Here is a 144,179-nt window from a genome sequence, read left to right as displayed (position 1 = left end):
ATTTTCATGGAGCAGCACTCGACAGATAGTACAATGGTATTTCCTGACGGCACGCCCAGCGCCCATGCTTTAATTTACATCTTGATTTATGAGCTCCAGAGAGACAAAAAGAGAAGGAATAAAACGACCCACACAGACTCTGAATATCTGAATGAACAATAGGCAAAAGTACATTAATGTGATTACTGAGACAAATGCATTGTGTTTCCTTTTGCTCCCAGCGATTTTCCTCATGTCGTTTAGCTTAATAAGTGCAGGCGTTTCACGTCGCCGGCTGCAGAGGGGCTGCATGCAGGCTGGTTAAACCAAGCTGCTGCTTCCACAGATTTTCAGTATCGGGAAACTCCGAGAAGGTCGATAAGGTTTGCAATCCTCTGCAGAGAAAGGCGCAGATACAGCACTGTCCGCTGGGAAGGATTTCACTGCACGGGGACAGAAACAATAACTTAAAGGAAACAGCTAGAGAATGACTCAAATGATTAATATAATTCAGCAGTGGAGGCCATTGTCCCTGCAAAATGAATAAAGCGAGAGGCTGGCTAAGAGAAAAATGTCTTCAACTAAATTACATGAAAAGCAGATATGTGGTGAATAACTGGGAGATTTCATTCAGGACCAAAAAGATTTTGCTGAATTGGTTTAAATCGGAGCTCGCCATTGTTCTCCTCAGTAGTTTGAGTAGCACAGATAAAAAAGCAAAGTTTAAGAAACTTTGGGGCTGAAATACCAAAGCAACCGAAACACTGAAGATATGATTAGAAAAAATGTGGAAAGTAGTGGAAAAACCTGCAGCGATGATCGCGGGTCCGACTGTGTGTTTGCTTGAGTTTCCCGTTTTATTTATTCTGTGTTCCTGATATAATTTAATCTGAGATTTAGAGTTTAAGTTCCTCTTGTGTCAGCTCTTTCCCATTTTTAGCTTTGGTTTTCATTTCCTGTTTTTGTTTTGATAGTTTCTTGTCTCCACTGGGTTTAGCTTTGGTTCCTCTCGTCGTCTTTGATTGTTGCCACCTGTGTCTTGTTACCTTGCTGTGTCTGAGTCTGGCATCTTTATTTCTGTTTGTCACAGGGTTAGTTTACCTTCACTGCACGATGTGTGGAACTTTCAACATGATGAGTATAGTAATAAACAAAGAAATAAGTGGGGACCTCCAGATGCTGAAGCACTGAACTAAAACTTAACAGTGGAAACAAACATGTTTTGCACCAGTAGCACTGCTGTGTTTGTTGCATCATATTGCTGTAATTGTTTATATGCTTTATATATTCTGAGCTAAGTTGATCTATAGTGTTACATCATATTCTATAAGGATGTTATGTGTTTGTTTACTTCCTGCCCAGTTTGACCCATTTAGCAGACGTCAGCCTGTTTAAGGCTCTGATATCTATTCTGTGTGACTTACAGCAGTTATGACATGGTCTGATTTTCTCACCCAATAAAGGAATATTTCATATATCAGTCTACTCTTCATTCTATCAGACACAGTTATCACAGCTCGTACATTTGCTTTTTACACATATATGTAAGCATTGAGCCAAATTTAGAAATGCCAACATATTCAAAGAACAATATTCTTCATTATTCAACATTCGCACATAAATAAGTGACATAATATTCAGTACTTAATTTTGACAGTTCACTCTTCGGCCGCTCCCTTCTGCCATATTTTGCGGCAAAATTATCCACACCCACCGCCGCGCTATGAATTGTGGGATATATGGGACCACGAAGCGTGCACCGGACCACGCTTGATATTTGGGGAAATCGACGGCGCATTTGGAGTACACTTCAGCCGTCATCGCGTGGCGGTGACGTAATCGCACTCAAAATGCGTACTTCAAGCGTGCGGTCTCTAAATTGGGACACAGCCGTAGCCTTAGACGCATCCCTACCCCAACACAGCTGAATCAAATGATTGGATTACCTCGTCAGCACGCCATCAAGTTTGGCAAAGGCCTAATAACAAGCCCTTTATGTGATTCAGGTGTGTCAGAACAAGGACGCGTCTAAAAGCTGCAGGACGGCAGCTCTAGAGGACTGGAGATGGATACAACTGCTATGGTCCAAACCGAACAGTGAAAAGTCAAAAAGAAGAATCCCTAAAACATCTCCAGGTTAAACGTTGAGCATTCGACATCCGTGCATCATTTGTGTTTAAATTCACGCCCTGGTTTCCTGTAAAAACTCCGGCTTATTTCTGCTCTGTCAACAGGATTATTTCGCTTTCACTCACTGATGGTTTTGCTCACCGTGTGTCCCTGAAATGACTGGCTGACAACAACTTTCTGAGTAATTTGAAACAGATCTTTCCTTCAGGCTGTATCTGTGGTGGAATTATGTATGAAGCAAAACATACATTTCTTTTCTTCGTGTAATCCTTTTATACCCACGGAAATCTCCAGTCGCACGCTGAGCATTTTCGCTGCAAGGCCTGTGTTCAATCAATTTTTTACTACGAGCATCAGCAGGGGATACTTGACCTCCACCAAAAAGGAGGCATCTGTCCCTCGAGGGTGTCATTAAAGGGGTGGGAAACAAAGAAGGAAGGACTGCATAAGCAATCATAAGAAAAAATGCCACAAAAAGATTGAAAGATAACAAGAAACAGATGAGAGGATGCTGAGTAGAAGAGGACAGCTGGTCAGCTGTTGTCCTGGAGGTGCTAAAGCCCAGACTTTGTCCAAATACAGCAGCTGTAAAACAATAAACAAGTGTAGAGGAAGGAAGGGGGAGAGGAGGGCACATGAGGCCAGGGGGATGACGGAGCGAGGCCGTAGGAGGACGGGGAATTAAAAGCACAAACACAGGCACAAATAATGGGAGCAGCAGAGGGAGCAGCAGGCCACAGAAGGATGAAAAATCAAAGGCAGAAAGAGGGACAGAGGCCCGTTCCTCTGGCCTTTCAGCATGAGGAGTATGTGTCAGAGGAGGCGGGAGGAGGAGGAAGGACAACACCTCTGAGTGCTATTCTGCCACTGTTAGTTCAGACCGAGCGCCCTCGTAAAGAGGCCGAGAGACTGGGGGCCGTTTACGGTGCCAGCTTTTTTAGAAACAGATGTTTTACTGGATCAACCTGGCACTGTAGCAGCGAGGGGGGAGGACAGGTAATAAAGACCGGAGCTGACAGACACAGAAAGAAGCTGAAAGGCACAGAGGAAGAAGAAAGGAAGAGGAAGAAAAGGCTGAAATAATGAGGCTGGCAAAGACAGAGATGGAGGTCATTCTCAGGATTTTTTGTTTCTGCCAGACTCCGGAGAGAAATTCTTTTTTATTTGATAATTGTAGAAACTGGAGGCACGAAACAACAGTACATAGATGCAGTATTTATGAAGAAACAGTGCTGCAGAGCCAAAGAACAAACAAAGAGAGAAAAGAAAGGGCTGCGCTCTGTGCTCCTTTATGTTTCAGACATAAAATATAACCTGTGGTAAGACTTTATGGAAGCCCGTCATTTCATGTCACCATCAGCAGGTGAGCAGTGGAAACACCATTGAGCTCGTTGTTGGACTCACTCATGTTGAGCAGCCCTCCGTACTTTAGCCACAGCTAACGGAATTAGCATGCATAAATGTGCCTGATCACAGCCTCGAGAGCTTTGGGACTATTCGCAGTTTAATTCAGTGCGTTGTAACGTGAGGGACTCCACTTTAGCTTTTACCATCTAGATTTGATCCAAAGTGAACATTTTAACAGGCGAGGGTGGAGCCAAAGCCATGTTTCAGGTTTAGTTACTATGCTGATCACGTTAAAAGTGAGTGATGGAACAAAGGCGATGCCATCGTCCTGTCAAGGGTTTTTCTCCGATGTAGACCTCTGATCTGTTATCTGACATATTTTGAACTTTTTGGGTTTAGCTTGCAGTGAAACCGAGCTAACAGTAAGGAGACGTCTGAAGGCGTGGGTTCGCAGCGACGGCTGAAGGCGTGGGTTTGCAGCGACAGCGTGGGTTTGCAGCGACGGCTGAAGGCGTGGGTTCGCTGCAACGGCGTGGGTTTGCAGCGACGGCTGAAGGCGTGGGCTCGCAGCAACAGCGTGGGTTCGCAGCGACGGCTGAAGGCGTGGGTTCGCTGCAACGGCGTGGGTTCGCAGCGACGGCTGAAGGTGTGGGTTTGCAGCGACGGCGTGGGTTCGCTGCAACAGCGTGGGTTTGCAGCGACAGCGTGGGTTCGCAGCGACGGCTGAAGGCGTGGGTCCCGCTGGCAAAGGCGTGGGTTTGCTGCAAAACACGTGGGTTTGCCACGACGGCTTGAAGGTGTGGTTCCTGTCAATGGCGTGGTTCGCTGCAGACAGCGTGGTTTCAGCAACGCTGTGGGTTCGCAGCGACGGCTGAAGGCGTGGGTTCGCTGCAACGGCGTGGGTTTCGCTGCAACAGCGTGGGTTTGCAGCGACGCCGAGGATCGTGGCTCAGTGAGACGAAGGTGCAGATCTAAATGTTTTTGACACCCTGATACACGGACAAATTATTCATTCGCATGCAGCGGTTGCCAAAATGCCCCACCCCCCAAAAACTGCCAGCTTCAGTTAAACTCATTTCCAGGTTCACGATCGCCCTCCACCACCACCTCCACCCATTCACCACCCACCCCTCCCTTCGGCACACCTTCTTTACTTCCACTGCTGTGCCAAAGGGCTTTTTTTTTTAACCCCGCAGGCTCTTAAAACTCGATTTTGACACATCGCTGCTGAGCGGAGTTTAATCTAACAATCTGTAATTTGAAAACTCAACTTAAATTATCTTCTGTTTGACCAGGTCGGTGAAATGCTGATATTAGAGTAAACCTTTGGCCCCCGTGAGGCCCTCTGTGCTACAAAAGGGGATTTTAAGGTGAGCACACATCGAGCGTTTTCCTGTTCTTTAATTTATGAGCGGTGTCTCCTCCTCTCACACGTCTCTCTGTATTCCTGTCTCTTTGCGCACTGACCCTGTTGTGTTGCCGTACTCTTACTTCCACGCACGCACACTTCACCCCTGCCCCTCCCTCTGCAGGTCAGCGCTCCGATCATGCCTTATTAATGAGAGAAACCACAAACTCGCAGATGAGAGACGAGAGGTTTGGGGAGGACAGATGGGGATGGAGGATGGAGAGTATTTGGGCGGTGTGGGAGACAAATGGAGGCTCAGACAAAGGGGACAGAAACAGGCGTGACTTAATGAAAGCGAGGCAGCGTGACGGAAGAAGAGAGGCCGAATCCAATTCTGTGTTTTCATGAACTCGCTGCTACCTGAAGACTCGTGGAGTCCCACAGGTTGCAGGGCTTCCTCGCACTTGTATCTCGTCACGCTGTAAAGCGGATTACATGTCAGAGCCAAAGCAAACCCCCGCAGCGCGCACACGCACGCTAACAGGTATGAAAAGGTGTTTGGAAACGCAGCCAGGTGAAAGCCCGCTTACTTATCCGATTCTGCTGCATATCTGTGGGATCAGGCGGCTTCTGCTTCACCTGGAGAACATTTTGCATGACATCGCTCTGCAGTAAGTCGCGAAGAAACAGAAGAGAAGGAAAAACAGAGAAAAGTCCCAGTCGCCCTGAATCCCATCAGCTGGATTTTAAAGGCTTTTATGTGCGATCGGAGGTCAATAGTGTTTGTTCTCTCAGGCGAAGCCATCGACAAATTAAAGCTCCTTACTTTAGCTCTTTTAAATCAGCACAAAGCACAGCGGATAATGGTGCTGCTTTACACTGTAGTGCAGCTGAAAAGTTTGTTTTTCCAGCACAAAGGCAAAAGTGAGGACGCTCTCAAAGTTTCCATGAGTAAAAGAAAAACAGAAAACAAGACGTGAAAACGTTTAAAACAGCAGCATCGGAGCTGAAAGGTGCTCGTTATCAAAGGCGAGCTCCTGTTTCTTCATGTCGCTGTAGACGGACTGCATGATGCTGAGACCAGAGGCCGGTGCTCTGACACCAGATGATGAGGATGATGATGAGAGCAGTGTCCCAAACTATGGGCCACACACCAAACCTAAAGATTGTTTCCTGAAGGTCAGACTGTGGAACATGAGAGCTACACTAACAGTGTGGGAGGAGACTCTCAAAGTCTCAACAACACTGTTCGAGCTTTACTTAATGCTCCGTAGCAAATATTTTTGGAAATGGGAAGTCCGTGACAGTTTCATCCTGCCCACAGATGATACACATTTCGCTTACTACTGTTAGTACTGTAACAGCATCTTTACAGGTCTACCTAAAAACTCAGTCAGACAACTACAGCTCATTCAGAACTCTGCTGCTCGAGTCCTCACTAAGACCAAAAAAGTGGACCACATCAGTCCAGCTCTGAGGTCTTTACACTGGCTGCCTGTCTGTCAGAGGATAGACTTTAAAGTTCTGATGCTGGTCTATAAAGCTCTGAATGGTTTAGGACCAAAATGCATCAGTGACCTCCTGACCCAGTATGAACCTTCCAGATCCCTCAGGTCATCTGGATCCGGTCTTTTATCAGTTCCCAGAGTCAGAACCAGACACGGAGAAGCTGCATTCAGCTTTTATGCTCCTTATATCTGGAACAAACTCCCAGAAAGCCTCAGATCAGCTGAAACACTCAGTTTATTTAAATCCAGGTTGAAGACTCACCTGTTCTCAGCTGCATTTGAATAAAGCACCAAATCCACACTTTTAAGATTAAATTTCAAAACTTAAATTCTAACTACTGATTTTATCTACTGTTTTTTTTAATCAATTTTAAATCATGCTTTTTATTGTTTTTGTTTTTTAATGTCTCTGTGAAGCACTTTGAATCACCTTGTTGTTGAATTGTGCTCTATAAATAAACTTGCCTTATACGCTGCTTAAAATATTAAAAAACACATGAATGAATGAAAAAGATCAACCTGCAGAGAGCTGAATTTAAATATACCCTAAAAATCCAAATGAGAAAAACGATGCAGCATATTAGTCCATTTTGCCAAAGTTTCATTGCACCAACTCAGACTGGTCTTCGGTAGTTTGTGTGGCCCCCACGTGCTCGTATGCATGGCTGACAGTGCTCCTAATGAGACGATGGATGGTGTCCCGAGGAATCTCCTCTCAGATCTGGGGTATCACTGAACTCCTGGACGATCTCAGGTGCATCCTGACGGCATCAGTTGGACCAGAACATAATGTCCCACAGCCGTTCTATTGGATTTAGGTCAGTCCATCATGAGGGCCAGTCAATCGTTTCAATTCTGTCTACCAGGAACTGCCTGCATACTCTCACCACGTCAGTCTGGACATTGTTCTGTACCACGTGGACCCCAGGACCCACTGCACCAGAGTGGGGTCTGACAGATCCAGGGATTTCATCCTAACGGCAGTCACCTGTGAAAGTCTGTGCATCCCTCTGTGGATATGCCTCCACAGACCATCACTAACTTACCACCAACCAGTTATGCTGACTGATGCAGCAGGCAGGATACGATTCTCCAAACCCTTTCACGTCTGGCACATTTGCTCCCATCTGTGAAAAGCTCAATGTGCCAGTTATGATATTCTATGACAAATATTAACTGAGCTCCACGGTGATGAGCAGTGAGGAGCAGATACCGATCCTGCTGATGGCTTAAGGCCTTTTACGGCCCCGTCCAGCTCTCCCACAGGAACTGCCTGTCTCCTGGAGTCTCCTCCATGCTCTTCAGACTGTACTGGGAGACGCAGCAAACATTCTCACCTGTGCAGCCTCTGTAGGGACCAGGTATGTCCTCATGCTACCAGCAGTGACACTGACCTCCACCTGTAAAACAACCTCTAATGCACAGGTTAATTTCAATAACACCAATAACAACCCCCTCCTCCACTAAACTGACCAGATCAATGCCCCACAAGTTTAACTGACTTGATGCTAAACTCTGATTTAAAACTGTGGCTTTAATTGTTTTTGGAGTGGAGTATCTCTAACTCTAAGATTTGAGTTTCCCCGTCGCTGCTCTTATCATAAGTTTCATATTATTTTTCTGAGGATGCTGGAGGTGATTTTCCTCCATATTTAGCCGTTATACTGCCGTATTAAAGGAAACTGGGCTTTTCATGGGAGCATAACTCGCTTCTCTGCATGATTGTTTTATGGCCGCAGTAATAATTTAAGAACACCGAGGCCCTAACTTTTGCTCCTCTCACTGCTGGGATGCTCTCTCTCTCTCTCTGCGTTTTTAATGAAAAGTTTAATGAAGAGTTCGTTCAGGGTTAACTCAAACGCTCTCGACCGCGCTCTGTAACTGAGATCAGACCTGCAGGGGAGCCGGTTGTCTGTCACACTGGATCATCCTCACCAGCACTCACTGTCAGCACCATTCACCAAAAGACCAGCGCTTCTTCTTCATGGCCGAAAAAAAACAGATTCAGCACATCCTTAATGTTTCAGCACAGAACTGCTGCGTGAACGTCTTTTATTAAGACCACGTGAACTTTTCACAGCTGGTTATATAAACAGCTCATACCACAGATGATGATGATGATGATGAAGCATCGGTCGCTGCTCTTCACTGTTTGTGTGTCCAGTTAAATATCATCACAAACTGCTAAAAAGGGACGTTATACGTTTTAATGTAAAAACTGGGTTTTAAATCTAAAAAGTGGCATCATTTGAACCAGCTTACTGTCGCCAGTGGTGCAATCCATCAAAGTCTTCTGACTCCGTCCAAACACCTCCACGTGAACTGCGCTGCTCTGCACCACGTACACCTGCACTGAGGCTCGTTGGCCGGCTGCCTGCTGCTCTGCCATGAGTGAATGAGAATTGACGAGTTCGACCGATGATGCAGCTAATACTGAAAATAAAGTCCACTCGGGTAACCAGTCGGTGCAAACATGAGCTGAAACACAGACACACTCAGCATTTTTAGTTTTAGACGTTTGTGTGACCTTTCTCTGCTGTTTCGTTTGCTCTGACAGCTGGAATTATGGGGGATTTCTGAATGTGTGTCCATAACCTCTGAAAAAAAGCCAAAGCTGTAATCTGCGTACTCCCAGAGGAACACAGCGGGCAGATTTCAGCCTCAGTTTTGAAGCTAATAACTGAAAATGTAATGAAATAATCTGTTAATAATGCAAATAAGCTGTAAGAAAAGCAGTGTGCCGCAAACTGGTTCACAGCCCTCTGCTGCCTCCTCCACACAGCCTCGCTCTTTTCATGATGTGATTCATACTCCTTCTTTGTTGTTAGTGAACGCTGATGATGATTGTTTAAAACTCCAAAAAGTGGCAGAAATATTTGATTGCCCCGATCACACGGATGAACCGTGCCCGGTCGCTGTCGCAGCTCTGCTAACTTTTTTCCAAACGTGACGCGTGCCGTGTTTGACGGCGCTGCAGTCAGCACGGATTCTGGTTATGATTTCACACATAACATTCATGCAGGTAACAGCGGGAGAAAACGCCAGCGTGAGTAGTTTTGGTGCATTGCTGGGGTCGTGCGGTCGGTTAGCAGATGGTTGGAGAGGGAAAAGAAACAGGAAATAAAAATGAAACCATAAACTTACCGTGCAGTTTATTAGAAACAGGACACAAATTCTGCTTTTATTCAGAACAGTTTCAGTTTTTTGCTGACTTTTCTTCGCTGAGCCCGGCACTGTGTCCTTATTATCGATGGTAGGGTGCACACAGGATGGTGGGAACAAATGACATTTATGGCAGAGCTGTTGTATTGGATTAAAGGTGCTCAGTGAGCTTGATAAGAGTATTAATTAAGTCTCTATCTGCCTCTGAAGTCTGATGAACCACCATGATGCAGACGGCTGTAGCTGCTAGCTGTCTGCTGGGCCTCACCCTGAACTAGACCTGCGGACCTTTGTGGAGCCTTTCGGAGCATTTTTAATGACTTCATGGCTGCTGTGAGGTTAATCGTACTAACAGACCGTCAAAGAAGGTTTGCAGCTTCCTCTAAAGGAAAATTCCCTTTAGGGGATACAGTGGAGCCAGGGATGCAGATCCACTCTGTACATATTTACTGAGCCATGCAATGAGCAAAAAGCAGCATTTAAACTGGTTTGTAATAAAGACAATGGGATGCAATAAACCCCAAAGTGCACCAAATGAATACGACTGAGTGATGTAATGTGCTTATAGTGATTAAAGCGATGCAGATGGGAGCTCTCCAGGATATTGCACTGTCACAAAGAATATGCAGCACGCGTAAGACGTGTAACAAGAAACTAACATGAGCTTTGTTTCCATTCATTGCATCATTTCTACAAGACAAAAAAAAATTCCTCTTCATTACCATAAAATTGTTTGATATCAAAACATCTATTTGATTTAGTTTTTTTCTGTCTCGCTGTGTACAATTTAATGCATTACTAGTCTCAGTAAATACCTTGTCGTGCAGTAAACTCTGCTGGGAATTTTCTCAGGCTCATTATAAAGACCACTTTTTTCTTTCTGTCCTCTTTAAATCCGTGACAGCCCCGTGCTTTATATTTTTCTCCTCTTGACTTTTATCTTATTTTTCCCCTTTTGTGTCTCAGTCTGACAGCCTCCCTCCGATTTTCTGTCTCCTTTTTTTGCATCTGCCTTTCAGCAGCTATCCACGGAGACGGCTCCAAGAAAAGAATCAACCACAAAGGAAGCTTAATAATTGCCACATAGCAGGAAAGACAAACGTCATATCTGGATAAATGTGTTGGGAGACAGGTGAGAGGAGAAAACATGGAGGAGAAAAGATGACAGACAGGAAGCGAAGGGAAAGAGAGGAGAGGAAGAGGAGGCGGAGAGGGAAAGGGGCGGAGGGTGCCTCGATAAAAAAATTGTCCCGCACTAAATTAGTGCTGCGAGTCACAATTAGTTACACTTCAAAGGAGGAATTTTGTTTGGAAATTGGATGGCGAACATGTTGGATTTGATCAAAATGAGATCAAGACCTTGTAAATCTTCAAACCACCGATGATATAATACGGCAGAGTCAGGCAGATGAGACACGAGTGCACATGCAGGGACTGAAGAAGTGTCTGGATCAGCCTTCTTTACTTCATCCGGTGAACATTTCCTCTCTTCTTCGTGCCTCCTTGCTCTCTTTAGCAGATGTCTGGGTGCAGGCATGACCTGCCAGGCCTTTCCATCCTTCCCGGTACGACTGAAGTGAAACGCATCAAAGCATCAACGTGTGTCGAATCTGAGCGGCGACCATGACGATGAAAGGAACTGACGCCAACGCTGTGCGTTCGTTTGCCTTTAATGGGGAGAATTTTTGGAAAGAAAAGCATCTTGACTTCTTTTAGATTCTTGAAAATGTTTCAGTGCTCTTCCGAAAAGCTTCTTCAGTTTTAAGAGCAACACAGAAGAGCCACCTCCACGGGACAAGACTCGGCCGTCCATCTGCATCTAAAGGTCAAAGGTCACTCTCTCCAGGATGCCAATGTTCACATTTTGGACAGAGAGGACAGATGGTTTGAAAGAGTAAAAGAAGCATCTGTGTCCACTGTGAGCGACCATCTTTGAACAGAGGCGGGGCTTACGACATCAACTGTCTGCCATCTATAATCCAGGTTTGAGATCCTTCCCAGACGCCTTAACGCCCACTCACATCCTGGGACGTCTGACCTCAGGAAATCACATGATAGGGTGGGGCCAGGTTTCACAATGAGCTCACCTGAAACCCTGGCTGATTGTAACCTACACTCGTCTTCACACCTTGGCTCATGTGACTAGGTAGTGGATCAATAGGGGGTCCGTGACCCTCTTGGGGGGACACTCCCACTGGGCTTAAATCTGACCCTAGAACTGAAGAAGCTTCTCGGATGAAACTTAAAGAAGTCCAGACGCTTTTCTTTCTAAACTCCTTAGACTACGATGACCTGGATGACTGAGAACCTTCACAGACATTCCTTCTTTAAGTCTCGACCACAGACTGGTGGACATGGCTACCCTGAAGTCACCGAAGAAGTCACCCATTGGTTTGTGAAGTCCCACCTTGATCTGAGGGGGCTTTCTGTCACAGTCTTGCAGTTTCAGTATATCCTAATCGGATAATCGTCACATGTTCTGTTTAACGTTACCGAGAACAAGTGACTGAGAAAAACTCCTGTGGGAACTGTGTCGCCCCCTGGTGGCCCTTAAGAATGCAGGAAGTGAATTACGGTGACTAAGCCGCTATCGGAATGAATGTGAAGAGAGTTCTAACTTCAACACTCAAAAGGAAGTAAAACACGGCATGTATCCAAGTATTGCAGTCATGTGATCATTAACCACGAGATGTTACCTTGGCTGTGATATAGCAGAGTCAAGCGAAGTCATCCTGAGTCACGTGGGTGTGAAGGCTGCTCGATGACCATCAGGCAACCACCAGGGAAAACTGGATATTCCATGACCAGTTGGGAAATGGACGCTGGTGGTAGCTGAGTGAAATCAGTCACAAAGGATGCTGCACGGAAGATTTCCTCGGATAGTCCTGCTGGTTGCTAGCAGGCCACCAGTAGTTTGCTTCTAAGACGAGTCTACAAACATTCACCAACTACTATCTGAGTTGTAGTGTGAAGTGCAACATTTTTATACATGTAAAGTTGTTTTTGTTGAGCTTTCCGAGTGAATCTATTTATTTCACGGGTGTAACAGGTAATCTTCATCAGGTCCAGTCTGAGCGTCTTCTCACACACAAACATCACATGTACATGACAACAACTATGTCAGTTTTCTTGCTGTGCTTTGCAGATGAGGAGGGATGTAAAGACACTTGTCCAGTTTCCTGTTTAAGTGGACAAAAATCACCATCTTCTTCTTTTTCAATTTCCGCTGCTCTGTGTCTGTCATCCATGTGCATGTTATCATTAATGGATCCATTTATAGACTGTACAAACAGCAGCGCTCATTTCCAGGATGCCCGCTCATCTTCATCTCATGTTTCTTTCATGAACTAACAGCTTCATCGCATGCAGCAGTGAGAGGATCAGAAGCAAATGTGAGATTTTGCAGATTAGTGGCTTAAAGTTCATCCATTAGTATCACATGATCCATATGCAGGTCTCCACAATAGCTTTCTGAGCATTAGCAATAGCAATAGCATTGTTGAAAACATCCAAACGATGTCTCCCAGTTTTTCTCTGCTTAGTCTGAGATGTATTTGTGGAGATATGATGCAAAATCTCACAACGGTGACCCACAAATGTCTGGATCCACTGAAAAAGTGAATCAGACCCACTCTCTAATGACTCAGTCACACCAAGGTAAAACGGGAAATGTTGGTGGTTAGCCAGAAATTAAAGTGAATCTTTAATACATTTGCAGTATTTGCAACAACTATCTGATTGCCCAGAGATTAAATGTGCAGCGAGCTCGAATTCTGGGCAACCACAAGAGATCACACAGTGACTGCAAAGCTCTAGCATCTATGTCACTTCGAGGGTAAATTGCTGTCCTGCAGCAACTGCGTCACAATTTGTGGAGCAATTTTTGAATTTGAGTTTCTGGCTCGAGTCTGAATGTAAGTAGCTCCTGTGAACTTCTGTGTATGTAGAAGACGTCAGATTGGCTATTTTCACCAGTTTATCACAAACAGATTACATGTAATTACCAACCTGATCCCACTCACTCACTGACTGATAGCAGACCGACTCCATCTTATCGCTGTTTCAACGTGACGCACCAAAGTCTCTTTGAGGATGACAGCAGACTGTGATTGGTCGCTGTTGGCCCCCAGGTCGAAGCACCCATCTCAAAGGTAACAAGGCTGCCAGCTTATTGCACACACAGCGATTTTGCCCATGGGACTGTAATATAAAGGTTTCCATGCAGACACCTACATGTCTTTTTGAATAGTCCTGCTAAAAACAAACCAAAATGGTCACATGACCTCCTCGGTGGCGGTGCAGCTGCTCTAATAACAGATTTTTATCAAGAGTGAAAAAATACGCAGAGCCTAGAGACACGATCAAATCTCCCACTCTCAGTTATGCAGGTTATGAAAGGCTAAATGGTATAAATGTCAGCGTGGCCTCTCATTGGTCATGCTAATCGCAGCACAAAATGTGCGGTGATGGGCGGGGTCAGGAAGGCTGTTATCTGCAATTTAAACGGTGGCACGGCTCACCGCGGATCTGCGTCTGTCCGCTGTCCGTAGGCGCGTCCGTGATGCCCGTTTGCTAAAGTACACATTGTCTGTGTGTCCTCCGGCCGGCTGAGCCAACTAATCAGTTATAATCAGGTAACCAATCAGGGCGCAGGTACACCAATTAGGGAGCGCCGGGGATCCTGGGAATATCAATTAGAAGAACTGATTTGGTCTAATTTAGAACAGCTGCTACGGAGCGCTCTGGGTGACGGCAAGAATTCCCCCTCTGCAAGAACGAGATGTGCACCTGACACACACACACACAGGAACAATACCATGTGGTAGGTCCACATATGAAAAGCAGGACATGTATGATATGAGCGTGTGTGTGGATGCACTCCTGAACCTGTAAACGTATGATTCTGTTCACGTTCTGTCCTGCAGGATGAACACACACACACACACACACGGGATAATAATCCTAACTATTTGCTCTGAGCAGCCGTGTGGAACCACTCTGAGCTCCGAGGACAAAGTCACATTCTCGCTGACGCTGTCTCCTCTTCACTCTTTTGTTCAGCCTCTCCTCTTCCTCACAGTCTCTCTGCAGCTCGCCTCTCCTCTTCCTCACAGCCTCTCCTCTGCACCGTGCTGACTGCTCCAGACAATTAGAGCACTACATCACATACGGTGCATCGCCTCGGTCTTTAATATTTAAACATAATGTTCATTTGCAGAGAAGATAGCAGGCTGCAATGGAAGTGGTTGTTTTGTGGATGTGAAAAAGGACCTCGAGCAATTTCAGATAGATATTATTCTTATTATTTTGCCACCAAACGACAGTAAACGTGTCACATCCCACTTCGTACAGTGCTCTTATTACTTTTTCCTCTTAAAATAATCAGATTCAAAGTGGCTGCAGCCGCCTGTGTCGCCACCCACCTGTCAGTCACAGAGGCCACGCCCTTAATACTGCAAACTCAAAACACTGCTCAAACCCAGTGACAGCATCAGGCTGTTACTTACCTGTTTGTTGCTTTATTAATTTCACAAATTTAATACAAAGTCGACAAATGAAATAAAATTTGAAACATTTTGGTAACACATGTTACAGTATGACATCATGATATTATAGATGGATTTGTTTAGCTTTACATGAATTTGTTGCTAACTGTGGAAACCCACAGAAGAGTGAAGAGTAATAATAATAATAAACAGAAATAGAAGCAAAATAATAAAAAGTCTGAAAATGGAGTCGATGCAATAAATAAACACAGAATCAGACGCAGAGCCTTACTTTACTCAAGACAGTCTCTCTGGCCTCCCTAATGGACTGTGCAGGGTGCTGTAATGGTTACCAGTATAACAGGTTGGCCTCGAGCCACTTTAACTCTCCTCGACTTTATTACGCCTAATGGTTTTGGCCGAGGCCGTATATGCTGTCGATCCAAAGTCCATAATGAATCCCTACTGCTAGCTTTTAGCCGCTGAGCTTTAGGTGGACTTTTAAATGTGGGAATCAGAGAGTTGTTTGTTGGGGTGTACCAAGTCCTCAGCGCCCTAACAAAGATAAACAGCTCGTCTCGATAACCTCTGTCAGTTAAATTTAGACAGCCCAGCAGCTCCCAGAGCGTGTGTGTGTGTGTGCGTGTGTGTGTGTGTGTGTGTGTGTGTGTGTCTCAGCCTGCACATCCCAGCAGTCATAGTAGTACAGGGCTTATTTTTAGGACGGGGAGACTGAACACTCTGACAGAGGTACAACTTACTGAACACTGCTGCTGTTTTTATGTTAGCAGAGTCAGAAACACTTTTACATTTTCTTCTTCTTTTCTCTTTGAGCACGAAGATCTGTCCAGTGAGATCAGTGATCAGAAACATTCGGTCAGTTATCATCTACTTCATGCCAGCTCGGTTATCCAACAGCATCCACAATTCAATTCCATTTTATTTATGTAGCGCCACATCACAACAACAGTCGCCTCAAGCCGCTGTCCGTCTTGAGGCGACCACAGACATGGATACTTGTCAGCATCCAATCGAAATCCTAGAATTTCACCGAAACTGGACGTTCTGGTAGCACAGTAACCTCACAGCAGCCATGGAGGTGACTGTAGGCAGACAGCTAGCAGCTACACCCACCTGTGTCACCAGAGGCCGCAGGCTGTAATCCCGACCGCTTATTTCTTATTGAGTGAAGTTGGAGATTTTGCTGCAGATTTATTATCACTCTTATTGACTTTAACTATTTCCCAGACAAACTGAAGCCTATTTATTCCTTTCTGCTGTGTGCCTGCATCAGAGTGTGCGCTTGTCTCTTCTTACTACAGAGTTCAGAGTGGGTGTGTTGAAGAAGTAAAGGCTTTGCAGCAGTAATTTATGGACTCTATCAATGCCCTTTCATGCTGAGTCGTATCATAATCATTTATTTGGGGGGGTTGCAGTGCATTGTCGTGATCCATGTTTGTGGTGCAGCTGGTTTAAAAGCCTCTGAGTTGACGTATGCATGCACGTGCTGCACCGATGCTCTTTAGGAGTTCACAGATATTTGTCACATATTGACCGTATAGCCCATTTCCACTGATATGTAATCTCAGGGCTCCTTCCTGCTGCCAGCTATCTGCACTAACATACTATTAGTCTCACATGCACACACACCTACACACAGCCACAGACTCGGTGATAAGTCACTCGGACTCTCTTTATTTGGCCTTCCTGCTCGCTGCTGATAATCAGGCGGCAGATAATTCTGCAGGAGCCATTATTAGCTTCTTGAACGCGAGGCTGCCACTGAACAGCAGCAGTGACACAAACAATATGACCTTTATATTCAAAAACACTTCTCGGTTAGCGGCTGCTTTCACCTCGGTGTTGCCGTGTGGGTGGGAATACTCTGTCTTAGACACATGAGCCTTTATTAAGATACTCTGCAGAAGCTCTGTGGGCAGAGCGAGGCAGTAACACTGTCAGGGTCAGAGGTTTGAGTCCCAGTGGAGCGACTGTGCTGAGCATTTAAGAAGTTGCACAAACCTTCAGTGTGTTCGTCTCATCCCTGCCTCGTTAGTATATGCTGGTTTGGTAGGTGCTCTGCAGATTAAAACTCGAAAAATGCAGATATTGTGTTTGGGTTTGTTGGGAATCATTCCAAGACAAATCCTACAGTTTCAGAGCTGAACTGTAACATATACTGCTGTACTACTCACACACAGCTGTACTCACAGCATGGAAATACAGTACAGAGCAGCCTGTGTGTATATCTGTCACTGCCCTTCACTTCTTTGGACAATTTGTCACCTAACGTCTCGTCTGCAGGACCTGAGGGACTTTAAGGCTCACATTTGTCACTACACAGAATGAAAAAAAACAGTTAATGACAGATCATCTTCTGATCAATGATTTAGGGCAGAGGTATCCAAAAAGTACTTCCTGTTCTGGATTGGTCAGGCCGTCAGAGAAGGCACCAACGTTTCTCTTTATTTTTTGGACTTGATGAGCCGTGGCACTGCCGATGGTTTCCACAAATGTTCCCGAGACTGGATGTCAGGCGCTGCCGTCCTGGCAAAGCTGCTGGTGTTTCACATTTACGAGATGTCCTTAGGCGGCAGCGTGCGGCCCGTTGGGTCATAACAAAAACAAGAGGTCTCTGCCTTTCGAGCCTCTCCATATGTAGTTCAGGTTTATTGTTATGCAAGAGCCTGTTTTAAACATAAAACTCAAAAAAGCCTTAACCTTGAAAACAGGTGATAGGAAAGATCCTCCTGAGATCCAGCCTGGTCATTTATGTCCTCTGCTCGTTTGAGCTACCCTACCAAGCACATCCTGGGGTTTCCATTGATCCAAAGATGCATTTTGCATGTTTAGGCAGCAAATTAGAAGCTAAAAAATGTTAAACACATAAAAATTAGCCACACATGAGGAAGATCTCAGCTGTCTGTTTGGCAGATAAATGTACTTTTTGACTTTTTTCTTGGCAGAATCAGCAGCATTTATGTTATCGATCTGAACTGATTGAACTTTATGAAACTTTGATCATGTGTAGGAGTTTAAATAAAACTTATAATCCTTATTTTGGGGCAAAGTGGCCAAAATTGTGTTAGTTTTAGAAATGATTGCTTAGGCTTTCTGGCAACTTAGTTACAGGCGTCAAAATCAACGTTGACTAACAAGTGGCCCCACCCAATGCCAGGGGCAGCCAATCAAAACAAAGTCAGCTGAAAGGGGGAGGGTCTAAAGCAGGGGTGTCCAACTCTAGGCCTCAGGGGCCGGTGCTCTGCAGGTTTTGATCCAACACAGCTGATCTAAGTGGCTAAATGACCTCCTCAACATGTCTTTAGAGGCCTGGTAATGAACTAATCATTGGATTCAGGTGTGCTGACCCAGGGTGAGCTCTACAACCTGCAGGACACCCTCAAGGCTTGGAGTTCCCCACCCCTGAGCGGTGGGATGTGGAGCTCCACCCACAGTATAAGTCAAATCAGCATTGTTTTGGTAGGTCCGTAGCAGACAGATATCCACGTCTCTGTCTGACACGCACACACTATGCAGAGCCACATACGTCGCAGATTAGCTTGTTATTTTTGAAGGTGAGGAACAAAGGTGGTGACATGAATGGAGAACTAATGGTGCTGCAGGTTACAAGATGGGGAGGAGGCCACAATAATCAGGTCCCATTCTCTCTTTAGTTTTTAATCCAGCCTGAACTGTTGTTAATTATCGCAGCACCTCCTGAACCCGGCCTCGCCACAATGGCTGCTTAATGAGAGCACAGGTGATTGGAGAGGCATGTGCTCATGCACGGCAATAACTACCAGGAGGGCATTCATCACTGATTAGGCTGCGCTTTGCATCTAGCTACATCACGGAGGTGCCGGTAATCACAGTGGAGACCACGCTCGAGGGTATAATGGCTTTAAAAAAAGTACCTGGAAACTTTTCTTCACAGTGGTGTAATTAAGAAATATAATTAAGGGTAAAATAGAGCCATTATTATATACAGGGAGTGCATAAAGATGAGATATAAACACATACATGCTGATGAGACGTGAGCGCCGTGATGTATAATTCAGTTCTTCTGTTGATGCTTCATACAACCAACGTTTCCTATAAATACATTTCAGCTTTGGCGTTTCGCCTGTGAACACAGACTCTAATTATCTCACTGTTCACATTTCTCTGCATTTCAGTAGAAGCTCACCAAACAGCACCATTACTTTGTAATCTATGGACAGTACTGTATTATTCACAGTATTTATCCCAGCATGCTTTGCTGTATCATATGGAAACATGTTGTGGTTCAGCTCTTGGATTTTTAGTCTTTCGGTGTAAAATTCTCCTGCTGTTGGTATGAAATGAACAAATCTCACTTTTGTTCTCTCAGCAGCAGATTCCTGCTTTCTTTAGCTGCGTCTGCATGCAGAGCGTCACTTCCTGTCGCCGTGCGTTCAAACCAAGTCTGAAGAGTTTGAGCTGCACAGCCACAAATGCTGAAGCTGTGTAGCATCAATAGATGTTCACCGCGTTCATTTTAGATAATATATTCAAATTATGCACAATCTTTGCTTCAAGCTGCTTCATCAAAGCCTCCGGCAGGATTTTCACTGTTTTATTGGCTCGACTGTTTTCTTGTAAATTTGTCGTGTTTGTTTCTTTCGTGTCTTATTTACTTTTCCTTTCTTTGATTGACAGATTTTTTTAGTCCATTTACCAGTTTTTTTTAATATAAATTTGCCAGTTTCTTCTTGTCAATTTTGGTATTTTAAAATCTAACTTTGCTAACCCACCAGCGTAACCTCGCCAGCACTGCTGGCTGTGGCAGCTGTGACTCCTCTCGCCTATAAACAAGAGGACTTAAATGGGATTGCAGTTATCCAGATTAACTGTAGTCTCGCTCTGTGTGACTCCGATTTAGCAACTGGCGGCACGATGCACTAGATTTTTCTTCTAAAGTTGCAAGTTATCAATTTACCACTTTTTATGAAAATCTGCCTTTTTTGTTGTAAGCTTTCCCGTCCTTTTCTTGAGACTTTGCCAGTTCTGCTTTGCTTTTGGCAAACTGACATGTTTAGTCACGCCACGAGAGGCCAAGTTCGGATGCTCAGCTGGTTGCATCGGCTCATACCAATTAACTTTAAAGTTTAAAATGAAAAACAAAACATAAAAACAGGTTTGTTTTTCACATTTCTATCAATCTGAGTTTTTCTGAAAATCACGAGGAGCCACAGGAGCTGGGCAGGTTCGAGAGCCCCGGCCCAAACTCTGCTTAAAGTAAAGTGCATCTTTTAATCACTCCGCCATCGTTGCCAGTTGTTCGGTGCCAATATGCAGTTTTATCATCAGCTGAATTCCAGAGCTCGGACTGATTTCCATTTTTCGGCATCACACGGGAGCCCGGCGGCACACCTCCTCTTCCCTGCAGCACCTGCCTCTGCCTTCGGTGCAGCACACACTACAAAGTTCTTCTCCTCGCCTTGAAATCCCTGCACAGCACGGCCCCCTCCCTTCATATCCACTCTCCTCCGTCCCCGCACAGCCCGGCCCATCTGCTCTCCCCTCCTCCCAGCGGCTCGCCTCCATGGATGACAGGGCTTTCAGTGCTGCTGGCCCACCGCTCCGCGATGCCTCAGGGTCTGCGCCAGCGCACATCTGTTGCTTCTTCAAAGGTGCGACTGCAAACACATCTTTGTAGAGCAGCTCCCCTTTCAGCTTCTTAATCTGCATGAAGAAAATGTATCCGGCTCGCCTCACACGTCCTCCTGTCACCAGTTCCTTTCTGCTCTTTCTGCTCTTTCAGCTTTTAGGAGCTTTTCTTTATTCGTTTACTTAATTCAGTGTAATTTGTACAATAGCAGCACGCTTGAATGACCAGTATTAACAAATACAATTTAAAGAAAATGTATTTATACCCTAAAGCCATGAAAACATTAAGATACTTGGATCAGGAACCATCACTTCATCCTTTAATCATGAGTTATTATTAATCTCTGACTCTCTTCCACAGCGTGTCTTTGTCCTGTCTCCATCCCGGAGCTCCCAGCCAAGTGCTCGCTCAGAGAGGACTGTTGATTGTTGGCTTTTCCTTACAATATAAAGTCTCTGAGGTGGGTGCTGTTGTGATTTGGCGCTGTATAAAATAAAACTGAATTAAATCCTTCACATGGAAGTCCTTCCACGAGTTGTTGGACATCATCTGGGAAGATCTCTGAAGTTACATTGCCAATAAAAATATTTTAATACAGGAAAAACCTTCATAAATGTCACCTCCTGTGGATGTTGCTGGAAAGTTTGTGCTGAATCTGTCATAAATAAATCAGAGTGGAGAAAGGATGCGTGCTTTTTTTAAAATGTATTTACGGACCATATAATCTCTTTTGACACTGGTAATAAAAATGTTTTGCATGAAAAAATGTTGCACTTCTAAAAACTCAGGCTTAATAAAACCAACAGGAGTGTCTGCAGATGTTTTCATTAGAGCGCTGTCAGGTTAAAGACAGACTAAAAGTTCAGGAGGAAGTAGATGTGTGAAAACGGCTCCAATCAAAAGCACTTAGGCTATGATTTGATTTCACAAACCTTCTTCTTCTTTTGTCCCTCGCTGGCGCTCGGCGGGGAGGTTTTGCACGAAGCCAATACGTCGCTGTGGATGCCGCAGGGTTTCCATCTTGATCAACGATGCACGTCCGGGCCTCGTGGTCTCTTGCCTTCACCTTTGCTTGCTCGGGGGTTAGACGTCGTTGTTTAAGATCATCTTCAGTTTGCTTGATCCAAGTCTTCTTGGGCGCATCACACTTGATTCTCCAGTGGCGGGGTGCTGCTGCATCAAGAGGCGATATGACAGGTGATGGCTGCTCATGTGGCAGATGCGGTCGTTGCTTCCTAACCAGCTCTTGCGTTGACGGCTGCTGGTGACATTGACTACGTATCACGCTGTTACTGAGACGATCACGGAGGGACACTCGGAGAATCGGGTGTAAACAGCGCATTTGGAAGAGGTCGTGTTTGAGGATGACCCAGGTCTCCGACTCATAGAGAAGAATGGGTGACACCAGTGTACGGTACAGGTGGATTTTGGTGGTGAGGGTGAGGTTTGTCTTCTTCCAGATGCACCATCGGAGGGAGGTGAAAGTCGCCGCTGCTTGACCAATTCTTGAATGTATTTCCGCTGCTGATGCCACTTTCTTTTCTTGCACCAGAGAGCCGAGGTATTTGAACTCCGCACTTGTTTGATTTGCACGCCTGCAAACGATTTCACAAATAATTAACTTAAAATAATCAAGCTTGTTTCTAAACTTGAGCTCAGATATTAAAAGATCAGCAACAAAAGCCATTAAAGGAGAAATACTCGTGCCTGTGGTCACTTAGGATTTATGCAAGATTTTCAAGGACACAGGAAAGTAACACAGAGAGGAGAGAAAAGTCTCCAGATGTCTCACAGCGGTTGTAAAATATCACTCCAGCTCTACTCTGGCTCTGAGATCCAGTTTGAAAAGAGCCAACAAAGCTGAACTTGTCAGAGAAACGTCTCCATCTATCTTCATCTCCTTCCTTTGTTGGCCTTTAGGGAGCCAACAGTTTGTCTTTCTTTATTTTTTCTCTTCTGAGAGGTTTTTATCTTCACCTTTTGATCTAAATTCTTGTGGATGTTATGAATGTTAGTTTAGTTTGTGCGTGACCTTCATTTACAGGAGAAATTCAAAAATCTGGGTTAGGTTTACTAAAGATCAGCTTTTCATTTGATTCAAGCAGCTTTCCATCCCATTATTAAAGGTTGTTTTGTGTCGCAGAAGATGTTTTAATGTAGCTTTTGTATTTGATAAGAACCGATGGTGGGATTTAAACCTATCATAGTCAATCGTAAGCCCTTTGGCTACAGCCTGGCTTCATTCATGTTTGAATCATATGAGTTAGCAGGATGTTAAAGGACTTGATTATAGTCCTATAGATGAATTTTGAATTTAAGGAAGAAACGTAGTTTCACACATAATCTGATTTTCATTCCACTTATTCAAACACGTCTGGATTTCACATATTTCATAAATCTAAACATGAAACCTTCTGATTGAAAATCAGAAAATATCGAACCAAAGCTGGAACGTAGGGAATTGAATTAAAGATGTGGAATTTATATTTATCTCATCATTTCAATGTTATGACACTGACAGGTGACATTACTGACACATGAATCGATGCACATCACAGCTCACATTCACCGACGTCCTCGTGTTATCGATCGTGTGGCTGATGACAACTGGCCTCGCACACATGTTGAATTTAATGAGCGCTGATTGATGATCACACATTTAATTTGTCATGACGGTGACGTTTTAGTCAAAGATACATATAACATAGATCAGAGCCAGATTATTCCATTAGTTAGCCTGTATTGATTAGCTGATGTTATTTACTGAGTGAATGAATCGATCCATCAGTCACGTCTGCACCGTGAGAGGATGTCTCATATCATGTGACACACAGGCATGTTTTAGCTTTTTGATCCCACAGTCATGTTTGCAGTGATTATTATTATCTCTGCTCTTCATCGATGAGAGGTGAAACGTCTTCAAGTAACTTAAAGAAGTCCAGACGCTTTTCTTTGCAAGCTCCTTTGACTCTTCAGACTACAGAATCTATAATGATTTTAACGCACTGCTATAGAAAGTTCATCGTTTTATCATCTGCTCATCAGAGAGCTACGGTGGCCCCTAGAGACAAAACACGTACAAACTCCAAAACACAACAGAAGTGCTCCAGGACACTAGGGGCAGTGTTGAGCTTCTCTCTGAGCAAAGCACACTGACTGTCAGCTAATGTCAGATTTGACTCCACCATACACCAAGCGTTCATAGTAATTAAAGACAAATCAAACAAACAACAGTTTGCACATTAACTTTCTTATAAAGCGTGTTTGTTCTGTCCTTGCAGGTGTTTTCCGTTGGTATCCAACTCCAGGTGTTTGCAACAAACTTGCCGTTTATTTTGCAAATCAAGCTCAACACTGCCCCTAGCGTCCTGGAGCACTTCCGTTGTGTTTTGTACGTGCTTTGTCTCTAGGGGCCACCGTAGAGAGCTGCTGGGAGGACTGGAAACCAGCTTTTACTGGTGCTCGTACAGTCAAACTGGATTTTGATTCTCAGTTATAAAAAGGTGTTTTGTTACTTTTTTTTAATTGTTGAAATACCAATAACAGAAACTCTGCATTTAGAAGCATCCATACAGCTGCAGCGCTCACTCTGACTGTTGGGTCCAAAGTTACAGCACAGCTATTAATAAGACTTCAGAGCTGTCATGTCCTACTGGGAACCAGTCAGCTCACTTCCTGCTGACTTCTAACTCAGCTAAACCTCATCTGCTTCTTCATGGACACCTGGATGTTGAACTTTATTATAACGCCTGGAGGACGACTGTTTTCGATTCTCGGTGGTGCTTCGGCGTGTGGACCTGGATGTAGTTAACATCACAGATGAATATTCGCTCTTTAGCGTTAAGTCTTGGACCTTTTTCTCTCCAGAATCGCAACAGTGGTCTTTGCTTTACTTGACTCAGCACAGTCACTGGGAATCTGCTTCCTGCTCTGAATCTCAAAGCTACTGGGGGCTGGCCAAAGGCTTTTTAGCATGTTGTCAGTGCCGCTGGCTCAAAGAGAACTGGAGAAAAACAAGCAGTGCTGACAGCAATAAGCTGCTGATTACTGAGCAAGTCCTCGCTAACCTAAGCACGAGCAACACAAGTTCACAATATTAGTTCACATTATTATTAATCTAAGAGGAGCCACGTTTGATCTGTCGAGTCCAGCAGGTCAGCTCCGCCCAGCCGCTTCACCTGGGGAGATGAGATGTTATCTGCCTTTCTCCTCCTCCCTTTTTATTCCAGATAAATGTTGCATGTTGTCGACTGCACTCGTAAGAATCTTAGCAGTGACCTTGGAGCGAGCGAAGAAGTGATTTCGTGAGCGTATTTGCACAGAGTAATCCCATAGATCACATTTCTGACTGCAGTTTGAGGCAGATAAACAGTCGTCTGGGCCAGATTACATTCTGAGCGTAACCTTGCCAGCACTGCTGCCTGTGGGAGCTGTGACTCCTCTCTCCTATAAACAAGAGGACTTAAAAGGGATTGCAGTTATCCAGATTAACTGTAGTCTCTGTCTCGCTCTGTGTGACTCAGATTTAGCAACTGGTGGCACGATGCAGACTTGCTTACCTCAGTTTAGCTGTATTTAATTTGCTTTGGAGGAGCTTTATTAAAGAGCCACTTTTAAACACCTCATGTCCTCACATTGGATGCAGTTACCTTTCACCCCGCAGGAAGAAGCGTTCCTGACAGAGTCTGGGAAACGAGTCTGAGGCGTCAGCCCAAAGGTGTCCAAAGGCGTGAGGAGCTTAACACACGATGCCCACACTCGCACTCAGCGGCCTCTTCGACCGACAGGCAGCTGTAGTCACTCCTGTCCAACAGATGCTAGAGTTACTGTAACTCTGAGATTTGGTACTAAGACAAGTATTTGTGTTGGTAAAGTCCTGCATTCACCAGCTGTGTTCCACAGATAAGCATAAATCGTTTGACTACTTTAATAAATCTCAAGTCAAGTGGCTTTATTGTCATTCCAACCACGTGCAGCGGTACAGTACAGTGTGTCTCTAAGACCACGGTGCTACATATGACACACACAGGACTGCAAGTGTGCAAAAACTGCAACAACAAACACAACAAAGACAACAGAAAAGTGCAACAATGACAAAAGACTGAGCACTGTGCAAAAAGTAACTAAATGAATGAAGATGTGTGAGATTCTCCAACCCAACACTGGCTTCACTCGTCATTCCTTCCCCAAATGAGGATGAGGATGCTCTCACAGCACCTCAGCTGGATCAGCTCTCAGGATGTTGGGTTTAATATCTTAATCTTTAATATCTATTAATTAAACCCAACATCTGCCAGGTGACCCATGTAGGGTTAGAGCTGTGGTTTGCTTGTGTTGTATGTTTTCTGACTCTCACAGCACATTTACTGACACTAGATGTGTGACCAGATGGATGGTAAAAAACACTAAATAAGGTTAATGTGGTTAGAAAACCAGCCCAGGCCTTCAAATCCCCGCGTACTCGATCTGAAAGACGCGTTTTAGATAAAGCGCTTCTTATGTCGGGCTCAGCTGTCACCCTGATGTGATGCTCACCTTCAAACACTCATTTTTTTAAAGGTTACAGATTAAACTCACTTAAAAGGAACCGACACAAACTGGTGTGAGCTTCCTGATTTCTTTCTCTTTTACCCCAGATGTCAAACCGTTCACAGCTTTTATTTTTTAATGAAAAGTTTCACTTTAAAACATAAAAGTTTAACAAAGGCAGATTTTTGTTTAGTTGCTGAATTTGAATCTTTTTGCTGACCAGAAACACTGCTCGCTTGAGCAGCCTGAGCAGCGTAGTTAAGTGAAAGCTGAAGCAAACACCATCATTAGTCATCAAATTAAGGCAACGCTGCAGAGGAAAAAGCGTCGGTGGCATTGTCCACTGGCAGGGAACGCTCACGCTAAGTAGCCCAGGCTTAAGCGGTCGAGTTGTTAAACAGGGATTGGAGGGAAGTGTAAGAGGATTGGCTGTAAGTGACCTCAGATCGCTGCCTTTGGTCTGTAACTCCACACAGTGCTGCAGCTGCCACATGGTTCATAATGAGAGGCCGTCTGGGAGGGAGGACAACGTGCTGGTAAAATAAAAAGATGGTGCTGGATGACATGACGCACACACTCTACTCTTCACAGTCGATGCAGATCTGATGAATAAACACAGGAAGCTGAACTGAAGGTCTCAAAGTACGGTCGTCTTTATGTTTCAGTCTCAGCTATGACAGGATCGGCACATGTAACCAGGGTTAGTGATCAGTGAAGGATTCAAATGAATTCTGAATCACAGTGAGAGCCGCGGGACAGCAGCCAGGATCAGGCTGATCGGACACGCTCTGTTAAAAGCAATAAGAAGCTGCTGCTGCTAAAAACTTGGGTTAAAACCACCGAAAACAGACAATAGTTTGTATTTTATACTGAAAAGAATAAAATCTTGAAGCATGCTGATGAATTCCTACAACTAAGAGAGGGACAGCAGCAAAAGATGGTGGAGCTGAAGATGTTCAGATGTTCACTGAGCAGCATGGATCAGAAATGAGTCCATCAGAGGGACAGAGAGGAGAGGCTGAGAGGGTTTGGACATGTGCAGAGGAGGGAGGGTGATGAAGATGGAGCTGCCAGGTGGGAGGAGAAGAATGGATGTAGTGAAGGAGGACATGCAGAGGGCTGGTGTGATGGAGGAGGAAGCTGGGATAGGAGGAGATGATCCCCTCTCAGAAAAAGAACAGAGAGCTTTTATTTATTTAATCTTTTTTAAAGAGTATCAGTCTGCTATTAAGAAACTGTGGACTTTTATTTTGAAAAGCTGTTCCTGTTCCTGATGTAACAAATTCAAATGCAACAAATCAGCGTAGAAAATATACATAAAAATAAAAACGACTAAATGTAGTAAAAACAACATTTTAGGTAACGAGGAAGTCCAGGTTCTGGTCACCTCCAGTTTCTAGGAGTAACAATTATTTTATATCAGGTAAGCTCGATATTGATGTGTGTGTGTGTGTGTGTGTGTGTGTGTGTGTGTGTGTGTGTGTGTGTGTGTGTGTGTGTATTCCTAATGGCAGTGGCCCGTGGCACAGTGCCAATCATTCCTCACTCCCCAATTACAAAGAGCAGAGGGCTGCAGGTAATCACCATTGATCAGTGCCGTGTACACACACACACACACACACGCACAGTGTGGGTTTGCAGCATTGATCCGCCCAGCCCAGCCTGCAGGGAAGGTGGTGTGTGTCGGAGAGGAGAGACAATAGAGATACACAAACAGAGACGGGCAGAAAGACAAATAAATGGACGTGACAGGCAGAGAAAAGGCAGCTTCATGCTAACTGCAGCTGAGCTGAGCGAATAACTGCAGTCACTGTCACTTTGAGAGTTTACCTTAAATGTAATATAATGAGCTTAAAAATGGCAGGCATTGTCAAAGATGAAACCAGCTGCTCCGAGGCTTTTCATCCCGTGACCTCGCACAGAGAGCCGGGTGGAGCTGGATGCCATCCTCACGTTTCAGGGCTCTGTGAGCTACTCCACCAAGCTGAGCCATGTCTGCTTTAAACTGGCTTCATTTCGGCTGATTACAGTCGTGGGTCATGCTGTACTTTATGGAAATAAGCTGTGCTTTATTTCGCATTAGAAAAAACTAGAAATAAATCATTCTTTATCAGAAAAAAGCAGCACAGTCCCTACCCTAATTACACACCTTACGGTCTAATTAGAAACCTGATAAAGTGCCATTAGATCCTAAATATACTTTAACAGAACTATGCCAGATTGTATTTAGCCTGGATAAAAGTGAGACTCAGAGGACAATACTTTAGTCTTTATTTAACGTAGTTTTTCCTCACAGCAGGATCATTCGTCGCTAACTAGAAGAAAACTGTGTTGTTAGCTTCGACTGAACCACACAGGCTCACACTGCTAAGAATGATGGGTAATCCACTGCAGCCCTTACATCTGCAAAAGGTGTTTGGGCTTGTGAGCTGTGATTCTTCTGATCCACCAGGCAAAGGAGCAGCGATATGCAGCGTTCAAGCTCCACGTGTGTAATCAGTTACCCATAAATCAGCAAGCGTGGCATATAATGGTGACAAAAACCAGTATGCACTTACCAGTTCAAAATGAAACCAGTGTGGCAAAGCTGGCTGTTGTTCAGCAGACATGACCTGATCAGACAGGACTGAGCCAGAATGAGCGAGGGAACATCGCGGATCAGAACACAAGTGGGAACTAATGGGAACTCATGAAAGCCTAAAACCTGCACTGCCACCAGGGGGCGATATCTGTGGCTCCAGAAAAGACTTTCTGGGAAAATGGCAGTGAGGGGAACATTTTTGGGTTCAGCTCCTGACACTTGAGTTCATTTTCTCTATTTTAGTCATTCTGGGAGGATTACGCAGTCCAGCCCATCCTCACTCATCACTTCCTGTTTGAAAACATCAAGACGATGCGTGATGTCATTAAACAGGGTCAGGGGGAAATGAGTTGATGATGTATTTTGTAAGGACGACGCCAACTTGTCTGCAAACACACTTTACGCTCCGAACTGTAAAACTTGAGAAGTTGCAACACAAACCTGAAACAGAGCGTTCGCCTTCAAATTAAAAGTCACGTCTTCCCACTGAAAGAACGTTTTGAACTCTCAGCGGTGCCTCTAGGATTTGTTCGCTTTGGGAATCGAGGGAGTTTTGGGAAACAGCCGGATGGAGCTGCAGAAAGCCCGCCGAGCAGCGTCTGTCTGGTAGCTTTTCCTTTTTTCCAGGACAGAGAGATGGTGGGTGTCATGGCGATCGCTGACTCTCTCCTTTCACTGTAATGTGAGCTGTGCCTGCAGGTGTGGGGAGATGGATCCATCATTAGGTAGAGTTTTGCCACCTGAGGCTGAAACCCTGAGTGTATTAAATATGAACTAAGGTCATGTTCGCCTTCAAAATGCTGACCGGTGCTTATATTGTGCTCGGTTATAGTGTGAGTGTGTGTTGTTGTGGACCGTCTGTGCAGTCGTTATGATGCTCTTTATGATTTTCCATCAGCTGGGTTGGAAATTTAAAAGATGGGTTAATAATCTCTGGAGATTCTTTGTTTTAAATCAGGTTATTAGCCCAGCTAGCCATCTGTCCACAGTCCAGAGTTTTGGTCGGATGGTTTCACTTTTGGTGGAAAAAAAGACTGAGAAGGTTTCAGAATCACAGAATATCTGATCTTGCAGAGAGTTCATACATAATTATATGAACTGTATATAAAGATGGAAGTAGCCACAGTCCCAGCCTTGGTATGCTGAAACAGGACAGAGCAGATCTGACCAATAAACAGAGAGAGAGAGAGACACTCTTCAGCCAATGAGCACGTCCTGGATTATGTTTATTAAATCATAATAAGACTGAGGCCATAAACTCATCAGGACAGCGTCCACTGAGGTCACTGAGGTCAGCTGCACAGAAGGCTCGTTTTCTCATAGACAACAGTCCGACTTCTTTTCACAAGCAGAGGAGTCGCCCCCAGCTGGACATTAGAGCAAATGAAGGTTTAAGACCCTTTGTGTGTGTTTTCAGACCTGGAAGCTGTGTCCATCCTTTTTATACAGTCTTGAAACCTCACTCTCTGATGCGCATGCACGTGGTTTCTGTTGCAGCAGATCCTGAGTGATTCTTTACCGTCTGAAACACGAGCAGCAGCCTCGCGGACAGCCTGTGTCATCGGTACTTCACTCACTGCTTGATCAGAAACTGCTGAGTGACATCAAGCAGCGAGTGCTATCCAAAGTAAGAAGACTGGCCTCATGATACAGACATTAGTGGTGTTATTAAAATGACATGTGGATCCATAAAGTGTCAGTGTGGCTAATGCGATGGGGCCGCTTAATGATTCAGTGCAGCGGCAGCCGAGTATTCATCACGCGTGCATTGATTTTCAGCTCCACACAGAGTCATCACCCACTGTCTTCAATAAAAACACCAATAACATTTTATACAGAGAAATATGCATGCACAGGGTGACCCCGCTTGCTCCGTGCATGCATGAGTTTTAACGTTAAAGACTCCGTGGACGATCCGGTGAAAGGCTGCATAAAGAAACAAATAAATGGAGGCTCTGAAAGTGAAGAGGGCGGCGTGGAGAATGATGTGAGTGCAGAGGAGGGCTACTGACTGCTGCTCACATCCAGTGAAAGGTTACACAAATCGATTCTCAAACAGGTCTAAACAACATGTTATCGACTCCTGTTTTCAGAGATGCGTTTAAGCTTTCAGCTTCTGTCTCGCTGCAGCTCCTGTAAACAAAGGACACTCGGACGAGACGCAGCGCCGTATCTACACCTAACAAAAGTCAGCACCTGCTCATTTCGAGACGTCCATCCTCTGTGTGTCATAGCTTATCATGATCCCGGGGTCACGTTTCTGTGGGATTCACAGATAGACCTCCAACCGTGAATTTCTCAGAGTATTTCAGACCTTTTATTAGTCATCTAGAGAGAACTGATTTGACCTCAGTGTTGGAGAGACCCGATGACCTACCCATTAATGACCTTTCTGTGATTTCCAAAGCGTGCCCTAAAATACGTAACAAGCCTTCAAAGGCCTCGTCTCCGTGAATGCCACAGAAATGACCGGACATGGAAGAAAGTTTTATTCTCTGATGAGAACAAATGTAACCTTGATGGTCCTGATGGTTTCCAGCGTTCATGTCTGGATCTTTGATTTCTGATTTGGGGGGTTTACGGGTGTTTTCGGAGGTGCGCTCCTAAACTTTTGATCAGCTGTGTTTTGTCTCTCTCCCATTTCTTCTTGTTGCATGTTGAAACTCTACTTGGAGCCTTGTTAAGATCCAACCATGCAAAATAGCATTTTTTGTCATTTTTCAAGTGGTCTTAATCTTCTGATCGGGATTGTATTGTATCAACAAATGACTCTTCAGCTATGAGTTTGATAGCAGTAGGAAGTTTTGAAGTATTTTCTCGGTTGGCCGGTTGATTCTTTGGTTTGCTGAAAGGAAACAGAGAGAAATGCTGATGAGTTACTGACAGCTGAGGAATCTAATAGCTGAAGTGCCAGAGAAAACGCCGGCCTCTGTTTTTGTTCTGAGGAACGAACGCGCTGACACGATAAAGCTGCTGACCGCTCTGCGGGCGGTTCTGAGAGCCGCTGACCCGCCCTCTTATCACGTGAGTCATTAAGCCAAGCCACCATCAGGCGAGCCTGGTCGAAGTGTGAGTGGGGCCTGAGTGCTCCAGTTGGATGTAGATGGCCATCTTGGTTTTTCTCTCAAACTACCCGTGTTCTCGGTGTAGCGAGCGTAAGGATCCCCCAAAGATAAATGTACTGGCATAAGTGGCATGATAAACAGGAAAGCACTCATACGTGAGGAGGTGCACCGGGGGGTGGCTGGCAGCGGCGTTGCCTCACTCTCAGCAGGGCAGGTTGGATCATGAAGCCAGCTCAGCCTCTGTTTACTTCCCCCGGGTGAGAATGCTTCATTCAGCCTCCTCCGTGACTCTGGAAAGTCCCTTTGTAGGAGTCGACTCACACTCGGCGCATGTGTGCAAATAATCCATTCATTCACTGCATTCTGCGGAGCATTAAATTGAATACTTTTAGCTATTAAAATCCTTTCCTTGAGCTCTCGTACTGATGCACTGCGTGTAAATATTATTTGCATTAATGCAACGATGGTCGTCGCCGTTCTTCTGCTTCTCTGCCACAGATGGAAGGAAGACGGAGTGTTTAATCTGCATGCACATGTGCAGAGTAAACACAACCCCGTGACCTACAGCGCACGCACACACACACGCACACGGTCCTGCGGCTCGTTTAAATGCCCCTCTGGAAAATGCTGTGTAATGAGAGGATCCATAAAAGGAGACATTCGGCTTTAAAAGTGAATTAGGTAATTTCACACGTTGCCGCTTGCAGTGAGAACAGGTGAGAGAAAGTGGAAGACTTCAGGTCACAGACGTGGATGTCGCAGTGTGACACATTAGCCTAAGAGTCTATTAAAACTCCGGAGAAAGGGCTGATTAGCACACAGCACGCCGACTGCACGAGGATTAACGACCCAGCGAATGATGCACGCGATAAAGTCACGTGAAGAAACGGATGGATCCTGGATGTTTCCTTTGCCCACAGCGAAGAATCTCAGAGCAGACTTTGTTATTGTCTGTCTTCATTGTAACTGGGTCACCAGATATTACTTTCTACATGAACCCCCTGCTTTAGGCTCTGTGAGGCCACTGAGACAGCGCGAGGTTTTCCAAGCCATCGCTCCCTCGTCTCGTCTCATTTGCTGTGTTGTTACCATCAGAGGAGCAACACAAGAACCACATTCACCTGCAAACCAGCAAAACCTGATGCGATGACTCACAATGAGAGAAAAACTGCATTAGCAGAGCGCTCGCTGCTGCTTTAAACTTCCTTGGATTTTGATCTTGACTGATGGCAACATGCAGCTCAGCAGTGCGACACTATGACCTCAGCGCGGCGTGTGCAGTAGCATCCGTGCATGTCTGTGTTAAACCGTGTGACAGACATTTCACAACAACGGATACACGATGATGTACCTGATGTTGGCGACGACTGTAAAACTCAAACACACGCCGGCCTTCAGTCCCGTTTCTCACAGACTTTACAACCGACGCTGTCCCGGTGACCTCGCAGCAGACTCCTGCGACCTGCGTGAGCCTCACACTTTTCTTTGGAAGGACTGCATCAGTAAGTTGTGCACCTGTTTAACGTTAATGCGATGCATTAAAAAACATGTCGCTCAAATTCTTTTCCGACTGTGTCGTCAGTACAACTTCACACATCAGGGTGTGTGAGAGTGTGTGCTGTCCACTGTAGCAACGATTTATTTACCAAAAAATATTTGCAAAAATCAAAAAACTCAACTCCAAAGTTAACTCGGTGCAAATACACAAAACTGAACTTAAACCAACAAAAATGAAGGTGACGTGCGCTCAGCTATTTCTTCTCTGGAATATTCCGTTCAGCAAGATCAACATCATCATTATGATGCTGAACTTTATGAGCAATACAAACATTCCAAGGTGTAGTCGATACATATTACAACAAAACACCCATTTCTCAACAAACAATGCTAAAACTGACTTTATTAAATTCTCCCCCTTCTGCCCCCGGTGCCTTCCTGTGACCTCAGACTAAACAGGAAGCTATAAATACAGGAAGTGAAGCTGCACTTCCTCCTTTTGCTCCTGGAACACAGGCCAGTAAGGTGAATTCAACGAAGTAGAAAACTAACAGTTAAAACAAATAACATGTTAACTTAACAAACTTGTCAGAGTTGATTTTAACCAAGATGTTACACAATCTGTAAAAGTGCAAAACATGAACAAACACGGGATAATTAACGTTTGCAAACTACAGGATAAAAGTAATGTGTGGCCAAGTTTAAAACAGGAACGTTAACTAAGAAAAGCGAGCTGCAAATATGGACAGAGTGTGTTCTCGCCCACTTTGTCACGGGGCGGATCAGCGTGAGTAACGAGTAACTGCACTGGAAGCCACATTAATCTTCTGGTCTTCACACTCAGGCATAAACTGTCACAAACACCTGAGCAGAGCGAAATGAGGTGGCGTCGGGGTCGTGTGGTCTAAGCTGCAGGTTTGGAAGCTGTTTGCAGATCAGATCAACATTAAAGATTCAAACACTTCCTCACGTTCAGTTTTGTAATTGCTAAATCTAACAGTTTGTCAGGGGCAAAGACAGAACTGGATTTTCCTTTTACTCACAGATGTTTAAAGAGCAGCTCTGCTTGAAACCGTGGAGGTGTGTGGTGAAAGCTGCACCGGCACTCTTACCACGTCCACTCTTACCACGTCCTCGCAACAATCTCACCTCATTAACTTTCACACCTAATGACGGAGCGGGTCAATGATGTCGCCTGCGTCACTGTTACTCTCCCGCCGACGTGTCCCTCTCCGTCCGGCTGATCAATGTGCGCCCTGAAGTTCCACAGCAGACGTCTTCTGTTTTCACATTCCTGCAGCCAACGTTGCCCGAGGGGCTGATTTTAGATAGGACCCCTCCTCGGTGGGAAGAGTGGATCAATGGCGTGACTTTGCACGTTCATCTGTAATTGGATGCCTTCACTGACCTGGCCTGTGTGGCCTGAGGACAAAGGGAGGGTGTCAGGAGCGCACGGGTGCAGTCTCGTGGTCAGGTTACATACTTTGACACAAACCTGTCCTGACAGCGACCACGAAACCTGCACATTCATGTCAAGAGTATTTTTATGACCAGTTCATGAGTCCTAAATCTTAAAACATGCAAACTCAAGAAATCACAAGAGTTTTCTCCAGCGTGTGTGTGGTTGTGCACGAGCTGCATTAGTCTCTGTGAGGGCAGTGATTAGGTTAGGAACTAGGAGCCAATTGTATCTACAGATAGTTATTGATCCTGCAACAGGTGCTGAAGGAAAGAGTGTGTGTGTGTGTGTGTGTGTGTGTGTGCGTGTGTGTGTGTGCGTGTGTGTGTGTGTGTGTGTGTGTGTGTGTGTGTGTGTGTGTGCTCGCTGGTGTTCAGGATTCCTTCTATTTATGGATCCGTGGCACTCGAATGCCTCGGTGTGTTTGCATGAGTGCAGTTACCTCAGAGACTGTGTGTGTGTGTGTGTGTGTGTGTGTGTGTGTGTATGTGTGTGTGTGTGTGTGTGTGTGTGTGTGTGTGTGTGTATGTGTATGTTGGAGCCTGCTGGGAGCTGAGGGCCAAGACGGGGGCATTAGCTGATGACATCTACAGCTGCGGCGTCATCCGTCAAAGCCCTGCTTGATCTCTGGCTCTTTAATTGGCTAATTAGGCCACGAGACCCCTGTTTGTTTCCAAAGACCACTGTTAGATACTCATCACTTTTACAAGATAATTCCCAGACAGCCTGGCACGCTGCTCACACCCCAGCTGGAAATCAGTCGCTCCTCGGCACATGCTGGCATTCCTTCAGCTCTCGGCAAAGACAGAAGTCCTGGAGGAGAGAGAGTCTCTGAATTCACGTTTTTGTTCTCAAAGCCATTTTAAACCCGCAGGCAGGTATTTGTGTTGTGGATGCTGATATGAAGACAGGTAAGGACAAGCACAGCTGTGGTGGTGGGCGTGATCCCTCAGTTTAACTCTGGAATGTCAGAGGCAGTTCAGAGCGGGTTGTTATAATTCCTTATTATCAGGTTGTCCTAAAAGCTTCCGGAAAAGCTTTCAGTTCATCCAACATGCCGCAACAGGAGTCCCAGCAGAGAATAGATGATTTAATCTGGGTATTTCCAGCCTTTGTTGGGGGGTCTGCATGTAGCTAACGCAAAGAGCCAGCGTTACTTAACAGAGGTCTGTGAACATGTTCCTGTTGTTTGTTCTTGCTATAGATCCAAACCTCTTTAAGAGGATATTTGCAGGCTTTTCCTTTTAATCCAAACTTGGATCTTTTGCTTACAAAAGTCAGTTTTTGTGTTCTTAAACCATGACGTGGGATCTTTGCTTTGATAAATGTCTGTATCAGCTGTATCTGTATTTCTCGTTTAATATTTTATTTATAGATTTTAAAGAAGTTTATTGTTAATGTTTAAGCTAAAAGAGATTAACAAACATGACTCCATGTTATTTTTCAGCATGTAAACATGCTTTTGTTTCGCAGCATGAATATTTAATCGTTTCGGTATTGCATAGCTGAAGGGGAACCATAAAACTACGAGGGCGGCTTTGGAGGGAGAAACTGATGATGAGATGAATCGAGTCTTCTTTAAAACAATCTCCCGCTGCCTGTTTGATTCATGCAAAGCATTAATGGATGAATATACTCGCCCTGGGTCACGCCGGACAGCCGTGGTTGTTGCATTTGAAATGTTTCTGAGCAGGGCTCGCAGTCAGTTTCCGTCCTCAAAGCAGCTTTGGAGACAAGCTGCCTCCCACCCGGTGACCAACACGAGCGCTTTGAAAGCGGTCGCCCGGAGGTCAGTGGTGTTGCATGGCATGTTGGTTCCTGCAATCACTTGCAGTCTGTCACTGAATGCAAAAAATATGCAAAAAGACAAACTTTGGAGACGCAGAACGAGATCGTTTTATTACAAAGTTACAAGCTGTGAAACTACAGCTAGCATGTGTGCACATGCATGTACATCCTGAGCAGGAAACATCTAAATGAAGCAAATATAAAGACACAACAACAGACACACTTTTATTGATCCGAGTCTTAATATGAGCCCTTTAGAGAGGCGGCCGTGTCCTTGGTGATGGCTGCAGATCCGCTCTCTCAGCTCGCCGTTCCCCAGATCTGTGATGCAACAGCCGTGCAGTAAATCATAAATGTGTGTTTGGACTGAAGCTCATGAGAGCCATCATTTTTCTGCTTGATCACTGGTGCGTACGCAAAACATGTACACACACGTGCACGTTCTTGTTTACCAACACAGAGCATCAACATAAAAAATGACCATATAGTAAGTATTATGGTGTGTGCAGTCCCCAGACACTTTATTAGGTACACATTCTAGGTGTGGGTTGGACCCTCGTTTGCCTGCAGAGGTGCCTTCAGTCTTCCTGACTTAGATTCAACAAGGTGCTTTAAACACTCCTCGGAGATTTTGTCTCAGTGGCAGGAGGAGGAGGATTTTCAGTAATGCATATTTAAAAAAAATCCTACCTTTTCTTTGTTTTTTCGTTCAGTTTTCTTTTCTTTTCTGCAGCTATAACCTGCAAACTGAAAAATGAAGCTAAGCTGGTTCAAAATTTGACACCAGGCGGACCTGACAGAGCAAACTGGGACAGAGACCAGCTGACAGAGCAAACTGGGACAGAGACCAGCTGACAGAGCAAACTGGGACAGAGACCAGCTGACAGAGCAAACTGGGACAAATGTCTGAGACTGTTTTAAGTGTCACTCCGTGCACCATAGAATAGAATCGAATAGAATAGAATAGAATAGAATAGAACGCTTGTCACTATACACAGGTGCAGTGAGATACAGGAGGTGGAGGAAGTAGGTGGAGTTGTGCCAGAACTGAACTGTTTGACTTTATTAGATATTCTTGAAAACGAGTGAATATTTTTAGACTTCATAACATTGAATTGATTTGTTTTGGTTGTTTGTGTCTGAGCGGTTTTATTGCAGCAGTCGTAACAATCAGCTGAGACACTGAGGAGGAAAGGGTGACTTGTGCTGTCCACTGCAGCTCTAAGGACATTTGCTGGAGCTCGATGTTGTGACATTAGTTTCAGGATTTTATTGCGTCTGTAAGAAGCTTCTCTTTGAAGCCGATTGTGTCGTGAGTTATTCGCTCATTAGTCGCCACCATCAAACAAAAATGACGTGACATTATTTAACGTTTTAACGAACTGAGACAAATCTCTGCGAGCTTCATCTTTGTTTGCGTGGCGTGCTGATGAAGGGTCACGATAGCTGACGAGGCCGCGCCGCGGGATTATCGATGACCTGTGTAACTTGACAAATCGTCAATCAGCTGCCGGGAGTAATGACCTTTTATCTTGCGGTAGAAAATCCCCCGATTTTGTTTCCACTGTAGCGTTTCAGAGCATCTGAGCTGCACTGTGACACCTCCAGGCCAGCTCCAGCATCACTTATCTTCCAGCACAGGCTGAAAACTCATCTGTTGGAGAAGTGCATCACGTCCCCTTGTCCCCACTGAATCATATCCCCTCTCCCGTATCTCCCTCCCTCTGCTGGCTACAATATGCTCTTATCTCGAACTTAACAGAATCGTTTCTGCCTCTCAGCTCGGCTTTCATTTCTCTCCTTTCCCTTTAAAGCGCTGCTCTCTCTTACATGGTAATTCTCTGGTCACTGTAATATTGCCAGGATGCTCTGGCCTCAGTTACCGCAGCAGCCTAATGCCTCAGATCTTGTGTTTACAGCCGAATTTCAATTTCCTCTTCTTCATATTCAACTTAAAATCAGTCATAATTTTATCGCAGTGATTTTCCAACCATCCAAACACCCAAATCGTGACTGTTTGCACTGATTACTGCAATTATCACCTCCAAACAGTGGGAATAAACACAGTTTCTTGCCTGGTTTAATAGATAGTTTGCTCTGTTTTTGCAGCTCTTGCTGAACAGCTTCATCCTTGAATCTTTAACAGGCCGCAGCACAGTGAGCGGCCGAAGGAGATTCCTGCAGCCCAGTCACTGACAGAATAAATGAATAGATGAAGTGGTTTGGCTGAGATGTGCCGCCAAACACTGCTGTGCAAAAGGCTTCCACCTACGGCCCTTTATAATTCATACTCTGTATATTTATAAGACATCATGTCGTTTGTAAGGTCAGCTGCAGGGAGAGTGACTTATGGTCCAGTTTCTCTCGACTTAATTGCTCGTTCATGGTGCGAAGAACAGATCTGGAGTCAGATTAGAGTCTGAGTCTCCTTTTTGTTGATTGATTTTAGGATTTGCATCTCCAACTCTTTGTAATTGCTGAATGTTTCTCCCCATAATGAAGAATATCGGTTAGCTTAATCCAAATAATTAGAGGATTGTTAGAAAGGCAGGAGGCCGTGACCTCAGTTCCACAGATGAGTTTATGTTTTTCAGATGAATGTTTAAAGTTTTTGTCATTCTTACACTGAGAAACACGTTTTCTTTGATGGACCTCTTCTCTCATCTTTAGCTCCTGTGAAATCAGGGTCCCAACGTCCCATATGAAGACTAGTTTCCAGTACATATGAAGGAAAACCTTTATTATAATCAGAAGAAGGTTAGTTTGTGTCATGTTCATCTGGGAAAGTTACAAGTCACTAAAAAGTCACAAGCGTAGCAGATTTCACTGATTATCAGAGAAGCACACAAAGAAAATGAAGCAGCAGGACTCAGAAATAGTTTTTGCTTTCAGAGTTGCACAGGGGGAATATGGTGTGCAGTGGCACAGGAGATGTGTGCCATAATTGGGTAAAAATTGCTAAAATTGTCATGGATAATGGCTCCAAAAAGGTACACCAGTCTATGGATACAAACTGAAACACAAAAAGTGCTGAAATAAGAGTGAAACCTAAGAGAATACAGGCGCATATAGAGGCTGTTGTTTGAGACTGTAAGACAAACTGAAGCTTCCTTTTATCCTTATTGTATTTACTGAAATGTAACATACGTGGTCTGTACATCCCAAATGTTCAAGTTCGCACTGTGTCCCGATGTCTCCCACCCAGACACCCTGTCTGTCCCTCGTTTAGTGCGCTGGGATCTGTTTATGTTACCTGCACACGACCGAGGGTCAGACCTGCTGACGAAACCTGAAGCGTACGTTCCTGTGTGTACGTGTACCATCACACACACACACAAAGGCATTAGCTTCAAAAACCAGGCGCAACAATACAATCTGAAATCAATAAAACATAAACAAAACTACACACAGACACACACATCCCGCCGTGTTACGCAGAGTCTCCGTCACATTAGGCCTTCTGTGTTTCTCTGCCCCGTTTCATTCTGTCAGGCCTGAGATGAAATATTAACGAGGAGGACGGCACCCTAACCCACATACTGTATCCTGCACTGCCAGTTTGACTCGCTGCTTTACAAGGCGCACAAGCGGAAAACACACACACGTATTCATGTGTTGTGGGGACATCTAATTGACATAATGCTCCCCCTAACCATGAAAAATGAATACCTAACCCTAACCATAGCCCAATTGTAACCCTGACACTAAAACCAAAACTGCCATGCCGGGATTCTGGTCCCCACAATTGCAGTAAACTTCCAACATTTGGTCCCCACAAAGATATGAATACACACTCACACACACAGAGGACATTGCCTTGCTTTTATTTAGTCACAGGACAGCCCACATTTATCCAAATCCTCAATAAGAAAACACAAAACCAGCCAGCACCCAGTCTAAAAATAAGGTTTTCCATAAATGTGGCTGCGGCACGAACACGCTGGAGTATTAATGAAACAAAAACAAAGTATGCGGCGCGTCTGTAAGCCGCAGGATACGCCGACACCAAAGCTGCTTCGCCTCATCGACCTACAGACGCCCACCGAGGATGGAGACTTTATCTTTCTTGTAGATTGATTGAGTGCACTGTGAAGTTTTCCTATCACATGCTCATCAGATAATCTGACACGCTCTGAATACCTGCCATTCAATAATCAATTTACTTGCTATCTCTCAAATTACAACGTCGCAGCGTTCCTCTGCCTCGCCGGCTTTTCTCCCCAAACATCTGCTGCTCAGCAGCAACACACCGCCTACAGTTTCTCACATTATTACACGTTTAAAGCCAGCTGTCTCCCCCCTTTCCCTGCAGGACAATTACAATATTTAAAATATAATAAGTATATATTGGCAGCAAAATTGGGGAGCACTTTATTAGAAGGCTGAGAGGAAAGAGATGGCGAGCACTGCTGACGGTGTGGGAAGTGGTGCTGCTGGTGCTGGTGGCGGCAGGGCAAGCAAATCGGATTTGAAGCCTAGCAAAACAGGAGGGCTTTCCGGGAGAAGGGAGTTGTCACTTTTCATTAGATACAGCGGCACGGACGAGGCCCCGGCTCGCCTGACGCCTTCCCTGCATTCATAGTCTGAGACGGAGAGCTGAGCATCTGCAGAGATTTGCCTTCTTCTCCCCTCCAGTGTGTTTGTGCGATTTTAGAGCCACGTGTCCCACCTCTTTCCCCCCGTCTCAGTTTCTTTGTGGACAACCTGCTTTTTTGTCTTCAATCTGCAGAGCTGGAAACGAGGGGACGTCACGGTGGACAGCCAGCTCCCTAAAAACACAAGTTATTTATTTTGTGTGTAGACAATGTTCACTGGTGGGCGAGCACAAAATCTCCTGGCTGAATCCTCCGGACGTGAGCAGCTTCATTAGAAAGAGCAGCTCCTTTAAGTATAAACATGTTCAGTCACTCGTTAAGAAACGTCCAATCACAGAGCTTCAGATGTTGCCGAGCTGTCATTTGTGGATTTTTGAGGATGGCTTCAGAAGCTGAGCATTCCTGGAAATTTCCAGAAAATAGTGCGCTCTGTACTGTAGTGAGGTGAAAATGCACGCTGTGGTTATGATTATGCACAACTACAAACAAATCTGTAGAGCAGCTTTGCTTGATTCTCAATTCAAAATAATCCTTCTTTGTCTCCCTCTGTGTGAAACTGGCTGTTTTAGCTCCTCCCCCTTCAAGCCAACCTTCTGCTGTTTGGTTGCCCCTCCTAAACAGGAAGCTTGGGCAGCAGGTGGGTTTGGAATTTGAGCTCTTTCTGACATCATCCTGATCCAGGAGTAGAAAGTACCGCCCACATTATTGGAGACAACGTTTAATCTGAACAGCCAGCATTAAGAAGGGAAGCAAAGAAAAGCAGAAGGTTCCTTTTGAAGTTAAGGATAAATATTCTATGCAGTATAAATATAATACAATTTACTGCTGTCTCCTCTCATTCTTTATACTTGTGGCAGGTCTCGCTACGATCTTCTTCTTTCTCGGTCCCTCGCGCTCCGGCTCTTATACGCTCTCTGTCTTTGTCAGACTCGATATCCTTTATAGTGCTCTCCCCAGCCCTCCCCGGCTCTCTCGACTCCACTTTATGCCTCCGCGGTGTTGGTTTACTCCTACTTCTCCTCTCATCCACACTTCTGTCATGTACCATCATGAATATTGAAACACCACCCCCCTCGGTAAAGATGGCCTGTCTCCCGACGTTAGCAGCAATGAATACCTCTTCCAGGGGCGAGTGTTTGCTCTGTGCACTCAGCACGAGCAGGCTGGCGGTCCATTTATTAGGTACAGCCGGAGTTCAGATAGTCAGGAAAATAAGAGCAAACCAGATTCGCACGAGCCAACCGGAGACACAAAGATGATGCAGGAACAAGAGGGAGGGGGTAATAAGGTGAAGGTGAACTTGGTCAAAACGAATGCTTCTGTGTGGACGGGGCTCCTAACCTCCTCTGTGCACAGTCTGTGATGCTAACACAAAGCTAGCAGCAGCATGCTGACCACGGCCGAGCAGCAAAGCCCGAATATTCCTCTAACTTCCTATAACAGTTGCCCGCCTCTTTCCTTTGCTTTTCTGTCATCTTGCAGATACTCAGCATCACCTCAGCTCCATCTTCCTCAGGACTCCAAAGACAGTGAGATCAGCCTCCCTGGACCTGCTCCTGCAGTCCTTGACCACGTGAAGTCGGCTGGCCTCTGCCTAAAGCTCTCAGTACAGCAATTTTACACCATATTCACGAGCAGTAAAGTTGTGTTTTGCTGAATGAGGAGGCTTTTTATAGCCACTTAAAATTCTTTCACTTTGTGCTTTTCGTTGCATCGGTGAGTATTTTACTGACTCATCTGCCCCCACGTGACTCCTGAAGTCCTACGGAGACCTTCAAGTGACACAGAAACTTCTGCTTTTGACGATGAATTGGTCAATTGTTCAATTTCGCCTCTCTTGTTTGTGGCATTTAACAATACATTTCCAGTTATCTGACGGAGCCTGAGAGGCACGGAACAATTTTTTGTCTCTGCACAATTGGGACAATGTCTGCTGTCAGTTATAATAACGCTCTCAAAGATGGCCTAGTTCTCGGACAAAATACCAACAATTTTCCAGATACGTTTCATCCCTCGGCCCCCTCACTCATAACTGCCTCCGCTGGTTCTCGCAGCTCCACTTCAGTGGACGCTTTCATGTCCGGAGATGTCCCGAGCACCGTCGAAGCTAAGTACACACCGTACTCAACTTTTTTTTCACCTCCAGACTTTCGTATGTGATCGTTGAGTCATCACAGGGCAGACAGTGTGAGTTTCAGCCTTGCACTCCTACTCGCCGATCTGAGAAAACTTAACTCCCAATTAAACACGAATGAAATGAAGCGCGTTTAATGAGCAGATTGAAGTTTCACATCTCACTCACTCTGAAATGAAACATGCATTACTTAAAAGTGACACCTACGCTCATCTCGTACTGCGGATTTAATGACAGAACAAAGCCGTATTAAATGAAAGCAATTTTCTAAAGGACAGACAGCCACTTAACACCGACACAAAGATAACATCTGTGCAGGTGCAGAAGACGAGCACAACAACAGACTCTTGCGCTCAGATCAGTTCACCTACCACGCCATCAAAGAGCTTTCTTTTTAAACACTGCAGAGAGAAAACTTTCCCTCAACTTTACAGGAGAAAACACATTTGCGTTCCAGACTGATGTGAATGTGGATGGAGAACTGGTGCAGTGCCATCGAGATCAAACCAAGAATTAGCCATTGATTTGATCTCAATGTCAGCGCAGTTGGTTCGTTCTTCCATCCACACTGAAAAAAAGGCCATGTTGGATTTACTTGATTCGATAGTGGACACTGGTTGCACACAAATGTTTTGCTTTGGCAGAAACTTAAACAACTGAGTTAAATCAACACAACTTTTTCATATTCAGTAAACCTGTGCATTTTGTGTTCATAAAACGTGATTGAAACATGTTCAGATGAAGTAAGTTGAGCTCTTGGAATATTTTAATCCTTCACAATTTTGTCATTTTATTTCAACACTATTCAATAACTTTTACCCCAATACTACTTGGTCACTTAAATACTACATGCTGTCTTCATATTACATAATGTTCAACAAAGTCTAGATCCTGGTTACCATAAAAATCCTTCTACCTTTATCCTGGTTGCAGGAAGGCTGGGAAATAACCCTGAAGTGATAGGTTACAAGGCAGGGTACACCCTGGACAGCTGACCAGTCTATCACATAGAAACAAACGACCATTTACACTCACAGGTAATTTAGAATCACCAGTTAACCTTAACTCTAATAACTGCATGACTTTTAACTGCGGGAGGAAACCAGAATACCCAGAGAGAAACCTGCAAACTAGCCAGAATGTGGATTTGAACACAGGACCTTCTGACTGTGAAGCAACAGCACTAACCACCATGCCAACAATGTAGGAAATGTAGGAAAGCTATGATTTCCTGTATTTGATGCAGAATTGTTTTGTTTTTGTAATAATACACAATAAATAGCAATAGCATGCACGTGGTGCGTGTGTAGTTGTCTGCCTCTTATAACTCCAGTGATTTTCCTGCAGTTTGAAATCTTGTGCGATCTTGTGAATTTCATGAGTTCAGCAACTAACCACTCTTACTAGATTGTATCAGGTCGTCTCAACAAGAACAAATTAAGTTGTTGAATTTCGTACAGGTTCTTCATGATTTAATTACGTTCATAGAAACATGAAATTATTGTGTTCAAATTACAAGTTAGACTTTTTTAATGTAACAACCACCCAACTTACTTTTTTTGGTATACTAAAAACAGTAGAGGTGGCTGCTCGACTTGACTGAGATGGATGCTTTCCTGAAACCGTGATCTAAAGGGCGCGAGTCTGAAACCCGTGCAGTGTCGCGGGATTTAACATTGATATATTATTGACTTACTTCACTTGAACATGATATGAACAATTTAATCTAGCCTCTCTGCATATCATGTAGTTTCTACACTATGTAGTCACACTTAACTTTAAAGCATGAGGCAATTGTGTTAAATACACGCAAGATGCTTACGTAAATCCAAGAGCTGGCCAATCGCTTTTTTTCAGTGCATTTCTGTTTTTCCAGGTCCGAGTCACAGACTCAGGATTCACTTCTACAGGTCTGTGGTGTTGAAGAGAGACAGGACGTATGTATCTACCATCATTTCTGTCTACGAGCTGTGGGAGCTGACAGAAAGATTGAGACTGAGGACCAAAGTGGCAGAAATGAGCCGTTTCCACACCAAACACTCGCTGGAGGGTTTTTGGAAAATCACCGTCTGTTTGGTTCAGAGTCTTCGACCAGTCGATCACCTGCTCTGTTCTGTTTTGCATCACATGGACTTTGTACATGCGAGCTGACAGGCTAAAGTCTGACTTTATGGCCTCAGATGTAATGCTTCATGCGTAACGTGTAGAAAGGTTTGGGGCTGCGGTGCATGCAGGACTCTGGCTGCCATCGTCTTCCTCACAGACTCCGTATCCAGAAGCTGCAGATGTTTAAATGACGACCGTCCTCTCTACCGCTGATGCATCTACCGCTGATGCATCAACCGCTGATGCATCAACCGCTGATGCACTGATGCGTCAGTAATTTTATGACTTGATTACGAAGACTCCTGACACGTCTGAATCTGAATCAGATAAGGAGAAAATGGAGAGCTGGATAAACGAATATTCTCAGAATGACACAAACTACTCCTCAGTTCTTATGTGTTAACGTCTTAGTTTCCATGAAACGAGTAGCAAACTGGCCAAGCTGAAGCTTCCGTGAGCCTCGGCCTCCTCCCGCCGCTCGGCGCCTCGTGTGGTGTATGAAACGCCGTTTGTGCCGTCAGAACAATGCGAGACATCGAGAGTGCTCTGAAGTGCTCTTGAGATAAAGGCACAGTATACACGCAGTCCATTTATCACCTCCCTGCTTCACGCTCACATCATTACGTACCGTATGCTCCCTGAGCAGCGCTGTGTTCGCTTCTCTCCTCATCGCTGGCTCAGATTTTGGAGAGTGACCTTCCAATCAGAGCTCTGCTTCGTTAACGGCACCTTTAGCGGGATAGCACTCAACGCCATGCGACAAACAACGGGTTAAAGACGTTAAGGCGTTAGCATTTACACGTCTCCAAGCAAAAGTCTGTTTTTTAAGCCTCGGTCCCATCGTGCGAGGTTACAGTTCAGACCCTCTCCTAGAAACACGAGGCTTTTACTACGGATAAAAAATGATTTTATGATTTCATAAAACACTTAGCTGAGCTTTTATATCCAATCAGCCTCATTTCACGCAGTGCTGAAATGCAGGCACACGCATAAAACCTCTGCAGGTGCCTTCACTCTGTCCATACAGCCAATACAAGCAATGCAGGCATGGAGACAAAGCCTCCGGCCCCACGGAGACGCAGTTTAAAGGGTTTTTTTGAAAAGCAGCTCAGCTTCCTCTCTGAAAACATCTGCACAGATAATCTTTATGCTGCAGAGAAGCTCTGAAATCACAGGGCTGCTTTATTCTCATTTCTTCGCCCCGACCGACCAGCAGAGCCTGGATCTGCTGCATGTTGCTTCCTGTTAAAAGAGAGTTCTTCCTCCTCACTCTCACCAGGTTCTTCTTATACACGAATCTCTCGTTAAGTTCTAATATATCGGCTCAGTCTCTGGTTCAAACATTGGATGAGCTTCTTTGACTGTTCAGCCATCATTCTCAGCCTCTGCGTCTTTTTGTCAGCTCTGCTCATGTGCAGCAAATTGTTCAGTTAAAGTCTCAGGGTGCAGCCCAGGAGCTCCCGGTGTGCCCATCGCTTCAGTAAAGAGTCAGGCTGACTGAGATTGTCTCTGCCCTTCAGAGACCCTCAACATGAACTTTTACTGGGAACAGTTGACTCCTCATCCTCCAGCTTCCCTCTGCTAATGTGCTTCAGTTGTTTTCAATAAACTGCATGCTCAAAAAGATGTTTTGTGTCACTCCCATTTCTTCTTGTTGCATGTTGAAGCTCTACTCGAAACCTTGTTAAGATCCAACCATGCAAAATAGGATTTTTGTTTTTTGCCATTTTTCAAGTGGTCTTAAACTTTGGATCTTTTCTATTAGCCTGGCCATAGCTCTGCAGCTAGCCACCAGCTACCTCATCACTTTACGTCAGCTGAGGTCAGGGTTCTCCAACCTGCTCTTCAGTTTTCTGTCTTTGTTTACGCCCAAAGTGTTGGCGGAGTGTGTGATTTATTTCTGATCAGATCAGTTTCCTGGAGTGGGACTTGGAGCGTTTTTAGCTCTCTTTGGTGCCTCAGAGTTTGACTTATTTGGGAAATGGAGACGAGAAATGGTTAACAAACATCAGACATGTGGGTTTTGTCTGGATCTGTCATACAATAGAAAAATTAATTCAAAATATGAGAGGATTTGGTCAAAGTTAAATGTCAGATATTATCTTGTTCATTATGAGCTGTTAAGACTTAACTGCAGTGCACAGATATCGACAGGCCCTGCACGATGATTATTCACATCCTGGATCAATGTCATAAGCATCTCAGCTCACCGGAGGAGGCGTTGAGTCAACAAATCGATTATTTGCTCATGATTAGAGGGTGAACGCTTCACAGATAAAGACAGAGAACAGTGTGGAAGCTCACCTGAGGCTGCGCTGCAACAGGAGGGAGCCAGCCAGAGATCGAGCAGGACTCTCAGTTAGTTCAAAACTGTCACTCATTAATCAGCACGTTTCAAAGTGTAAATCCAGTGCTGTAAATAAAACTACAGTTTATCATACATGTATTTATTTCCAGCTGCAACATTGAAATGATGAACAGCTTAATGAATTCATGAATAATTATAAGGCAACAATATGCACATGATTCTAAATAATATATCGTTAGCTTCATAGCATAAGTGCCTAAGTCATTTTTTGGTCAAATTGAGATTTTTGCCTAACTTTACTCCCCTACCACTGCTGCATCATCCTGTCCGTCTGTTTTCCGAAAACACAAAAAAATGACTTAGGCACTTATGCTATGAAGCTAACGATATACTTTTACTTTAGGCGCTTTTAGTATATTTTGGTGCTGTAATAAATGCAAACAGCATCTCCACATCATTTACATTTAACTTCATATATGCAAGTGTGTGTAGTTTACGTGCTAATATTGACTTATGGCCTTTTCATCCACATCACGGAGGATATTTTTACATACATGTTTTAATAATTTGTTCTTGGTTTTTCTGAGTAAGGATCGTTTCTGCAACACCAACAGAAAGCCCTTCATGTTCTTTATGTAACATCGTAATCGTTTCAGTTATTGTTATGTTGGGATTGTGGTGGACGTGTGGCGTCGCTCTTACAGACCAACACGACTGAGACTCCTGCAGAGACTCCAGCGTTCATGTCGAAGAAAAACGAGATCTCTCAACGCAAAACAACAAGAAGGGAGGCCCACAACACGCCTGTGTGTGGGAACTGATGCATAACGGTGCGTTTCAATAATTATGAGATAGGCCATCAAAAGGGCGACAGTTTGAAGGATGACTGAAAGAAAGAAGAGTGGGTGGAAGAACAGTGATGATTGTAGGCAGAAAGTGAGAAGTAGGAAAGGTGAAGATGCATTTTTTAATATTAGCCTCTGACAAACAACCTCTGTGTGGTAATAATTAAAATGAATGAACTAATGAAAAATAAAGTAAAATCAGCAAAATCTGCTCCGGAGACCAGCTGGAGCGAAACTGGACTGCAGTGATGAATCTGAACAAACCAAACCTCAGCGTCTGATTCGCTCCTGCTCAGATTTCAGATACTGTTTATATGTTTGCTGATGACACACAGGTGTACTTATCAGCAGAGATGGGCAGTAACGCGTTACTTTCCCGTAGGAACGCTGCGTTACTGCGTTACTAAAACCGTGATTTTTTGCGAGAATGTCTCACGACAGTGACGTAAGCGAGTGCGACGTTCGTGACAACAGCTGTGTGCAGATCAACAATGGATCATATATCGAGTGCAGAGAGAGTATGAGCGTGCAGCGTTTAAAGCGTGGAAGTACTGACCTTACTTTGAGTTTGATTCCATAAAAAGTGACAAAAACATTAGTGTCCGCTGTGCGTGGGAAGAAAACTTCTTTTTACAGCGAAAAAATGATGCTTGATGCTTAAAGTTAAAAGATTAAAACTAATAAAACAAGTTTTAAAAAGAGACTTTTCCATTTGATTACATTTTGTATGATGGATTATGCAGAAAAAGTAGAATTGGGCTGAAAGATCTATCGCTTTATCACCTCTTCAGGTTGTAAATCCTGTTTTTAAAAAGTAACTAAGTAACTAAGTAATTAATTACTTTTGAAAATAAGTAATCAGTAAAGTAACGGGATTACTTTTTTGGGGAAGTAATCAGTAATTAGTTACTGATTACTTTTTTCAAGTAACTTGACCAACACTGCTTATCAGTGCCTAAATCTGCTGCAACAAAAGACTGAAGTCCACCTGAAAACCAGAATCTCCAAATCAGGACCGAAATCCTGGAATAGTTGCGCGTCTGAGTTTCGTTTAGACGGAGGAAAACTTGCTCACGTGTTGGCGTTCAGCAGGTTCAACCACAGCAACGCGCACATTCACAAAGCTGTGTCGCTTTGCTGTGTTTCAAAGGACAGACTTGAAAATCCTTTCACTGGTTTAAAAAACACGAGCGGACCGGGTTACGTTTCAGATGCACTCGCACATTTCCGCACTGTGGCTTTATTTGTTGTACATTTCTATTTTTTCTTGTTCTGTCCTATATTTGATATGTTTCCACACGTTTAACTATTGGATGTTTGAATTAAGTTCACTAGAATTTGGAGTCGCAGATCTTAATCTTATTTGGATGTTGTACTTCATCCTTTGACTGATTAATAACTGTTTGAAAAATGAAATGCAAACAAACTTTTATATTTTGTATTTTATTTTGGAATCCAGTTCCTGTCTGGTGTATTTGTCTGGTAGATTTGTGTTACACACACATTTGGCTTGAAAACTAAAGAACTAATTATAAAACACAGAATAATAATAATAAGTGCTGCCCCCGCGCGCAGGCCACTGGTGGAGAGGTGGCGGCGCTGAGGGGAGGGTGGGGGCAGCTTGGAGGGTGGAGTAATTCAGAGAATGCGAGACACTGCCCTCCCTCCCTCTCTCTTCACTCCTCCTCCTCCGGGTGGAAATTCATCCTTCAGGCTGGGTAGCGGACATTTGTGAGGAGGACGTCGGGAGTGCGGGACGCGGAGACCCGCGGTGGCAGCAGAACTTCTACCGCCGGGTTTGGTGCTCTGCGGCTTCTGAGCTCCGCGCACAGCGGCGTGATTTCCGTCTTGTGCTTTTCCGGTGGCTCTCAGCTCTTCTCGGTTCCTCGGATTTTTCCAGCTGCCGTGCCTCCCTCAGCTCCGGCGGTGTTCCACTCGGAGCTTTACGGACATCCGCCTCTGCTTCGTGTGCAACTTTGGAGATCTGACACCGACACACGGCCCGGTTCGTCCGCTGCACTCCGGAGTGAACAGGAAGGAGGTAACCGGAGCTCCCCGTCGCCTCCTCCGCCACCAGCTCCGGTGTGACCGCGGCGGCAGCAGCGGAGAGGGAAGCGGGATTAATGTCGGGACCCGGACCCGCTGCAGCGCTCACGGTCAGTGTTCTCGGCTCTGTGCGTCACCGCGCGGCGACTCGGCTTCCCGCCTGGGCTTCCGGTGTGTTTAAGTGTGAATATCGGTGCGTTCGGAGCGCTCCAACACGCCCCGGAGCCCTGCTTGTCCTCCGTGTCCGCGTCTCGGGCTTCAGAACCGAACAGGTGCTTTTTAATTCGGGGGTTGGGGGGGGTGCCTCTTTCTAAAACGCCTCTCGGTCACAGTCGGGCTTATTTTAGGCGTCATGTGTGGAACGCTGCCCCTGACGCGGACACGGCGCGGCAGTCAGGGGCAGCGTTCCTCGGACACTCGGACGGAGGCTGAGCGGCTCGCTGACCCGCCGGCTCCCCTGCACCCTCCCCGGGCTCTCTCTCTCTCTGCTGGGCTGGAAGTTGGCCGAAGTGCACCAGGCGCGTGAAAACGTGCCGGGCGGCGTGGACGCAAACCTCCACCTCATCAGCAGCTCCTCGGGGCTGCGGGGTGAGCAGCGGGGGGAGAGGTGAGGAAGGTGCGCACCGCAGGGTGTTTTCGCCCGACTCTTCATCATTCCTCTCACGTCCTCTTCGCCATGGAGACGTTTGACAGTCTGCCGCGGCGCGGGGACGTCTCCTCTGACCGGGGGACGGCGGGGGAGGGGGAGTGAGGGGGGCTCACACACTGCTCCGGTTCAGTGTTGGTGTTGCTGGACTCATCAATCAGTCTGTTAATATTCACGTCGTTATGAAACAATCCTGATTTCGGTCATTTTTAAAGCAGAAATTTCCTCCTGAAAACTGAATATTTTCGCTTTATATCTAAAAAGTGGCGCTTCCATGACGTCATTTTCTCACCGGTGAACGGTCTTCTGGTCCAAGCTGATCGGTAGCTGCAGTTTTCGTGAATTGCGTGAGGCGTGCAGAGGTTTTAACCACGGGACGTGATTGGCTGCTTCACGCCAGCGGAGCAGGAACGCGTCCGTGTGCTGCTGCTGGACCCCGAGCGGCGCGGGCTCTGCACTCGGTGCACAGCGGGTTTATTTCAGACACTCTGCTGATCCAGGCTGACCTCTGTTCAGCTCTGATCTGCTCCAGTTATCTGTTAAACTTCTTCACTCTCAGCTTGCTTTCTTCATGTTGTTTTTTTTTTTTTTGGTCCAGAGTAATGTGGCCCCTCTGCTTCACGGGCCCTAAATAAATTAAGGGGCTGTGCTGTTCAGTAATGGGTAATTTGGAGGGTTTTGAGTGGTCCCGTGGGTGCTATTACTCTCTGTCTGAAGCAGGAGCAGGCCTGGAGGTCCACCTGTTTTCCTATTACCACCAATGGAAGTAGATCAATACCTCCTCAGTACATCACCATGGATTCTGTTCTCTTCTATTCTGTCGAGGCTTCAGTGACGTAAATCAGCCAGAGCTGCAGCTGAGCACACTGTGTGTGTGTGTGTGTGTGTGTGTGAGAGAGCAGGCGTCATGTTGATGGGGCTGGTGTGTTTTGTACACATGCCGACTTTAATCCTTCACACTGAGAACAATGTTTGTTTCCGTCTGAGAGCCGGAGCTGATCAGCGTCATGGTGGCGATGAGTGTGTGTGTTTCTACACCGGACTGTTAATTTGTTCACTGTGTGTGTGTGTGTGTGTGTGTGTTGACTCTGACGTCCAGCTGTGAAAGTGTGTATGTGCCCATCGTTTGCTGCTTTCCTTCCACGTGACGCCGTTTTGTGGACACTGTGGATGAAAGTCGTTTTATTAGGCAATGATCAGATAAATTTTTCAGAAGTCAATGTACAAAAATGAGGTATGCACTGATAGGTCGCCGTGCTAGTAAACAAAATGCATTTCCTGATGTGAGTGGGTGATGGGTTCTGCGGTGGGCCTGACTGTGGATGACGGCAGACTTTCAGCCTGTAAACGTGTCTGTTAGACGCTGGCCGAGCTCACAGTCACATTTTTAAATGTCTTGTTTTGTTTGGCAGTTTAACACCTGCTCACGATCGTATTGGACAAAGAAAAGTCGGAATATTGAACGTTTTCTCTGTGAAAAGGCTTCAGTTGGATTTCTGTAGCACCGCAACGCTACAGCGAGGGGGGGGGGGGTGCTGTGGGTCATGACTTCATCAGGTTTAATACCTGATTTGTTTCCTCTTTCAAACATGAAGATGAAGTAGTGTGTAGAAACGTGGACATATCTGTGAAGATAGTTGCAGAAGCTGGCCGTGGTTCTCCACCTTCGAAGGGTGGAGTTCCTGTGTTTCTGGCCCGAGAACGCCTCCGTGTCTCCCCAGGAGAGCTGAGGGAGGGCGGGGCGTCTCTGATGCCCGTGAAACGCCGATGCAGTTTTTGTGGGGAGTAACGTAGTTGCTTTGGTCCTGGGCTCTGGTTGTTTGGGATTTGCACCCCAGACTGTGTCTCCTGGCTCAAAGGAGCCACGGGCCTGTTTATCTGCATGAAGCTTATGTCAGCAGTTTTCCTTTGGGTGTGTGTGGCTGCTTGCCCGTGTTGCTCATGTAGGAGGGGAGTTGCTGGGGTTGGGTTATCAGTGATTCGGCTGCTGTCGGGTTTGGTTTAACTTCAAAAGAGGTCGTAGATGCTGATTTCTTTCTTTTTTTTTCCTCCATTTTTGCCAGTGACCTGCTGCTCGTCAGGTCCAGATGTGGACTTATGGTGCTCAGTTGTTTCAAACGCAGTCAGATGTGAACATGTGAAAAAAGGGCAAACGTGTTCACCCAACTGTCCCCGAGCGAGAAAAGCTCTAAAAACCAGATCAGTGCTGCCGGCAGCTGCAGTAAATAATCTGGTCTCCTCTTCTGATGAGACGCCACGCGCACTCTGAGCCGCCATCGGTTTGTCGGAGAGCTGCAGCGGCACGGCGAGGTGAGAAACGTTTTGACGTCTCTGTCTGCATCGGGGGGAAAGATGCCTTTTCCTGCTCTCCGGCTGCTCCTCATCACATTTTCTCTGCTTGTCCTGTAGTAGACGTCTCTGCGCTGACCCATAAGGGCGAGCGTTTGCTCTCGCCTCTGAAATGCCCCCAGCCTTTGTTAAAGACGCTCTTAGCCTAATAGATGTGGTGCAGGCTTCGTGTTTGGCCTGCTGTGTGCTGGCCCACTGAAACAAAGCCTGCTGGCCCGTCTTTGAGGTTTGGAAAGGAAACCCTGGAATTCCACTTTGGGTTTTGGGCTCTACCCCCCCTTACATGCTTACATAAGCAGTAATGTGCTGAGTAACTTCAGACCAAGGGGCAACCTCTGGAGCAGAGAAATGAAGGCAGTGTGCAAACTAATGTTCTCCTGCAGCGAGCCAGTCTCTGTGGACTCCCGTGTTAAAACGTCCGACTTTACAGGGGGAATAAACATGTTTACAGCCTGCTTCAGCCTCTCTGGATAGCTTCTCCTTCATAACAGCTCTGAGTGGGGCCATCTCTTATTTTTATTTATAAGTCGTCCACTGCAGGAGCTCCTGACTGCTTTACGACCCCTCCTGCGTCGCAGCTGCCCGGCATGGCGGTGCACGGGGCGTTTATGCAAAGATAAACCTTGCAGGCTCATTTTTTTGTCTTTGTTTGTGTAAATCTGACAGCAGCAATGGTTCAGCCAAACAGAGTCAGTCACACTCCCCTTCCTCCTCTTCCCGCCTCTCTCGCAGCATTTCTTCTGTCTGAGCGAGTCCCCATCTCTGAAATCAATATCATCCAAAATAGGATCGAGTTCTCGTGTTATGAAAAGCCTTGTGCATTTACAGGATGATGAGTCTAATCTTTGGCTCCCTGCTTTTCAAACTTTTGGGTTACGAGAAGGAAAGGGAAGATTGGGTTATTTTTTTCTATTTTTGAAGCTTTGGGTTGAAGGTAAAGAAAACGTGTGCGTGCTGTGGAATAAGCCCGCTTTATCACGTCGGGAGATGAGCTTGAGATCCTTTAGGCGCTTTCCCTCCTCTCCTCCTGAGCTCTCGTGGGCTAAAATAGGGGGATGAGGCATCCCGAGTGTTACTGTGCCCACAGCTGACTACCCTTCTGTCGCTGTGAGTCATGCTCTCGCCACGACTCGAACACCACTTGTCGATGCGCGTTTGTCAGAACTCGAAAATAAAATGGTCATGAGATGTTTAAAGAGCCTCGCGGGCTTTAGGAGGCGTGGGACGGCGAGGGTTATTCTTAGCCTGAGATAACAACGGGGCTTTGGTTGGCGAGCAGATTGAGGGGTGCGAAGCGGCCGAGCGCTGCCGAAGCTGGTTTCAGACACCGGCCTGCAACCCAACAGGCCTGCTGCTTTGTCTCTAGCTGCTTCCTTTATCATTAACAGTCGCAGCTTTCATCCGGCGTAAGCGCTTCATCGGGCTTACAGCGTTCAATGCAGATCCCGTCAGTCTGTCAGGGCTCACGGGGAGTTTCCTCCGTCTTCAGCTGCTGTTCTTCCCACGGACGGAAGATCATTGTGGTTAATTTCAGTCGCAGAGTGAGAAATCGGTGCTGTGTCAGTGACTGTAAAAGTTCACAGCCATTAGAGTTGACTTAACACTTTTGGATATTTCCGAACGCTCGCTTGGAGTCACATCAACACCCCAATCAACACCTGTCAGCTTTAAATAATCAGCACTGGAGTTGCTGGAGTTCAGAGGCTGGAAGTCATTTCAGGCCGCAGCGCATTTTATTTCCTGCTTGCAGGATTAATTGATCCTGATGCCACTAATACCATCAGAGAGGAGCTGCAGTGGGGCGATGGCGGCAGGAAAACTCGTTTGTCCTTCCACGGCGAGCTCATCTGTGCGGATGCTCGCTGACTAATGTCACACATGCTTGAAGTGAGGGCCGTGTTGACCCGGCAACAGGAAGAATCCTCCACCGTCCTAAATAAGGAGGACGCCCCCCTCAGGGGGAGGAGCTGCCCAAAGCTTGTGCTCATAGATCAGCGTAGGACTGCCTTCGCACTCTGCTCTCGCTTCGCCATGGCGCATTGCTACAGCAGAGATGCTGTAGATGCTTAAAGTCCTTCACTTGGGGCGGCCACCCCTCCTCCCACGCTACAACCACCACCTCGGGTTTGGAGGTGTTACCTCACATCGTAGTCAGGTCACACTTGGCTGGAAACCATACTGGTGAATTTTAAGTTCGATTACAGCGGAAATTCACAGTGACGGTCTTGTTTCTGTTACTGTAGTCGCTTCACTTAAGCCCTGCATCCCCCTCCACGATCCTGCCACAGCTCACATTCATTTCCTGCTTTTCTTATTTGCTTTCGGTCGATTTGCAGTTTAAGTTCAAAGACATTTACAAAAAACAGCTGAGATCTAAATACAGAGCAAAGTGTGGCGTGGAATCGATGAGCCTTATCTTTCAGACCTTTTCTTGTAAATGAGTGGCAGCGGCGCCGTCCACAGGTGAGTAAAATGTCCCCTGAAGCCTGTTTGTCACGTGCACGTGCGGCTCTGCGGATGCACGGTGGCAGCTTCTTGCAAATCTGACATCGGCTGCTGCTGCAGAGGGAGACGGAAAGCAGAGCCGGTCATAATGAGCGATGCTCGGCGCGGCGCTCGGGCCTGTAGCTGCTGATATGGATCCATTTTAGAGCTCAGCAGGGGGCAGACGTCGATCTTGTAGTGCCGCCTCGGCGCTCGTACCTGTGGAGCGCTGCTGTGGCTCATATTTGTTTGGATCAGCTGCCGACGTGCCTCATGAACATCAGAGGTCAGAATCAGCTCCTCGTTACTTCCTTCTGTTTGTCCGGTTGCCGTGGCAGCAGCAGATATCCCAGTCTCCCCCCCCCTCTCCGTGTGTGCTCACATGTCACACTTCTGATTTGGGAGGAGAGAAAACAGGGTGGCAGTTTAGTAATTAGTTCTGGAGCATTAACTGCTTATCAGTGGGCGCTTTTATTAGCCCCCCTGTTTTGGCTGGTTAGCCTTCTGGACATGGAGCCAAATGGCGCTCCAAGTTGTCCGGTCAACCATGGAGGAATTCCTCCGCCGTGCCAGACCCCTCGGTGCCGGGAGAGGACCTAATTGTGATTCGAAATCGGTGTCGACACAGCGGCCACACGCTGCTGCGTGATTTTCACCGCCGAGATGGAGTCTGATTAGCTGAAATGCTTCCAGCAGCGAGCAGATCGAGCGATAGGACCGGAGCCTGGGTGGTGCCGTTTGATTTGCTGGGCCAAGCATTTTGTAACCATCAGGTCGACCCGTCTGGGGTTGGGGCTGCTTTTTGTTTCACAGAGCAGAAGATGTTAGATGTGAAATAAAGTCTGAAACACGATAGATTTGCTGTTTTTCTGGGTCCAAACTGATGAAAAGTCTTAAAGGCTGGGAGGATAATCGTACACAAGCCCTCGGTGGCTTGGATGTCAACAGGAAACACCAACTTACATGAAATACCGGACAGTTTCACAGCGTGTTCATGTTGAGCAGATTTTAAATCCATAAAGAAAGAAGAGTGGGGGAGATGCGGACCTTTAGCCCACACAGGCCGAAGGTTAATGCTTCAATATTAACTGGACAGATGCTCATGGACTCAGAATTCATATGATATTGAATATTTGTGGGTCACCTCCTGTCTTCCCTCAGTGGTGACCCATCTAGAGTGTCCAATCCTTTCATAGGATGGATGGAATAATTTTATTTCCAACATAAGTGAAAAAACCCGAGAAAAGAAAAACTTAAAAACATTGAGTTTTCATGAAATACACAATGTTTAGCAGGAGTTTACACTTTTTCTGTTCCCACCCCCTTATTTTATATTCCAGTATTTACACATCAGTATTCAGAATATGACATTATACAGTCCACACATGTTTACTATATACAGGCTACACTCATATATGATACACTCATAAACTCAGCGCCCTGTGGTTAACACCCACTATGTGTAATGTTTGGGATGTAATCTGTGAAACGCTTTCATTGGAAACGTGAGAAGTTTAGCGTAGTTTGTGGTCTGTGTCCACTCGCCCTGATCGCAGAGGATCAGTCAGAGTTTAAGCTTCTCATTCAGGCTGGAAAACATCAGTGAAAACAGGGGATTGTAACCCAACCCAGTCATGGGCGGGACGCCACCTGGTGGATGTTTCCCCAGCACCGCTGTCCAACGATGAAAGTTCAGTTTAATAAAACCTGATTGTAAAAGCGTTTCTTCGTTTCTGCTCCTTCTTCTCTGCCGGTGATCTTCAGATTTTCTGTTTCTTGGAGCGACATCGGTCAGGTTTCCATTCTCAGGCTGCTGTTTCATGACGTGCAGTAGATCTTAGTGAGGTGCTGGAAACAGACTCGCATGTGTGGACATGTTGCTTCAGGAATTCAGCTTCAGCCATGGAGCTGGGGGGGCATAAAAGTGCCAAACAGACACAAATGTTTGAATGAACTCAGTTTTACTTTGTTGACGATGTCTGTGATAGCAACGCGCTGAAATAAAAAAAGATAAGCGCTTGTTTGCTTATCTCGTGTGTGGTGTTAAAAAAGAGACTGTTATCAGGCATGTGCTGCTGCTGCTTTGGAGACGATTTGCATGCTTTATTATTAAAAATTAATGAGTGTGGTGCAAGTGTGAAAGTGAAAGAGACTCGGGAACCAAAGAAATGACACATGAGGAGGAAAAGCAGCATTTTTCACATTTGTCTCCGGCGGTGGAAACACATTTCCTCTGATGGATTTATGCTTCTTCTGCTGCTCATTTTTTTTCTGCTGCACTCCCTCTCAGAGCATTTTTTTTTTTTTTTTTTGTATTAATATGAAAGCTGCACAAAATTAATATTTTGGACACAAAAGGAGATGGCCTGCTTTTAAAATGTCAGCTCTTTTCTTTTTTTAAACAAAGTTATCAGCAGAGAGCGGAAACAAACGTCCAGTCATTCGACGGTCGCACAATTTCTCTTTTTCTTTGGGGGGGGGGAATTTTTTTGATTTTAAAAACAACATCAGAGCGTCACGCCGAGCTCTGACTGTGACGTGTTGCTCTACACCGATCAGGGATTCATTGATCAAACAACCAGGAGAGTCATCCATAATGGAAACGATCATTAGCTCCATCCCCGAATAAAGATTTAGAAATGAGCTCCACCTCTGCGAGTTACAGCAGTAAGATGCTGATTACACACTGATGCATGATTAACGATGAGCTAATGACACAACGCGACTCTCAGCGCGACCATTTTCCTTCATTGAGGTCGCTGACTTCAATTAAATTTGTCTGATTACACCTCAAATTTTGGCTTTAGTTTAAAAGGTGTGTGTGTGTGTGTGTGTGTGTGTGTGTGTGTGTGTGTGTGTGTGTGTGCGCACGCACTTACATGTGTGTGTTGTTGACTCAGGCAGACAGCTCGGCCCTTCCACCTGGCCCGGAGCTTTTAAAGCATCAGCGACAGACAAATACAGCCGGCCGAGGAAATGAGACGTGAGAGAAGCTGACATGTTAAATCTAACAGTCAAACACCACCCGGCCGGCTTCACACCTGCCCCTCTGTGTCTGTGTGTGTGTGTGTGTGTGTGTGTGTGTGTGTGTGTGTGTTGTGCAGTTGGTTTCTGAATAGGTGACTTTACTGGCGTGAATTCAAATGTGTACACACTTGCATACATGCATGCACACACGCAGGAGTAAAGACTCCAGACTGCAGAGATGCATTCTTGCAGGAGGAGAAGGAAGACGCAGCGTTTAAACGTCTGTTTGCGTGTTCGGCGATCAGTTCTTCAGTTCCAGTGACGTTTGGATGAACACGTCAGTTAATTGGCTACAAACTCTCAGCAGAGAAAACTGAAAAAACATTTTTTCACTGTTCATGAGATCTGTTGCTGGTTGTGTTCTTAATAATCACTTCAGCATTATTGCTATTAGTGCGTTAGTGCTGCAGTTAATGGTTATTATGCTTAAGACTCAATTATTTCTCTCAGATAATCAGATTAAGCTCCCGGAGCCTGAGATCCTGATGATGGCTTCTTCTCTCTGATCAACAATCACAGTAAAGTCAGATTTATCCTTGGCAACAATACCGGAGTTAAAAACACTCAGAGAGAACAAAAGCTCTCTCAGCTCGGCTGCGCAAACAACAGCAGTGCAGGCTGCAGTCATTAGTGCGCATTAAACATCTTTAATATTCACAAATGAGGCTGATGTGAGGAAACCTGATGGCAGTTACCAGCATCAGCCACCAGCTTTTCTACTGATGGGTATCAAACACTGAGAAAAGATTATAATTAAAAGACAGGACGGTAAACTCACGCGGGCTGACTGCTCAGCCCGTCACAGGCATGATGGGTAATTCCTACTGTTTCCACAGATTGTATTAAACATCTGGACTGTGGTGTCAGTCTGCACCCCAACAGGTGTGTCCACACTGCTGTCGGCTCTCTGCGCCCCCTAAAAGCTTTAAAATATGCATCTGAACAATGAGAGGTACACGACGGTGCCACAGCCGGCCTGATGCCCTGCGATGTTAAAGCAGCACACAGTGTCATTTCTCTTAGCTGGTATACGAACTGGTCACCTGTGACGAGCTGTGGGTGGACACCAAAAGCAGAAGGTCGAAGTTAGAAGCATGAGCTTCCTCTGCAGGGCGTCTGGGCTCGGCCTCTGAGGTGAGGAGGCTCCTCCTCCACATCAAACAGATCCAGCTGTGGTGGGTCAGCAGGACCTCCCAGGTGGGTCGTTTCGGGGATGTCCAACTGGGACCCTAAGGGCAGACCCAGGACACGCCGGAGAAGATTATGGATCTGACCTGTGGATGGATTAACCAGGGAAGGCGAACCCTCGTCGCTCTTTAAGAATAGAAATGTTGCACATCGGCGTGCATCGCAGTTCCACCGTCACATGTGCGTGACACGGCGGCAGCCTGTGATGAATGACCAGGTGTTGGTCTGAAACCAGTGAATCAATGGCTTCAAAGTTCATCAGTAATATTTTTGGCTAAATTATCTTAACTTTATCAGGTTCGTCGATTTCTTTACAATCTGCTTTTGCGCGTCTCCGTCAGTGAACGCCGCCACCGCTGCAATAAAGCCTGATATTTCCTGGATTGTGTGATAAACATAAATTTGGCGACGACTGCAGAGACATTGAGTTTCAGATACATCCAGAAGCTTCCAGCTCTCTGTTAAAGGAGCGCTTCGCATTTCTGCAGCAGGAAGTAAACATGAAATGTGTCACGGCGGATGAATGCTCATCTCCGAGCCTATTTGCAGATTTGTGTAACGGATCAGGATGTCATGACTCACCCATTCATCCAGTTATTCGCCCTCCTTTTCATCCACCCACCCTCCCATCTATCCACACACTCATCCACCCATCAAGCCGTTTATTCTCTCCACCCATTCATCCGTCAATCTGTCTTTTATGACAGGCAGTCATTCAGGGGACGAGCGCTGCCGTCTGCCAGCTCGCTCTGATGATTCACGTCCTGGAGACGCCACGGTGGCGGTGCACGCGCTCGGCGTGTTTGTTGGCGGGCGGCGGGGATGGAGGAGGAATTTGGGAATGACAGTGGATGTAGTAATGGGATGAGCTGATTTATTAGGACTGCAGAAAGACACGGCAGAGGGTGAGACGGAGAGAGAAATGGGGTTAATAGAAAGCCGTGGCGTGAGAGCGGCAGAGAAAATGAGCACAGAGGTGGAGGATGGGTGGAGGTGGTGACAGCAGGAGGATGGGTGAGTCGAGGAAAATTACACGAGGGAGCAGATTATTGCCTTTGAGCATCCTTCCAGCGCTGCGGACCTCAGGAGGACGGTATTGTTGACGTCGCTGCCGCTTCAGAGCGTTGCACTCTGATTGGCCGATAGCCTTCAAGGGCAAACAGACTGCAGGTGGAGCTCACACCCAAACTCCCCGCTGTTCGCGATGTGGCGGCGGAGTCTTATCGACGCCTCACATCTCGCCGCCTGCCGACTTTCAGAGAAAGTTTAAAGCAGTTTATCAGATCTAAGAATCATCTGAAGACTTTTATTGGAGGCTGAAACCTTTGCTGGAGTTCAAACTCAAATATGTCTGTTTTCTGAGAAGATGCGGCCAGCGGCGGGATAAACCGGGGGTGACGTCTCGGTTTATTGGGTTCTCACATTTGTTGAGACTGGAATAAAGTTCAGGATGATGATGACGTCTGTCTGCTGCTGCTTGATCAGGTCAAAATTGAGGCACGGAGTCAGAGACGACGCAACCCGAAGACTTTTATTCATCTTGAATCAAAGTGAACCAAACAACACGTCGGAGCTTTTAGAAAGTTAGGAAACTGTAAAGGAAAGAGTTGCGCTGGATTTGTACACATCTAGCACAAAGGTGAGCTTCAGGACGATGATCTCTGCTGACGACAGGAAATGAGGGCGGTCCAGCTGCTTTAGCTGGTTTATTGGTTCTACTATCTTTGTTCGGTAAGGTTGAAGGGGGTTTATGAAACCTGTTCTCCATGATGTGATGTGATTTTTGGCATTAAATGGTGCCTTTACTGTCAATCTGCATCTTCTCAACTTGTTTTTAATTGCCTGGAGTCACGACCTTTGTTCAGGATGAGATGTTTCTCGTCGTCCTTTTGGTTTCCTCCAGTTCAGAGAATCGGAGACTGAGCCAGTCGTATTTGGGAAGGAGTGTCCCACTCTAGGTGATAACATTGCGTGGCCTTTTAAGTATGTGAAGTTATCGTGGCACTTATTAATCATTCAGAGTCTAAATACTCTGTTTGCTCAGAACACGGATGTCTCGACTGTCACATTTATTGGTCCATTGTTTATGCTTTACTGCTCACGTTAACGATGTCGTATATAAAAGGATTGCTCTGAATTTTAAGAGTTATCTGTACTTATGAATTCAAATTTCACCTGTTTCCTTCTACACACCTAAAAGAAGAAAGTTGACTGAAAGAGGTGGAGCTAAAACGCCTGCACTGACACTCAGTATAAACCAAAGAAGGATTATTTTGAATGGTGACTCATGCAAAGCTGCTCTAGGAGAGTCCAAGAATAAAAACGCGAAGCAGGAAATGAGCAGAACCGGGCCCATCCGGCTTCTGACACGTTTCTGCGTCAGGTTCAGACTCAATGTTTTTGTATCCTGGCGTCACCAGTGGTGGATACTCACAACCCAAAAAAGTCCCTCTCATACCATTCCAGGAATATTATCCTGGGATGGTATTCCTATACCGAGGTAAACGACAGCTGTTGCTGGGGGGATGGAGCCGGTAATGATAAAACTGGAGAGGAGAAACATGAGTGTGAGAGTCTGTTTAGACCTCAGGATAACGGTGATATTTAGCGTCACGTAAAGCAGCGAGTGTTGTACATCCAACAATCGGCTGTCTGTGTGGAGGGATTGCCGGCAGCAGACGTACTGCTGCATGCAGAGATAGCTGCTCGCTCCTGCCCCAATGACTCCCCCTCTCTCTCTCTGCCGGCTGAAGTGGGTCTCTTGAAGTGCAGTCCTGTACATCCCGATAGCACAGAGCAAACAATGGATGCATTGGCCGTGCTAGTGAGGGTGTTAGCATCTCAGAATAACAACGAGTCGAGAGAGGACGCTCCGGTTGAATTACTGCACTTCAGAGAAAATCCTCGCCGTCTCTTCCTGCTCTATGAACAAACACGGCGCAGCCGAGCAGCCCGTCTTTGTCTTTACTTTTAAATTAAAGAGGGCAAAACAGATGCTGATTAGTTTTCTTTCCACTTGGTAAAATTAGATCTGCTCCAAGTGCCAGAACTTTATTCATGCATACATATCTGCTAAGTATGGCAAGCAAAAAGCAGGGGTTCATACAAACAAGCAGAACGTTTAAAAGTCTGTGTGGTTTCTTTGAGGGGGGGTTTGCATGCTTCACTGTGCAGCCGTGAGGGTTGTGGAGCTCATCCTGAACGTTCAAACAGAATTCATATCATTCCAGCCGAGCTGTGCTGATTACAGGCCCGGCTCTGCAGAGGCTCAACACCTGGTTTGAGGTGAACTTAAATAGGAGCTCTGCCGTAAATCCACCTGATGTCTCAGGACTTAAACGCAGAGCAGATGACGGCAGAGCGCCTTCAAGTTTAGTTTTTCCTGAGATCTTAAAGCACTTTGAAGGTTCCAGAAATGTCTCAGGTGATTGCTGGTGTGTTTTTTGGAGGTTTTACTGTTATTTTTGTGCCTTCGCTGGTAATCATATATATTTAGCCATTATCTAAATGTTCATTTTCTGGATTTTGCATAAAACAAAGTCAAAAGGTTGGCGTAAAATCCTCGATACGTGCCCTGTGTGTGCAGAGGACTTAAAGAAAGCCGAGCTGCAAAGACTCCATATCTCAGATCCTCCAAACTGTCACACTATAAGTAACCGAACCCAAATTACACTCCAATAACTTTGCAGACGGCCCAAATTGCCGACTTTGAATGAAGCCAGCGTGAACGTTGTTGTTTTATGAAGCACTCTGCAGTTTTATGACTTGTTTTCTTCAAGCTGCAGGCAGCCGTCACCTACAGTTAAGAAACTCTTCGTGAAATTAGGTTTTCCCTTTTATTAAAAAGAGACGCATACAGCTCAGTTGGATTGGATTTAAAAAGGCTTCATTTTGTTGCTCACGTGGCAATCTGCAAACACGAACACCTGAAGTGAATACACGAGGGGGGGGGATCAAACAAAATGAAGACACAGATTTCAAACCCACCGACCGCACGTTTACTCTCATTTTAAAATTACTCATTTCCACCTCCGTCTTTTCTTCTTGGACTCTTCTAGAGCAACTTTGCATGATTCATAGTTCAACATAATCCTCCTTTATCCCGTCCTGGTCATTCAGCCAATCAGTTCATCCTCTGTCTGACCTTGTAAACATGCAAATATCCATCCTTGATGACATCATGCAGAGCCAATCGTAGAAAAAAAACTGCTAATCTGTCTGAAGGTGACGTCATTATTAGAAACTCTGGCTGTGTTTGAGCAGCAGGTATTTGACACGACCTCGTGTGTCTGAAATGTGAGAGTAGACCTCTGCATTTAGTCTGCCAGCAAACATGCCGAGCATCATTCACATCCTGAATTCTGCTCTGTAAAAACAAACTTTCTCTTATCATTCAAAGCTTAAAAAGAAAGAGCACCGCCCAAAAAATTAAGTCAAATGACTGCAAATTGCAGCTGGCTCCAGCTCGTATGTCTTTGAACTGAGGAAGTCATCGTTCGAGGGCCCAGCTGCTCGGCCGTCGCCGCTATGTTTGAGCTCGAACTCGAGCGAAGGTTCCAACCTGCGGTAAAGAATAGGTGAGCTTGAGCTCGGGGTCTTTAAAGGAGAAATAAGAGATTCTTCCTGATTCGAAAGACAGACGAGGATTCATAGTGTTAGTCGAACCTTTGGTCTCAAAGTCTGTCCTCGTGCACCTGGAGCATTTAAAGTCCTGTTGTGCCTCTGCAATGGGCGTGTGATCCTTCACTCGGTCATTACTTTTGGGCAGTGGGCAGAAATGACAGATCTGGTGAATCGGGCGGCCGGTGAGCTGCGATTGTTTTAATGTGGCCAAAAAAACTAACGGCATGGATTCTGGCACACATCTCGGTTCAGTCATTTCCTGCTGTTCTCCCTCAGGAAGCTCAGGACGTCACAGTAGATTAACCCAGTGTGTGACGGGAACCTCGCCCGGTAATGAATGTGAAAGCATTGATGTTGATAGACCTGCTCCCACGTTCTTCCTTTGGTACGCAGGAGATGCAGTGATTTAATTTCAAGACTCTGCAGCTCTTTGGAGTTTCTTGTTTTGACTCTTTCTTCGTGTGTTACTGTTATTCCATCTTCTCCACGTCAGTCTGGTGCTGCTACACGCAGGCCTTCAGCTGCTGCCATTACAAACTCTGCCTTCTCCTTTTTTCTGCCGAGCATCTAAATCTCCTGATGTTCAGGCTCGAGCCTTCAACCTTTCAGTCAGTGCCAGGCGCTGCCTTCTCCGCGTCCTTCCCTTTAATGTTATCAGTTTCTCCTGTTTGTGGGCGCTTATTACTTTTTCTTTTTTTGATAACACAAGTGCAACGTCACCTTCACAGAACCTTCTGCGGCACAGTGCTCTTAAATCAAAGCACGCCGAAAGTCTGCAGAGAAGATCACATTTTAATTGACTGATTAGCATCAAAGAGGCTTTTTTTCCACTTCACACAGAAGCTGCACAAAGGCCGAAGTTGTTGATGTGATCCAAAGACCAAAGTAGAGACAGGAGAGCAGAATAACCAAATTACCAACCTTGAATTGTCTCTTTTTAGTTTTTACCTGCACGTCCGAGTTTTGAGTCTTGAGCCTTTGTGTTGCAAGTCTCTCTTTCTTTTCCTCTTTAATATTCGGGCGTTTTCAGAGCTGAGCTGTGCTCTCACACCTCCTCTAACCTGTTAGCGACGTGCAGTCACTGATGTATCAGCGCCGATGGCGTGTTCTCGTCGGTAAAAAATAAGCCACGCTGTCGGCGACTCCGTGTTCTCTTACATGTTTTCATTTGCAACAGTTTAGAGGGATTTCAGGTTTGATTCCTCGTGACATTTACCTAAGTCCGTCCGCGGCGGAGCGTCCGTAACATCCGCCACTGAGAGGAAAAACAAAAATGGAGTGATAAATATCAGCTGGCTGTCTCGCTCCATTGGGCTGAGATAAATTTAGTAGACGGGGGGCATCTTTAACCTGGCGAAAAAATAAAAATCCACACCGTGGTGCCTTTAAAACCCTGCCAGCCAGTTGGAGGTCACATTGCTCGGGCTGTAAGGCTATCAGCCGTGGCCCGCTATTATCATAGAGATAAAGAATGGGGCCTCGAAGCTGAGACGTCTGCAGTGACCGTGGAGGCAGCGAGGGGAAGGGAGGTGGACGAAGATACCGTCTGGCTGCAGTGAATTATGTCCTTTGGGAAAAAAAAAAAAAAATTACCGGCTGGCAGAAATGTGAGTTAGCGGGCGAGCGAGCGGCGCTCTGGCCGTATCGCTGAGAGTACAACGAGCTGCACTCGCGAGTGACTCAGTAACACGCTGACAGGCTGATGGAGTGAGTTACTTGAAAGCTTCCAGCAGATTGAACAAATTAATAAATGTTATTGATCACCGACCTGCTACCTTTGATTGACAGAAAAGTCGATTTTTGATTGCTTTCTTGTTGTTTTTGGACTGAAACATTAAAACCACCTCCTTCATGTTGTCTAGAAACCGAACGAGCTCTAACCCGCTGGGCCGCAGAGGCAGGAGGGTTGGGTGGTTGGACAAATGTGCTTGCTATCTTTGTTTCCCAATAAATATTGTGAATAAGTTCCTCATTTGGTGGATGAACTCCAGCTCCACCATCTTGGACTGCTGCTGGGAGCGCTGGCGACTTCTCCTAGCAGAAACAAGTCTCCACCTGTTAGAGGTTCTGGCTCGATTTGGCAGAACCGGGACTAATGTTGTCCACTGCAGTCCAAGACGGTGGAGCTGGAGTTTGTCCTGCAGTTGGACGAGAGACTTGAAACAGCTGAATGGCACTGAGAGCACCGACCTGAACACAGTGAAGCATGATGGGAAGGATTGGTGCTAGCTGGCTTGCAGCTTGAAAAATAAGAAAAAGAGGATTATACATTCAAGTCAAATCAAATAGTTCTTGTAATAATTTTAGCTCTTCATTTCCACGAGCTTTGGTGGAGGCTCTGTTGGGTAAGCCATCTGCATGTTGGCTCTTCTCCATCACTCTGATCATTAACAGCTTATGTTATGTTTGCACATCGAGGGGCTGCAAGGCCACCTTCATATCAAAGCTTCTGTTACCAGTTTGACTTTTTTCTTTCCAGTTTATTCAGGTCTCCATGAATATTCAGTGAGATAACTCTCCAAATATGGGATAAAGTTGTTGTCGTCTTCTGTTGTTGTGTCGGCAGTTGCTGGTGTGATGCTGGGCGACTGAAACATTTGAGCGCAACTCTAATTTCTGATGGATCCTTTGGGTTGTTTGTGGCACGGATTGGTTAACCCATCCCGTGGTTGCATGAATAAATTGGTATTTGGAGATTTGGGGATCTTTGACCTACAGGTGGACGGTGACACAGGTGGTCTGCTAGCTTCGCCTGAACTGGACCTCTGGTCTGTGTTTGTGCTGTTGGAGCATTTTTGATGACATCATCTGACCAATAATATGGCTGCTGTGAGATCACTGTACTAACAGGATCTGAGCTCCAGTTTTGGTGAATAAAATTCATATTTTTGGATGTTACTGAGCAGGTATCTGTAACATGGTCCTGGTATTTATGTGTATCCCACAAAGGTACTGCAATGCAACAAGAGAACCGATGCTTTGTCCTTCACCTATCAGTGGCTGTTGGCAAAGAACTCTTTCCAAGTGACCTCCTTAACTCTGGCGTCAACTGTGTCTGCAAACAGGAGCTGCTAGCAGAAACTGTTATTGTTGCCAATTTAACATAATGTAACCACGCACAGACAAAGAAAAGGGGAGGAGTTAAGCTGCAGAAACATCATTCTGCCTCTGTGCATGCCCTAAGGCATTATGGGAAGTGCAGAAGAGTAATAATAGGAGTGTCAAAGATCTGTTGATATAAAGTGACACGCTCTGCTCGCTGGTCAAACGCAGATGTTTTCCCTGCGTTTGCAGGTCTGTGTGGTAATAAAAGCAGATTTTTAAATTGTCTCTCGGTGCAAAAACGTGCAGCTCGTTCTGTAAGTAACAATGCACGGCACGCTTGGCTAATAATACTTGTGTAAATAAAGAGAGAGGAGGGGAACAGCCTGGGGGTTTACATGAGCGTGTATGCAGCAGGCTGGCTGTCTGCGCTGCTGCCTGTGTATTTATAACTCGGCAGTGGAAGCCAGATAGGACAGGCACGGAGATGAGAATTGATGACCTGCATCAGCTGGGGATGGGAGGAGATTCCTATCACTGCAAACTCATCGCACACTGATGCAGGTAACCACACAAACATGCTGTGTGAGCGGAAACCGACGGCGTACACACAGGAAACGCGATGGCTGCTGCAGTAAGAAGGTCACTGCGGTGTGTGTGGAAACGAGAGCTGTATCGTCAGACGTGTACCTGCTCACAGCTGACCCAGATTAGGCCCGTTTTATATTTGTGGAGGAGGAAGGAGACGTGTTTGCAGTGCGGAGCTAAATGGAGCCTGTCAGAGGCGTGAAGCACCCGAGGGCTCGTCAGTTTGGGAGTCCACCGTGTACCTGACCCGTTTTAACTACCCCAGAAAGAAAGTAGAGCCTCGTACATCAAAGTATGTTTACAGGTAAATATGTTAATACCTCCTTTAGCTGGTCACCAGGTTTAACTAGCTGACAGCCACTGAACTTTCAAAATAAGAGCAAGAAGATCTTATTAATAATATTAATAATGATCACAAATTAATTTCTTTGACTTTCTCAAAGTAAACTTCAGTGCAATCACACGTTTTTTAATCATTTTGTTTGTTGCCTCCCATCGTTTCTCTGCAGATCCTGACCTTCAGCCGGAGGTTTCTTCCTGTTAAAAGGGAGTTTTTCCTTCCTACTGTCGCCAAAGTGCTGCTCATAGGGGGTCATATGATTGTTGGGTTTTTCTCTGTATGTATTATCGTAGGGTCTACCTTACAATATAAAGTGGTGGTGTTGTGATTTGAATTGAAAATAGATGTTAGATGACGTCAGCTGTTTAACGTCTGATCCGTAGAAACCAAAGAAAACGAGGTTGTTGTTGCTGACCTGCAGAGCTGTCGTCCCTCTGCAGTAAAAGCCTCGCCTCCGGGAGCCGTAGTGCGTCCAGTGAGTGCTTTTGTTTAGTCTGCGTGCAGCAGGAAAGTTTGTTTGTTATTACTTTAATGGTGCAATCTGTATGATTCCTCTGAAAAACAGATCGTTTGGCAAATTAGAGCAAATTAAGACCTGCTGCGTCGTGTGCTGTTTGCCTCTGTTTTCTTGTAGAAGAGCAGCCTGAGACGTTTACAGTCAGCCCTGGATGAATGACTCCCTCTAAAGGTTGCACTAAATTCATAATTCACAGCTCTTCTTAAATCAGTTTTCCTCAGACTTTTGGACGCATTAATCCGACGACTGTACGACAAATAACAGCTCTTTGTGGGAGTGCGAGTCGCACCGTTTCATCTGTGAGCGCGCGTTCCAGAACCTTCTCCTGTAACGTGATTCATCTCAGAAAAATAAAGTGACGCGATTATTCATCCGACTAAAATAGCTGAGTGGATTGTTTTTCTGAATGACGAGTGAAGGTCAGACAGCTGGTCCACCGTAGTGCAGCGGTATTTAAAGTCGGCTGTTCCTGGAGTTTGTTTAACAGTGAAGAAGAAGAAGGAGAGCTTCCACACGGCTTCCTTTAACCTCTGACTCACTTTAAAGCTAAAAATAGTCGCCGTTGGCTTGTTTACTCGTGCCAGAGCTGTTGAAGGGAAAGAAAGCCCAGCGCGTTTGGAGGGAGCTGGATGGCACCTGGGAGGGAAAGTTCATGGATTGAAGCACGCCCTCGGATTAAAGAGTGCAGATTAGCCAGGCTCTGTGTGTGTGTGTGTGTGGGGGTGTGTGTGTGTGTGTGTGTGTGTGTGGGCATATATAAAGTGTTGTGTTACCCAGCTGTCATTTTCAGTCAAGCTAGCAACAGTAGCCAGCTGTCTCTCACACACACAGAGCTGTCGGTGTATCTCAGCTCTTTGTTGGTGGTCTCAGCATGACAGGATCACACACACACACACACACACACACACACACACACACACACACACACACACACACACACACACACACACACACGAGCTCCTGAACATTCAGGTTTTATTTCCTGTTTTAGCTTTAATGAAGTTAAAATGATCCTCATCCTCTGATGTTCTCCGAGGATTTCTGGTCCGTCTGACCTGCATCAGATTTTGTTTTCCCCCTCGTGGATCAGTCGAGCTTCCTTCTCCATAGCTGTTATCACATGTTGCACTGCAGTCCTGAGTCTTTTCACAGTTAGGTTTTGCAGTCCAGATCCAGATTAGTTTGTACGTGTAAAAGCAGGGAGGCGAGCAGAAGCCCACAAACTGGAATGACCCCGCAGCTCTGATACAGCAGCAGTGAATCTCCATCCATCAGGCAGGAGGGCGAGATCTGCAGGAGTGATCCCGACTCTTCGATTTATTTGTCTGTAAAAGTCGTACGAACACGTAAAGCATTGAAATGCAGCTGCTGATTGTTGTTCACTCTGTCACTTCACATCTGAAACTGAAATTTGTGCCACTGCTGAACTTTGAGCCGTGAACACGGTCAGACGATCAGATGTTTGATGGACTTCACGCTGGACTGTGTTGCTAAAGCAACCCAGCTGAGCTCTGTCCAAACAGCTCCCTCACCTGAACCACATGCAGTGTTTCCTGCAGCGTGACGTGGACGGTTTCCCGAAAAATCCTAAATACGCAAGTTTATGTGTGAAAATGGCTCAAATCCACCTTTGGGCTGTTCATACGTCGAGTTAATTATTAGAAACTTTGTTGGTGTCAAATGTGAACATCCAGCAGGAGCAGGCATGACAGGAAATCAGGACAGCAGGATGGATCTGCTTCAGAATCGCAGCAGAAACAGGCCGAATGATAACAAGAGAGGAAACACAACTGCAGAGGTGTAATGGGAGTGAAATGTAATTACTCTTCCTCCTACACATTCTTTAACAATGATTATATTTCCCACTCTGCCCGTCTTTCTCACTGATTGTTAATTCTTTCATATTCCATTTTGCAGACATTGCACTGTTATAATTAGTTTACGGAGATGTGCAAAGCATTGCTGCATCTTCCCTTTATGAGCCGTTAGCCTCATCACACACACGCTCTCTCTCTCTCCGTCCAAAGCCTATGAGCTTTGTAAGCGGGCGAGCGAAAGCGCTGATGCTCCGGCGTTGCAAAAACACGACTCTAATCAAAGTGGACGTGTGTTTGGCTGCGTTCGCAAAAGAATTCCCAGGATTCTTCCCGCTGGGTTCCTTCTCAGTTATTTATTTATTTCCAGCTTCGCCTCAAATTAAATCCTCATTTTGACAAAGTTGAAGCACGCCGAGGCCTCGGAGGGATGGGCGACGGGCGGGGGGGCGGTGTCTGCATCATATGGACCCAGATTCTCAGAGCCCGGGAAGCCGGCGTGGTCCTTTCATCCGGGCGAAGGTCACGCTGAGGTTTCATTTCTGTTCTGATGAGACCAGAAGGCGGATGTTTTGACGATAGGCGGTGGATGCTCTTGTTTTCCATGACAGGATCATCCACCGCCTATCGTCAATGTAGGAGGATCTTGTTGTTGGAGATAATAAATGGCGCTCCGCACGCTGCAGGTTGCCCGCCCACGTAACTCCAGAGGTTCTCTGGGTGTGTTTGTGGAGACCTGGGAGGTCCGGAAAAGCGGCCCCTCCCTCGGCTGTGCTGTTTTTTTTGTACGACGTCCTTCATGACATGCACGTTGGCACGAATCTGTTGAAGCTGTAAATTCTGCTTCAGCCGCAGTTTCCACTACACCCACGAACGACACATCGATTTCATGTTACCGGCTCCAGTTTCTTTTACATATGCATGCACATCTGTGCAGACATCTGCGCCCTGCACACTGGATGCAGTGTGCTGGCTTCAGGTTGGATGGCGTTCGTGTCTGGCCCCGCCCGTCGCCCGCTGTTTTCTTGTCCTTCTGTCCTGTTGTTCCCGCTCGCTCTCAGAACTCTTGTTTTATGAGGCAGGTTCACATCTGCTTCCAACTGTCTGTCACACGTGGACATTCAGCGACTCGCATATCAAAGCCGGTGTGGCCGAGGAGCGGCCGGAAATTGCCGTGGGGAGTTGTTATTCCTGTCGGTTGGATTTGTGCTTGTTCTTCTCATTTCTCAGAATTCAGTGTTTTTAAAAATCCGTTTGTTTGCTTGTTGAAACGGCGCTCTGACTCCCACAGCTCCGCTCTGATCTCCTCTGTGTCATGACACAAACTTATTTATTTATTGTGGAATTAATACGTTTAATTCATTCGCAGCTCTCAGTGGAGCAGTTGGGGGATCTTTGGTAAAGCTGCTTTATCATGTATAATCATTTCTTAAGTACTTTTTAACCTCTAACATCTGTTTTCTTAAACTCTGCACACACAACTCATTTAACAACATTTAACAACAACAACAAAAAAATGAAATCATCATAAAAGATGTTTAAAGGAAACCAACTCTGTGGGATTAGAGCTGCAGACACTCGAATGTTTCTCATTTCTTTGTCTTCAGGCACATTAAACTGAATTTTGTGGGTGGTTTTTTACTGAACACTGAAGTCTGTACTCAGCGTTTTGGCTTCTTCTTTTACTCTAAGTGGGACTTCCATGTTTCAAAAAAAGACCCAAAACTACGGTGGCTCTGAGAGGTCAAATGGACTCAAACTTAAGAAAACACCAGCAATAAGAAAAACGCTGCAAAAGCACACAAAACACAACGGAAAAAGGAAAACAGAAATAGGAAAAAAATGACTTCCAAAAGCACAACCAAAATATGGTAATATTTAATAAATATGCAGGAACTGAATTGCGCTGGGAGTCACTTAAAATAAGTGGAGGATCTATCGGTTTTGTGATTTTAAAAAAAAAAAGAAACAAAAAAACCCAAACATGAGAGGTCAGTGTGTTAGCCTGACTGTTAGCCTAAAAATCTGCCATCAGTATCACATGAACCATGACATTAAAACACACTTACCAAGCATATTTTGGTTCCTGCAACTGCTCCGTCGTGTTATTGCCTCCCTAGAAACACTTACCTTGTGCTTTTGGGAATCTGTTTTTCCTGTTTCTGTTTTGTGGTGTTTTTCTTATTTCTGGTGTTTTTTTTTTTTAAGTTGCAGTCCATTTGGCCTCTCAGGGCCACCGTACAAAGCTCTCAGCTGAGACAGTAAACTCATCAGGAAAGTGTTGTTAAACTTGGAAAGTTCGGCTCTTTTTCTCATAGACTTTTATGCAATCACAGCTTTTTGCAAACAGCAGTGTCGCCCCCTGCTGGCCATTTGGAATAATGCAGGTCTATTTTAGCTTGCAGCATTGACCTTTGACATTCGGGTCATTCCATAGAAATCTGAACAATTTCCCCATCAGCTGATTGTTTCATACAGTAACTTTAATTTTTTTTAATGTAGCCATGCAAAGCTTCACCTTCATAGTTTTTTGTGTTATTTCTTTGCTTTAGCATTAAAGTATGAGGGATTTTAAAAACTTGTTGAGTTTAGGACCTGAATGGATTGATCAAGTCCAAAATATCATGCAAACGCAATCAATTATGACTACGGTACGTGATCGTTTTGATAGAGAGTTAAGCACATCTGTACCAGGATCTTCTCCTACAGAGCACCATTCATCTGTTCGTAAGTTGTTCACCACATGCTAATGAAGGTTTACCCACAATGCACTTTTGTGAAGTTTTCTCCAGTGAATTATGAGAAATGGATCAAAGATCCGGGGTACCCGGTGGGTTTCTGCTCCTGGGTGGAGCTTATTCAAACATCGACCGACCCCGCGATACAGACGCTCACCGCCGAGCACACGAGCAAAACTGTGCCGAGCAAACTCTGGTCTTTAGATTGTGACAATTTCACTGCGTAAAATTACAGTTTAGATCAAAGTGTTTGAAACTACTTAAAAAGTCACGAGGCTGTAAAAATGCTGGATAAATTAATACGTGTGAACTTTGACATACCGTGAATTAAATAAAGATGCTAATGTTATTGATACTCAGGTGATTCTGAGGGTTCAGGTGGCCTCTTGCTTTTCATGATTTGGACGTAGCTACGAGTCTCTGGTTCTGCAGCTGTGTTTTGTACACCCGTCATCCACCCCGACCACCTGCTGATGGACTTTTGAATGCAGTTTTTCAGACTTGCTGTGGAAGTTTGTTTTCTCACACTTTCTGTTGGTTTTGTGGGTTTGTTGGGAGAGTTTTCAGGCCGAGCTGGTCAGCGCTGGCACTGCACACAGACGCACTCCTCGCCGCCTTATGTTCTCGCAGATGGCCCATCGGCTCGCCTTTAGCAGCAGCTAATGGTGAAGCGGCCCGGAGGGTGGATTTGCATTTCTATTATTCTGTAGCTGGAGCTTCTTCCTCTTGTTCCAGTTGGAGCAAAGCTAATTACAAATGTAATTACGAGTGGGAACGTGGATTAATTTGAATGCTTTTTACAGCAGATTTTAGAGGAAGTGCAGATTGTTGAGTCACCGAGGTCCCCGTTTGGCTCTCGATGCTTCTGCTTTTGAAACTCATCCATAAGTCGCCAATAATGAGGCCTAAATTATCACAAAGACACACGCATCCCCCTCTCTTTCTCCCCCACGCTGTAACAGAACAATGTGGACTCCTTACATCCTCACACCGGAAGAATAAGCTGCCTCTGTTTACACGCTGCAGATCAGGCTGGATGAAAGAAGCGCTTAAATAGCTGAAATGTGCCTAATCTCCGTGCTAAATATCCAAATCTCATTGTAAAGGTAAACCACGCCGTAATCCCGAGTTTCGCTGGGCGCAAACATAACCTGTAGTCTCGTCCCGAGGGAGCTCGATCCGCCGCTCGGTTTGTTGTATCAGTGGAATGCAGAGGCGGGGGGCGTTGAATGGTGGGAATATTTGCGTCCCGCAATGGCGTCAGTGTCACCTGTCAGTCTGGGAGCTTCCTCAGGAAGGTGACCATTTTTAGAGGCTCTCCCTCTCGTTCTGTTTGTCACGCTGCTCTCGTCCTGTCTGTGCTAATAATAGAGGCATCAGCTGTGACTTTGGGGGATTGAAAGGTGACGGGAAGGAGGGAGGGAGGCAAATGGACATAGAATGAGGAAGAGACGGGAAGAATTTAAAGTGCCACTGAAGTGCTAATGTTTCACCGCAGCTAAGACGCCCGGCTCTCCGATTAGCTGCCACAGAGGGATGCCTTTCCTCTAATTGGCCCCTGTGTGGCGTTTCTGTGTGCTCATTGGTTGCTCCGAGGATTTCCAACGAAGAAATGTCCTCTCAGGTTCAGACAGGCGCTGCTCCACGTTAAGACTTCATGTTTGGAGGCGATTCAAAGTACGAGCCACCACAGAGGGAACAATAGTGGCTCTTATTTTCAGTTCTTCCTTTCATTTTTATTTGAATACTGCCGAACCCTCCCACCCAGCCATAACCTTAACATGCAATGACACTGCGATCATCCTGGCGCCGACACTGGTGGGAAAACAAACTCAAACACAATAGATGTCGTAAAATGTGCAAAACGGAAGCTTTGGGATTCCAATAAAGAAGACAGCCCTGTTGAGAAGCTGTTTGAGACCTCCGGCTGTTACCGTGGGCACGCCAAAGCAGGGCCGTTACCCGGAGACACAAACGGCATCAAGCAATCCACATAACATCCTCACCAAGTTCCCTCCACACCTCAAAGAACAGCTTCAAGTAAATCTGAAAGACTAAAATAGCACATCTGTGTGTGTAGCCGTGGTTACAGGAGCCACTGACTTTATTTTGAAAGCACTTTCCAAGATCCACGTTCCAAAGTGCTTCATCTGAGTTTCAAAATAAAACAATAAGCTGTGATAAAAGTTACAGGAAGTGAAGCTCCGGTGAAATCAGGACGGCTTTCTCGAGAAGTTTGATGTGAAAGAAGCGCCGGACTCGACCGACCTGGTTTCCAAAGGCAGATTGTCTGAGAACCTGCAGGCTCTGTTTGGAGCTAATAGGTCAGCTGTAGTAAGAGCAAGGCTTTAAATCTGAGTTGAGTTGTACAAATGGTGCTGGGTACTGAAAGTACTACCCCACCTCCTCTTAGAGATGAAAGCTTCTCCCTGATCTGGACCTTAAACGTCCAGTAATCAGTGACGAGGAGTTTTAAGGCAGCTCGGTTCAGTGACGCCCCTGTTTATCAGACAGAGCAGCACAGGAGCCATGTCTTCGTAAAGAGGTGATGACGTCAGATATTTTGTGGTTAGACTCAAGCTGTCTCTGCCCATGGGGGCAGCGTGAGGAAGAAGAGTGGGGAGGGACACCCACCTATTTATTAACGTCTGGCTCTCCAAGTTTAGACTTTACTGGCAGCTTTTCACATTTTGTTCTCAAACCGATGATGAATCATCTGCCAGACCTCTCAAACGTCCCACTCCCGCTCTGCTTTTAGTTCTGCATCCCACCCCTCACCAGTCCTCACCCTCTTACTCTGTTACCCCCCCCACGACTGTCACTGCCGCTCAGAAGAGCAGCAGCAAGTGTCCGGTTAGCCGTTTATTTATAATGGTGGGAGATGGAGCCAGGTCTGGATGCTTATTCTGGCCCCTGAGCAGCGGCGGGCCGGATGTCGGGCTATGTTTCGGTAAATGAGTGTTTGTTTTATTGCGGTTAGTTTAAAAACGACCAAAGAAGCAGAAAACTTGTGCTTTGATATTCTGATCATCGTCTCCGGACCTCCAGGTCGGCACGTTGGGTAAATATTACACCGAAAACCTCATCGACTGCAGGAAAAACCCAAAATGTTTCTGGATAAATGTCTGGGCTTTGGGCTTGTAGTGTCGGTTCCACGTTTGCTTTTTAAAAGTGGATTTACTTTGACATCCCTCTTAGAGATACGCCCGCGTTCCTCAGCAGCCGGCTGTCATTACGCTTGCATTAGTTTGGCTGGTTTTGCACAGTGTTGCCTCATTTCTTTACGTCCTGCAGCCGCTGTGGTTTTACAAGGAAATAAATTCAGCTTCAGGATTCTTTGTTCTGTTTTCAGGAAAATCAGCAGCTTACATAAAGACACAGAAAGGCTTTCGTGTTGAACTCTGATTTATGAAAGCACGCAGCAAGCGCTGGAGCGACGCCATCTCCGGTTCAGTCGGTCCGACCCCGATGAACCCTGGTTCAAGTTACATGGTTATTTGGAGTAAATAAAACAATTTGCCCAACATATAGATGATGTGGAGGGGAGGCTTCTCTTTGATGGTTTTGACCAATCAGGAAGCACCAGGTTCTCAGTCTGAATCCAGATTTAAACCCGAGATGCTGAAACCAAGAGCTGCCGTTTCCTTCCCTTCTCGGCTGTCTTTGCCCACCTTCCTGCCCACCTGTGCTACAACGCCGGGAGGTGGGTGGAGCATGTTTGGGGGGGCGGTGTTGTAGGTGTTGAGGTAATGGCAGCTTTCTGTCCTGCTCAGAGTCAAAGACTTCTCTCTGTGCCCTTCGTGTCTACGTGCCTCTCTTTCTGTGCGCTGACAGCTTCTCTTCATCCAGCTCGCCGGCGCTTTCACAGCGACGCTCCCCCGCCATCATCAGCCCCATTGTCATGCGATGAATAGAAAGGCTGTGTTTTTGATAGGTGAGTGAGCGCCAGGAGGGAAAAGAAGAAGAAGAAAAATGGCCTTGAAGGTTTTGGAGATGTGAGAAAAGGCGTGGCGTAGCTTAATGCTCTGGAGGGAGGACAGGAAGTGTTTGAGATGAAGAAAGGCGTGTGAGGACAAAATGTAAAACAAAAAACATCCTGAAACAGAGAAAAGCAGCGAAGGCAATCAGACGAAGAGAAACCGATGACAGATTGAACAGCACAGAAAAGCAATAAGGAGGAAGAAGAAGCGGGAGGGATGTTGCCTCTGGCGCTGCAGTTGAAGGGACCCTATGTGAAAGCGAGGGGGGGGGGGGTGTTTATCCACGGTGGCCATCTTGGACTACTTTCAAGAAGCCTCAGTAAAACTTTTAACGCTCCAGAAGTAATTCCAAGGAGCTTCAGTGGAAATGAAAACATTTAAAAGTAGAAAAAGCAACTCGACTTTGACAAAGGAAATGTCGAAATTCCAGTGATTTTTCCTTCTCTCGCTCCGGATGTTGACTCGTTGTAGAAAAGCTTGAGCAGCGGGGGGAACGACACCGTGGCGCTCCTGATTAAAAACAAAGTTTTGTCCAAAGGTGATGCACGCCGAGGGCAAGGCGGCGACAACAAAGGGTCCTTTGAGCTGGTTGAAAAGCTACCTGGGAGGCCGGGTGTTGTTGTTGCCGGGGAAGTCCTGCGGTGATTTCACTCTCTCCAGCGGGCATCTGCTACGGGGCAAAGTGGAGTCACGGCGGGGGGTCCCTCTTTCTCATTCTCGCCCTCTTTCTGTCTAATGAAAGCACTCGGGGGAAATCATTTGTGTTGTCACAAACACACACACACACACACTTGCTCAGGAGGGGATCCTCTCCGCCATGAAAGAGCTGTATGAATAACAACCTCTGAGTTCACCCTCCACGCTCACAATGGACACACACACACACCTACACACACACTCAGTCTGACCCTGCACACAATAGAGAAGGCATGCATTCATTAGCAATTCCAAGAAGGCTTTGACTGGTTTGGCATTGTTGGCTAATCCAAGGTCCCACCGTATATCACCTTCACCTCCCCCTCCTGGTTTATCCATCTCAGCCTCCTCTCCCTCCTTTCTCTCAGCGCTTTCATACTCCTGACTCGACTCGTTGGATAACTCGGCAATGAGTGATTCAAGTGTGTGTGTGTGTCTGTAAGAACTAATCAGATTACTCCCCAGCATTGATAATATTATTCCTCCTTACACCCTCCGTGCAGTCCATGATGGATTTCTATCAGCAATGAGATTTGCGTCGCACAAATCTGTTTAAGGTGCCGAACTTGTCGTGAGATTGACTTTTGATGGAGTGTGAGCTTTGAATTCGGCCTGTTCGGGTTGCGCTGAGTGTTTTTCGCCCCTTGTGTTCAAACTGCTCGTCTAACTGTGCCTTTCTTGTGCTTCCTCACAGATCTCGAAGGTGCTCGGCACAATGGGACTCGTAACCCTCTGAGGGGCGAGCACAAAAGACGGAGAGGAGCAGGAATAAAGCCGAGTGAAGAAGAGGAGGAGGAACAGAAGAAAGAGAAGATTCTTCCTTGGCGCTGGAGAGGGAGGGAGATTTGTAAAGAGGGATTTGCTCTGTCTGTCGGGGGTGCATGCTCCCCCTGAGCCCCCCACCCTCCCACTCGGACATCCTCCTTTTTATTTTATTTTCTGCATCAGTGACGGTTCGACAAAAGGTGAAGAATGCGCGATAAACAAAGTTTGGGCCGGCTCGGGCTGAGCAACGGCCTCGACGTGAGACTACCCAGGACTAGAGTCGTGCTGCTGGGCGTGCTGCTCGCCGTGGCCGTGGCTGCGGAGCTGGACATCGACGTGCTTGGCGGCATGGTGTTGATAGAAGCGGGCGGGGAAAGCGAGAGGTTTGACGGAGGCAGAGGCGAGCTCGAGGCCTCCATGCACTCCTCGCTCTTGCAGGACTTCCAGGAAGTGACGGAGGGCGTCGCGGCGGCGGACGTTGGCGAAACGGCAGCAAATCAGCAAAACGCGGCTACGCCCACAGCCTTCCCCGACTCCTCAGCGGTGGTGGGTCGGATTTTCCGGATGAAGGTGCCAAACAAGATGGAGGATGTCTACCTGGGTGATATCGTCAAGGTGAGTCGCACAATCGCACCACGTTTGATTAAACACGCCAAGACGTCTCACTTTAAATGCATTCTGGTCTTACTTATGAGCTTATTAAAATTCTATGTTCAGGTAGAGCTGGGCGATATGAGATTTTTTCATATCACGATATGTTGTTTTTTTTTCATTTCAGGCGATAACGATATCTATCACGATATCAGCCAAATAACTATATTTGTAAGATTTAAATGTGCCGTTGCTCACAAGTAAAATGTGAAATAATCAGCAGCTTGTTTTGATTTAAATATTTATTTCCCATAATAAGTTCAACAGGGTAGATGTACTTAAGGAACATGAGACTTTTTCAGATAAATAAAGGCAAATATTGCAAACTACACAAAAGGCAGCCGCTAAAGCGTTTAAGTTTCAAAACAGAACAAATAAAACAGACTAAATTGTCAATTCCACTTAGAAACAAAATATTAATTCTAAAAATAAATCTTAGTTTGTTTTACAGAAGAACAGACAAAACTGACTAACTTTTGTCAATATCAGATAAACTGAGAACTAAAAGGAAATTCTCGATCTCTCCTTGTTGTATAGCTGAGCTTTTCAAACAGTTTTAACAGTTACGTTAGTCTTGCAAAAGCCGAATGACGAATCAGCGCTTCCAGTCAGAGATTGAGCATGCACCGCTTTACTGTATTTCCAGACTTGCTTTCGGCACAATTTACAGTGAACGCTACTCTGTTTGACTTGAAATAGCCGAAATACCTCCACACTACGGAACTTCTGTGGCTCTTCCGTTCGACAATCTCTCCGGCGTCGGAACCATCATCTGTTTTCTCTTCGGTAACCTTCGGTCACGCTCTCGGTTGATTTTTCTCTAGTCGGCACACTCATTTCCTCCATTACCCGGGCGGCACGGCGGCTGGCTGCTTCCCAAACAAATACACATGTGCGGCTTGGCACTTGTGCTGTACGTAACAAGTCACGTGACGTGACGCTGCGGCTGTGATTGGTTCGGCAGGTTTAAAGTAGAAGCTCAGAATAGAATAGAATAGCTTCATTGTCATTGCACATGTATCATGGAATCATGGATGCTTCGTGCCAACTGACAGCGGGAATAAATAACAAGCAGGAGAAGTATGTCCAAACTAGAGGAATACATGCAAAACAAGCAAAACGGCACTCACAGGAGAACATCACTCACACACCACAGAGCAAGTATCAGAGGCCAAAAAGCTTTGGGGAGTTTAAAAAAATCCAAAGACTCAGAGGGACTCTGATTTAAATAACAATTAGAATACATTCATCCTGGTGGCTGAAGGAAGTCCGGATGCACGTGCCTTCATCAGGGAGTCGGACAGATTTCTTCTGCAGTTACAGCAGCGACGAGCCACCTTCTGAAGTGTTTGTGTTGACGTGCTTTGAGGCTCTTGTACAAATTTGAAGATTGCTGGATTCCTCTTGGTGGGAAGCTACTGGAAAATGGCTTTGGGCCACTTCCAGTCCATTCCCTCCACCCTCCTGCACGGTGACAGGGGTAGCTGCTGAAGGGTTTCTGGTTATAGGCTGCAAAATTGAATGACTTTCTGTGAGTGAAGTATGAGATGAATAAGACCATGTCCAGGTTTTAGTGGAGTACGAGGCTGTTTCAGTCCAGCTCTTATTTCGCCGGCATGCTGTCGTTTTTAAGTGACCGTGTCGTGGAAATGAACACATTTACGTTGTGATTTAACAGAGTTTCCAAGTTTTGGAGATTTTTTTTTTTTTGAAAGGTGCAGCCTTAACCTCATCTGTCAATACTAAATATAGTTCGGCAGTAAATCAGACTCCACTGAAAAACCTCACGAGAAGCAATACTGTGATGTGGACACAGTGGAGTGGATCAGCTTCAGTCATTTAAAGGAAATGAAATTCAATTTCATTTACACGGCGCCAAATCACAACAACAGTCGCCTCAAGGTGCTTTATATTGTAAGGTCGACCCTACAATAACACATACAGAGAAAAACCCAACAATCATATGATGACAGTGGGAAGGAAAAACTCCCTTTTAACAGGAAGAAACCTCCAGCAGAACCAGGCTCAGGGAGGGGCGGGGCCATCTGCTGTGATTGGTTGGGGTGAGAGAAGGAAGACAGGATAAAGACATGCTGTGGAAGAGAGACAGAGGTTAATAACAGATATGATTCAATGCAGAGAGGTCTGTTAACACATAATGATAAATAAAAAGCAGGTGTGCGGGTCATTCGTGCTGATTGTTGAGTGAGGTTCTTCAGCATCATCCCTCGTGGGTTTGGCATCTCTCAGGCTGTTTTCACATGTGGACTCTGGATGGTGTCAGGAGGATCTGATCCTCACATAGTGTGATGTTGCTGCTTCTCACGTGTAAAAGACAGCAGCCCAAATGGAGGGGAGAGAACAGGTGAAAACCACTCTGCTGATGGCTGGACTGCTCTTCAGCGAGCTGGACAGTTAAACACAGTTTCATATCCCTTCCGTGAGTGGGAGTGGGGGAATGTCAAAGCTGCAGTGTGAGGGCATGAGCACCTGTTGCAGGACGTCTTGGACGTGGCTGGCGTTTCTTCTTTATGGCTCTGTCTGGATGTTTGGGATCATTTTGCAGGGGGAGTTGAGACCCATCACACGCCCTTCTGATGATGCCGGTCGATGGCTAAGACTCTTAAAGTGCCCCAAACCTTCAGCATGTGCAGACACAAAAGACGGACCGCCTCTGGGTGGGTGCTGGTTACAAATGCTTCGTGCTGAGCGAATAGGCCAACTGCAGATTAACTCCAAAGAACAATCACTAAAAAATATGTCAGGGAAATGAAGCACGCGTGTGCCATTGCTCAGCACTTGTCCCGAGGCGCCACATTTCTGAGGCCATTCACAGCAAAATGCCCTTTTTTTAATTGCACCGCATTTTCCACAATAGCCAATTTTCTATAATATGTGGCCTCATACCTGAGTGCGGCGTTGCCCTCCTCTCTCTTTTCTTTCTGTTTCCTCTTCTTGTCCCAGTTATTCATTCTGTTCCCTTAATTCCATTTATCTTCCTTACCTCCTGCCTCCTTCTTCATCTCCTTCTCTCCTCCACCCTTTCTCCACCCTCTCTCACGCTTGACGTCATCTCCCTCAGCTTCCCATCCCTCCTTCCCTCCTCGTCATCCACTCATCTCTCTGGGCTAAATCTTTATATTTCCTTCATGTCGTCCATTCTTCGCTTCGTCACCTTCCTGCTGTTCCTCCGCCCCTCTCCATCTTTCTTCTTCTCCCTAATTATCACTTTTAAACTTCCCTCCTCTCCCTATCATCTTCCAGCCTTTCATATCCTGTTGCTTACCCCCTCCCCTCCCCCTGCCTTCGTATCTCCATTGCTTTTAAGTCCCATCTCTGCCCTGCACATCCTTCCCCTCTCAGCCTCTCCTTTCTTCCACCCCTGTCAAGTCACATCAGATCATATCAATCAAGCTCCCCTAGCAACGAGCGGCACGCTAATTTACTTTAAACCGCCTCAGTAAAACTCGGCACATTTGCACACAATCCGACTTTGGAAAGATGTTTTCCTGCACATTCGGCACAAAAATGTCAGAGGTGAATTTTGGGAGCGATGTGAATGATTCGCAGAAGTTCCAAGCAGTTTATTTCATACTCGGTGGGAGCTTCTGTTTAGTGTTTCATTAGCGTTAATGTTCTTTTACAGCTTACGGATGAGCGATCTAGGCCGTTTGCTGAACTCGATGTGGCTCTCTGAAGAAACCGGGCGCCGCATGCGTTCTGTCTGGAAGTTTAAGGGAATATGACGCAGATTTCATGTGACAGCTGAAATAAACCCGCTGGGTCAGTCCCCTGGTTTATGAGGTTGGCTTTTTCCTTCTAATCTAACGTGAGTTTGGGAGTCGGTGCTTTCCGTTTCAGCCTCACCTTTTCTTCCTCTTCGTCTTCTTCTGACATGCCTTCTTTTTTTTTTAATCATTCTACTCATCTTCCTCTCACACTTCCCATCACAATTTCCAGCTCTTCTGTCTCCTCGCTCCCACCCCTTCTCCCTCCATTTGTCCCGCAGGCGAAAGCTGTTCTTCCAAACCTGATTATATCTGTCACACTGGAAGCTTTGGGCCTCTATTAGAGCCAATAGGAGCAGACAGCGTGGGCAAATAAGCCAAAAAATGGAAGAAGTATAAGCAAGGAAGAACGGAGAGATGGGAGGAGAGGAAGAAAAGACATCCTGACCTTAGAAGCTGCAGCTTCTGTAAAATCCTGCAAATAAAAGGTCACAGATTAGATGTGGAGCACGAGATACGCCGGCCTGCCGAAGCGCCCTCGTGAAGGAGTCGGCTCCTTCGTCCTGCGCCGCTCTCAGACTTTTAGCCGAGCCAAGAAATCCCCACGACTCTAACAAAGTTTGTTTACCTCCTCCTCCATTTCTAATTTCAGCCCTGCGCCTCCCTTCCCCGCTGCTGCTCTGTCCTCAATTACAAATTTCAACACTTTCTCCCCGCCACCCCCTCCTCCTCAGATGTTAGCCCCCCCCCTCAGGTATTTCGAAGGTCGGCGCTGAAGGTTGTGGAGCGAAAGGCCAAATCAATTTTTGTGCTTGCCGTTGCACTCATACTAATGGCCTTTTCTTATGAAAATCTGCCAGAGTTTGAGAGGTCTCCAGCTCCGTGACAGCCTCGCCTGCCCATTCACCTTTAGCTGAGCAGTCGGAGCCCCATCAGTGAATGCATCGCCATTTAGCCTTTCATACCGCGTAGAGATGAGGGTTCTCAGCCGGGTGGGCAGGACATCAGCCTCAGAGGAGGTTTTAAAGAGGTCGCAGGGTGATTCAAGAAATCTGAAATACAGTATAAACCTTTACAAGTGCACGTTATTTATATTGAGTGATATCTCTGAGAGCCGTAGCATTTTCCCGTGCTGCTGCAGCTGCCTAAACACATTTCTGAATCCTTTTTGAGGTTAATATGACACCGTTTCTTCATCGAAGGGTCGCGGTGAGTTATTAGGTGATAAACTGAACGGGCCAGAGAAAATGCAGCTTTACAAGCTTTCTCTGAAGATTCATTTAGAGCAGGGGTTCTTATATTTTTAATGGCTGATTTAGGAAACTGACAAATGATTGAAGGCGATGTACACAGTTAGCTAACAAGGAAGAGACGCAGATCCCTTTGGTGTTGCGTCTGGAGGACCACTTGGGCTAAAATCTGCCATTGTGTGAATAAGGGAGCATCTAAGACAGCTTCACCCCGCCTCTGCAGGTATGAAGCTCAAACATGCTTTAAAGAACACACATCATTAAATTGCTGCCCTTCCTCATCCTCGGACCAGCTGCCGTGCTAAACTGTTTTTCCAACTCGTGCAACAAATGCACATGGTCAGTCTTGTTATTTCAGCTGTATCTGTTGCTATGCTGGTTTCCAGCTGGCTTATAGCATGTTGGGGAGCTCTCCAGCGGGTTGTACCATCAGGGAGGTCTGAAAGCTGCTAGAACTTCAGATTCAGACACTGGCAGCGTTGAAACGCGTGTCCAGTCTTCACCGATTACCTGTTTGTGAACACGCAGCAGCGAGCGGCTCTGAAGCTGTTGTTGGCGTGTTATTAGACAAATGTTTTTGTACCTGAGATGAGTTCAGGAAAGTAGACAGACTTCTGCTCAGCTCTCCACTCCGGGCAGATTCGTGGCAGGTTAACCTTGTCAGAGTGGAGCGATTTGAAAGCTTTTGGAATAGATGAAAAGGTTTGGACGATGTGTGCAAACTGCAGAGCACCCAAACAGAGGTGGAAGAGGAGCTCTTACTTTTCTTATTTTGGATGTTATCATTCAGAGCGGCTGGAGAGCCAGAACCTTTGCGTGCTGCTGGGACTCGACGACCCTGCTGTGGTTCTCTCTGCTGTTATTAATGGAAGTGGCTGGAAGTTTGGGCTTTCTGGCCAGCAGATGAGCACTCTCCATTGCCTCATTACTGCAATTACCAGCGTAATTAGCTGATTGGCTGATGGGCTCGCTGGCAGGCAAAGCACGCTTACCCGCTTTTCCTTTTTTTATTCCAGGAAATAACTGACGCTAGCTGAAAATTCTTTTGTGCTTCAGTTCACGGAAAACGAAAGAAGCCTATGTGGGTATTCATCTGTTTGCCTGTGAGCAGATGCTGCGTACTGCTCTGTTATCTCAATGTTGTGATTGTGCATGAAGATTAAAGACAGATACTCACAGCTAACCCTTTCATAATTACTTTGTGGAAGGACCCCCACCCTCCCTCCAACACGCCTCCACTCCCTGCGCCTTTGTCCTCCACGTAAAAGCGCCTCAAAGCAAAACTCTGGATAACAAACAGTTTATTTGGTAAAACGCTGGTCTTGCTCTGCTTGAAAGATCTGAGCTCACACCCAGAGGAGGAGGAGGAGGTGTGAGCTGGAGAAAGAGAGAGTGAATCACTCCGACACATGCTCAGTGTGGACAGTGTTGGAAATATCTTATTCAGTGTTACTAGAACTACTTCAGTCAGATGGATGGTTTAGCAGGTGACCCTCGTCAGAAGTCTATCTGTATTTTTCTACCATTTATCTGGATCTGCAGTCGAAGCAGAGATGCATCAACCTTGCTTTCCCCGTCCACCTCCTGCACCTTTGACTGCTGCCCAATCAAAGCACCGAAGCCCCTTTGGTCCCTTCTGCTGATGGTCAGGGTTTCAGCAGCAGTTTTTAAACCACACCAAGTTATAGTTTGCACTGAAAGCCAGTGCATTCATATCAGCCGCTGCACCGCCTGATAGTTCTGCTGTTGACTGTGCTGCCAAGGAAACGCAGACTGTACACCAAACGGTCGGGCTTGGACAGCTTCTGTTGAATATCAACACTTCACCGAGTTCTTTTGATTCCTCAGAGGCATCCGATGGAAGACAAACCACTGCTCAGGAGACCATTTCAAACTTTTATTCTCTTACACAATACTTCTAGAAGGGTGATGCGTCCTGCACGACACGGTGCCACGGATCTCAAAATGGTGACGCACGCTTAACAGTTTTATTACCGGCTACGCCATTCTACTCTGAACAACAGTGTCTCAGTAACTTTCTCAGTAAATGATGGTCCCCTGTTGTCTACTTTTTCGTGGGCGAGAGTCTACAGCTTTCTCCCACTGAAGGACACGGAGTCTAATGCCTTTGTTTTTCAGGGCCGTGTCCACTTAATACTACACTATATGATTAAATGGCATTTTGGTTAATATGAGGTTGATATGAGACTCAACATTACCGCACTTCAAAAAATTCAACACTTCGTACTGTTATAGCATGAACCAACGTTTCCAACAGACGACACAGTTATGGGCTCAACATGGTTCTCTGTTGGCAGACTGTAAGGAGCGGCTGTTACCACGTGGAGCTGGTGTCCAAAAAGATCCCGTTAGTTGGCAACGGTGGGAAGATTTGGGGGAGTCTTTTGTTGCCAGTGGCTGATTCAGCATCACCTGATCAGCCCTTTATCAAAAGTTTGAAGCCTAATCTTGAAAGTAGAGATAGTGTCTGTCTCCTGAATCCAAACTGGAAGCTGGTTCCACAGAAGAGGGGCCTGAAAACTGAAGGCTCTGCCTCCCATTCTACTTTTAAATACTCTAGGAACAACAAGTAGGCCTGCAGAGCGAGAGCGAAGTGCTCTGTTAGGATAACGTAGAACTCTTAGCACCATTTTAGGCGGTGATGTTAACTTCCTAAGACTCGAACTCTTCCACGGCATGCATTTTTAATTTCTCTTTGATGAATATATAAACAAAGAATTACCAGATATTTTTTCATCCATCCATCCATTCGCTTCCGCTTATCCTTTTCAGGGTCGCGGGGGGTGCTGGAGCCTATCCCAGCTGTCATAGGGCGAGAGGCGGAGTACACCCTGGACAGGTCGCCAGTCTGTCGCAGGGCCAACACACAGGGACAGACAACCATTCGCACTCACGTTCACTCCTGCATTCACACCTGTGGGCAATTTGGATGAATCAATTAACCTATCCCCACAAACTGCATGTCTGTGCAAACTCCACACAGAAAGACCCCGGCCTGATGGTGGTATTGAACTCAGGACCTTCTTGCTGTGCGGCAACAGTGCTAACCACCGTGCCACCGTGGCGCCACAGATAAGGATATTCATTTAAAATTTCGATCGAACAGTAGCAGTATAACGTCCTCGTAAGTGGATTCAAGCCCTTTATAGAGCAAAATTGAGTATTTTGGTCTAAATAACCCAAAATGTGACGTCCACATATGTGTACGCCAGCTCCAAGGAGGTTAAAGCTGGGATTCTTTAGGCCTGTCTCGTCATCTTCTTGGCGCTTCCGTGGGCTCGCCGTGCTGCTGTAGGCTGAATTTGAGTCGGGTGCGCTTCTTCCCGATGACACGGACTAGTGGATCCAAATCTAAACAGCCAAATCTTCAAGTTTCCTGCACACATACAGCAGAATAAGTGGCCGCACACTTGTAGATGCATGCATATTTGCGGCTGCGTGTTGCTGTGTGTTTGCACGCAGGGAGGAAGCGGCTGCGTGCGTGCGGTTGTCAGAACACATCGACTCGCTGTTTGGATCACTCCCCCCCTGATGAACGGAGACAGTGGCTTGTTGTTGTTAACGGCGGCTCCCTCGGGGGCATTTTGGTGGGAAAACTAACTTTCTCTTCTCCTCCCCGCTGTATCCTTTTCCCTCCTCTCAATTAGATCTCGTCCTCCTGCCCCCCCCTGTCATTCGCCGTCTCTTTTTCTTGTTAAATTTCCACCGCTCTCTGCCCACGACTGAAGGGAACTCCCTTTCTTTTCTGTGCTTCATCTTTTTTTCTTCCACATCAGCAATCTGTCTCCCATTTCAGCTACTGCAGATTAGCTTGCAACACAAGCACGAGCAAAAATTATTTTTCTTTCTTTCCCTTCTCTGTAATTTTCTCCTTTTTTGCCAGACTCCCTCTGCATTTTCTTTTCGATGGGTTTTAAAACCGCAGCCGTCATTCTGTTATTTCCCCCTCTTTCCATTTGCTTCCACGTCTCTTTACTCACAAAAACTTTTCATTCTGACTCTCCAGGCTCTCCTCTGATAATGGCAGCATTGTCGCTCTTTGTCGCGGGCCTCTCTGCTCGTCCTGCAGTCTTTTTTTACAGACAGGCTTACATTGTGAGCCCCTGTAGCTCCGGAGCTGTTAGCTGGCAGGATAGCAGTGGAAAACTGGTATTAAGAGAGCAGGAGGGAGGAGGCGACCCAAAGATAAAAACACACCAGAACATATGAGTCACCCTAGCTGTAAGCTAGCACGGTGCGATGGGTTTACTGGCACCGGGACGGCGGTGGCCATGTTGCTATGTAATTAAACATACAGCAGGCGAGGCTTCTTGATTCATATGTTCCAAATTATATGCTCCCACAAATTCATTCACAATTTGATGGCTCTCAGTTTAAAACGAGTGTTTGTGCGCTTCACATTCTGGGACTCTCCTGCTCGTAGTGTCAAGCTGCTTCTCTGCTACTCACATTGATGCCTTCATGTCAGTGTTGGGTTTCAGGGCGTGATTTCCCTTTGACCTTTAGCACACATAATTACTGCCAAATAACAGCCACCGTTTGACTCCCTAACCTCCCAAAGAAAAACACGGCAGAGAAAGATGGAGCTCGTTTCAGTGGTTTCGTTTCTGAAAGTAAATACTGCTCGTGCTGCTGAAAAAATGCCTCCCGGCGACGTTGTTTTGGTGTGTGCCTCCGTAGCCAGGCAACCACGGCTTCTGGACTGGCCGGGATCCTCCTGCATGCTTGGTTGTCGCCCAAAGGGGGAGTGGAGCTGGAGCGTGGTGGGCTGCTTTCATTGGTTTGCCAGGCTCGGTGAGCCGAGCCATATTTGGTGTGTGAAAGTTACAGTGGCAGTTTATTTTTAGACGCTGCGGTCTTAGATTGTGTGTTGACTGCCTTAATAAGTCAAAGCAGTAGTGATGCTTCACTGTGTGCACAAAGTTCGAAAAGTACGGCATCGGCCCGACTGTTGGGCAGAGTCTCACTGAGGTGCCTGCAACCCAATCAGGAGAGAGTCCTCGTGACACGCTATCAGCCCTTTCAATCAGCTGAAATCACTCCCATATTCACTGGCAGCTGGCAGCTTCCTCCACAACATGCAGCCTCTGTCGGCTTTTATCACCTTTTTTTGTGGTTTGGCTGCTTTGCCGAAAAAAAGAAATAATAGCGCAAATTAGATTAGAAGACCAGATCTGCTGGGGCTGAGGTTTAAACCCAAACCATCCACAGTGAGGGATAACTATTCCTTTTAATAGAATACAATAGAATAGAACAACATCAAGGTCAATTTGGAAACAAACGCCAGACGTCACTGACCAATGGGTGGCTGTGCATATATTACAGTGGTCCCTCGCTATAACGCGGTTCACCTTTCACGGCCTCGCTGTTTTTCTGATTTTTTTTTTTTTTTTTTTTTTGGTGCAATTTTGCATGCTTTTTTTTTTTTCCATTGTCAATCGATCTCGTGCTGTGTCTCCTGTACAGTCCAGAATGCGTTCAGCTTGTCAAATTTACATAAATCTTAGATCTCCGTGGTCGACTCACACTGAAAACACTTGGCAGCCAATCGTTAAGGCTACAAATACCCCAGAAAAACATGGCCTTAGATTTCGGTACCCAAGTCCCCCGGTGTGCTCTGTTCGGTCTCGCTCTTCCAACGGTGTTAATATAAACAGGCTGAAATCTCGAGTTGGAAGGAGGCCGTCCGTGTCGTTCCTCTCATCTCAAACCGATTTTATTTCTGTCTCCTCTTCAGGCTGCAGCGTTCAGCGTCACCGCCGCTTCAAAAGAAGGACGCTCTATACCGTGTCTCTCATTATCCCCGAGCACCGCGTTTCAAATTTAATGGTTGGTGTCGGCACTAAAGCTCGTTAGCCGGATATAGAGGGCTAATGTTTTATTCAGCAAAGAAAAAGGGCGTAATTGCTGACCTGGGGACAAGTGAGGCCTCGGCCGAGTCCGTCGTCTTTAAGGACGCGCTCGCTCTGTCAGGTCTCCCGATGAAGACGGCCGGTGGGAAACTGAGTCTGTCAAACAGAAGAGCAAATCGAATTGTGGTTGAGCTCCTTTTATTCACATCTCAGAAGAAATGATGGGAGCGTAACTTTGTGTGACGTGTGCTTAATTGTCCATTTTTTTCCCTCCATTGTAGCCGTGTCACAAAGGATTTAACAGCGTTCTTATTTGGCCCACAGCGCTGTCTTTAGTTTACTCTTTACTGTGAATCACTGCTGAGTCTCTCGCTCGGCTCACTCAGGACTGTAATGCTGTGAGCACCGTTTTCTCTTTTGCTACTTTTTGAGATTTTATGTCATTTTTTAGACATATTTTTCCAGCTGATGCCGTAAATCCCAGCCGCTGACATAATTCAACGGCAAGACGAGCGTACACGTTCAGCAAATGTGACCGAGGCCATGTGGTCTTCTGCGGCTGACGCAGGACACGCCATTTAAGCCGCTTCGGCGTGCTCCTACAAGCCACTTTGCAACCCACCTCCACCCCAGGTGTTTGCTTTGTGTTTGGCAACTTTTTTCAGTTAAAAATGGAATAACTTTGTGTCGTCAGTAAACAGAATAAGACGGCTCGAGTTCAGTAATGAACGGGAAGAGTTTACAAGATGCAAGGTGAGGAAAGGTGAGGTTCCAGGAAAGATAACAGGGAGAAAATAAATTTAAGAGACAAAGATGGAAGATGGAGAGAATTGTGGAGACGGAGGTACCGTGTCATTTTAGAGGACGGCTTTGGAGAGCAGATCTGTTTCATCGGCTGACAGATATTTAGGCCAGTCTCTATTCTGAGGTATTTGTGTTCGAGCGCTGCAGAGGAAGATGAAGATGTGGGTGTGTGTGTAGGTGTGTGTGTACTCCTGTGCTCTGCCTTCCTCGTGAGGCTGAGAGTAAAGAGATAGTGGAACGTTTTCTACTGGTGAGGATAGTGTGTGTGTGTGTGTGTGTGTGTGTGTGTGTGTGTGTGTGTGTGTGTGTGTGTGTGTGTGTGTGTGTGTGTGTGTGTGTGTGTGTGTGTGTGGTGAGTAATTGTGGTGTGGTGGGGCTGCAGCATTAGTCAGAGCTGAAAGTGAGAGTCGGCGAAAAACGAGCCACACGCTGAGACAGAGATAACAAACACACACGTTTATTGTTTTTAGCACACAGTACACGTGCATGCACATTATATGCAGTGTGTGTGTGTGTGTGTGTGTGTGTGTGTGTGTGTGTGTGTGTGTGTGTGTGTGCACGCAGTCTTTCACTTTCTTTGCCCTTCCAGCTCAGCTTCTCTGCTCTCACACACACATCTGTCTCGGCTGGCTTTGTTTACACGGTTTCATTTTCCTCGCTCGCGCGTCCGGCGTAGCGCCGTAGGAAGCTCGGCTCCGTCGTGTTTGCTAAGTCGAGCCTGCTCCTCGGACGGTCTCTGCAAAGGCCGCAAGCTGTGCGCTCGGCTCCTCGCTCGCCTTCCACTCGTCCTTGTCATAACACGACACACACTCTCCTGCAACCTTTTTTCTCGGCCGCTTCACACACTCGTCTTTTCTCGTCCTGCAGGAGCGGCTGATGCGCGCACATCTTTCTCTTCCCTCCCTTTGAATCTCTCACCCACACAGCTGGAGTCCCACAATGGCCGGCTTCTGTTGGCTCGTTATTGTAACGGCAAGAAAACGGAGAGAGAGAGGGATAGAGAGACACAGGAGGAGAGCTTTGTGAGCGTGCCGCAGGCCTTGGCGGCCGGGTTTTCCATAGTGTGTGTGTGTGTGTGTGTGTGTGTGTGTGTGATATAAAGAGCGCGTACTTCAGCACAGGTTTTGTAGCCCAGAGCCGCTTCATCGTCATACTTTAACGACTTTATAATAGGCGCGTGCGTGTGGTTATGAGTGTGTGTGACGTGCACACACGTGTGCGTGTAACTGCAAACTTGTGCGCAGCAGTCGCAAACATTTTAATGACTTCTTAAACTCCCACAGCCCATAATGTCTTCCTGATGCCGCTGATTCCTGTGGATCCCACATTGATCCTGAAATAGAGCCTGTTAATAGGAAGAGTATATTTTTCCTGGAACGTGTTTCATCTGTGGGAATCTATACCCCTGTTTGACTTTATGACCATGAAGTAAACCCACCTTCCACAAACATGCAGAGTTCTGGGTGTATATTTTTATATTTGAGGATGTATTAATTCAATTTTAGTTTATAATGCAGGTATATATAATATATAATAATTGCAGATGGCAGCTGTTATTGGAGAAATGCCGACATTAACACTTTTTTTAGTTATACTGAGAATGGAAAATCCTGTTTGATACCTTAAAGCTTTCAGCAGATTACAAACCAGCACTGTGTCTAACTTACCTCTGTAGCTGTGTGTAAATCTGTGTTTTTTCCACGAGTGCGTTCTGTATTATTTTCAGTGTTCGTCCGAATTCGCCAGCAGGAACTGCAGTACTGATCACATGTTTGTGCAGGTAACAGTCCCGTGAATGAGCGCTTAGAAAATCAGAACAAAGGGTGGTATCAGTTCAGTTCAGTTATTTCTACTAACAACAAAACACGAGAACTGTTGCCTCATGGCGCTGTTTATTGTAAGGTAAGGATCCTACAATCATATAGGGAAAAGTCCTACAATCAAGCACTTGGAAAAACTTCCTTTTACCAGGAAGAAGAAGTTCCACTGATGAAAAACGCCAAAGATGATGGTGTTCGAAGCTTAACTGAGGCTCAGACTTAGAGTACAAGTGCTTGCTCAAAGCAGGTTGTTTTTGACACTTAATAAACGGTTCCAGGAAACCAAATTATTGCTAAAATACTGCCCGGCATAAGGTTCTAGGTTCTTTATTATTTGTCACATGCATAGTTATACAAGTATAACACACAGTGAAATGTAGCCTGACACGCTCCTCGACATGTGCAAAAATTGGGGGGGGGTGTAGAGGAGGAACTCTATATATATATATATATATATATATATATATATATATATATATATATGTTTTCATCTCTTGCCCACCGATGCCTTCTTGTTCCAGTAGCCCACTTTTCGTCAGGGTGCCCTGGTTCCTCAACACCTGACGCGGACCTTGTTGATCCGGGCGACGTCCGAGCCGGCATGCCGTCATATTTATCTGTCTCGCTCATGTCTGCGGTAGGCTTGCTTAGCATAGGGGGTCTAGCCTTAGGACCCTTACTGGATACAGACGCCCCAGGCAAGAATCGAACTTGCGATCCTCTGTTCCAAAGGCGTGTAGTCTAACCACTACGCTATCCAGCAGCTGGATAGCGTAGTGGTAATCGGAGCACTAGGTGCGGTGACTCCCAAGCTAGGCGAGTGGCTCCAGCAGATCCCGGGAATAACATCGGAGATCTCTGTCCAGAAGAGCGCAGTCCTGGGAACAGCTAAGATACTGCGCAGGACCCTCAAGCTCCCAGGCCTCTGGTAGAGGACCCGAGCTTGAAGGATAAACCGCCCGCAGGGGCGTGCTGGGTGTTTTTTTATGTATATGTATATGTGTATATGTATATGTATATATGTGTATATGTATATATGTATATATATGTATATATATATATACATGTGTATATATATATATATATGTGTATATACACACACACATAGTAACTGGGTGAATGTGCAGTAGTAGCAGCAAGCAGGTGAATTCTGTACATTAATATGAATAGACATCTGACTATTTTACAGAATACACAATATAAACATATTTAAAATTAAAGGAATGAAATGTACATTGTGCCTTGGTTTAGTGTCTGGAAGAGTCCTGTCTCAGTCAATTATAGATGATGTGAGAGGGCGGGTGTGTGTGTTTAGGGCACGGATGGCTTGGGGATAGAAGCTCCTCTTGAGTCTCTCTGTCCTTGCCCGGAAGATGCGGAACCTTCTATCAGATTGCAGAAGTTGGAACAGTTTGTTGCCAGGATGGGACGGGTCCTTCAGTATCTGCGCTGCTCTAGTCCGGCATCTCCTGGTGTAGGTGTCCTGAAGCGGGGGGAGAGCAATCCTGCAGCAGCGTTCTGCTGTACGGATCACTCTCTGGAGAGCTTTTTGGTCCTTCACACAGCTGTTCCCAAACCACAATGTCATGTTCTGTGTGAGGATGCTCTCCACAGCGCCTGTATAGAAAATCCTGAGGATCTTTGGAGAGACCCTGAACTAATAAGTCACAGAGGTAGAGCAGGTTGGTGGTTTGATCCTCGGCTGCTCCAATCTACATGTCGAATGTCCTTGGACAATATTACTAACCCCAAGTTGCATCCGTCAGAGTATGAATGCGTGTCATTGGTGGATAGAAAGGACTTGAGCACAGATGCAAGTGCTTGTATGAATGGGTGAACGAGGCATGTTGTATGAAGCTGTAGAAAAGCGCTGTGTTAGAGTCATTCCAGTTAAAGTAAACTGTCCCAAATACAAACCTGTTGCCTCCTGGGTAAAAGTCCAGGGTTCAGTCCTCGCTCCCAGCATGACCCCCTCCTGTTGTTGGACGTCTTTACTGCTGTGCTGCTGTAGAGGCCGAAGCCTTTGAGGTGTCAGACAGAGGTGCTGTGCAGATGCTGGGCTCAGCCTGGCTCAGTCCCGTGTGGCTCCTGAGCGGTGCCTCGTCAGACCCCGTCACCTATAACAAACAGTATTTCCAGGAGTGCAGAATGTGTTTCCTGTGCCGCATGACAGAAGGACGACTGTGGGGGGAAAAGTCCACAGTGACCTGTGTGAAAATGGCTTGAGTGGTCTCCGTAGTGAATTTGGAGAGCGGCGTTCGTATCGAACTGCCTTTAAACCCATTTTCCGATCTCAGAACTTTTCCATTTTAAAAACTTGGTTGTTTTTTGCGATCAAGCTGACATTTGGGAGTTGGACAGCTCGCGGCCCTCGCTGCTCATATATTTCCAATTCCTTGACTGCACCGCGAGAGTGTGAGTGTGCCTGCTGTGGACAGGGCCTCGAATTTTTAACAGCAGAAAATAGGCTCTGAGATGGATTTCCCCCCATAAACATCCGCCTGCCTGTTGGCCAGTTGAAGCCCCCCCCCAAAGCTCGTCCGTCAGTCTTCATATTTTCCACTGGAAACCTTCGACTGTGCCAGGCAGCCATTCCCATCTTGCCCTCTCTCCCTCTGCAGGTTTCCTGCAACCCCCCCACCCGCCTGCTCTCTGAATGCAACCTTTCTCACTCGCCCCACGCTGAGCCTCTCACCTCGCTCCACTTCTCCCCTCTTAGCATTTCCTTACACTCCTCTGCTCCCCCCATCATTCCTCCTTCTCTTCCTCCCTACACGCTCCCTCTGTCCTCCTTCATCTCGCTCTGAGGTTCATTTCGCCCCAAGTCATCATATCGCATCACTGTGCTCCCGCTGCACCTCCTCATCCTCGTCCTCCTCCCAAATATGAGGCTTATCTGTGGAGCTGTCACCAGGTCTGCCGTAACAATGGACTCCTTTCTCGGCGTTCGCCTCTCGCTGCGACAATGAGCTGCTTTCTTTCTGCTGCGAGACTCGACGCCTCCTCGTAATATGTCCATGTTTAGGAGATCTCTCCCTCATTTTCTCTCTCATTATTCTTGCTTGACCTCTCGTTTTCTTTCTTTCTCTCATTCCTGCTTCCTGTCTTTGTCACTATCTCAGTCTATCTGCCTCGTGCTCGCTCTAAGTCCCACTCTTGGACTTCTTTGAAAGAGCTCTGTGATTGCATTTTTCTCGAGGTAACAAAAGTGTGTGTGTGTGTGTGTGTGTGTGTGTGTGTGTGTGTGTGTGTGTGTGTGTGTGTGTGTGTGTGTGTGTGTGTGTGTGTGTGTGTCCAGTGTTTCATAAAGGCGGTCTATCTATGTGCCATATTATCAGGTCATTAGAGCGCCGGGTGTGAAGAGAGTGAGGACAGAAGTGAAGTTAATTATGTGTCACACCACCTGTGATCATTAACACGTGTTACCTGTGTCCAAATCCAGGGCGTGGCTAATGCAGGCCACACCTTCACAAGCCAGAACCGGGTGGGACGGTCTATAAAAGCGCTGCTCCTGTAGCGTAGCAACTGTGATGCTAGCAGCGAGGGTCCTTCTGGTCAGAGAGGACATGAAAACCTTTGTTTACTCTCAGGCAGAGACGCTGTGGCCTGTTTATAACAGCTAATGTAGGTCATAGAACATAAATAATATAACACGGCCAACATTAAAAATATAATTCTATAAAATATATTCAATTTCATTTCATTTAAAAATGACTTTAATGGAATGAAAACTCAAACACGGGGCTCGAAACGCTCAACTAGAAGTGCTTCGTTAAAGAGCCTGCTAGTGTCCACGCCTATGTGCCAGAGGTCAGAGGGGGTGTTTCAAAATAAAGCTCGTGCCCTCTGCACGTCAGACACACTGCGAATACTCTGCGATCCGTCTCTGACTTTTTGTCCAGGCTGCGTCTCTGAATGAGGAAGCTGAGCCTGCAGAGCGAGCGAGCCCAGCGACGCGCAGGAAAACGAGGATGATGCTGCTGATATGCGATAACGTCTCCTCGTGTTTCATGGCTGTCGCTCACACAGACTTCAAATACATTTTCTGCCTAGTTTGTTGCAGCTTACAGTGCTGATAGTCATGGTGGCTTTGTGGCTGACGCATGTGTCAGCCACAAAGTTGGGACTTGTTTCAAAGACGATGAAACAAGTCCCAACTTTGAGATTATCACGTATTTGGCTTTAATTAAGTCTTTTAAGTGGGGGGGTGGGGCATCCATCCACACCTCTGTCTGCATGTCAGTGATTCGGTCTTTGAATCGGCCATAAAGCACCAACGTCATCATTAAGCATTAAGTCTTTTTGGATGCAAAGGATCTCTCTGCTGTAAAGTCCTCGAGCATTTAACCGAAGCTCTGAAAGGTTCTCATCCCGCTCACTGCTTCGGTACGTCCGTACGTCCCTCGCCTTCACCTTTAATAATGTCCCACAAAGCGGTTTAGCGCCCTCCATTCTCCTCCTGCAGACCAATCCTCCCAAAGTTTCCCGGCTGGTTCAGAGGGGCTTGGCCTGTAACCTCGCCAGAGGTGCGTGCTGAACGGGAGGAAGAAAGGAAGCCAGAGGAGCCCGTGAGAGCGCACGATAACCTTTAGGGCCAAACATCAAACTCCTCTGCGCCGCAGACTTGTGCCAGGAAAAGATGTGAAATATTTTTCTTGACATTTTGAGAGGATTTGATGTATTTTTCATGTTCTTTTAGGGAAGCAGGAAACTCCACGCTCTCTGCTGGGTTCATGTAGGAGTTAAAAAGGTGCTGTTGTGTTCTGTTTTAACGTACGCCGAGCCAGGAATGCTGCCTCGGAGAGCAGCTTTGGGGAATGTGCTGTGGAGGGGATGCGCTTACCCAATCACAGCTGGAGTCGGGCCTGTGCCGCTGCCGTTTTAGTGTCATTCGGGTCAGGAAGATGGGTTTTTGGGGTGTTTGTAGTAAAAAAAAAACATCAGGTTTGACTAGCTTCGTCTGCCGTTTGTATCCACACAGCTAACGGGAACAGCTGGCCTGCAGCTTATCATTCAGCACCACCTCTCATTGTCATCTTTTATTTTCTGCTCCACCCTCGTCACGTTCTCCCGACATGTCTTCACCCTGTGGTGGATGCCTGGTAGCAAGCAGCAGGAGATTTTTATATTTCACCAGGATTTTTCCTGCATATAAAAATGTATATAGGAAGGGAAGTCCTCAGAACTGAGATCCACAATAAACTAAAGTGGAGATGAATTTACTCGAGCGCCTTTTAATTGTGAAATGTCCAAAAATAACAGGAAACTGCCAGAAAAAGCTACACACAAGTCCAATTCACATCTCAGCCGAATCAGTGAATCGCTCCATTTTTATTTGCTAATATCGTAACGCTTGTTCGGATCATGTGAAGAATGAAAATGTTCTGCAGCCGACCCGAACCTGTAATCACGGCTCTGATCATCACACGAGAGGAAAATGAACTGTTCCCTTTGTGTTTCCTTTCATTCATTTCTTGAATTTGATTCATCAGCAGCTTTACTTTTCAGTGTCTTCAGTGAATTTGGGATCAAACGCACCCCCAAAATGAAGAATAAATCCTTTTTAAACTTCACATTCGTGCTTCAGTCTTTTAACTTCTTTTCAAAATTGAAAACTGAAGTCCAAAGGAAGATTTCAATAGACGAACGAGTCCCAATGGATGCTGTCCTACTGACTGATATAAGAATTAAACCAAAGATTATCATTTGATTTTATGCTTAATCCTCAGGGAATAAGTCATATAAATTTTTAACTTTTGTCATTTTTGTACCTTTATAAGAATTAAGGATTTTGAATAGTTTTTTTTTTAACCTGCAGTACCTTCACAGCCCACCAGGGAGTTACATCCCTGCAGAATAAGAAATGAGATCATAAAAATATAGTAATTACTAAAATTAGGTTTACTGAATATTATTTGTTTGAATGTCCGTATAAAGGGTGATATGTTTATTGGGGTGCAACGGTTCCTTTGTGTTTGTCTGGACCTGGGGCCCAGTTTGGTGTTACTGGGGCTCCCGTACGGTACTAACACAGCACAGCAGTGAGTTTTTCCTGATATAGGCCTCGATAAGTGAAATGATCACCCGTGTTTTTTCCTCACACTCATATTTAATTAGCAACTCTTAAGTAAGCGATCATCCTTCTGCTATTCGGACACAAATTAAGCAATTTACCGAACAATTAGAGACGAGTTGGAGGAGATCGCTGCCCGACAGTTCGCCTGTCCTTCGTCGTCTCTTTGTGATTTAATTTGTAGCGCCGTGTCAGGAGGCGTTTCGTTTGAAGTTCTGTCTTTGGAGAACACTTTGTGACAAATTCAATCAGCCGAGGAAGCTGAAGATTTTTGTTTCTTGATTTCCAGCCGTTGACCCGTTCTCTGATATTTTTACCGTCTCTGCTGCTCGCCGTGCAGCATCGCAGAAGGCTGCTGGTTTCAAACAGCCTATGTTATGAAGCTCAAGTGTCGGTTATAATGGGCCCTGTCTGCTTTTCTGTAATCTATAATTATGTGGACAGAACTGTATCTATAATTTGTTTTCCTGCAGTAATAATTTTCGAGCTGAATCGTGACATCCAGAAATGAGCTTTTATCTGGCGGCGGGGAAAAGGAGCATCAGATTTTAATCGTGACACTTTGAAATGACAGAAGGAAAAGGAAGGCGGGACTAAAGAGGAGAGCATGGCGATGCAGAAAGAAAGGGAAGTAGAGTGAAGTTGACGGGAAACTGAAGGATGAGAAAAGCAGGCGAGGCAACAAAGAAAAGGCAGGAAGATATAAATAAAATGATTGGAACAACTTATTTCCACTATGTCCCTTTGCTGTTTGCTCTGCTTCTGGAAAAAAGGACGAGATCCAAGAGTTTGCCAGAGAAGGCTTGAGGGCGCTTATCCAGCAGGGGGCGTGAAGGGGGGTATTTAGGAGACTTGTTGTCCACGAGGGGGTAACTGGTAGAAGTCCAGCTGCTGGCATGCTTTTGATTTTTGTTGAGGTGGCCACATGCGCTGCACCTCTCATGGAAAATAGGCTTCTGTGTGTGTGTTCGACTGTTTGCATGGCTGTGTGTGTTTGTGTGTTTGTGTGTGTTTTCCCCCGGCGACGCCTGTGTGCTGGTTAGAGCATTAATGATGTGTCTAGGGAGCGTTGCCTCTACATAATTTATCAACCAGGATTTATTAGCCGCAGAATTAACTTGTAGGGGCTGGTGGAGGGTCGGGGGCGGGGAGGCGGCGCAGGATGCATTCGCTCTTGTTTTTGAATTTATGTGCACGGATGCATTGTCAGTCCCCTGCGATCCATTTCTCTCCATCAGCCTCCTGCCATGTGGGCGTCCCCAGCCGTGTAATTGGCCGAGTTATTTTAATTTTAGTCTGGTTTAAATTACAATTCTGTTGAGTGTGTCCATATGCGCTGAAGGAGGAAGGCTTAAACTGGATTTATGGTTGACGTAGGGGTTATGTTAATGCAGACGCTGATGACAAACTATGATTTATATTTGAGCATCGACATTTGTGGTTGACTGCTAGCGGCACGAGCACCGAGGGGCCGTTTCAGATTTACACAAAGAAGCTACGTTTACATCGGGTTCGTTGCAAAATTGAAGTAGAGAGGTCCCAAAACTTTCATACCTGTCTTGTGATACTGTTAGACTACTGTCAAAGCTGACCAGAAATCATGTTTGATTAGAGCCTAAACCTGGGGTGTCCAACTCCAGGGCTCGAGGGCCAGTGTCCTGCAGGTTTTAGATCTCACCCTGGGTCAACACACTTGAATCAAATCATTAGTTCATTACCAGGCCTCTGGAGAACTTTTAGCCATTTAAATCAGCTGTGTTGGATCAAGGACACATCTAAAATGTTGCCCACCCCTGGCCTAAACCAAACCACATCATAGTACATCTCCAACTCCCCTTCCAACCCAGTTTTTTGGATATTTTGTAGCTACATGCTAAAACCGTTAAGCTAGCTAATATATATAATTATCTGGCTCTTTTTTTCCCCCCTCTTCTGTCTTCCAGATTACAGAGATGGGTAAGGACTCGCTCCCAGAATGGCTGCACTGGGATGCCAGCAGCAGAATCTTGCAAGGTCTACCTTTGGAAGAGGATAAAGGTGTTCACTACATCACCGTGTCCATCTCCAACCACACTAAATCCTCATCTTCTTCAGAGGTGTTTTCCATCGCAGTGCACCCTGAAGATTGCCTGGATTCAGATTCAGCTCAGCTGACGTCTAACCAGGCGTCCACTGAAAATGATGTCCAACAGTTCATGTGTGGGAACGAGGAACCGGTCACAGTGCTGACGGTGATCCTGGATGCTGATTTGACAAAGATGAGCTCAGAGCAGAGGGTAGAGCTCCTGGATAACATGAGGAGCTTCTCTGGTGTTGGGCTTCAGTACATGAAGATGCTCCCTGTGGTCAACAACAGGCTGTTTGACATGTCTGCGTTTATGGCTGGACCTGGGAATGCCAAAAAGGTGAGTGAATAGTCATTTCACTCTACTAGCAGTAACCCTCAAAGCTCTTTTCTGAACTGAGCAGTTTGTGTCAATTTGAAGGGCTCCTTATAGAACAAAATTAGTTACCTTGTGCAGCTACTTATAAATAATTCTAATAGTCACCAATGGGTTGAACTGGTAAACATCTAATCAACATTTATGATGTCTCTCCAGGTGGTGGAGAACGGCGCTCTGTTGTCCTGGAAGCTCGGCTGCTCGCTGGACCAGAGCACAGTCCCAGATATCAACAGCGTCCAGGGTCCTGCAAAGGAAGGCACAATGTCAGCCAAGCTGGGTTACCCCGTGGTGGGCTGGCACATCGCTAACAAGAAACCTCATGTCCCCAAACGAGTGAGACGACAACTAAACAACACTCCGACGCCTATTCTGGTTGTGCCTCCTCCAACAACTGCAGTGGAGCCACCAGTGCGAATTATCCCAACCCTCTCCTCTCCCTCTATTGCTGCACCGACTGAAAGCTCTGCCCCTCCCGTGAGAGGTCCCGTCCCGCTTCCGGGAAAGCCTACTTTTAGAGTACGTGACCCTATTGCTCACACTCCGACTACGGGACCTTCCCAGCCAACGAAGGTCATGGAGTCCACCAGCAGCATTGCTATCCAGCCGAGCATGACCAGGCCTACCTACGTACAACCCACCGCCACACCAGCCACAGCCTCCACACCCACATCCACCAGAAAACCTACCAGGAAACCAGGAAGGAAGCAGAAGACAACCACACCAGCATTCAGAACGCCAAAGACCCCCACAACAAAGTCTCCTATGACCACCACATCACGCACTGTTCCAGATCCATTCAACGAAAAGCCCGAGTTAAGGAACCCCATCGACCAGGTCAATGCATTGGTCGGCACTTATTTCGAAGTCAAGATCCCATCTGATACATTCTTTGACAAAGAGGATGGAACGACAGATAAGCTGCGATTAACCCTTCGACAAAACCATAATGAAATAGTTCCAGAGGACTCCTGGATCCAGTTCAACACCACCAGCCAACTCCTCTATGGACTGCCTGATGTCCAGCATGTGGGAAAACATGAATACTTCATGCAGGCAGCTGACAAAGGTGACCTCAATGCAATTGATGCTTTTGAGGTACGCGTAAACCGCTGGCCAACCAATGACAAAACCCCCGTTATATTTACGGCACGATTTGAGGGTGAGCCACGGTCTGTAACGAACAACATCCACAGGAAGATCCTCCTGGTTAAAAAGCTGGCATATGTCCTCGGGGACCGCAACAGCAGCACGGTGAGTCTAAGGAACATCACCAAAGGGTCCATTGTGGTGGAGTGGACGAACACCAGCCTGCCTCAGCATCCATGTCCAAAGGAGCAGATCTTAGTCATGAGCAGGACGCTGGCCAATTCTGACGGAAGACCCTCACAGAGCTTCAAGCACATAATGGACCCCGAATTCAAACCACTGGACGTCAAGGTGAAGGGGAGGGCAAGCTGCCGAATGTATTCCTTCATCCCACCAGGAGACATCGATATCCCAGAACCTCCAGCTGTCACTCCAGCTGTGGGATCAAGCAAGGATAGCGCAGATGACGTCTACCTCCACACGGTCATTCCTGCTGTGGTGGTGGCAGCAATATTGCTAATAGCAGGAATTATTGCAATGATCTGCTATAGAAAGAAACGAAAGGGCAAGCTTACCATCGAGGACCAGGCCACCTTCATTAAGAAAGGTGTGCCGATTATCTTTGCAGACGAACTTGATGATTCCAAGCCACCTCCATCCTCCAGTATGCCCTTGATTCTCCAGGAAGAGAAGCCCCCACTTCCACCCCCTGAATACCCCAACATGGCCACGCCAGAAACCACTCCCCTAAATCAGGAGCTGCTGGGGGAGTACACGGCTCTGCAAGATGACGACCCCAACGCGCCTCCCTACCAACCGCCTCCTCCCTTCACCACTCCTATGGAGGGCAAGGGCTCCCGTCCGAAGAACATAACTCCCTACAGATCTCCACCTCCTTATGTGCCGCCCTAAGACTTGATTAACCCTCCCCTGATAGGGCGGAGGGTGAGGATGCCTGAGGAACTCTGACAGTTTCCTTTCTGGTGTTCGTCTGTCTGGACATTTGCAGGGAGTGATGACAAGAGGTGCTATAGTACAAAAAGGCTTCAAGCGACTTTGGTTTGGGATGGGTCGGGGCGCAATGATTTGGGTGGGCTTTACAGTGCACAGGGAGGGACTACTGTTTTCATGGTAGCCCACCTACTACAGTGGCCTAAGACGAGCAAATTCTCATCACACTGGCTTTGGTTCGACCAGCTGGTCTGAAGCAACAACTGGGAGACGTGCGCTCCCATCCCAGCATTTTCTTTTCTCCCGAGTTTGGATACTGGATTATTTTTCACCTTTTTAGCCCAAGATTCTTTTTTCTTTTTCCTCTGGACTGAAGTGTTTGCCTAACTCTTCTTCTGCCTGGCTTTTAAATAATGCGAGAAGACGGCGTCCTGTCATCAGACCGCTGCAGGCGACAGCTCGCATTTTTAATAAAGGGAGACAGATCCTTCGAATATGAGAAAAGCTATCGCGAGGATCTCAATTCAGCCCTGCAGACGACACAAGACAATAGGAGGCCGAAGTGTGTGCGTGAGTGTGTGTTTGAATGAGCGGGCGTGCTTATTCAGATTCAATACGGTTTGCCTTTTAACACTAGTTGTCTGTTTTTATCCTTATTCACAATGTGTAGTAAAGATGAGAATAACAAGGTAGCCTAAAAAGATTTAGAGAAGAAGAATAATTTTTGTTTCATTGGTTTTGGGTTTCACTGTATATCTGGAAGACGTTATGATAGATTGTTATATTTTTTTGGAGGTCGAAGAAATGTGGAAGAAAGGGACTGCCTCACTAAAATAACCTGCAGGAGCTTTGTATTCCTGTTTGTTTATATATATGAAACACTAATATCACAATTCAAACATGAGCCTTCCTCCCTTCAGTACAGCCGACAGACTCAATCAGATGGAAGCAACAAAGAAATTTAGTTGACAGGTTGACGAGATTTGGAGATCAATTATTAAATGTAGCAACACAACTCTTGCCCTTTTGTACACACCTCCACGTTGTATACTAACAGGAAGAACATCCCTGCAATTTATTTTGGACCAGGGAGAATTATTTTTTTATGTAACGAGGCAGTTCTTCTCTCCACTCGGACGAGGAACGCCGCGTGGGGTTGCCACGCGGGACTGTACAGATAATCCCATTCTAGATTTCACAGAGGAGACGACGGAGGCCGAGACGCGGATGCGATTAGTCACCGAAACAATAAGATCACGTTTTAATTTTCTTTTTACAAGAGTTTTTGATACAGCCTCAAATCGATTAATGATTAAAACGAGAAAATGATTCAAGATTAGTCTTCTGTGATTTGTAAAATCTTAGCTTAGAAGTTCAATTATTGGTTCAGTTATGTACTTTGATTTTTTTTGTCATGGGTCACATGTTTTAACGTTTTATTTTACTCTGTGTGTGTGTGTTTGCATTTAAAGTGTATTTCCCACTATTCAAGAATTGAATGATCCATATTTTATGTATTCACAACTTTTTTTTCTTTATGTCCTTCTGTTTGATGATGAGTTCAACTGAAAGTGACCCTTTGCAATAATAATGTACGCTGCGGTCGACCCAGCAACGGGTCGACGCAGGCTCGAGTGACTCGTACGGTCGTGATGTTGTCGGGTGTGCAGATGCCAAGGCTTTTATTTTTTGCTTTTGGAGTGTGCATTGTAATAATAAAACCAAGTGGTACCTTAAACAAAAGTAAAATCACCCCTTTCTTCATTCTGATTTAACTCATTTCTGCCAGGAAAATATTTTCTCCCGATCCCACCCTGACTGATGTTTATGGATGAGATTTTTGGTCACCCTCACTTTTTTACTGCTCCACTTAGCCTTGAATTGATAAATCAATCCGTCTGAAGTCCACAAGAGGTTTTACCTCCCTAGACAGCTCGCTGCCTGGCAACCATCTACGGTCTTTGGACTCACTGGAACGGTTGTACCGCTGTCCTTTTTGTACTAAATTATTCTGCCATTGAATGACTAGTTGGACAATTCCGTTTGAAAGCTCTTCCCATTAAAAAGGCTACGCTGTGAAAACAGTCTCTCAGCTCACTCTGTCTTTCCACACGCTGCATACAGATAATTTGCATTGATTACTTGGAATATTGATTAGATGTAAACAATTTGCCAGCTCTGTTGTCCCTCTGCGATAATTCACGACAGAGTTTAATTTGGAGGTAGGGGAAGCGATGATCGATGTATTCCCGGGACGTCCGTAGATGCTGAAATGGATAAACGGGTCGTACTGATGACAGAGATTAACGGGGGATTGATCTGGGTTTGATTGAGGCAACCCGTGAGGTGGCTCGGTGTGCGCATATATGACAAGACTCTCGACCTTTGAATTAAAATGAGCAGCATGGTCATAAAAAGGGTGAAATTGACGGCTCTTTAGCTGCAGTATCTCTGATGACCAACGAGACGGCGAAGAGGTTTCACGACAGCCCCCGAGGATGGGGGTCAAGGTGAAGACTCAGACCTCACTGGGCGAGCAAAGAAGTGTGAAAGGCTACTGGCTTCAGTTCAAGTAGACCAGCACAGTCTCAGAAACGGGTTAGACTGCATCTTAGCAACATGCTAAACAAGCTTAGCAAGCTGGCCTTTCCATTTGGATATTTCACACAGGTAAAAATTACACAAAGGGCAAGATCTGGACCTAAATAACCCTTAGACATTCATCTGAGCGCAACTACAAGGTTAGTGGGCTAAAGTGCCACAAAGGTGCCCCTGGTTTTACCTGCTCACTGATCCCAACCTGCTGCAAAGCATCTTTAAAACTGTGCTCACACCTGTTCTCCTTCTACGCTTTGGAGTTACACCCCTCTGAAGACGTCGGCATAGGTCATACACTGCTCATTAATACTGATTCTGATTGGAGGAGAAACAAGAGTGTGACGTTTACAGTACGTTATAAAATAGAGGTCATTTAAAGAAATACTTCGTGTTCAGGTGCACGGTACTGATCTGTGGTACTGCCGTGACTCCTGCCAGAGGCCCTGAAAAAAGTCACACTGAATTTAGTCCAGTGTTGTAGCTGTAACGCTAAAGAGAAAAGCAACAATATTCAGATCATTTACTTATATAATGAACTGTCATATCAGCAGAACTGTGCGGGTTGTGCTTTTAATTTAATCGACTTTCACAAACTCAGCGACACAAACGACTCTCCAGAAGCACCGTCAGTCATCCCGCCGGGACAACACCTGTCTCATTTCCTCATGTCTTAGCACCTCCTACCAGAGCTGAGGTGGCGAGGCAGCAGGTAAAAAGAGAGAGACATCCTCACCTTCATTTAAAGTGACGTCATTTGTGTCATAAATAGTTTTGTTACAGCTCAGCTGGATTTATGATAAGAAGTGCAACAGTGCTCAAGTTTTATAATTAGAGACACTTTTAATTAAATTCACAGCATGGCCGGACGTGACAGATGTCACACAGAAACGGTGAAGGGCAGAAAACCTGAAACGTCTGAGGCACACCCTCGCGATGCTTCTTAGTTTTACGTGTCGAGGAGCTCAGACTGACTTCAGGAGGAAACGCAGACTACGAGCTCCCTCTGCTCACAAACACAGGAAGCTAAACCTGTAAACGTGCAAGAAGGGACCATGAACCCATTCAGAAAGCATTTAAAGGCCCTTTCCTCAGCTTTGAGATCAGCATGTGCATTACTGTCACTTTCCCTAAACACATCTTGTGATTTTCCCTGGTTTCTGGTTTTAGATTCACGAGCGAAGGGGCTGATTTTCATTTCTTTTACGTGCATAGTTTAGGCTTCTTTTAACACTCTATTCTGATCTGAAGGATGTATCCTTTATATCATTTTCAGATTTCATCTACATCACAAAAAGCACACCCTGGTTTGACAAGAAACCGTTAACAGCACGGGGAAAATTTCCCCAGCAGGTAAAACTGGATCGGACAGAATGGAGCAGGGGAAACGCGTTTTTGCTTGAGTCAGCCTTCTGATGCATGATTAGTTTTCTCTGGAGTTGTGACAGACTTTATGAGATGTAATTTCAGCTGACTGAATCTCTTTTTGTCAGTAATTGAACGGTCTCATAAAAGGTACAAGATTGTAGCTTTGACAGTTTTTCAGGGCTTTGTTTGAGGAAACATTATAGCCACAAAGGCTTCACTATCACACTTCTTTTGCAGGGAAGGTTGATTAAAACTCTCGTTGGCCACACAGGCTACAGCTGAATGCAGTCGAGTGCACTGGGTCTCCATTAAAGGTGTGTGTGGGGGGAGTGGGGGTGCATGGAGTCTGATAGGTGGGTGGAAACTGTGCAGCTGAGGATCAGGACTTTAAATTGGAAATAAATTGACAATCAATCCCAGGAAAAGTCATTCAGAAAACAATTCAGCTGGTCTGCTGCAGCCTGGCTATTACCCGTGCGGTCATGAGGACCGTCCACGATGACATGCTCCTTCATTACAGCCTGACCCGCTCAGCAGCGTAAGCAGGAAGCGTTTGAGTCCCCAAGGTCATTCGCTGATGTGCAAACCACAAACAGATACTTAATGCAGGCTGAATATACAACTGCAGAGCTGCATTAGTGTGTTAGCGGCTAAATGTGCACACTGGTACCAGTATGGTGTCATCCCGTGCAAACATGAGCAGCCTCAGTCGATGAAGCAATGCTCTGCTTCTTCTCCGGTGAGTCCCTCGTCCTCTGGTTTCACACCAACTCAGGCAGCGAACAGCAAACGTGGTCCCTGCTCGTCAACCAGGCCTCCACCTGCTGCAAGTTCTGGTTGGAGTGGACCTCCATCCTCCAGAACAGATGATGTCGAGGACCACCACTTCACTGACGGTCAACCAGCTGTCATGGAAACAAACCAGGAAGATGTGTCAGCAGGGATTTTCAAAATAAGAGCAAGAAAATCTTCATAAATTAGGATGGTCTTTCTCTCAGGTGCATGACAAGTAAATAAATACCAAATTAGTTCTGAATAAATAATAGTGGTGGTGAGTTCTAAGGATCACGCCTTAGAATAAAAAACTGCTAAAAATACGAGAGCAGCACCACTCCATCGTATTTTTAGCAGTTTCTTCTTTTTATTGAGGAAGTTATTTTTTCTTCTATTTGTGAAGTTTATTTTAGAAATGGAAAAGAAAGGATTAACGACTTGAATAATTTAAAACGAAGATAGTAGCACCATGTGAGCTTTAGAGACAGTCTGACCTGCGAAGCATCTTACTGAACAGATAAACATGGACAAGATACTAACCCCATGTTTGCCTACTGGTGGTGGTCAGAGGGCCCGGCGGCGCCAGTGTCCGGCAGCCTCGCCTCTGTCAGTGCGCCCCAGGGTGGCTGTGGCTACAATGTAGCTGCCATCACCAGTGTGTGAATGTGTGGGTGAATGGGTGGATGACTGAATGTAGTGTGAAGCGCTTTGGGGTCCTTAAGGACTAGAAAAGCGCTATACAAATGCAGGCCATTTACATATATCTGTGTGGGGAGACGGGGGCATATGCTGCACTGGTCCCCGCTTTAACTTGATTGCCATCATTGATTTTCTCCCATAGATGCCACTGAACCAGAGTAATGCTAATTGTACTAATTGTAAATGTACTTCAAGTGTTTATGTTCCAGTGGTAACCTACACACGTGTAGTTGAACTGTGGGATGAAGTTGGAGTACCTGGAGAGAAGCCACACAGGTAGAGTAAGAACGCTGATTCTGTTCCTGAGTTTCTTCCTGTTAAATTAAACCACAGCAAATAATGACAGCACTTGGTATAGATTCAGTAAGGTCGATGGTAAAACACGAGGAAAAACTCAGGCGAGCTAATCAGAATGAGAGTTCATGTGGGCTTAGGTTAACTGGGAATTCTAAAATCACTGAGAAAAAGAACATGTTGGATTTATTGCACTCATTAGTGGACAGTGTTACACACAGATGATTTGCTCTGGTAGCGACTTTAACAACTGATTAAATTAACACTATTAAAGTTATTCAAACATGAGGCGATTGTGTTAAATACACCCAAGATGCTTACATACAGTATCTCACAAAAGTGAGTACGCCCGTCACATTTTTGTAAATATTTTGTTATATCTTTTCCTGGGACAACACTGAAGATATGACACTTTGATAGAGTGTAAAGTAGTGAGTATGCAGCTTGTACAACAGTGTAAATATGCTGCCACCTCAAAATAACTCAGCATACAGCCATTAATGTCTAAACTGCTGGCAACAAAAGCGAGTACACCCCTGAGTGAAAATGTCCCAACTGTGCCCAAGTGTCAGTACGTTGTGTGGCCACCATTATTTTCCAACACTGCCTTAAATCTGTTGGGCACAGAGTTCACCAGAGCTTCACAGGGTGCCACTGGAATCCTCTTCCACTCATCATCATCATCATCACCTTTATTTATAAAGCTCTTTAAAACAACCACAGCTGACAGAAAGTGCTGCACACCTTCCATTTGAGGATGCCCCACAGATGCTCAATAGGGTTTAAGTCTGGAGACATGCGTGGGCAGTCACGTACCTTTACCCTCAGTAGATTTAACAAGGCACTGGTCTTTTTGGAGGCGTGTTTGGGGTTGTTATCATGCTGGAATACTGTCCTGTAGCCCGGTTTGTGAAGGGGATCATGCTCTGTCTGTATGTCACAGTACATGTTGGCATTCATGGTTCCCTAAGTTAATTGTAGCTCCCCAGTGACAGCAGCACTCATGCAGCCCCAAACAATGACCTCCCCCCACCATGCCTGACTGTAGGCAAGACACACTTGTCTTTGTACTCCTCACCTGGTTGCCACCACACACCCCTGACACCATCTGAACCAAATAAGTTTATGTTGGTCTCATCAGACCACACGTAATGTATATCCGTAGTGTATTATCTTTAGAAGAAGCTTCCTTCTGGGACGACAGCCATGTGATGCAGTGCTAACCCCCCCTCAACCTCTGCAGCAATGCTGCCAGCACTCATGCATCTGCTTTCAAAAGACAACCTCTGGATATGACGCTGAGCATGTGCACTGAACTTTTTGGGTTGCTCACGGCGAGGTTTGAGTGGAACCTGTCCTGTTAAACTGCTGGATGCTGTTGACCACTGTGCTGCAGCTCACTTTCAGGGTGTTGCATCATTCTTCTCAGAGAGTTCTTGGCCATGATGTGCCAGGTTACAGAGGATTTGGCTCAGCTATTTGTATTTAATAACCAGGGTAGGGATCTATGTCCCTATCCTGAGCGAGCTGTGGGTAGTGACCGAAAGAACGAGATCGTGGATAATAGAGGCAAAAATGAGCTTCCTCCGAAGGGTGGCTGGCCTCTCCCTTAGAGATAGGGTGAGGAGTTTGGCCATCTGGGAGGGGCTCAGAGTAGAGCAGCTGCTCCTCCACATGAAAAGGAGCCAGTTGAGGTGGTTTGATGTCTCCTGGGTGAGGTGTTTCGGGCATGTCCCACCAGGAGGAGACCCCGGGGCAGAACAAGGAGATGCTGGAGAGGTTATATCTCTCGACTGACCTGGGAACACCTTGGTGTTCCCCCAGATAGTTGAGGAGGTGGCTGGGGAGAGGGAGGTCTGGGCTTCTCTCCTTAGGCTGCTTCCCCCGTGACCCAGCCCTGGATAAGTGGAGGAAGATGGATGGGTGGATGTTTGTCTTCTGGTTATATTGCAATCAACCAAGGTTTTCAGGTGCATTTGTCATTTTGCAGTAACACCATCGTCCTGCTTGCCTCACTGTCTGTGGAGGAATTTCTGTTTCAGAGCTGGACTCTTAATGTTAGGAAGCAAAGGATTTGCGATTTTTGCTGGTTTATCACAAACAGCCAGCTTGACCCCGTTCAGTCTCAGAGTCATAGGATAAAGTCAGTTTGATGACAGCAGTGGATAAGGAAGTGAGGCACTGCAGTCTCAGAGTTCATCCATCTTTCATGCACAGCGAGTGGCATGGTGGCTAGAACTGGTCCTCTAGAGTTGCTTAACCAGCTGCATTTCATTAAGCAGAGCTCACGTGGAAGAACTGAACATCAGTTATTGAAGCAGAGTGTTTGAGTAGTGACCTGCTGATCAGATTCAGATGAAACTACATAGCAGAGAGGAGCGCCAGCATTAACAGGAAGTAAAGCAGAGTCTAGACACCACTGCTGGTGGTGGAGATGAAGTAGGTGGAGAGTTGGGTGAAGCTCTCTGGGTAGTCATGATGAGAGAGGACAAGAATGCAGACACGTGTCTCTCGCCTGAATATTCCTTACTGAATGTATTCATAAGCTTCGTCAGAAGATTCTGGTTCAACGAGGCTCTCACACCCTCGTGTTTGTTTGGAAGCTGTGCAGCTGTGTGCTGATCATACAGCAGACAGTGCAGGGAACGGATTACATTTAGAGACAGTTTTCCTCATTACTGAGCTGTACCTGTGGCTGTTTGTCTGCCCAGTGATCCAGATCTGTCCATCTCCGTGTGATGTGTGGACAGACGCTCTCGGAGGCGCCGCGCTCGCCTCGGTCCCAGCTATTCTAATGGAACACATTCTGCTTTAAACTCCTTTCCATTCACGCGTCTTGTCACGCTGAGTGTTCTTGACCTTGCATCATCCAACAGACGGGTGTGAATAGAACCCCCCCGCCCTCCTTCCTATGCTGCGGCCCCCCACCACCCCTCCATTGCTTTGGTAAATCACATAATGAGCTCCTGTCTGCCGTTTTCTTCTTTCCACCATTTTTTTTTGCTCTGAAATGCTGCACTACTGACAAGTTCCTCCCCGTCCTCTTCAAACCCATCATTCTGAGTGTGTGTGTGTGTGTGTGTGTGTGTGTGTGTGTGTGTGTGATGACCCATTTTGAGAATTACACATAACTATAGAAGACGTGATATGTTTTGGTTGACAAGGAAAATGTGTCTTTTCTTTGCAGCACTTTTCCACAACACATCAGGAGCATACTCTCAGTTGCCAGTTTGTTTGGCGCTCCTCGCTAAAATGAATGCCGACGTTTAGAGAGCCGCTGGCTCCGTGTGGACGCCTGTCTGGAGGCTGCAGTTTGTGCTGCTGCTAAAATATTTTACATCATAAGTGACTGTGTCCTTCTAACTTACAGCCTGAACCATGTTTGCACATTTCTTCTTTGCTCTTTGAACATATTCAAATTAAAATAAAGTTATTATAATAACATAGCTGTTTAGTTTAGCAGCCTTGTGTTTTTTTTTACCCCTTTAAACACATTTATAACGTTTTGTTTGTTGAAGCACTTCAGTCTGACCTATGAAGGATGAACCGGTCCTCAGTCTGCACATTACAGACAACTTAGAAAATAACTCATTTTAAATCTGATCTTTAGAGACTTTGTTACGAGCGGACAGCTGCTCTTCCTCCACATCAAAAGGAGGCACGTCAACCTCTGACACCTCCTAAGTGATGTGTTTCAAGCGTCTCCAATCAGGTACAACAGTAGTTGCCTCAACGTGCTTCATAGTGTAAGGTTAAAATCCTGCAACAATACAGAGGAAACATTTCCTTTGATGGGGCTGTCTGAATCTGTTTGGCTTGGGAGGGGGCAAAACCCCTTTGACATCATCATCCCACACAAACAGCAAACGACACACAAACCCCTCCACCACGATAAGGTGGTGACTTACAGAAGACAAGTATAATGATTATATTTTATTGTATTTTAATTATTATATTTTAGGTGATGGCAGTGATTGTCCTGGAGATGTCATCTTTAGTTTGTTCAGCCGGACCTTCATCCTCCTCCTCCTCACCATGACCTCTTCAGTTGCGTTGGCCGTGTTTCCACCATATCGCTGCTGAATAATAAAATGAAAAGTTTAGATTTAGAATTTGGCTGAATGTAAGCTGCTCATCCCGCTGCGTTCCTTCACAGCGTAGCCCAGCTGTTTCAGAGTGTGGCTCGACCTCATTTAGCATTAAAACAAAATTGATCTCACATCTCTTGTTTTTACCGCTGCTGAGTAGTGGTCGAGGTGCCAACTAGTGTTGCCAACTCCCTGAAAAATAAATAAGGGACACCTCATGGACAGGGCTGAGCGACCCGATTGTCTTCACCACCTTGTTGATTTAAGCAGATGCATATTCTTTGTGATATGAACACATGGGAAACAAATGATCATTTAGCCATTTATTTTTAGCGCAAAATGACAACATTAACACAGTAAAACACGTCTCTTTCTTAAACAGAAGCCTGTCATGCTTAACTTTTGAGAATATAAGTAAATCTTTCTTTAAAAGAACTCTGTCCTTTTTTTGGGACAGAGTTCTTCTCAACGCCATAAATACATTTCAGACTTTCTCCGCTGTGCCCTAAATGTAAAATAGAGGTAGATAACCTCACGCACTGTCTATGGTCCTGCCGGAAAACACAACAATTCTGGTTCCTCATAAAGTGTGAACTGGATAAGATCGTCACCACTGACACTGAATGCAATCCACTGTGTATGCTACTTGGAGTGGCAAACGACAAAATTAGGGGGAAGTTTGGAAAGCAGCTCTATGCACTGTTAACATTCTGTGCAAGGAAATGTGTCCTCTTGAACTGGATCACGGACACGGCCCCATCTAAGACTCAATGGCATCGGGCGGTATTGGAATATGTGTCACCAGATTTCCTAACATGCAGGCTACATAGTCGGGACAAAAAGTTTCATAAAATATGGGACCCATTTATGGCGTATGTCGGTTTGGATATTTCTGCTGTTTTCTCACGGACCTTGGTATAATGCAAGCAGATCACTGCTATTTTACATATATGTATTGTTAATCGTATCGCATAATCAAAATGTCTGGATTTTCCACTTATTTCTTTGTGTTCATGAGCCGGGTTGCCTGTTTGTTTTGTTTTGTTTTGTTTTGTTTTGTTTTGTCTGTTTTGTTTCGTTCTGCTATGTTGTTGTTGTTTGTTTTTTGTTTGTTTGTTTTTTGTTGTGGTTTTGGTTGTTTGTTTGTTTAATCTTGGTGTCAGTGTAAAGTTTAAAACTCAATAAACACACAGTTATGCCAAAAGAACTCTGTCCTGCTTAACTTCAAATTATATAAATTAATAGAAAACAATAGAAAGAACAACATTCTTGTAACAGTGCACATTTAGTGCAATTAGAAAAGTGCAAACAGAAAGTCTGTGGAACACCTGTAAACACAATATTTGTGCCTCAAAGGCCTCGACTGTAGCCGAAAGTTGAAGTAAAAAAAGAACAAACTCACACAGCAAAATCTCCAGTGTTAAATTAACACTAGAGAGTGTCTATATGGGTCCACACCTCTGAGTGTTAAATACAACACTGTTGAGTGTTAAATTAACACTTTTGACAGTGTTATATGTTTAAAAGTAACCTAGTCAGTTTTGAAGATTAACAATGGCTAACACTGAGCAGTGCTGATTTTCTAACACTGGAATATTTCTAACATTTTGAGTTATTTTCCAGTTCAGTACTGCAGAGTAAAACTCTGAGCAAGACATATCATAAGTTAGACTGACAATGAGCTCACTCCTAATTAATTCAGTAGAACATTTGTTCCGCACATCAGTCCACTTATTCTTCATAAGAGAGAAAATCCTCTCCTCAAACCCAGTGGAAGATGGGATGCTGAGTACAAAGGATACAACAGCCTGGATATTGGGGAGGTCAGCTGCTGTTCCCTTGGACTGCCGCTTTTCCTTCTCCTGATGTTCTTTGCTGAGGTGCTCCAGAAGGCTGTTTGCAGTGACACACTCTTCATAAAGCTCATCCATAGAGATGTTTAACCTGCCAATAGAGATGAGAAGTTGACCTGAGTCCTAGTGGCACATGGTAAATAAATGGAAAAAAATGTATTATATATGTTTATAACGTTGTATAGCATTTAAACAATACAAGTATAGTTTATTTGTTATGTATTTATCCATCCTTATACTAAGTATATGAACTGTTTGAATTTGTAAAATAGTGTATAAAAATTGCATGTTTGTGTATATACACTCCAAACAACGTTAATGATTATGGTTTTATTTATATATGTTATCTATCAATTGTATTTATTTGTTTCTAGCCATCAATAATATTAAAACATCATCATCATTTCACTGGCAAATGTTTTCTTCTTACCTGCCAACCAGTTGAAGTCACGTTTTTTACTCACTTTATGTCTCTTCTATGATGTTATTTCTGTCTCCAACAACATAGGTTACAATTACATTAGCATGACCAATTATGCAAATTAGGTGATGATGTCATTTAGCGACTTCTAGCGACTTTTAGGACAGCCAATAGCGAATTTCATTACTGAGGAGTTGGCAACACTGGCTGGCATTAGCTGATGTTAGTTCATAGACTACAGACTGTTAGACTTGATGGATAGCATTAACAACATGCTAGCTGCAAATAATCATGTGCAGCTCTGAAAGCAGTCTATGAACTAACCTCAGCTAACACCAGCTAACAATGTTAGCTCGCTGGTGAGTAACCTTCAGTAATAGTAATAAATCTCACAGCAATAGTACATTCATATTGTTTTAAAAGGCATGACAATATATCAAGTAATCCAAGGTATTCAGAATACGTTACTCACATTGAGTAACTTAACAGAATATGTCCAAAAAGTTGATTCTGTTCATCTGGACGTAGCGTTTTGTGGGAGAAACGTGACTTCTTCAGTCTCAGCTGACTGTAGGTTTCCCCAATCTTTTAAACAGTAGGGAGGTCAGTTCCTTAATCTTAATTATGCAAGGAGCTGACCTCCCAGCCCATTGTTCCTTCAGTGGGATGGTTTCAGTCATTATGCAAATGTACTGTTTATAAAATAGAAACCTGCAGTCAGCTGAGACTGAAGAAGTCACCTGGATGAGTGACGAAACGTTTCTCCCACAAAACGCTACGTCCAGATGAACAGAATCAACTTTTTGGAGATTTACTTCCCTGGATGATTGAGAATGCATCAAGACGTTAACAGAATATGTTGCAAACTACATTTTGGGTCATGTAATCTGTAATCTGTAGTGGAATGTCTGGGATGTTTGGAAGGATTCTTTACAAGACAGGGCGTTTAGTTTCATACTTTCACAAATATATCAATTTAAAAAGAAAACAGAACACCCTGCTTTGATACTCGATAGCTGTTCGAAAGACTCAAAAGATATTTCAGACTAAGTCAGATTCAGATATGCTTTCGGACCCAAGGACTCATTTCAGGGATGGGGTGGAGTTCTTCAAACTTGTAGCCTCAGGCTGCTCCTGGTTTAGCCGTGTACCTAATAAACTGACAAAGTATGTGATACAGTCTGTGTAGAAACAGAGATAAGCCTTTTCTCCATGCTTGACAAGGTAAAATGTTTGTTTTGTGCTGATAAAGAACCCACTGCAGCTACATCCAACCATCCATCCACGATGCTCCCCTCGCTCTCTGTGACTCTGTGGTGGCCATGCATCATATATATCATACAGGAGGTAAAGAAAGTGGATTTAAGATGAAGGAACGCCTCTGCGCCTCTCTCTCTGTCCTCGGTTGTATAAGCTGCTCTTCTTTGAAATCAAATGATTAGACAGCACTATATGCAGCCATAATCCTCAGCATATTGATGGGAAAATAAAGAGCGCATACATACAGATAGATATCTCAAGTGTACAATAGAAATGAATAAATCTCATATTGATACCTGTGAAATAGCTCAGGCATATTTCAACATCAATATCTCATCTGATTCATGAGCTGTGTGGAGATTTAAGCTGATGTTGTGGCTCACAACAAAAGACCCTCTGAGATCACATGCTACAATCATCGCTACAGACATCAATACGTTTTCATATCCTCTGATATTCACTGAGTAAATATTATTATTATTATTATTAAATCTTCCTCACTGCTTCCTACCTCATTTTTTCAACTTCTGTTTGGCCTTCTTCTCGTGACCAGCTGGTCTTTAGTAGAAATGTTCTTGGTCCTTATTTTCATCCTCTCATGGTACCAAGGTCGTGGTAGCCTTAAGCATCGCTGATGTTTCACCTCTCATCGAACCGGAAAAAGGCCGTGCTTGAGGATTCATAACAGGACGGCCAACGTCATGACAGTAATGTCCAACTTTTACACTCTGTGATACAATCACCAATCAAAGCTCGGTTCCCTAAGAGTTATAAAGTAACTGATTACAATGGGAAAGGAAACAAGGAAAGAGTCACGATTAACATGATGTTAGTTCACTGAACTGAACACCATCAGCAGCAGTACACGAGATCAGACGCTTTAGTATGCTCATTGCTCTCTCCAAGTATCCTGACTGCACTCTGAGAAAGTTAAAGTCAGTGAAAGGCCAATCAACCTCTAACTTCATTGTACAACCACCAGAGTGGAGACCTTAAATACAGAGGTCAACGTTTTCGACTTCAAATCAATACCTGGAGTCCATTAAGCTGAGAGCTCTGACATAGGTGTCCGTTTGGATCAACGAGTTTATGAAAAAGTCTAAACTTTCAGTGTCAGAACAATCAGAATCAATCAGCCATCAACATTTCATATCTCCTGCTCCCTGTGTCGGTATCTGGATGGATCTGCAGGTTGAGAAAATCAATTACGCTACCTTGATTAATGTTAATGTTCATTCATTTAGCATCTACCACTGAAAAATCCAGTATTTCAGACTGATAACTGATCTAAACTCATCTTACAGAATTAAACATATTGATCCATTTAATCAAGTGCAATAATGAAAATTAAAACTTGAAGGCAGGATTTCACTTGCATAAAGAAGTTTTTGGTGAACCCCTCAAACAGGAGGAGAATTCCTCGTCTAGCAGTACACAATCCTCAGAGACTCTCGAGTACTCCCTTCTCTTCTTTGGCTGTTTGTTAAATCCAGAATTAAATTCAAAATCCTTCTCCTCACATTTGAGGTCTTGAATAATCACACCCCGTCTGGTCTTTATGTGACATCACTTAAAGACCGGATTAGTTGGCCTGCTGGCCAGCCCCTGCAGCAGTATATGAATGACTAACCTGGTATTGTGGATGGATTATCTCAGTTGTTCTCCTGACTGAAGTTTGGTCCGTTTACAGCATCCTGCCATGTGATTGCATTTGTCTCTAACCATCGGGAACCCTCACGTTAACTTTTATCGAGTGGAAAAAAGTTAGCGTTCATCCTCCAGCTTCACTGTGTTTATGCTAACATAGCTGTGTCGCTAGCGATCACGTAGCACATCATTATATAGCAGCTAGCCCAACTTCAGTAACCCTACAAACGTCACTGCTGTTTAGTTTTCTGTCTTCATTTATGTTGGAAGTGATAGCAGAGGTGTGCGTTTGAATGCTTCAGAAATCTCTCAGTCAGAACATGCTATATCATGTTTAGGTGGAAACTAGCGAGCTAACTTCCTGCTAACTTCTAACTTCGTTACACTTCATAAATTCTTTTTTGATGGATGCCTGGATGTTAAATTTAATTGTTACACCTGGTAAAGCAGCAACACTGATCATTTTATTAAACATGAAAGAATTTGTAACTCTGAGTGATGCCGCAGTGTTCGTTTGGGACCTGAAGCAGAGTTTGGACCCAGAAACGGCTAATGACATCAGACTTAAAGGTAGATAGAGCACGTTGCTCTCTGAATGTCTGCATGAGGCTCCCTTACAGTCTTTAGACATAGCTTGCTAATAAAGCTAGCTGGAATTAGCTGATGAATTAACAGTCCTCTGTCTTGTCTAAATATGGTCAGTTCTCGCTCCAAAAACAATAAAGCAATGCTGCAGGTGCAGAGTTTAGACATCAAAGGTTATCCATGTTTTTTATGTTAATGGTTAATGTAGATTAGAGCCCCACCAACACACCGATGAGACCAGTATATCAGTAAATATGAGCTCTTTATCTGCATTTTTAACACTGATGAATGGCAAAGTAACAAAACGACAGGGAAACCCCCTTTAACCCAGTTATGAATGTGGACATTGCATAGTTTGTCGATCAGAGGGCACTCTGGAGTCTGGGCTTTTTTATTATTAATTTCTAGTTCTTGGTTTGTGTTTGATTATGTTAGTTCCTTTTCATGCACAGTCTCTTCATCAGCGTCTCCTGTGGAAGTCAGTCTATTTCCATCATAACTAAAGCTGAGACTGGGTTTAGTTCTGCCTGCAGAGGCCTGTATTCTGGGCCCACTCTCTCCCTGCTGACAACTTTTAGGGAATCTCTTGATGTTTCATGCATCTGAAAGAAAAAAATATATCATTCAAATCTTAGATTTTATGATCACCAAGTGCTGTTACTGGTCTAAAAAATCCTGTACCGTAATGTGAGTTGCACACAGAAAATGTGGAAGGTTCATAAAATCAGAAGATAGAGCTGTTGTAATGTGTAACAACCCTTATTGTGTTATAGCACCACTAGGGGGTGGTTGCCCTACTATTTTAGTAGTTGGGGGGAGTCCTAGTGGGTGTGTGAGTATAGCGGCAGTCATTACATGCAGCTCATGTTATGTTCTCAGGAGAAACCTTACCGTTGTAACGGGCTGGCGCCGGCAACTACAGATCCCTGCACATGTATGTACGGACAGAGTAGAGCCATGGAGACCTGGCTCGTATGGTCTTATTTTGCTGACGACAAATAAAGGTCTGTTGTTTGATTTAACTGACTGGGTTTGAGTTTTCCGGCTAACCTCCACACCACACGCTCGCTGGACCCGCTAGCCGCTCCTTCCTCACCAGACTGCTGTGACAAAGGGATTGCATCAGATTTCACAGGCGTACTTAATAGAGTCTCCAGGACAGATGCTCAGAAATCATTCATGCAAAATCACTATTTATCTGTGAAAAAAACAACATAAATCTCTTAGAAATAACCTGGAATATATTTAACATAAATTTTGGGTGCTTCAGATGATTACCTCTGCACACTCTGCAGTAGGACAGCCCTGGCTGTGCTGATGCTGGCTAGTTATGCTACGCTGCTGCATTTTCAGATTAGGTTAATAACATGTTTTGTCCTGCAGCCATTTGAGCTTAATCTCAAGTCTCTGGTCTGCAGATAAAATAAATACAAGTGAGCGTCAGTGTCTCCATATTTGATTATTCTCCTTTCAAATTCAGCAACACTGCAGGCGACAAACATCCACCACACACACACACACACACACACACACACAGTGCACACAACGCTGCAGAGGGAATCACAAAGGCAAACACACACAGCAAGGTGCATGGACACACACACACACACACACTCCACACAGGGGAACCACAATTCAATGTCACAGCCATTTTACTATCATCTCAGCCATGGTTAGTATTCTGTCACCGTGCCCGGTTTACTATGAAGCAGTGCTCATTTGTATGTTGATAAAATGTAATCTCCCAGGTGCCTGGCTGCATTTGTGAACACTGTCCTTCTGACATTTGCAGAATGCCAAGCAACACATTTCTCTGCCAGTCGGGTGAAAGTGTGTGTTTCCTCAGCCAAATGTGTGTGTGAGACATTAACTGTTTTTGCTGCATGTGCCAGTCAAGACCCCTGAACTTGTGTGTGTGTGTGTGTGTGTGTGTGTGCCCTTGAATCCGTGTGTACACTTCCTCCCAGTCCCACGAGGTGTGGGAGAAACCAAGACAACAGTAATGATCATGTCTGATTGGAATTAAATCCTCAGATAATAAGATGAGTCTGGCCTTTCAAACTGAGCGCTTGCTGTACCACACGTGTCACAGAGGGAGGGACGCTGGTGGAAACGTTTAAATTTTGCAGCCCACAAGCCAACAGGAACCAACATACCCACGCTGAGAGAGCTTGAGACATCAGTGTTCGTGTCCCTGTCAGGACTCTTGCTGCAGCATTTTGGATTAGCTGAAGGCTTTTCAGGGAGTTTTTAGGACTTCCTGATAATAATGAATTACAGTCGTCCAGCCTGGAAGTAATAAATGGATGAACTAGTTTTTCAGCGTCACTCTGAGACAGGATATTTCTAATTTTAGAGATGTTGCACAAATGGAAGAAAGCAGTCTTACATATTTGTTTAATATGTGTGTTGAAGGACATGTCCTGGTCAAAAATGACTCCAAGGTTCCTCACAGTGTTACTGGAGGCCAAGGTAATGCCATCCAGAGTAAGAATCTGCTTAGATACCATATTTCTAAGATTTTCAGGGCCGAGTACAATAACCTCAGTTTGATCTGAACTAAGAAGCAGAAAGTTAGCGGCCATCCAGGTCTTTATGTCTTTAAGACATTCCTGCAGTTTAACTCATTGGTGTGTGTTATCTGGCTTCATGGACAGATAGAGCTGGGTGTCATCAGCATAGCAGTGTAAATGTATGCTATGTCTTCTAATGATGCTGCCTAAGGGAAGCATGTATAATGTAAACAGAATTGGTCCTAGCACTGAACCCTGTGGAACTCCATAATTAACCTCAGTGTGTGAAGAGGACTCTCCATTTACATGCACAAACTGGAGTCTATTAGATAGATATGATACAAACCACTGCAGCGCAGTACCTGTAATACCTACAGCATGTTCTAATCGCTCTAATAGGATATTATGGTCGACAGTATCGAACGCTGCACTGAGGTCTAGCAGGACAAGCACAGAGATGAGTCCACTGTCAGAGGCCATAAGAAGATCATTTGTAACTTTCACTAAAGCTGTTTCTGTGCTGTGATGAGCTCTGAAACCTGACTGAAACTCTTCAAATAAACCTCTGCAGATGATCTGTTAGCTGTTTGACAACTACTCTTTCAAGGATGTTTGATATAAAGGAAGGTTGGAGATTGGCCTATAATTAGCTAAGACTGCTGGGTCTAGAGATGCTTTTTGAGTAAAGGTTTAACTACAGCCAGCTTGAAGGCCTGTGGTACATAGCTGATCATTAGAGATAGGTTGATCATATTTAAGATCGAAGAATTAATTAATGGCAGGACTTCTTTGAGCAGTTTTGTAGGAATGGGGTCTAAAAGACACGTTGATGGTTTGGAGGAAGTAATTATTGAATTATTATATATAAGAGTGGGGGTGGGGTGGGGGGGTTGTCTGCCAGTAAATCATTCACGGGAGACATTTTGTCCGAAAAAAGGAAAAGAACGAGTCATCAGCCGATTTGACATCACTTTGACACACATCACAGAGCATGACGCCTCGGCCCTGGCAACATCCGGTAACTAGGGAAAATGTGTATTGGCTGACTGGATGAATTCTCCAAAATCTCAAAGAGGGTATTACAAACAGTTTGCATGGAAGATGCCGACTTTTTCAGAAAAAAAATCCATCACTCAACAAATACACAGATATTTTTCCCTGATGAGCAGTGATTTCCAGGGAGTCACCCAACAGTTTCTAGGCCAGTGCAAGTAGAGAAATCCAGAAATGGACACAGAGATGAAAAAGGGTCCAGAAGTACAAAGAAAAAATGGTCATGAATGTGGAATGGGTCAAAATGAAATCAGACCTCGATGTTCTTTTCAGGGGAGGTCTCACAAGACAAAGTACGTTCAGCACATATTCTGACAGCTCGGCTGTTTCGTAGAAGAGTCGAGATGTCAAACTGACCTCACAGCAATCCAGACCTGTCACCCATTAAAAAGATTTGTGCCATTATGAAGAAAAAAATATGCCAAAGGAGCGCCTGAAGCTTTTAAAACTACAGCAATCATCCTCTTCAGTTCTTACAGCGCGCTGTTAAAAGAAGAGGTGATGCACTCGGTGGGAAACATGCCCAGCTTTCTTGAAACATGCCGCTGGCATCAAATTAAAACTGAGCTGATAGTTTTCAACAAATTAAGCATTTAAAAGATCTGAAGAACGTTGCATTCTGTTTCCTTCTTAACAGTCATCTTTGACTGTTTTTGAATCAGCTGTTTAAGTGAGCACAGCTGCCATTAAGTGACTCACTGTTACATATAAAGGCCATAAACATCCTCTGTGACCGATCCAGATAGAATCCGTATATAGAATGTAAAGGAGGAAACCTGGAATACCTGCGAGCTTAAAAACTTTTCCTTGTCCAGTTTAGCCTCGACTCTCAGACGTACGGGTCCTGTGCATCGATGCAAACAAACTCTTCGTGCTTCCTTTCCACACAGCAACACTGCATGAGATAAAAAAGTTATGTTTCAAGGACAGGACAGGAGTGCTAGTCCAACACTGACCTGAGGTCAGTTTGCTGGCTGGCTTCATGAAAGTAATTGTGTTATCTGGCAATGCTGACCTTTAGAAACGTGTCCTGTTTGTAATTCATCTGAAGCATCTAACTTCTCGTCCAGCAGAGTAAAATGCATCGCACTGGCTTCTCAGAGTTTCTTCACGTGTTCACGCTAAAAGCACTGACTGATGGTCTGTCATGCAACAGCACTCTTGAGTTAAAGTGCTGCGATATTTCAAACATCCATCAAACACTCAGTATTATTGTGTCTCTGCTTAAAGCTGGATTCACTTTGACATCCGTGGCAGCCTATAGATGCTCGAAAGGATAAGAGGCTGTTGAGGGTGGATTTTAGTGGCAGAATAGCAATGAGCTAAGAGACGATCCAGTGTTCCTGTAGCTCTGGTGTTTATTTTTACCCTTCATGATGTCACATCTGTGTGGGATTCGCAAACGGAACATAAGCGGAAAGCAGAAAGGAAGCAGTTTGGAGTTAGCCTTTAAGATGTAGACTTTTTAAACTGTGAAGAACCTTGCAGTTATTTTTTAACAGGAAATGATCAGGACAGGTCATCTGATCAATATCTCTAAAATTAGAAACATGCTGTCTCAGAGTGACGCTGAAAAACTACTTCATGCATTTATTACTTCCAGGCTGGACGACTGTAATTCATTATTATCAGGAAGTCCTAAAAACTCCCTGAAAAGCCTTCAGTTAATCCAAAATGCTGCAGCAAGAGTCCTGACAGGGACTAGAAAGAGAGAGCAGATTTCTCCTGTTTTGGCTTCCTGTTAAATCCAGAATTGAAAATCCTGCTCCTCACATACAAGGTCTTAAATAATCAGGCCCCATCTTATCTTAATGACCTTGTAGTACCATATCACCCTATTAGAGCAGCTTCGCTCTCGCTCTGCAGGCCTACTTGTTGTTCCTAGAGTATTTAAAAGTAGAATGGGAGGCAGAGCCTTCAGTTTTCAGGCCCCTCTTCTGTGGAACCAGCTTCCAGTTTGGATTCAGGAGACAGACACTATCTCTACTTTCAAGATTAGGCTTCAAACTTTCCTTTTTGCTAAAGCATATAGTTAGGGCTGGACCAGGTGACCCTGAATCCTCCCTTAGTTATGCTGCAATAGGTGGATTCCCATGATGCACTGTTTCTCCTTCCTGTCTGTCCTTTCACTCCGGCTGTGTGTATGTTTCTCTACAGCATGTCAAAGTTTTGTTTTCCTTCTGGTAGTTTGTGTTTTGTCCCGTTTGATGTTGGTCATCTCTCTGCGCTCTTTCAGTTATTCTATAGGAGTGTTTACAGAGCATCGTTCCAGCCAAGCCTGTTATCCTGCAGGACGTGGCCTTAGGAGCTGAGCACCATTAATGTTGAAATATTCAACATGCAGTGAAAACACAGTTTCCTGGCTATGCAAACACAATCTTTCAGCTGCTGATATGTTCAGCAGATCTGATTCCCTGCAAGGAGGAGGGGAGAGGACGGGACTCAAACAATAGAAGTCGCGATGACAACTGTCCAGAGGTGCACGAGAAGATGAACCCGAGTGTGAGAGGAGCCACATTTTAGACTTTTACAGGAGCATTCAGGAAGCTTTTCGATCACAGCTTTAATGCTCCACCTGCATGGCTCTAAGCAACTCCTGAAGTGCAAAGTGGTGACCCAGCAACAGCTTTAAAGACTCTAAGAAAGCACCTGTGTTGAAAATGATCCAGAGGTGCACGAGAAGATGACCTTCTTTAAGTACGATTTGATTTCTATGGATCTGCTCTGAGAATAATCTGATCACGCCGTGTCTGTCTGACAACAAAAAAAGATAGAAATGTGTCCCTGTAAATGTTTCCACTGCGGACATCACATTATTCCAGGAAACTCTTATGACTTCACATCTTAAATCTGACGTGCCGGATCACCTTTACAAGTCCTGCTGAGGCCAAAGCGTAAGCTACAAATGCACCCGTTCAGTAAAGCTTCTTAGAGCTGTACGTGACTTTTGCATGGAAATGCTGGTTTAATATTAAGGCCCCGATGTGAGGTAAATTGTAAAGGCAAGAAAAACAGTCCATCTTCTCTCTCATATGGCAAGCTTTTCTGTGTTCGTGTCCTCTGAGCACATACCGCCACTTACAGCAGCGTGACCTATGTCTCATGTTGCTGCATTTCTTGCCTGGGGCAGCGAGATATACAGACCAAGTCATCTGTTTCAAAGACAGTGGCGTTTAAAGTATCAGTGGAATCCAACTGTCCCCCCTCTTCTTCTTCATCTGCTCGCTCTTCCTCCATCTGGGTACATTCGTTCCCCCGAGGAGTCGTGTCAAACAGAGAGGAGCCGTTATCAAAGGTTGCGTTAGCCCCCTGCGGGTTCGGGATCAGAGGGGTCGAACCAGAAAGAGGCGAAATGAGACAGGAAGGGGAGCAGAGGAGGAAGGATAGGAGGTGAGGAAAATTATTTTAGAGGGAAAAGATTTGCCATATTGCAGCAGGGCAGATGAGAGGAGGAGGAGGAGGAAGAGGGGGGGGAGGAAGAGCAGAGCCAAATGTACTGGAAAGCAGAGTTAGAGGAGCAACAATTGCAGTGGATCCCAGCTGCGGAACAAAAGAAAGTTGAGCTGCTTTTTACTCTTTCCAAGTCTTTCATTCGTCCTTCCCTCCCATGGGTTAAGAGATGGCAGAGGAGGGGCGGAGGAAAGGAGGGGTGGAGAGGAAGAAATGGAAAAGGCTGCACCCGAGGGAGGGGGTGTAAAATAGCACAGTCAAGAAACAATATCTGTCAAAAGAGAAAACCAGCATCAGAAAAATGTATTACAATGTCAACATGTTACCTCATTCAGCACCAAACTCCATCATCGCTGCACTCTTCTCTTTATACAGCGCCGTGCTCTCAGCTCTGTCTGCCTCCGCTGTTTCATCACGTTTGTTCAGATTCAATCTGTGCAACCAGTGTTTGTGCAGCAGTTCTGGGCCTGCACTCAAAAACAAAAACACGACTCAAAAGAAGAAGGCAGAAAAAAAGGTCCTGCATCGGACATGATCATCCAGCTACGAGATTCCTGACACATCTGTGAAAAAACGATCATGTTTCTTAACCACTTTCTGTTCACAGTCACCAGTCTGAAGTCCTGTTTAGTCTATCAAATGTTCACCGTTTAAATTATTGTTTCATTTTTGAGTAAAACGGACGATAAAACGTGGCCGCTGTAAAGTTTCTATCAGACCTGAGTGAAAAGAAACTGGGTTCGATGACAAAACAACCAAACAAACATGATGAATAAAAACCTGCAGGCCGCGCGTGACTTCACAGCTGCTGGTTTGTTAATATCCTGTCCATGAGTGAAAGAAGGATTCATCTACATCGTCTCATGTTTAGTTTATCCCTCTGAAGAACAACGTTGACCTTTCGACATGTTTGGTAAAGATATTAAAATGAAGAGGCTAAAGAATAAATCTACCATTTATCAACTGAAGTTAAATCTGTTTTTAGAAATCTTATACAAAACCTCTCTGTGTACATAAGTTCTCTGTTAAATATGTGAGATAAAAACATATTTATGATTTAACACTGCAGTTCCCTGACTTAGCAATTCAAGCAACTGAAAATATCATTTCAGAGAACTCGTTCAGATATTTGAAAGGCAGAATTTAGCTGGCAGGATGATGGTTTTTCCTTGGCAGGACTTTTCTTAGCCCAGCTGGAGTGTTAAAGGTCAAGAGAAATGTGGAGATGTTTACAGCGCAAATTACATACGAGCACAGAAGCCTGGGGAGCGCTTACAGGCTCCGGTGGGCCTGACTTCACTCATTAGTTAGAACTGCTGTGTGGGCTTCAGCAGATCCGACAACAGCTCTTCACAAATAAAGCAGCCCCATTCATTTTCATCAAGAGCGCTGCAAAGGACGCGTCGCTGAAGAGGTGCTCGGATAGCTCCTCGGCTGAAATAACCTGAAGGTAGAGAGGGAACAGACCAGCTTTCTGCAGCTGCCACGTGAAGCTTCCCTTTCATCAAATGTTTGGTCTGCTCACAAACAACCATCACATTTAAGGTGCTTCTGTACCTGGATGTAAAAAGCAGAAACCTCAATCCAAAGGCATTCCTCCTTAAAGTAATTTTTCTAAAGGACATTTGAAGTGTTAGATTAAATATGTTTACCATATGCAATGACCCACGTAGTCATCGGCAGCCTGTCAAGGGCTAATAAAGCAAACTGTTCTTCAAAGGAAGCCTGGGTGCTTTAAAAAGATTGATCTAACGATTCATCCATCATTAGCCGCTCATCCCGGTCCAGGCCACAGGGGAAGGACTCTATACAGAGTGCCCAGACCCCCACTCCCCCAGCTACAGCCCCCCGGGGGGGCTTCTGGTGGGACACCGAGGTGATCCCAGACAAGCTCGAAGATGTAATCTCTCCAGGGTATCCAGAGACAGCCTCCACCTAGTTGGACATGCTGCGGAGGTCCAGGAGGTGTTGTAGTCACAGTTATCTTCTTGTGAAGCTCTGAGCTCCACCAAGAATCACTGCCTTAAGGAGGTTTAGGGGTTCGTGTGCAAGTGGATCATGATATCAAGAGCTGGAAGGGTGATGACCCAGACTAAGCATAGTTCTGACGATCTCTAGGCTGGACAGACCAACAGACCATGATACCTGCCCTGGACCCTGTCCTGGGGGAGGGAGTCACATGGTGCACCTCTCCTGTGGGAGGTCTGTTTTCAGCTTTGTTGAGCCATCTCACACATCTGTGCAACCAGGTGAAGTCTCTCAGCTTCATACATGAAACATTTTTCAGCAGCCAGGAAACAAATAGTGACTGCAGAGTGTAAGTCCCTGCAGTCACGTGATGATTTTATCCTGACCACATGTCAGGTCTGAATCACGTGACCCGTGTCGCCCGCAGGGCAGTAAAATTAAAGCTCAGATCAAAGATTTTGTGTGTTTTAACACTTTTACGTCGATTATATGCAGATTATATCCTGTTGGAGGTATTTTATTTCTGTTCGTGTCAGTTTCCTGTGGTGATATTGGTTTTTTAGGGCAGCTGAACTGTGCAGCTTAATGGAATAACAGAATGAGTGTGGCAAGCTTGTTGCTGAGCTACACTTTGATTTTTACTTGTAATGAGAAACTGCAGCTGTTGGAGTAGTTTTATAAATATTTCAGTGTTTGTGCTGTTTTTAATGACCAAGCCACAAGTTTAACAAAACGTGCTGTCGTCTGTTTAGTTGTATTTTAAAGAAAAATTAGTCAGTATTTGTTTTTTAAGTGTAATTAAAATATTTCACATTTTAATGCTGATGGAAAAACATGTTGTGCTGACTCTGCAAAACCAGGTTTCCAAAGTCAGCCGCAGGTTGCGCTAATAACCAAAATAATAATGAAAATGTTCATATTCCAGGATCCAAACACAGCTATGATGAAAAGATGGGACGACAACAACTCAACAGAAAAATGTGACACATCCTGAGAAAAATGTTTGCGCTATTTTCGATTCCTTCTTTCTCTGTGCTGTCTGACATTTGCCAACAGGACATGGACGGTCTGGCTGCTTACTTTTATCGAGGGCCTTCACGGCCACGCTAGTCTTTTGCTTGGTTTCTGTTCATAGAGCGGAGAGGAGCAACAGAGCGGCAGATGGAGTGATGATGAGGTTGAGTGGAGAAATCATTATCATTATGTTACTGTAAGTGCGATAAATGTGTGTTAAACTTTTTAAAACCTCTTTCTTTGGATGCTACACAAACTTAGATCAAGTATTTAATGACGTTACTGCAAAACAGACCCCGGCCTGTCTTCAGTGAGGCTTGAAATCAGCAGCTGAGACCATAAACGCTTCAGGAAAGTGTTCACTGAGGTCATAGGTCACGGGGAGCAGACTTAGGTGTGTGAATTTGATTGATTCTGTTGTATCGTTTAGTTACTTCCTGTTTTATTTTGGCATTCGGTTGTTTCCTGTTCTGATTTGTTCCCTCTGTGTTCCCCGCCCGTTTCCTCTAGCTGCATTACGTTTGATATTTATTGCCTCAGTCTCCTGTTGTCCTTGGTTGAGTCGTCCCACGTTGCTTTCCAGTGTATCTTAGATCTTCCTCCACGAGTTCTCTGTACGATTACTTCTCGAGGACGCTGGTTTTGCCTTTTGTTTTTTGGACTATGTGTTAAACACAGCTGTACCATAGCGTCTACAGTCTGTATCCACAAACGTCGGACGTTGGGCCTTTTGCCTTTTTACTAACCAAAGAGAGGCTGACACCCGATTCACCCGAGCCACAAACCGACCTAGTTTTTGTTGTCGTGGCGACGATGGTCCATCAGGACTAGAGAAATCGAGATGCGAGTTCCTCGTGACTCGGGTTGTGCTCATGGACAGTGATGTCAAAGTTACTGAGGACGCGTCTCTAATCAACGCAGATTTTGACATCATTATTTTGAGGTTCATAATAAACTGAATCTTCTTTGCTCTACTTTTATGTCGCACCTCCACATAAAACTGACACTCAGAATTATGAAATTGAGTAGAATATAGTAGAATTATAGGTCAAAGTTTTACCAAAATAAAGAGCCAATGAATGTTTTGACCTAAAACCATTATTTCTTTGCGTTGGAACCACATTCTGCATTAAAGAAGGTGGACAGCGCTGCCATAATGGGGGCGCGTCAGCCTTCTCTGCCACCCAGCGGTGATGCCATCAGTCATTGGCGATGCCACAGGGGAACGATCAGATGATTGGACGATGGAGCAAGTCGCCTAACCCTCCTCACAGCTGGTTCTGACAGGTGACTCTGCAGGAAAGGTAAAGAGAAGCCCAGTCCTGAAAAAACCTTTTGGATCTGGATGATTCACACTTATGGTGAGGGGGGGAAATAACATTAGGCCAAATTATTTACATGTTTCTAAATAAAACCAGCCACACTGGAAGACAGACTGAAACGGGCATAACGACACATATCCAGAAAATCTCTCCGTAGGTTTTATGGGGTACCCTATGAGCAGGACCATCAGTAGCATGGAACTACAGACAGACTAAATGTCACACTTATCTTGATATAAAGTATAAAGTAGGTACGAGAGAGACTCCATGGGGAGGATGCAGAAGAGGATCTGCTAAAGAGTTTATTAGTGATCTAGAATCCTGATCTCCCTCCGTTCTCCTTGAACTGTATTGGACCGCAGAGACTGTATCTCAGAGCTCAATTGGTCACTGTCAGAGGCGACTGTCCAACTGAAATCAGGGTGGTGCTCAATATAATGGATTCCTATTGGTTTCTGACGTCCAGACAAACGACACTGGAGGTGAGAAAAATGGCTTATTGATGAATGTCTGAAACTGTGGAGAGTCTCAAGGTGTGACGGCAGCATGCACAGGGCCTCCTCATTATTATCGGTCTCTGTCTCTCTCACACACACACACACACACACACACACACACACACACACACACACACACACACGCTCTCTCTCTCTCTCTCTCTTAAGGAACTTGTGAGGATATTTATTTGATTTAAAAAAAGTCTTAATCATAAAATAAAAAGCCGTTAGTCTCCAGGTGAGAAGTGAACTGTGTATGTGCATGTCTGTGTTAATAAAGACTCGTGCTTTATAAAAGATTATGTCACCCACTGCTATTAAACTCTTATTTTCTAGCCTAATTAGCGTTTTTGCTGCATCAAATCAAAATCCTTAAATTTCATTATGCAAGAAACTCAGATGTCTCTGACAGTCTGTTGAAGCTCACAGCAAACACATTATGGGTCAGATAATGGCTTTAAAAAGGCTCTAACAGCACAAGCAGTTCAGGGGCTCAGTGCAGCTACAGCCACCTCCTCCCACCTGTCAGTTAAAGAGGCCACACCTTAAAATGCAAACTTTAAGGCTCACTACTAATTTAAAAAGGTGAGTTGCTGTCTGACATTTTAACGTGGGAGTCTGTGGGGACTGACTCACTGCTGGAGCCTCTGCTGGACGTCAGAAGAACTGCAGTTTTCAGCGTCGGCTGCACTTTTCAGTCCTGCAGGTTGCAGCTCGGTTTCACCGCAAGACATGCGAGTCCTTGTCGGACCTTAACTGTGGCAAGAGATCTCTGTGTAGGCCCTGGTGTGGTTTTTCATGGCGCAGTACCGAATGCTATCATGCATGAGGTGTCTCTCGGAGTCGGGGGTCTTTACTCAGCTTATCTCAGCTGGCACTTCTTTATGAGAAGAGCCTGGTTTGTTAGCTTTCCTGTGCCGGACCCCTTTGATTTAATAATGCCCAATCTTTTAGCAGAAAAAGAGCACACCGCTGTGGACATTATCTTCTATTATAAATCCTGTTTAACCCTCAAAATAAAGATAAAATCTGCCAAAACACAAAAATGTTCCTAAAACTAAACACTAACAACACAGCACATCCTTTTTTCCCCTCTTCTGTTAAATCTTCCATTTATAAACATCTGATTCTAAACCAACATGTTAAATATTTAATGCAAACCCGTATTTCCACTGCCCGAAATTAAGAATAAAATTTGCTGCTCGTTTTACTGCTCTGCGCGCTCAGGCTGCTGCCTGCTTTAAAGACATACTGCAGTCTTCAGCAGGTCTCGTGTGTGGCATTAACATCTGTCTCGAGTGACCGCTTGTTGGGTCTCACTTAACTGCTCGATATGCTAATAAACCTGTGCATTATTTCCATTTGCAAAGACCAAATGGCCAAATCCTGCAGAGCTGCCCACCTGTTGTTAATGAGAGCAGTGCAGAAATGAACCCACACAAAAAGGAATCGTCATTTTAGCAAGTGTATAGTCATAAACAATAAACCTTCACAGACCTCTACTATGCACAGACAAACACGCATATCCAAAACTACCAAGGCTGCAGAGAGAGCGAGGATCGCTTCACAAGAGCTCCTGTAAACAGCTTCTTTATTGCTCTGTTGTTAATCACAATAAATCAATATTTTAATACTTAATTATTCATTCTGGAAAGCATTTACATGCCTCCCTCGACACAATTACAAACTAAATCTGTGGGAAACAACAAAATGAAACAGATCAGCAATGTCCAAACGTTTTGTGGACACACCAATGAGGAAGCCAACTTTCAAGGCACGCCTGTATTTACAGAAAATAGACCAAATTACATATTATCAGGGAGATGAAGGCGCTGTGATAGCATGTTTGCCACATCTGAAATTTAGTTGTAGTTTGCTTCACATATGAAAGAGTGGAAAAGTGCGGCAAAGAAAGAGGAGGTGATAAGGAGCAAACTGTCAGAGGGCGGGATGGAGGGGATGCGGTGCAGTCGAGGAAGCTGGGTCGTACCTTTAGTATAAAAGCGTGCTGGTACACGCTCCCCTCTACAGAGGGCTAAACAGTACGTGACATCAAGTGTTTTTATAATCTGATGTGAAACATCTTTCAAACACCAACCAGGGACCTGGTAACAGGTCTACGCTCATTTTCTTTACGGATTCCCTCGACTTGTGCATTAGTCATCGTGTAGTCAGGGCTTCCTTACCACACTTTGTAATTCCACAGCTCTTCTGTTTCCTTATCATTATCTGCTCCTATGGGGTGCAGTAATATAATACATGCTCACATAAACAAGCTAAACTGCCCCAAGGCGTGCTGAATAAAACATGCGGATGTTGAAATTCAGTGAAATTCCTCTTTAAGTGCATTTGTAATTCCACGCTAATTTGTTTTCCTAAACTTGCCCACCTTGTCTCTGCCCGTTTCTGACTGTGAGTAAGTGCAGTGTTTGTTCCCTGATAAAAATCCAAGCCACCCTTGGGTGTGCCGAGCGTTACCGCCACGCGTGCCCCCCCGAGTTTCAATTACACTGATGTAGAATTCATTTAAGGATATGAGAGAGCAGCGATGCCGACTGCTGGGCGCGTTCCTATGGAATAGTGGCAGATTTAATAATGTCAGGAAACAAACTGGAAGTGTGGTTATCTGAACGTCCTGCTGTTGTCGTGCGGCCCGGTCCGGCTCTCGAGCACTGGAAGACGAAGAAGACGCTCCGCAGCGCGTGCTCCACGCCACATAAATCCTTTCAGCATCATAATTAAATGTCGGACGGTGCGTTATTAAAACCAGTGACGGTAACATTTTATGATCCATATCATAGATTCTGCTCACTGTTACCTGCTCACACGGGTCCACAAAAGGATATCCGGCACGCTCGATTATTCAAATGTTTCTGACTTTATAGTATTTGTATAATTCATAGACTGCACGTCACGTCCTCGGGCGTGTGTGCATGTTTGGGTAGTTTGCACCGTTGCCGCCTGTGGACAGTGTTCACCCCATGAATCAAAACGTGACACGTGATGATTTGTATACATACATACAAATATAGCATGAGAAGCCCCAGTGCCTCCGCTTCCCATATATATATATATATATATATATATATGCATTTATTTCTGCAGCTCCTAAATTCTTAACTAAAACGCAACCGAAAGAAAATGATGATGATGGAAAAAATGATGTGACTTACCTCTTTTGTAGCTCATGTATTATTTGTCACCTTACATACGAGGCTGCAGTCTTTGATCATTTACACCTGAACTAAAGGAATAAATAATGTAGAGATCAAATGCTATGACTCCATATGTGAAACTCCGCGTATGGGGATGAAAGAGAAGTTCCCCTTTGATAGTCCGCTCGCAGTGAACACTCTCCTGTTTTATTTCCTGTTTCCGAGCCTAAGAGACAATAGAGATAATTTCATCAAGAAACCTAAACGACTTGGCCATAGTGAACACCTATCTGGCCTTTAAGGCTGACGTCATTAACTGTTTCTGGGTCCTAAACTCTGCTTCAGGTCCCAAAGTCAAACGAACACTGCGGCATCACTGAGAGTTAAAAACTGTCTAAATTCTTTCATCTTTAATAAAATGATCAGCGTCGCTGCTTTACCAGGTGTAACAATCAAGTTTAACATCCAAGCATCCATGAAAACAGGATTTATGATGTTTAACAGAGTTAGAAGTTAGCAGGAAGTTAGCTCGCTAGTTTCCACCTAAACATGATATAGCATGTTCTGACTGAGAGATTCAAACGTACAGCTCTGCTATCACTTCCAACATAAATGAAGACAGAAAACTAAACAGCAGTGACGTTTGTAGGGTTACTGAAGTTGGGCTAGCTGGTATATAATGATGTGCTACGTGACCGCTAGCGACACAGCTATGTTAGCATAAACACAGTGAAGCTGGAGGATGAACGCTAACTTTTTTTAAAAGTTAAAAGTTAACATGAGGGTTCCCGATGGTTAGAGACAAATGCAATCGCATGGCAGGATGCTGTAAACGGACCAAACTTCAGTCAGGAGAACAACTGAGATAATCCATCCACATTATGAGGTTAGTCATTCATATAATTCTGCATGGGCTGGGCTGTGGTTACATCGTAAGGGTTTAAAAACTGAGCTTTAAAATGAACAGTGGTAATAAAAACCGAGAGAGGCTGACAGTGATCACTGACTGTTTTAGGGGCTTGTTCAGATTAAATAGAACAAGATACAAAACATTAAGACATGTTAAAAACAAAAAAGACAGACAAACACACTTTTCTTTTCAAAAGTATTTTCTCTCAGACGGCCAAACTGCAATACAAACAAATTAAAAAGCAAGAATCAAAACCAAATTAGATTTTATTTTTCCCTTCAAGCGCATTTTTTTTAAACACAGCTGCGGGTGAATGACCCATGCCCCGGAAGTAGTCATTGACGCAAAGCCATGTAGCGCGTACGTAAACACAGAGCACATTGAACAGAGAAGAAAGCGGCGTTCCATTTCCAACTGTCAAGGATCGGGTAGCGACACAAACTATCTGCCAATTGTGAGCGAAGAGGAGATCGATGGGAACAGTCACAGCAGGATTTCAACAAACTGACAGACAATGGCGAGGCTCCGCAACGTAGCCTACTAGGAGCGCAAAGGTAGGACTCGCCGTGTGCCAAAGTGCGCACTCCCATAAATAAACACCCGGCTCCCGCTGTCGAGAGTACCCACAAAGTGTGAAAAAGTGGAAAATAAGTATCGTTAATTACCATTCAGTTTGAGGGTTACAACAGAAAATTATATTTCATCTAAGTCTAAGATGTCCCGGTGACGTCACGACGACTTCCTTCCTGTCTATGCGCCGTTTTAGTTGTTTACTTATTTTTTGCTCTGTTTTACATCCCCAAATCCTCTAGTTTTATAGTCTACGACAGCAGATCACTTCTTAATGTCGGTGACAAGGTTGCATATGTAATCTTGGACACTTTTAAACCCGACCCTTCCAGGCCGACTGAGATGTTAGGCGGAGCAGAAACAATGGCTGCTCACTCGAGGCGCAAGACGCGCCGGGTAAAACGCGCTGGCGTTCGGAACTTTTTTGATACATTTCAGTGCGTGTTGTACTTCTATAACTATGCATGTGACAAAACAAAGAATCTTGAATCTTATTGTTCACACGTGCTATCGTGTTATGTGACCTGTCGTGCCAAAGTAGATGGAACATGTTTCCACTGGATGCGCGAAGTTGTGTCTTTGTGTTCTGAAGAAAAAAAAGAGTGAAAAACCAGTATCGTTACATTATCATTCAGTTTAAGGGCTACAACAGAAAATTATATATTTGTTTTCACGCGGTATCGGACGTGTTGTGCTGGGGACACTGACACCGGGACCCAAGCACTATCCCATCGCTGGAGCTGCTGGCAACGGCCGCCGGACACACAACTTTCCCCGATTCCCAGCAACATAAATGTTTATGTTCAGAACTGAAGAAGCTTCTCGGATGAGAGGTTAAACGTCTTCAAGCAACTTAAAGAAGTCCAGATGCTTTTATTTCCAAGCTCCTTTGACTACGATGACCTGCATGTCTGAGAACCTTCACAGACACGTTCATGTTCAGTCTTTTCTGGTTCAAAGTGATCTTGTCTTGTTATTTAGACCATTTTTTAAATTTTATTTTAGAACAAAACACGGTAATAAGCATTTAGTGTAAGCAAAAATGATAAACCTGATATAGCACTATATTACATTTAGTGTGCTTCTGCAAAAAATAGTATCAATAGTATCTCATTAACAAATAATGTATCAAAATTAATGTTGGTGCCAATCTTTGGTCCATCTAAAGGCCTAAAATTATAATAACAATCAATTATTACTTCAAATGTATTTTATGGAAAATATTTTAATAATTTTAATAATTTATGTCTTTTTGGGGTTTTTTTGGCTAAAAACCCAGTGCGCTCATGTAACGAAACTGGGATTTAAAGGGTTAAAACCCCAAAATATAATAAAAACTTTATATGTATATATATATATATACATACACATATATATATTTCAGGGAGAAGTAGTTTTAGAAGACTGACTCATTTAAAGTGGAAAAAAATATTAATATATAATATTTTTATAGCACTTTTTGGGGCGTGGCCGTTTTGTGGCCTTAGGAACGCTTAAGGATTGCTTTTTAAGGATATATTAGGTGTTAAGGTGTTAGCTAATCAATATTATGTTGATCGATTACTCATTAATTCAACAAACATCGTGCATGTACTGATATGAAAAAGTCATCCTTTTTAAAGGAGAATTTTTATTGAACTATAAACACAGCTTTAGTCCTTTAGTCAATGAGACAAACATTGAGACATTTGGTCACAATAACAAGCGGTATGTTTGGACATGTCAAGCATGGCGGTGGTAGCATCGCACTTTCCGATGTTCTGATGGCCTGATGTTCCAACAGGACGAAGATCCAAACACACATCAAAACTGGTGTTGGAATGGATAAAGCAGGCTGACATTAAGCTTCTGGAATGGTCATCCTAATCTCCAGCCTCAATCCTACTGAAAGTCTTTGAACGACACTTAAAGGCCAGGCCACTGCCACTAAACCAACCAACTTAAATTCTGCCGAGACGAGTGGTCAAATATCCAGTCAGAGGCTTTTTGAGGTGCAACATGCTAAGGGCCATTTAACCAAACACTAGTGCAGTTATATGTAGACGTTTTAGCCTGTATGTATCCCTTTGAACCTGCGTGGGTTTTAACCATCAGTCCATTTTCTTCTGCTTATCCAGGTCTGTGTCACGTGGCAATTAGATTGGATTAGATTAGATTAGATAGAACTTTATTAATCCCTAGGGGGAGTTCGTCCAGGAAATTCAGTATAAGAATTAATTAGATCAATTAGTTCAACCACTTTCCAACCGATAGGAAAGTGGTTACTGGCAGTCTCTAGATGAAACTGTTTGCAAAGAGGTATATGGTACAAAAACCTTTGGTCTCACTAAGCAGTGAAACTGTCAAAAGTGCAGCTCAAACCAGAAACAGTAAAAAAAACCATGCTGTTTGCACACTTTTACTCTCACTGTGATCGTTCTCCTTTTCTGGTTTATGTGACATTTCTTCCACTTTCACTACCACTTAGTGAGTTTTCAGACACGTCAACCTCCAGTTGCCAGATGACTGCTGACCCGTCTTTAGGCCTCGAAGACTGAGGCCTTGTGACCTGATGTAAGCTCTATTTGTTTAACTGGTGATACGTGATAACCGACACGTCATGTCTTAGTGCAGCGGTCCCCAACCCCCGGGCCTCGGACCGGTACCGGTCCGTGAGTCGTTTGGTACCGGGCCGCGAGAGTTGAGGCTCGGGTGTGAAATGTCTGGTTTTCAGGGTTTTTATCGGTTTTCATCGTTATTTTGTTATCGTTTTGATCGTTAACTCGGTTTTCCTGGGTCTTTTCACGTGTGTTATGAATAAATCTTATTTTTTTCGATACTGGTACTAGTTTTATTTTGTTGTATTTGTCCGCGACACCTTAAAGGCCGGTCCGTGAAAATATTGTCGGGCATAAACCGGTCCGTGGTGCAAAAAAGGTTGGGGACCGCTGTCTTAGTGAGCCTTCCTTCAGTCAACGTTCCACCACGCCGAGTTTATGCTAAACAGTTTCCTGCAGTCACCGATGCCATTTTCACATCATAACTATTCACGCTGCCACAGTTTTACTGGCATGAGAGTTTCTCTTTCAAAGCTCAGTACGACTCTTATCCTGCCACAGTATATCATTCAGTGTAAGCCTCGCTCTCCTCCTCATTACAGCCTCTCATAAGGTCAGGCAGGCCCTCAAGAACAATATGGCAAGAGAAGACAGATGGGGAGAGACAGGCAGCCACTCAAACAGACAGGCAGAGCTGTGTCAAAACTGAAAGCTGCAGCTTTGCCATTCCGGCATGAGGAGCCATAAATGGGTCTCTTAATTAAGGTCCCTTAGCCCCGTGCGTGTCGCCAAAGGCTGGTGCTGCTGCTGACATCCAGCTAATATGGTTTTTATAAGGGCCTGGAGAAGGATAGTGAGGGATAAGAGAGGCACAGAGGAGTGAGGGAGACAAAGGAAGTGCACATCCTGACGGGCCACGTAAAACATGGAATTCTTTGAAATAAAGTCTGAGCATCAAAATCGGTGGAAATAAGAGCTAGAAAAGGGCGTTTAAACCAAAAATACACTTTGATTTTTACGGTGAGCCATTAAACTACAGCCCCAAACTGCTCTCACATGCCTCTGCATAGCCGTAGTTAATTTATCAGATGGTAGCTTTACCTGGCAGAGATACACCGGACCTCATTCCTGTTCACTTTTTGAGTTGTTGAGAACTTTCTGAGAGTCATCATCGCTTTGGCCCATCAAGCGCGGCTGAAGGCAGTGAGCTAAACAAGCTCTGTAGAGCGGGAATGCAGAGAAACGTACTCACAGCAGTGGCTGGCGCCGCTGTACACTCAGCACAAAATTATGAGACTGTCAAAGGTGCTGACAGATGAGCCACACACGTCTCAGTGCTGATGACAGAAATGTTTACTGTGAATAGATAACAGATGTGATGCTGAATTATTTATTTCAATAATGTCTTCCATTCCTGCAACGACACCGCTGACGGCCGCAAGCAAGAGATGTACAGAGAGATGGAGGGCGAGAGACATGTGCTGTCAGCTATAGATGTGCCATTGTCACTCCTAATAAACCATGGCAGCCTGGTGACTAATTAGCCATAATTTTGCTCATTGGGGCTTTGAAAAATGTTTGAAAATCTTGCCCGAGTCACAGTCTCTCTGCCAGGAGGAATGTCACAGCCAGGCTGGGTCTAAGCGATGCTGGCACGGCATCAAGAGAGGCTGGCGTGTCGTCGAAAAACTCCCCGAATGCCCCCAGCCCTGCAAGAACTCGACAACAGTTGGAGAAAACTTCAGGGACAGCGCGGTTTAGTCTTTGGCCTCGATGACCTTGATGGAAATGAGGAGGAGCTTGTTGGTATGAATGCTGTCTGAATGTGTCCCCAAGGCTCGAATACACGTGGAACTACTTTCAGGAAGTAGCCACTTAGTAATGCAAAGGTTATCACTACGCAGCTCAACAGTCACGCCAAATACGAGGCAATCGCAGGGAGGGGAGGCAGCTTTTAGAACAACGTGCTCTGCGGTCGGATAATCGAGTACATCTGCAAATGTGCTCCGAATAGCAATTCCACAGATTGTTTCCACACCTAGTTTTGTGGTGGCGGTCCATAAATATGTCTGCTTCACAATCTAAATATCTGTGACAGCAATAATGAAATAGAGTTTAAGACGAGGCTGTAAATAAGGATTTCGTAGCTCTGTTTGCTGCAGCGTACACTGGATATATCTCTGGGGGGCAGAATGTGATATTGGTTACAGCAAGACAATATTTATGGGGTGGTTATATATCACCAGGTAGTGTGAAGACTTTCCAAATGTTTATGGCATTTAAAGGTCAGCGAGGCTAAGAGAAAAAACAAAAATACCGTGTCCATGTTTACCCGCATTTTAGCTGACTCGACCAAAAACTGCAGCTCATGCATTGACTTTTTTTAACTGAGCATTAATAAGTAAGTAGTTAAAAACCATCAGGCTGATATAGATTCAACTGAGTCACATGAAAAAGTCCCCTGAACCTCGCCTAAAACCATAAATTTCACTGATCTTTACTTCAAAGTCATCTCCTCGTGCACCTGTGGGGCGCTCTCAGCTTGACTGCTTTATAAAATCCCTCAGTAAAGGTTTTGGCCTCAGTTACAGGCCCGGAGACCAGCTGATGACCCCTGGCAACCACCCGTCGCTAAGGAAATGTGTACTCCCGGACCAGCAGGCGAATTGTTGCTGGGTGAAATGAGTGGCAAAGATTGTGCTGCACCACAAACCTTGTTATTGCTTTGATTGCTAGCAGGTTGCCACGGTCACCCACAGTTTACATGCTCTGAGCTGCGGTAAAACTTTAAAACTGTATGGAAATGAAAAACATTCACCTTCAAAGTAAAAGTTGTTCTTACTGCTACAAGCAAAAGGAACAGCTTTTAGTTTGAAGGTGAGTGGTCTCCCACTCTTCCACCGCGAAACGACTAATAACTGCCAACAATGTCCACCAGTGGCCTGCAGCTGCAGAACACTCCTTTTCCCACAGCGACCAGTGGTTTCCAGATGGTTGCTGACCAGTCTCTGGGGCCGTGTGACTGGGACCTCCTCAAGTGTCCAAATTTCTTTTTTTTGTCTTACTCAGATTTTTGAGTAGTGTAACTGATAGCATCTATAGTTATTTTTCACACTTTTATTTTATGGAAACATTTGATAACGTTTACATTTTCTGTCACTTCCACTCAAATAAGACTGAAATGAAAGTGCTCAAGGTTACAGACAGAGCTTTTATGCTCAAATAAAATCCAATTAATAACAGATGTGATAAAGCCCACCTTATCGGACATTTTTTACAAGCCTGTATCACTTTGTAATTACCAACACACTCTTTGGGTCGGACTGCCATTGTGTGTTCGGCTCTGTGTTGCTTGTGTATTCAGAGTTGACGGAGCTCAGCTGGTTGAGAGGATGTTGGCTCTAAAAACCACTGAACAACAGTAATTTATACTTTTGTGAACATATGCACTGGCAGAACTTAAAATGAGTGACGAGGACGCTACGTCACAGCCAGAAACGTGTATTTATACTTAATGTTTCAGAGAAGCCTTCGTATGATGGCTTTACGCTGCTGTAGGTGCCGACACGCCATGTGGGACAGTCACGTGATGACACTGGAAAGCAGCCCATCGTCCCCGGCTCGGACTAATGAGACAGATGAATCCAGACAGCTCAACAGTTGCCGGTTACAGCCGAGCTGCCCAAAACCTTCTGATTCTGGTCTCCGGCTCAACGACTGTTGGTGCCCACAAAGTTCTTTTAACAAGTACTGAAGGAAACTTTGGCAAATGATAATATTTGAGAATCATTTACACCATAATACTGCATGACCCAGCTAAGCTGCTGTGTTTTCAGTGTGACTGGTTTTCTGCTGGGATTCGGGGTTCCCACCACACACTCGCTCCATCTTTGTCTGTGTCACAGGCCGTGTTACCACAGCTCACTGCTTTAAATAACCAGGAGATGCAGTTTTCTGACTGCAGCATGTGGGCATCGTCCTGAGGCAGCAAAACATGAATGTTTTTTTTGTTTTTACTTTTAAACTACATTTGTTATCCTTTTGTTCCCTTGATTTTATGGATACACAAGGTCAAGGTAACTTTATTTATACCCAAAGGCAAGGTAAATTTGCTTTACAGAAAAAATGACAGCATTTGGCATCCCTTTAAAAACACACATACCTAGTAAAGATATAAACCTCACTGTGGCACATATATAGTAATTTTAATATTTCGAATCAAAAACAATTCTTATTTAATTCAGTGACAGCAACGGGGACAAAGCTATTTTTATAACGCTTTGTCCTGCATCTCGGAAATAGAAACCTCCGTCCTGAGGGAAGAAGCTGAAATTCACCCCTTAGAGGATGGGAACCTTTTTTAAGGATTGATAAAGCCATCCTCTGTACCTGCTTAGAGTACAGGGAGGCTAAACAAGACTGTGGCTCACCTATCAGACGACTGGACCATCTCACTATCTGATTTAGTTTTGCTCTGTGACAGAGGTCTGACCGAACCATGCCACCAAACAAAAGGATAAAACAGACTCAATAAAAGAACGAGAAAACAAAGTTACAATTTTTTGGTCAATGTGGAAATGAGCAAGTTTCCTAAGACGATAAAGGTGCTGGTGACACTTTTTACAAACTGATTTGCAATTTTGATCAAAGTTCAGTTTTTCATTGATTATGGTCACAAGATGTTTATATGATTGTACTTGCTCAATTTTCTGACCTTTAATTAAAGTGACTCCGTGCCCATTCTGTTAATGTTATTACCATTATTATTCTTATGATAAATTATTTGACATTCAAGCATTTCAGGAGCAAACCTCCGGTGCCGAACCTTCCCATCGCTCATCGGCTCCTGCTCCCTTTGCTCCGAGGAGTTTTTTGTGTGCGATCAGACTGCATCACTCCTGCAGTCACAGATGACTTCAACACAGTTTTTTCAGAGTTTTATGCCAAAACGATCTGGGAACTATTTGTTAACCCCCCCACCGTGTTCTGTATTTAAGTTGAACACTGCCTGGAGCGAGACATGGTGTAATTAGACTCATAGGTGAGAGACATTGTGCAAGCCTAGCAAGACTTTGGCTAATTAAAATCTGGAGTTACTCCAATTAAAAGGAACAATGTGCCAGTCTAGCAACTGTGAGGCCCCCAGAGTCACCAAAACGGTTATTCAGATTTATGGCTTCATTTAGGTTATTAGATTTTGAGTGAAACGCTTTTTCCTCTCAAATATTCATTAAAAGCTGATGTAGGTAAAATCTCTCAGAAAAGTGGATTAAATGAGAGTAATTTCAAACCGGAGAAGTGACGGGCTTCCCATTGGTCCTCTTTAATTTTCCAAACTCCCAGAAAGTGATCAACAGGGTGGAGGAGAAGTTTTCTCAGCTGTACCGCTCCACACAAGAAGCAGACGTGTCAGCTGTGCAGCAGTGAGGACACGGTTTAAAAATGTTGGGTCACTCTGATAGATTTCAGTTTGAGCACTAAAACACATCAATCTGGGACAGAACAGTTTACTAAACTGAACAGGAGCACTAAGACACTAAAGTCTAAGGCTGATCAGGGACAGGATGAAGCCCCCGAACACTTAAAC

General features: G+C 45.1%; 1 protein-coding gene and 2 long non-coding RNA genes across 7 annotated transcripts; 1 reads left to right on the top strand and 2 right to left on the bottom strand.

Moving 5' to 3' along the window:
* The first annotated feature begins 50,201 nt into the window (after positions 1-50,201).
* LOC120739221 (dystroglycan-like) lies at positions 50,202-106,106 on the top strand. Of its 5 annotated transcripts, XM_040040916.1 has the most exons (5): positions 50,346-50,357; positions 50,479-50,652; positions 79,269-79,954; positions 101,482-101,943; positions 102,139-103,980. In XM_040040916.1, exons 3-5 carry the CDS (start codon positions 79,547-79,549, stop codon positions 103,978-103,980), a joined length of 2,712 nt encoding a protein of 903 aa, XP_039896850.1. In that variant the 5' UTR covers positions 50,346-50,357; positions 50,479-50,652; positions 79,269-79,546. The 5 variants fall into 5 exon arrangements, with proteins under 5 accessions (XP_039896849.1, XP_039896850.1, XP_039896852.1 ...); XM_040040915.1 differs by having other exon boundaries at positions 50,202-50,652; positions 102,139-106,106; XM_040040918.1 differs by lacking the exons at positions 50,346-50,357; positions 50,479-50,652 and adding an exon at positions 65,021-68,781.
* On the bottom strand, positions 55,228-60,971 carry LOC120739223. Its single transcript, XR_005697150.1, has 3 exons — positions 60,859-60,971; positions 55,552-55,557; positions 55,228-55,241 (listed from the first exon to the last, which is right to left on the bottom strand). It is a non-coding gene; the product is annotated as an uncharacterized LOC120739223 (long non-coding RNA).
* A 5,310-nt stretch (positions 106,107-111,416) lies between the features above and the next one.
* Positions 111,417-134,977, bottom strand: LOC120739264. The gene is made up of 3 exons (XR_005697156.1): positions 134,967-134,977; positions 134,233-134,238; positions 111,417-111,684 (listed from the first exon to the last, which is right to left on the bottom strand). It is a non-coding gene; the product is annotated as an uncharacterized LOC120739264 (long non-coding RNA).
* Positions 134,978-144,179: the final 9,202 nt, after the last annotated feature.

The sequence above is a fragment of the Simochromis diagramma genome, unplaced genomic scaffold (assembly GCF_900408965.1).
Source record: "Simochromis diagramma unplaced genomic scaffold, fSimDia1.1 OVJJ01000296.1, whole genome shotgun sequence".
In the NCBI taxonomy this organism is placed as follows: domain Eukaryota; kingdom Metazoa; phylum Chordata; class Actinopteri; order Cichliformes; family Cichlidae; genus Simochromis; species Simochromis diagramma.
Note: the sequence above shows the minus strand (reverse complement) of the source record. Positions and strands in the feature narration are given on the sequence as shown.

Excerpts from the sequence above, each read along its gene's own strand:
- LOC120739221 (XM_040040915.1), top strand. The coding sequence starts at position 79,547 with ATGCGCGATAAACAAAGTTTGGGCCGGCTCGGGCTGAGCAACGGCCTC. Across the intron at positions 79,955-101,481 it reads ACCTGGGTGATATCGTCAAG|ATTACAGAGATGGGTAAGGA; the intron begins GTGAGTCGCACA and ends TCTGTCTTCCAG. Across the intron at positions 101,944-102,138 it reads GACCTGGGAATGCCAAAAAG|GTGGTGGAGAACGGCGCTCT; the intron begins GTGAGTGAATAG and ends ATGTCTCTCCAG.